This window comes from Planococcus citri, chromosome 5, assembly GCF_950023065.1.
Source record: "Planococcus citri chromosome 5, ihPlaCitr1.1, whole genome shotgun sequence".
Lineage (NCBI taxonomy): Eukaryota > Metazoa > Arthropoda > Insecta > Hemiptera > Pseudococcidae > Planococcus > Planococcus citri.
The window spans coordinates 57028392-57172570 of record NC_088681.1 but is presented as its reverse complement, the minus strand read 5'-3'; the positions used below and the strand labels follow the sequence as shown (position 1 = coordinate 57172570).

Below are 144179 nucleotides of genomic sequence, written 5' to 3'. Positions count from 1 at the left end.
GATGAAATCATGTTGACTTCACAGTTGTTGGTTGATATTGCAGTTGCTTGATTAGAAGATGCTAATGTCAATAAGGATGCTTAAGTCAAAAAGAAAGAACATTACAACAAGTGTCATTGTGAAGCAGCTAAATACTAAGTTGGTGATTTAGTGCTTATTGAGAAACAGGCTATTGCTCTTAATCCTGGTGAATCCCGTAAGTTACTCCCTCCTTATCAGGGTCCTATGATAGTCAAAGAGGTACTCCCTAATGACCATTATCAAGTTGCTGATATGGATGGTAGTAGACATACCAAATGAAAGACCTATTGCAACAAAGTTATCCGCTTCTGATAAAATGAAGCTCTGGAAGAGCGCAGAGGACATGATGGAAGCTGATGAGCTTTCTGATGATTCCTATTCTGTTTAACGCCTCTGGGCACAGCATTTGCAGAATGACCAACCCCAGTTGGGTGAAAATCTGCTCTTCTGCCAATAAATACGCGGTAAAGAGCAGTTTAATTGGCGTTTTATACTTCAACGCGACTTTTAACTGCTGCATGGCAGCAGATTTTACAGTTTTCAAAATTGCGCTTCAATTCACGGGCGTAATTTGAAGCGAATTTTTAGGTTGTTACATTTTCTGCTCAGCAGAATAAAATTTCTGCTGATAAACAAGCCACACAAATATTTCGTAGCGTATTTTTATCGCGTAAAGCCGCTATGCTTCTAAATTATGTGGCGTATTTTTGCACGTTGAAAAAACCAGCCACAAAATATGCTACGCAAATATTTCGTAGCGTATTTAATCACGTATTTGCTGAAAAACGTGTGTAAATGTGGTATTTTGCGTGTGTGTTATAGGTTAGTATATAAATATTTGTCCTGTTCTACCAAGTTCCCTGGTGGAGTAGGTAGTAAGGAGTCCGCTTTCAGATCTGGGGACCCGAGTTCGATCCCCGCTAGTGCCGAAAATTTTTTCAAGAATATTGATCAATGGCAGATTTTTACGCGTAAATAAAATACGCGCCGATTTATGGGCAGAAAAGGCATTGGCGTAAAGTGTTAAATCTCCTGCCGACGTTTTTATGTCGCGTAAGAGCAGATTTTCACCCAACTGGGACTGTAAGGAAGATATTTTATGCACAAGAGAAATATTAAATACTTACTAATCTTATCTGTCAAACACTCTTCTTTCTCTGTCTTCTGCTTGCTATCTCTTTTGCTCACCCTTCCTGCTTATGATGATGCTGGGTTACAGACACATAGCTCGGTATATTAGCTTTTAATATACTGCATGTAAATGTTACACAAACTGTTGTGCTTTGAATTGTGACATGCTGTTTCCTTATACTGGTGAGTGTTTCATTGAGTACAGCTTTTATAACTCTATTATGCTTTCAGGTTTAGATTATATTTATGTAGATATTTACTATGTGCATTTGTGTATTATTTGTGTATTTATTTGTGAGGCATTCTTGTTGGTTGGTATCTAGTACCAGGTGGCTACCTGCTAGGTATGGTAGACGTTTCCCTACCAATGCTATAATGTGGGCCCATTGAAGAGAGAGAGAGAGCACTCGGTTTTGTACACTGAGATATGCTTATACTCAACTTCCGGACCAACACTTACTAGACAACCTATAGGCTTTTTTGTGCAGTCTAGGTTGAGTACAGCTAGTAAGTAGGTACCAGTCTTTTACACTGGTCCTGAGAATGGAATATTATTATTTGATGTGATATTTGATTGTTTATTTGTGCTTGTAGTTTGAGTTTCTGTACTCAAAAGCGCCTGTAATTTCTGTTAGGTACAGGTCCAGGCTACTTTTAGTTATCATGTCCGGAGATCCAGTTTCCGCCTACACCTATTTGACCATACCTACTTACTTAGATTTTGTGAATTTGTTGCCTATCTTTATTCTTTTTGTAGCTAGCATACACTATTTTAAATTATAGCTTATGCCTTTCGTATCTGTGTAATTATTCACAGTCATCATCATCATCTGTTTCTCTCTCTATTCATAGTATTTCTTACAACTGATCCAGCCTGAATATGTAGATCTAATCCAACAAAAACATTCATCAGATTACATTGTGATGAGATCATGAGCTTTTCTCTCCAGGAATGTATTGAGTGAATGCGGATTTTTCGAGTTTTCTTGTTGCTCTTTTTGTCTTTTTGAAGACCAAATTGATCGTTTTTATTCATTTTTTTACCCAAATGGTTTGAAATTGAAAAAAAAAAGAAACATGAATGATAAAAGAAAAGAAGAAAGAAAAAAGAAGTAGGTAGGTACCTATCTTTTAAATTCTCAGCACGTTCATTGAGTCAGTTTGGTCATTACTCTTCTTCTTAAAATTCTAGAAAAATTCAGAAACTATCCGCCCTAATGAGGATAAGTAGGTATTTCACACTTAGGATCCATGGTAGGTACCACCTAATTTAAAAAAAAAAAATAGAAATGATACCATGATGTTAAAAAACGGGATAAAAAATTGGCCATCTTGTACCATCTTATTTTTCCTTGGGCTTCAAATTATTAGTGTAGGTAACTGTCAAGTATTTAAAAAAAATTCTAGTTGAGGAAGTTTCAGAGTTTCTACTTTCTCTGTCAGTTCGGCGAATTTCTCATAAGTATGGCCACTTTTATGATACCTGTGAGTGGCCACTTTTGGATTTCTGCTAATTTAAAATGGCCACTTTCGGGTAAAAAATTGCAATTTGAAAACGAGAAAACCACATGAGTAGAGAGACTTGTCAATGTACAGGGTGCCCAGAAATATCGAGCACCCCTACAAAAGTTTTTCATTAAAAAAATAGGCTCATAGGTAGGTACCTATTCTTAAAAATGAGTTTTTTGATAGTTTCTTGAAAATCGATCTATAATAATTGATGAATTATGGTGCGTTTCAATCGAGAATTTTTGAAGGCTTCAAAGTGAACAGGCTCGTATCCAATACTCTTGTTTGAACATAGAAAAACATTTAAACGTCAATGAGTAATGAGTTATGAAAATTTAAGAAATTGTTTGTGTTTCTGTTTGACTTTTATTTGCGTAATATTGTTGTCATTTGTTCAATGTTCATCCTTGCAAGAAGTTGGAAAAAATATAAACCGTTATGGAAACATCTTCAACAATTTATTCAACTGTGGCAATATTCATTGGAGTAAGTAGACAACAAAAATACAACAATTCATGCAACGTCGAATGTGCCTAATTGTCTTTAGCATACACAATCCGATTAAATTTTGCATTCCTGGATTATTGATTTCAAGTCTCGCTGTTCTCTTTGGGTGATTCACTTCAGAGGTTGCCTAAAACCTTTAACAGAAATGAGACACAGGAATACGCAAAACTTCTCTAAAATCCAAATTAACTACACAAATGTATTTACGTACGAGTGATCAAAGCTTTTTCCAAATTCCAGGCGAACCTAATCGTTTGCATCAATGCGGACGCAAACTCCTCAGCAAACTTACAGACTTCCACAGCAAATATCGATCCTTTACCGCAAGACTTCTCGACCGAATTACGCAAAATTCTATCACCCGAAATATTCATGCAGGCTGATCCGTTAAATTACTTTATTGAAAAAGCGTTGAAATTGAAATACAGAACAATGCAGGATATGAATATGAGTTTGTGCGCCGGGAAAATCAAATGTTTAAATGAGCGATTTCCTGCAGCTTACGTACCTTACGCTAAACTTTTGAGGTCGGTGTTGTTCTGTATAATGCAACTTGATAATGTGAATATTTTCATCAAAGCAATTAAGAGATCCAGTCAAGAGTCTTCTTATGCACCACCACCAGATTTTTCCACACTCGATCCTGAATTCACGAGCTTATTTTCTCCGGATATTTTCTCGGATTGTAATCCACCTTCAGTGCTTATAGGTAAATTAATAGCCCTACCAGAAATCAGATTTTTAAGCATGGCCCAAGAGTTGCGATTTTGCGAACATGCTGTTATTAAATACTATTTCGGCTATTCTCGTTATCTATGCATTTTTTTCGGAAATGAACAAAATGTGCAAGTTTTGAAAGATTTACAACGAAGTGTCGCCGAAATTCAGCACTTAAAGTTATCCGTGCCTGGAATTGATCAGAGTGAATCGAAGTAGTAAGTTTCATCTTCGAAATTGCAATGTGCGTAGACTGTAGGTAGGCCTACTTCAAAATGTTGATATGTACCTAGGTTTTTTTTTTTTTTGGTAAAGATTTAAATAACAAAATACATACGTAATTTGATTGAATGTTCTGTTTTTTCTCAAGCTGAGTGAAGTTTACTCGGACACCAGTATAGTTGACTTTACTAGAGAATTATGCCAACCGGCATAAAAATGTTTGAACCGGATAAGGGAACTAGAAATAGGACCCTAAAACACACCGTTTGAAAAAATCTCAAGAGCTGAAATTCATTTTACGTTAAATTTTTAAAAATTCAAAATTCTGCCATTTCGCATCTTAAAAATTAAAATTTGAAAAAATGGACATTGAAGGCTGATATTTGATTTATACCTGATTTTTAAATTCACGAGTCGATTGGCGATAGTTTGGAACTGTTCTGGAAGCTTCCAGCAGATTTTCAGATTCTCCAGTTTTTGAAAAATTGAGAATCTCATTGTGGTGTATCTGATCCAAAATTTTCTTTAGTGATGATTGTTGGAAAAAACGAAAAATACATACGTAACATCATTCGTGAATTTGAGAAGAAAACAAACTAGATTTATTTTGATTTGTATGCTATTTTTGACTTTTCAAATCAATTGGTGATATAGTCTCAACAAGCTCTTCATTTAACATCGGAATCTCGAGCTCTCTGGAGCTAACAAGGGAACCTCTTGAGGTGTCACACTCCGATTTGAACGGGACCGCGATTTTTTAAAAGAACATAGTCTAAAACCCCCAAAACCAAACTTTCAGCTGCCCAAAATCATTTTTCGATTTTTGGCGAATTTTTGAAAATTCAAAATTGACTGTTTTTGGCGATTTCTGCTTTTTTTTTAAAGTACGTACTTGATCAGTAAAAATGGTCAAAATAAGTCCCCAAAACTAATATTAATTACCCAAATCCAAATTTTACCATTTCCAGCCATTCTTGAGCCTCCAGCGCGATTTTTCAATATCTCCAAAACTTTGAATTTGCTCCAGAAGGCGTGAATATGAAGTTGGACCGCTAAAAATCGAGTTGTATATTACACTCGACTTGTACAACGAGTTTTTCTACATTTGAGCCGATTTTGAGAGTAACGCTCAAAAGTGGTTTTTTGACCAGTTTTTTTTCAAAAATTTAAAAAATCCAAAAAATCAAAAGTTTCTTGTTCGCGTGGAAATTTTTGAAATTCACGCGAATCGCTGTATTTTTTCAAGAACTAATCTCCAGAGCGCAAATTCTACCATTTCCATCCGTTTTGGAGCGAGAGTGACACCTCAAAAAACCACTTTTGAGGTGTCACTCTCAAAATCGGCTCAAAATGTGGATAAACTCGTTGAACTGGTCGACTGTAATATACACAAATCGATTTTTAGCTGTCCAACTTCATATTCACGCCTTCTGAAGCAAATTCAAAATTCTGGAAAAATTGAAAATCGCGCTGGAGACTCCAGAATGGCTGGAAATTGTAAAATTTTTATTTGGGGGGGAGGGGGGTTAGTTTTGCACAAAATACAGCGATTCCCGTGAATTTCAAAAATTTCCACATGAATGGTAAACTTGATTTTTTTGGATTTTTTAATTTTGAAAAAAACTGGTCAAAAAACCACTTTTGAGGTGTCACTCTCAAAATCGGCTCAAATGTGGATAAGTTAAACAGATCGAGTGTAATATTCAACTCGATTTTTAGCTGCCCAACTGCATATTCACGCCTTCTGGAGCAAATTCAAAATTCTGGAGAAGTTGAAAAATCGCGCTGGAGGCTCCAGAATGGCTGGAAATGGTAAAATTTGGATTTTGAGTAATTAATATTAGTTTTGGGACTTATTTTGACCATTTTTACTGATAAAGTACGTACTTTTAAAAAAAGCAGAAATCGCCAAAAACAGCCGATTTTGAATTTTCAAAAATTCGCCAAAAATCAAAAAATGAACTTGGGCAGCTTAAAGTTTGGTTTTGGGGGTTTTAGACTATACTCTTTCCAAAAGTCGCGGTTCCTGGGGAATAATTATTTGCCAACTCCGGATAGGAGTACTAAAGTTGATTCCCACCTATCATGATTATTCCTCCTCCCAATATATCAGTTTGTTTTACAACTTTGTTTGGATTTGCTGAAAGTTTGAAAATTGAATTTCCAAAATTTCAAAGATAGTTTCACAATACGTATTTAAAAATTTGAATAAAATTCTTCAATAGGAGCTAGAAAGCATGCGAAGAAATTTCAAAAATTGATAATAACATTTTGCTGAAACAATCCGTGAAGAAAATTTCAACATTTTTTTCATCATCTATTTTTTCAAAATTTTGACACCCTGATCTTAAAATTATTTAAATTTCGGTCAAAGTAATGTAGGTAGGTAGGTAGGTATCCACACTTGAAAATAGGAATCAATCCCTAAATCTCGTAAATTTTAATATCAACCATTTGAAATTTTAAAAATTTAAAATTTTGATTTTGATGAATCTTCTATTTTCTTAAATTATTTTTAAAACAGATTTTCAAAATAAAATCCGATTTTCAGAATTTTTAAGAAAAAGTCTTCGAAGGTTCATACCTACCTATTTCCTTTTCGGTTTTTAGGAACATCTTACAGAAAATAAATTTCAAATTGCTGTGGAAATACCAAAGTTAGCATCTGAAACCTTAATCGGTGCCAGATGGGAGAGGGGCGAGGGAGGGTTTCAACTTTCAACTCTTTTAGACATTTGTCCTCAAATTCCGAATGTGTCAGATCAATAATATTTTCGTTGAAAATTGGCGAGGAAGCTCACTTTATGCGAAGTAGTGATCACGTGGGCAGGTTACAAGATAATGTACCTAATAATTACTGTAAATTATGGACTCAGTGCCTATCTATTTATTAAAGGAGTACAAACTAATTCATAAAGTAACAAATTCCTTAACCTTACAGTTTTCTTATTGATGGACCCTCATCAAACCCTCGTAACATTACGAGCTTTCATATTCTGCATTTGAGCGACACTTTTTATTAAATTTTTCAGACGTGCATCGTACAAAAAAAACAAATACAGCTGTTGAGTGTATTTCAAGTACTCCTTAGGGAGTTGATCATTTATGGTCAAGTTGTGCAATCCGATTCTCAAATCTTCAATGTCGTCTTTCGACACCTTCATCAATTTCAATATTAACTGGAATGGAGGCTTTTCATCGGAGAAAATATCCGAACTAAATAATTCCGATAACTTGGACGATATGAGACCTGATGGAAAAATAGGATAACCCGAAGCTGATGACGAAAATTGAATATTTTCAATAATATGTTTCACATCTTGTAGATCACGCTGGCATTTCAATATTCTCCATAAAGCTAAGGCGTATGGAAAGTAACGGGTAGGAAATTTATTTCTACTGGCCAAATAAAATTTCATATCGAATTCCAAAAAGCTGACTTTTCTCCACGGTAATTTTGCAGTCTTTTCGAGTAAATAGAGCATGGGATCAGGCTGCGTGAATATCTCCGGGGATAGAAGATCGTATACTTCGAGTGCGAATTGCTCGGGTGGTAATGGATCGAAATTCAGGCTGGTTTTTGGCGAAGAAGATGGTGGGATTGGTTGTAGTAGTTGTGAAGATTTCTGTTCTGAAGGTTCACGGTCCCATTCATTTGAGGGAGTGATTTTTTGAATTTCAAGTGGTGGTTGGCTCTCGCTTGCTATAAGGGTGATCAGACTGCACTGGAAATTGAAAAATAGATTCATTATTTTTTTTTTAGAATTTCGATTTCAGTCACAATAAATTTTGTGAAGAGTTTTCCTTTTTAGTAAATAAGTACATATTTTTGCATTAGAGCAATTTTTCAAAACCGTTGTGGCTTCTATGTGTCTACTTACGAGAAAAAACGAAAATAAATATGTACCTATGTACTTGATTGATGAGAGAAGGATTACTGAATTTAGTTTAGTTACAATTTATGTATTATTGGTATGAGTAGGTTGCAGTTTCTACTTACTCCGAAGATGAACAATGAAGCTACCTTCACGATCATGGCTGTAGAAATATTCAAAAAAAAAAATTGTTCACAAACATTACCCACTTCCCCAACTACATAGGTACATACTATGTTTTCATAATATTATGAAAATTTTCTTTGATGCGTTTGTCGATTTGAAAAACGATTCTGTTTACGTCATTTTCATTTATTAACGATCAATACGATCGTAAAATTTGAAATTTATTGATTTTTTCTCTTAACGACGTGCCTACCTATAAGTACCTAGTACTTTTCTGGTGGGTTGCATTTTAGAAGAAAAAAAGTACTCAATACGTAAGATAAATTCCGAAACCTTTGCGGTTTTTATGTACATTTATGATGTATATAGTTTGAATCGATGCTCGAGTAAGAATACTTTTCAGACTACCTACGACCAAATTGCAAATAAAACGAGAAGTCTGGCAAAACGTCACAGAGTTATTTTTGAGTTTGACACAAAATTAATGCTTCAATTGGTTTTTTCAAGTTCATTAAAGTCAGATTTTGAAACGTTTTCAAGTCTGATAAGTATGTACCTAATATTGAATTGTTATAAATGACAATTTTTACAGAAGTAATCAGAAGTCTGACTCAATGTCGAAAATTCATCGGTATTTTTTCCAAATTTTTGGAAGTCAGTACAATAAATTGTGAAATCAGAGATACAATCTAAACTTTGAAAATGATTTATTTTTTTAGGTTGCAAACAATAATAAATTATATTTAAAAAAGTATCTCCGTTGGCAAACATTGGCAGCGATTTGAACAGTTCTGCAGCCTCGTATTGGGACTTTCAGATGTTTCAGTTATTTTGGAAAAATCGTCGTAAGAAGCACCAAAATGAAATTTAGCCCATAAATCAGAATCAACTCTTTTCAAAATTTGTTCCTGTCAATTCAGTTCAAAATTTTATTCTGCAATTACTTTTTTTTGAAAAAAGTTTAAAAATTTATACATGAAGATTTTGATCCGTTCTTAAGCCTCCTGCAGACTTTTGGATTATTTTTTCATTCTCGAAAAAAAAGTATTGGAGTGACAGAAATTCATTTCCAATATTTTTAATGAATCAATAAAAAAAACGTAGGGACAATTTTGAATTTAATTTTATAGTCTTTTGTATGTCATTTTTTCCGAAACAGGAAGTTTCAAAAATTCACTTTCAAGTTCCAGAACATCTGAAATTTAAGCCAATCAACTCAGTGGCTTGCAATAAAGGGTGGTTCAAGATTTCTGCCTCAATCTGATTGAGTTTTCAATTTTTTTTTAATGAAAAATTGGTCAAATGTAAATTCTAAAAAAATTGCCAGAAATCGAAAAATTATATTTAGGATTTCAACGCTCGCTTGATGGTGGAATTTACCACCAACTAATATTTCAGATGTTGAAATTCATTTTTCGATTTCTGTCGAGAATTTGAAAATTCAAAAGGCTAAAATTAGAAAAAATCAAAATTTCAGCAAAAAGATCTAGAAAAAGCTGAAATTTGATTCAAGTAGATATACCCTATTTTTGACCTGCCAAGTCGATTGATGTCAGTTTCAAACTGTTTCAAAGCCTCAAATCATGAGAATAGGTCTAGGTAATGTTTTTAGTGTTTCAAGCCTTTGTTTACCCGTATGAGCAATAACGTGGACGACTGGACGTACATAACAAAGCTAATTTCCAAAGTCATAATTTTTCAATTTTTTTTTTGTACTTAGATATGTACCTATTTTCATCTTTCAAAAAAGAACAAAAATGTTGAATCATTTTTGAAGTAGTCTCATGCAGAGTTTTCATATCCCTCCTCGAGTTTTCTTTGAATTTTTTCCGAAATGTAAAATTATTATAAGTATACCTACCTATGTCACTTCCATTATATTTCAATTTTTTTTATTGTTTTGTTTGTCGAAACATCAAACGATTTTAAGATTAAAAATAGCCTCGAAACCCTTTGAGGTTTATTTTTCAAATGGCTGGTGTCGTTTTAATGTGGTTGTAAATTCTATTCGAACTTTTGTGATCTTAAAAATGTAAGTTACATAATTATTTTTTTCGTTTTCAGTACTACGTAGATAAAAACTTTGTACCTACCTGCCTGCAATTGTAGGATAAAATAATACCGACACAAAAAAGTAATTTATCACTGAATATAGAAGTAACTAATCCTCGAGGATTTGTGCATTATTGTACCTACCTTTAGCTGGTATATCATGTGAGGTGTCACTTTAATGGCTACGAAAATGAATATACGAGTATGTAGGTATATGTACTTCATTAATTGATGATACCGAAATGTGCAATCATTCAACCTACCTTTAATTTTGAAAACATGGCTCATGGCTGATTGTTCGAAGAACTATATAATAGATCATCATAGTGTTGCCTTTTTGAGGCTTGATTATCTCGAAATATCGAAAAAGAAATGAGTTTAGAACCAAAACAAACAAAAAACTCAAAAAACCCGAAATTTAAATAGGTAGATTAGGGTGAATTGGGGGGAAAAAAATTCAGCACAGACCTTCATTTTGAGTTGAAAGTCATTCGGAAAAAATATTAGCTCCGAAGATGCCCCGGGATGGGGGCGAGTATGAGCCCTCAAAGACGGGGCATTTTCGAAAAAATCTTTTTTTTGGGGGTGTTTATAATTACAAGATTAGGTATTACACCCATAAGGGGGGGGGGGTTGGATTTGGTGAGTGAGGTTGATGTTTTTTATTAGGGAGATGAATTTCTGTATTTCAGAGGGTTCGTCAGGAATAGTAGGTGGGTTTTCTTTTATCTGTAGTGTAAAGTCTGTTTTGTTTTAGTTGAGGACAGTTGAAAAGTATGTGTTGGGTGAATGTGGGTTCGTTTCTGCAAAATTGGCATGAGGGTTTTGGTTCTTTTTGGTATAAGTGGTTATGAGTAATTTTTGTGTGGTCTATTCTTAGTCTAGTAATAAGGATTTCTTCTTTTCTGTTCAGGTGGCCTAAATTTTTCCAGGGGAGGGTTGTTTTTTTATGTTGGAAGAGTTTGTTTGAAGTTTGTTGTGACCAAAAGTTCTGCCAGTTGGTAAATGTGTTGTGAGTGATTAGAGATTTAATGTCATCAGGAGTGAGAGAGGTAAGAGGGGAGGGGGCAGCGGCTGTTTTTGCTAATCTATCAACAGTTTCGTTTCCAGTGATACCTATGTGGCTGGGAACATACATGAAGCTAATTGAGTAATCATAATATTGGAGGTTAAAAAGGGACTTATGTGTGTCTTGGACCATGGGATGGTCAGAAAAAATGTTTTGAATGGATAGCAGTGAACTTAGTGAGTCGCTTTGGATTAAGAATTTTTTATTTTCTGATTGAATGGAAATTATATCTATTAGGCAATGTTTTATGGCAGTGAGTTCAGCAGTAAAAATTTAGGCACAGTTGTGAATTTTGAAACTGAGAATTTTGTCATTAATTGAGTAAGCATAGCCAGTATGAATATTAGAAAATTTTGAACCATCTGTGAAGCATAAATTATATTCAGTATAGTTTGATAACAGTTCTAAGTAATGACTCTTGATTAATAATGAGGAGTGATCATTTTTTGGGTAGTTTCTTAAGTAGAATTCCATCTGTATAGGTTTGAGAGACCAAGGGGGGATAAGATATTGGTTTATGGATTAGGTTTTTTAGGTCAATTTGTAGGTTGTTCATATTTTTGATAAATTCTGAAATTCTGGGATTGGACCTGAAGTACCTATGGAGGAAATGCTGAGAGCTGTAGACTTTGAGTGACCTTTGAAGAGGGTGAGATGGATTATTTGCAACAGTTGTTAAGAATTTGTTTGTCATGAGAGTTTTCCTAAAATCAGGAGGAAGCTCTGCAGCTTCACAATAAATGCTATTAATTGGAGACGAATAGAGAGCACCTAAGCAGATGTGCAAGGAGGAATTTTGAACAGTTTTGAGAATGTTAGTAGTTTTATTTGAGAGGTTTGTAAAGCATGGACTTCCATATTCAATTTTACTACGTATCAGAGCTTTGTACAAGTGAAGTAATTATATGTAGTTGGTGTGATGGGTTATACTTTGGATTATTGACAATTTTTAGTAAATTTAGACATTTGTTAAGTTGCGCTTTTATGTTGAGAAAATGTGGTGTCCAAGTAAGTTTTTTTATCAAAAGTAAGTCCAAGGAATTTGGTAGTTGGTTTAAAAACTAAAATATGTCCTTTGAATTCAAGAATAGGTTCTGGGTAAGTTTTATTTCTCTTGGTAAAAAGTATACAGTGAGTTTTAGATTCAGAAAATGTTAGTCCATTTGATTCAGCCCATTTTTCGATACAATTGAGAGTTTTTTGGATCATTTCTGAGGCTAGTTTGATGTTGTTTGAACGTATTGAAATGTTTATATCATCTGCAAAAATTCTTAAGGAAAAAGGTTGAGGAATAATACTACAGATATCATCAATTAAGAGTATAAATAGGATGGTGCTAAGCACAGAGCCTTGAGGGACTCCATTTTCAATACCAAAAAGTTCACAGTATGTATTTTCAATTCTGACTCTAAAGGTACGATTTGATGAAAAGTTTTGATTATTAAAAAACACCTTTTACAATATGAAACTTTAATGAGAATACGCGTCTCACGCTCATGTATTAATTTTAGAATTTATTCTCATTAAAGTTTTGTATTGTAAAAGGTATTTTTTAATAATTAAAAATGTGCGAAAAAGGTGAAAACTACACGTGAAAAGTTTTGAATAATGTAAGCTAAATGCCCTCGAATCCCTATAGAATGTATTTTTTGAAGTATTTTGTATCTCCATGCTTTGTCAAAAGCTTTTTCAAGATCAAAGAAGACTAAGAGTACAAATTCTTTATTTTGAAAGGCAGTATTGATTTCCTGTGTAAGACTAAAAATATGGTCCATAGTAGATTTTTTTCCCCCAAAAGCCACTTTGAAAAGAACTGAGGGAATTTGTAGAGTCGATATACCAAGTAAGACATTTCATAACCATTTTTTCTAGAATTTTACACGGGACAGAAGTTAAGGAAATAGGCCTGTAACTGGAGGGAAGGTGAGCATTTTTCTCAGGTTTAAGTATGGGAATGACAGTTGCAGTTTTCCATGTTTGAGGAAAGGAATCTGAAGACCAGATTTTATTATAGAGGTTTAGTAAGTCATTTTTACTGGGTCAGAAAGATGTTTCAACATATATGGATGAATATCATCTGGTCCAGGTGATGAATTTTTGATGTTAGGTTTTTCGCTCTTGTCACTACCCAACGTGTTTTGAGGAAAATGCCCAGTTCCAAATGAAAGTATGTATTTGAGATTCTGCGTTGATCTATGCTTTTGCCGTCAAAATCCAAGACCGCTTTATTGAAAAAAGATTTTGGAACGCAGTAGTGCCAATTTCTTGCTCGTTTTCGCCAATTTAAAAAAATTGAAAAAAATTGCCGAAAACTTACAAATTTTTGTTTCCATTTTTTGACATTGGCAGAAATGACCAAAAAAACTCGATGCGTATTTTTCAAAAATTGGATCCACTAAGATTCAATAAATTGATCTTGAAAATTTGTCTGAAAATAAATGAAGCTGGTACTTATCGATTTTTCAAATATTGTGGTTTTTCCAACACTCTTTTCGGGTCGTTAATCTACGTATCATCTTTAAATCATTCATTTGAATTTTTCAGTCCAAAGAAACAGTTGTTGCCAATAGGTAAATCTACTCAATTGAATTGAACTTCGTAAGGTCAAAGCAGGCAATCTTCTGATAAGGCTCCTTTTTGATGTACCTATCTAATTCTTCGCTTCAGGGCCAAAAAAGTTGGTGCGATGCTGAAATTTTAGAAAATAATGCAAATTGACGCAAATAAATTACAATTTTCACCATTTTTTTCAAGGTTTTTGGAGCAAATTTACTCATTGCATTTTACTCGGGAAATTTCTAAGAAGAGGAATAAATTTTTAAAAAAATCAAGTCTCTGTCAAAATTTTCTGGTTTTATTGAAAAAATTTCATGAAATCGCAGTTTTTAGAAATTTAGACATTATTCAGATTGGCTTTGCGAATGAAATTCACAAATATAAGAAGTGCTTTTAAAACAAAACTTTTAAAACTTAAGAGGCCCAAACACGAACACCCCAAATAAGTAAGTAGGTACCAAAGTATCCAGATTACCAAAATTTCTGGGAAAAGAAGCATAAACTCGCCGAAGCATGTACCGAGTTCATTATTCAATTTTATTACGTATCATAAAATGAAGATTATTTACGCAAAATGTAAAAATAAGTGCCATAATTAATTATATTAATTTAATATAATTTACGCAGTAAGTAAAAGTGCCTCGTTGTCTTTTTATAGATTGATGTGCTAATATCAGCCATTGCAGTGTCATAACTTATGATTCTGATCTGCAGCAAGCAGTGACACTGTGTCATGTGGTACTTCTGCCTGACCATCTTTCGAACTCAGGCCACCAACAGGCAATTTAATGCTGGAAATGGATCTGCCTTAGCTCGAAGACACTCTGTATTAAACCTGTAAGACTGGTCTTACGTAACATGAACGAGTGCAGGTTCTTAACATACGATAAGTACTGCTTTGGTAGTTGATCATTCCTGCGAAGGTTTTCCAATTGGTTCTCTGCTCTGTCAATGCTGTCTAATTGCATATTCATCAATTTAATCAAAAGTTGGAAAGGCGCATTGGCATCTGTGAAAATATCCGATGAGAATAGTTCGGATATCTCGACTGACAGAAGACCCGGTGGTAAAGAAACACCAGTCGTAGCCGAAGAACGACGAATATCGTCGATAATTGGTTTGACCCCGTAAAGCGAGGGTAGCCAGAAAGCAAATTGCTGTAGAGCCTTGGCATATGGAATGTATTGCTGAGGAAGTTTACTCGGTGGACGTAGTTGATTTCTCAAATCGTAGTTGACCATTGCGATCCTCAATTCTGATAATTTCATGATCTCTTCCAGCAAATGAATCACAGGGTCGGGTTGTGAGAATATTTCCGGTGATAATAGTTTCCTGACGTTGCCGTTAGGTGATAATTGCTTCCTCGGTAAAGGACGATCTGGAAAAACACGTGCTGAAGGATCAGATGTGACTGGATCTGGGATTTTGTCAGAGTTGAGTGAAAAAAATTTTTGCAGGTGTTGAGGCAGGGTTGGATTTGAGTTAAGGTCACTGTTTAATGGACCAAATTCGGCATCGTGATGTGATTCGTCTGGTCTCAATACAAAACAGACTGTTGGATCGAACTGTAATTTGATATGAGTTTTCTTAGTGTTGCGGTATGAGCTTTAATGTAGGTAACTATCTGCTGAGATTTATTAATGAAAATTATTGCATTTTGAGTGCTTACCTCAATGAAAAATAACACAACAGCGTATAAGCCTGCAACTGCCATTACTATGACTATTCAAATTCTTTTAGGTAGCTATTTTAGTTTTCGAAAAGTGAACGAAAGTTTTCAATTTGACTACGATGGCACCCTCATTCCAGGTTTTTATAACATCGAGTTTCCTTTGAACCATTTTATTTTTAATTCTATTTTTTTTTATGGCCTCATTTATCGAAGAACTAGTCGATCGTAAAATTAAAAATATCCTTCAACTCCTTTGAGGTTACCTTTATTTTAATATGGATGTAAATTTTACATATTCAAACCATTAATTTTAGGTCTTTTTCTTTTCGTTTTCAGCAGTAAAAACTTCATGCTTACCGGCGAGTAGGTACAAGTACAAAAATTATGTATAATATTCATCATCTTTCCAACTTTATGAAGTAAACTGTTATTAATGTGGGAAAAAATAAGTTAGTTACTAAATATAGAACCAATTCCCAGGGAACGTGGGTAGGGTACCTATAATCGATGATAGCTGTTCGATAATATAGTAGGTACTTACTTATAAAATAGGTGCGTTTTTTCAATGGCGGTGAAAATGTAATGCTTCGTCATTGATGTTACCGAAATGTAGGATCATTCATATTTTTGACTGGCAGAAGATCGCTTTTCGTTCAATGTGCGAGTAGATCAAGCAACTATGTAACCTGCCATGCAAATATAGGAATTGTAATTTTTTTCCAGTTTTGAGTAAGCATAACTTAGATTTTGTAATAACGTGATTTCGGAGTATATACTTGGATAGTTTTTATTTTGAGGGCCAATTTCTTCAACTTGTTCTCCTGATCAGGTTGGTAAGGTACCTGTTCCTTATTCTATGAGCATAATTTCAAAGCTGTTATCACGGAAAATTTTTTATTTTAAATTAGAACACATTCAGCGTCTAACGATAAATAGGTTACCCTGAAAAAGTTTCTGTGTAAGTGTGTATGGACCAGAAATGAAGAAGAGGAAAGTTCTGGTTGTCTTAAATTTCAGAAAAAAATTATACAATAAAAATTCCATAAAAAGAAAAATATTTTCTGTTTAATATTTCCCTGAAAAGCATAGCATCTCTTCACGGAAAATAGCTGGGACTAATGTTCGATTTTCTGTTTAAATGAATATCTAGTTACCTATAGGTAATGATAATGTGGTATGTACATACCTACATATGTACTATTATTTCGTTGTTTCAAGTAAAAAAATTAACCCAGTTGTTTCGCGTGTTAAACGTTAAATGGGATACCACAATTGGCGGTAAAATATGTATAAATGAAAAAAAATACAAAATTTAAATTCTTTCATTATTTTTTATGCGAGTAACCTGAAAAATTTCAGAATGAACGTAATTATTCATAATGAATGAACCATGGAAAAAATTGATTCCAAGTTTTTATAACCTATCAATGATTTTTTAGTAAATCAAAGTCTCTTTCATTCCTCTCATTGTGAGAAGTTGAAATTATTTGTCATATTTTTTTTATTTTTCCTAAAAAATACCTATAGGAGGAAAGAATGGGATCCGATAGGATCCAACCAGATCAGATCTAATTGGATCCATGCGAATATCCGGTGATCAAACTGGTCTGATAAGATCTAAGTAGATCAGATTTCTGTTGGGTTGCAGGTTTAGATAGGACTATTCTGATCAAAATTTTGATCCTATTGAATCTGATGAAATCGCAAATGGCTCAGAAAACGGTCCGAAAATGCTACAAATTTTTAATAGATACTTACATATTTGCACAAAATAATTATCAGTGAGCCTACATCGAGTTGTTTTAATTTATTTTTTGAAATACATATATGTACTTACATACGTAATAACCTCCTTTTCCGAACTAACATTTGGAAAAAAATTACTGAGTCGACAATGTATGTAAGAGTAAGGTGATTTAATTTATTTGTGATCTCTACTATCGTTGTTAATCAGCACTCCAAGGTATCTGAATTGGTTTACATTTTCAATTTTTTGAGTTCCGATGTTGATTTTGACCTCTTTATTTTCATCTACAGTAAAAGCTCGTTATAACGCTCTTCAAGGGACCATGAGAAAAAGAGCGTTATAAGCCGAAGCGCGTTATAACCGAAAGTCTCATTTTAACGCTGATTAGCGTTATACCGCGAATTCTCGTTTTAAAGCGAAAAAATTGTTATAAAGGAAGTGGAAACGTGAACTTTATTTTGAATTTGAACAACTGTTCCAGGTGGAAACAAAAAAATCTGAAATTTTACTTTGATTTTGAGGTCTGCTATAATAATATAAATGATTTTTTAGCAAAATTTTGCCAAAAAGTTTTGGTGGAAACAAAAAAATCTGAAATTTTACTTTGATTTTGAGGTCTGCTATAATAATATAAATGATTTTTTAGCAAAATTTTGCCAAAAAGTTTTTTTTTGCTTTTTTAAAAATCAAAACTACAAAAATTGCAAAAAAAAAAACTGTTGTTGCGGCCAAAATTTTCAGAAAGTGATAATTTTTTACACATGAGTAAGCTTTTTTTCGCAAAAAATTGGGGTTTTGTTGCTAAAATTATGAAAAAAATGTGATTTTTCCTGAATTTTAGAGCGTTAAAACGCGATTTATAATCACTCATGAGCGTTATATCGCGATTAATTTTACATTGGTTTAAATGGGGATGTCAAGGGACCGGAAGGAATCAGCGTTATATCCGAAAGCGTTATAATGAGCTTTTACTGTATCTTCTTTTCAATTCTGGCATTTATGATGGTGAGTAGTAGCTTCAGTGTGTGGCTCATTAATGAGATGGTTCTATATTCAGAGCATTTTTGCGAGTTGTTCTTCTTTGTTATTGGTACAAAATTTATCGCTTTGAGTCCTTAGGCAGCATATGTTCACCCTATGTATATTTCATTCATTATCTTCAGCAGCTCCTCTTTATACTCCAGTGTTAGATGTTTAATCAAGTCTACTGGTATGAGATCTTCCTCTACTGCTTTGTGGTTTCTGGCTCTCTTCACCATGTTCCTCAGCTCTCACATTTCAGTTTGTAGTGCCTCCTACTTGGATGAAATTTCCATTTGTATTACTTAGATAAAAAAGTAAAGATGAAGTTTTTGTGAATTTTGTCAATAGGTAGGGTAAGGTTGCCGAAATCCTACCACTTCCTAAAACATACCACTGCTACTTTTCAGTAGCACTCCTACAATTTTTTTGGGGTATTAACTGAAATGTGTTGGTGTTGCCACCTACTATACAAAAATAATCAGCCAAATTGAGGAATGTTTGCGTAACTTATCACGATTTAGACAAAATATGTGGTTGTGATCTATATTTTTTTCAATGTACGAGTATGTAAGGTGTTGGAGCCCCGATAGGATTAATCAAGTGGAATTTTTTTCAATGGATCACTTGAAACACATATTTATACTTATTTGATCTCGCACAGATGTCAGTTACAAGTATATTTTATGACAGTGCTGTCAGTTATTCAAAAAATGCCCAAATTGCCCAAATCATACCACATTGGGGTTTCCTAAATCTTACCATTACATTTGCATTGTATGCAATGAGTTCCCTAAATCATACCAGGTAAAAACTATACAAAAATTGAATAAAAAGCTTTAAGACAAACATGTAGTATTTTTTTCATTTTACAAATCAAAATATGTGTTATAGTAGATACCTACAAATGAAAACCTTATGCTTTTTCTTGAATTTTTTCACCTCATTTCATCTACTTCCTTCAAAATATGACTAAAATGACTGGATAGTACAACTTGGGAAACTGGTGGTAAGATTTAGGAGACTAGTTTCCCAAATCATACCATTTGAAGACTTTCGCAGAAACTGAAATATCTCCTCTCATTGAAGAATAAATTACTCTACCTATTGATACTGATAGACAAGGTTTCAAGCTACAATTTTAAAAAAAATCAGTCAAAAAGAATGAAAATTGGGCTCTCTAGGTCCTAAAAACCAAACAGTGGTACGATTTAGGCAACCTTACCCTATGTGTGTTTAGTTGATATGGCGTTGGATTTTTATTTCAGGTTTTTAAGTGTAGGTAATTGTGTCAAAATTATGTTCAAAATCACAATTTAGGCAAGAAAGAAATTTCATTTGTTTTTTCTATCAAGAATAAGTAAGTAGGTATAATAAAATATAGGTATCAACATTACAAAAGAAATATTTTTTTGAAATTTTGGATTTTTTCATAATTTTTAAACCATGCTTTAAGTAATACCTACTTTTATGTAAATTGCAAGTTTTTTAAGTGATTTTCCTACATCATCAAATATGCCAACACTGATTTCGGCACCATGAGTGAACAGCACTTGGAATGTAGAATAAAATGAAAAACAAAAGTTTCAACTCAAAGTTGATTAGAACCACCACATTTAAAATTTTCATTTGCCAACCATTTTGAAAATTTTCCAAAGCCCCTCCTGCCAGCATGAAAATCGGTGACCCATCGTGCAAATTTTGGCTTATTTGGCAACGAATGATCCAGTAGATGAATTATTTGGAGTAAATATTCACAAATATATTGAGATATGAGATAGATAGTTATAAGATTTATTGATGAATTGGTGTTGTACATATAGGTAGGTAACTGCTTAGGTACTACCCACTATTATGTAGGTAACTATTGAATGCATAAGTAGGTCTTCGATACAATATGTGCTGATACATTTCTACATATTACCTACCATACGTTTATTTCAAAATTCATGATGAGTTTTTCAAAAAACTTCTCAATTCGGAGACACTTTCCACCAGTTGGCTAAGAACGAAATTATAGGTCAAGAACATTCGCATTTCTCTAGCATACTGAACATACGGCTTGGGTATTTGATTGTTACCCCATAAATAGTTCAATTCACTCTTAGCATCGCGAATCTGATCATCTGACATAGGATTGTCTATCAATTTGACCATCAATCTGAAAGGAGGGTTGGTATCCGAAAATATATCAGGTGAAAAGAATATATATAATGGAGAATTTGATGATAGTGAAAACTGAGCAGATGCATAATTTGGAGAAAGTTGAAAATTCAAGATCGCCTGTTTCACTCGATCAAGATTCAACACGCATCTTACGAATGCCCTCAAAACTTGCAAATATGGCATGTAACGCGGAGGAACATTATTTCGTTGGGGAAAAACATTTCTCAAGTCCATGTCGATTGCTGCCAATCTTACATAGGGTAGTTCAACGATTTTTAGCAGCAGATAAAGCGCCGGATCAGCTTGTGAGAACATTTCGGGTGATAGAAGATTGGAAACATGGCGTCCGAGTAAATTCGATGGTAGGTCAGTTGATTTCTCTTGAAGCGTTGGAGAAGCAGGAGGAAAGAATTGAGATGGACTGGACATTTCACAGGTTACTAAGCCAAACTGAAATTCGCGCAAAGGAATTCGATTAAAATTAGTAGATACGTGTAATAGTTGGTTTAAATTTGTCACAATTTTCTACTTACTCCCAAAATGAATACAACAGATATAAAGTATGATCTTCTAAACGCCATGATCTCCGTAGATTTTGGCAAGCTACCTATTGTTTTGCACTCACGTTCAAATTATGAACAAAACGTTTCGATGAATCGCTTTGGCAACTGTGAAATGTTTTCATGACATTGAGTTCTCTTTGACTACGTGCTGAATAATGTTGTTCTTTTTCATTTTCTCTCGGCACATTTATCATTAAATTTTGTCAGCAAATGTGACGATCACACAATTTAAAACTGTACCGAAGAGCTTTGAAATTTATTCAAAATGTTTAAGTACTTTCTATTGAAGAAGAAAGGAATGAAAACGTATGAATTTTACTTTTCCTTCTTCATTCTCACTTATGAAAATTTGATCAGGGAAGGATTTTTACCAAATTTGGTGGAGATCTTCATTTTGAGTTGAAGGTTACTCAGAAATTTTTTCAGCTCCGGAGGTGTCCCTGGAAGGGAGATGTAATTTCTCAAAGATGTGGCACTTTCGAAGAAAAAAAATCGTGACTTTTTCCTCTACTCCCATCCAACTTGTTTTGAAAAAGATGGCGCAGTTTTGAAACATAGTATCTGAGATTCTTCGGCCATTATTGCCAATTTCAAAAAATCGAAAAAAAAAACACAGAAACTTATGAATCTTTTTCAGTCATGCTTAATCAGTTTTCGATTGTTGCAATAATTTAAAGGATTTTGGATCGTTGAAGCACTGTACACACAATCGGACTAATATTTTTATCGGATTATATCTGATGCTTTGATTTGATGATATCCAATGGAAAAACCCTTCCTGGATCTGATCAGATTTGATTAGAATGGATCACACAAGCTTGTGCAGATCAAATCAGATCCGGACATCCCCTTGATGGCACCTGATCTGACCAAATCTAATCAGATCAGATTTGATTCTGGAAATGTGATTAATCAAGTTTTAGTTTTTGATGTTTGGACTGGACTATCACTTTCAATCGAAATTCATTTCAACGTTGTGCCAATTTGGAAGTTTTTCTAGATGAAAATTTTGTAAATTTTCGTTGTTTATATTGAAGTTTATGGTTAGTAGCAGATTGATTCATTAACATTAAAATGGACAAATATTCGCAATCATATAAAACATTTATTGATAAATATGTCATGTACCTATAAATCATCATCATACATATCAAGTAGGTACTCACATACCTAAGTACATAAGTATAGGCCTCCTATAATTTACCGTTACCTACTAATACCTGATCCCATCATGAACAGGTCCAATCTGATCAAAATTCTGATCTGATAAAATATATTTGTATCCAGAGAATTTCCAGATTTGATCAATATCAAGTCTGATCAGATCTATTCCAATCTGTTCAGTTCGGTATTTTCTATTGGGTTTGGTCATATTTGAACCGATATAATTCGATTGAAAATTTGATTTTACCATATCTGATTACATTAGATTGAGTGAAGAGATTGTGATGAGTTACTTTCCACAAAACGTTCCAACTTCAAAATACTTTCTTTCAAATCCGTCAGAAGGAACTCATCGATTAGAAATCTCAACAATGCTCTAACATACTGAGAATACTGCTCTGGATTCTGATTATTTTGCAAGAAACGTCTCAAGAATTCTTTCGCATCGCTAACCTGATCTCGTGACATGTTTATCAATTTGACTAATAATCTGAATGGAGCATTCGAATCCGAAAAGATATACGGTGAGAATAATTCAGGAATCTCGAAATATAACGAAATACTCGATAATGGTCCAAGTTGAGCAGAATTTGATGGATTCTGGATTTCCGAAATGGCTTTCCTCACTGGGTCTAGTCTGCACAGAGTTCTCAACAGTCTCCTTGCAAATTGGGCGTAGGGAACATAACGAGGGGGAAATTTTTCTTGAACAGCGAAAATATTTTTCAAGGTGATGTCCAGTATGAAAATTTTAGTTCTTGGTAATTGAGTTGTTTTTTTCAGTAGATAAATTACTGGATTAGGTTGTGTGAACATTTCAGGTGATAGTAGATTGGAAACATCTTCTGAGAACTTGTTCCATGGTAAAGAATCGGTAGAAGCTTCTTGGGCCGTTGATGACGATGATGGAGCAGGAGGAGTTGATGTATGTGGAAATTGTGGCACGAAGAAATTCTGATGGAAGTCTTGGACGTCGCTAATGTCATCTTTTTGTTGGTTTTCTGAATTCTTGACGTCGTAAGGATGGTAAATTTTGCAGACCATCGAGTCCAACTGTAATTTTTAAAAAAAATGTCAATTAAAAAACTATCTAATTGTAAGTAGATGTATAATACTCAAATTAGTGGATTTAAATCATAAATATGTACATAGGTAAGTACAATTTAGCACAGCTGTCTAGATACTTACTCTTAAGATGAATATCACAGACGCAGTTATAAAGTACATTGTGCTCATTGCCATAATCATTGAGTTTTTTTTTATTTGATATAAGTAATAATTTCTAAACACGTTTCGAAAAATAAACGATAGCTTCGAATGATTTTTCCTCGTACTTGTGCTATGATTTTATAATATTTGGCTCTCTTTGATTACTTTCACCGACCTGAAAAATTATGTTTTTTACTTTTTTTTTTTTCTATTTTCGATCAGGTAGGTAATACGTTTATTATGCCATTCGTCAGCAACCGGAACGATCACACAAACTGACGCGTTTCCGAAAGCTTTGAAAGTTTAAAAAAAAAGTTATAATGTCTTTTTTAATGGCGGAAAATTTTTTGAAATTAACGGTGTTATGTTCATTTTGTTATTCTTCGTTTCAAATATGAAAATTATATTGCTATCGATGCGGTGATAATGGAGTGTAATAAAGGAGTAATTAACACTCTAGAAAATAAAGTTTATCGCCGTTAAAAAATTCAAACTGCGAGCGGTCTATGTAACCAAATACTCGGATAAGTACCCGTAACAAGGTATTGAATGAAATTACGTGTGAGGAATTTGATGATTCTGAAAGAATATCTGATACCTAACCATATTTTTTTACAAATGGCTTTAATGAGTACCTACCTACTTAAGCTTGGAAGAAATTCACTAATAATGGATAGAAAAGTCACGAAAACTGTGTTACAATATGGCTTGAAATTGGTTGGAATTTCACGCGGTTATAATGGCTCAAACAATCGAGAGAATCTATACTTAGTTATCACTCTACATCTACAATATGCACCAATCGAACTCGTAGGCACATCAGTTCATCTTTGAACCATCTAGTGAAATAAGAAATTCCACACACAGGGGAAAATGATTGGATCTGATTAAGTTTGAATTAATCTAATCCAATCTGGTCACATCTAATTGGAGTCGAGGAATATCCGGTTGGGATCAGATCTGATCTGGTGTAATCAATATTAGATCTATTTAGGTCTGAGTACTTAGATCCTCTTCCTCTCACACTTGGTTAAATCCAATCAGATCTTCCTCATTGAGTCTGATCAGGTCTAAACAGAGCAAAATCTGACCAAAACTTTGATCTGACCGGATATGATCATATCTGGCCAGGTCGAATTGGATCCATGGAATGCACGGAGATCTGTATTCTGAACAGATAAGTATAATCCAATGATCTTTAACTAAGATAGGTATGATTAGAACAGGTCAGATCAAATTGGATTCAGGAAATGTCCTGATTTGATCAGGCCTGATCTGTTCTGATCAGTCAGATATATTCAGATCTGGTCAAATACAATCAGGTCTCATGTACTGAATCTGATCGGATCTTGAACACATCTAATCTGATTTCTATTATGTCTCATCACATCAGTATGCACATGTTTGGTCTAACCTGATGAGATCACATCAGATCCGGACATGATTCCATCAGATCACTTAAGATCATTTTGGGACTGTTTTTCCTTTTTTCAGCTACCTATTTAAAGGGTGTTTTTTTCAATTCAAATGAAACAAAATTTCTTGAACAAAATTTTGACCTGATCTATTTTTTCATTTTTTTTTCAAAGATTGTGAATTTTTTTATTATTTTTCATGTACTTAATAAAAAAATCAACTTTAGTGTCTGAAAAGTTGCTGAGCGATATATTTTTGATAAGGTTTCGATTTTCCTCGAGCCAACTAAAAAGTTTTTCTGAAATTTCAATTCTTGGTAGAAGATATTCTGAGGAAGGACTAATCAATGAGAAAAAATGATTGAAAGTGGGGAGGGGGGTAGGGATTGAAAAATTTTGGAAAAATACAGTATTGTTGATAAGTTTTGTCCTGATCGAATCAAAAAATTGATCAGTGAGCAGATTTAACTTTGTTTATCAGGAGAGATGAAATCACATCTATCCAGAAAAAATGATAAAATCTGATCAGACTTGATTAAATACTGAGCACAGACAGGTTCAGGCATCTTTGATTGACGATAATCAGATTTATTTATTGTTCATGTTTTATAACTGATCTGATCTGAGAAAATTACTTATACAGATCTCAGAATATTTTCTGAGTCTGATTGATTGTGTTTGTCTGAAGAGCTCCAGCTAGTCAGAGAAAGCGATCAAAGCTAATCAGATGTTAGATGGGCTTGATTAGAGCGATTCAGACCCGCTTGGATGTGTCTCAAAAGCTCTGATTTGATCATATCAGAAATTTCCTCGAAGAATTTTGCAAACAATGCAGAATGTTGAAAATTTCCTAATTTTTAAAAATAATTTCTTGTTTTTTTTTTTTGTAAATGCAATAACTCAACTCAAGACTTTTCTTACTAAGTTACTCATTTTGAGAAAATAAATTTTTCAATATGTACTTCCCATTATCTGTTGGAAAAGAAGGAATGAAGATGAGGGGAAAATATTTTTACGAATTATTTATTTTATAAATTTGAGGCATCTTCGCGTCAATGGAATTATTCAACGTGAGATGAAAACTTGCTAAACAAATAAGAAAAATGATTGGATTTGATGAGGTCAAAACAGATCTGATCTGGTCTAGTCAGATCCAATTGAATCTAAGGAATATGCGAATTTGATCAGATTTAATCTGATCCATCCAAGATAAAATCCTTTCAAATCTAATCAAATCTCCCCTATTGAACTATTGAACCTAATCTGGTCTTATAAGATTCGATCAAAACGTCGATCTGTCCAGGTCTGATCAAATCCAGTCAGCTCAAATGGGACTCATGGAAAGTTCGAATCACCAAATCAAACTTGATCAGATCCAATAATTTTCTCCTGGGAAGTACACGAAATTTATTTTTTATGTTATGTCATACTTTGAAAACGTTGGAAAAAAAGACTAATCTTGGGATTCGTGATATTTTGTTTGACTTTTAAAATCAAACGAAAAAAAGAAAATATTTTATTAGACCAATAAGAAGCGAAGAAAACGGCATATTGACAATGACTTGACTTGTAGGTACCTTGTTTGAAAAAAAAAATCCTGCAATTTTTCTTCAGTTTTGCTCGTAATAAGATTCAAGTCGTCATATCTCTGCCATGTGCTACCTAACACATACCTAGGTAGGTATATGATTTTTTTTGAATCCACTAGCTTTTTTTTTTTAGTAAATTACGAATTTGTTTTCGAATATAAAATATTTATTGCATGAAAACTTACGATACTTAAGTAGCAGATGGATATATTACATGTGATACAAAATGGGATCAGAAGCAAAAATTATGCCTTAAAAAGTGGTACAGTCGTAGATGGTAAATTTTTTCGATCATGATCCGAATCTTGACTAGTTGTCGATGATGAGTCACCGTTTAAAAAAATTTTCAACTGCGAGATACTCCGTTTCAAATCTCTGATAAAAAACGTATTGTTTAAAAATCGTTGCAATTCTTTAGCATAATGGAAGTACTGCCCTTTCCGCCTAATTTCATTATTCACCAATAAATAATTCAACAGGTTTCTCGCATCTAGAATCTCATCTTCCGACATATCTATAAATTTCACCATCAATCCGAACAAAGCGTTGGTACTATTCAATACAATATCGTCTGAAAATAACCCATACAGGTTGGAAGATACCGAAACACCAGCCGGTGGAGAAATCTGATCGATATCAAGAGACCGTTGAATTTGCCGAATTTCTCTCATCGTTGAAATTAGCACATTTTGTACTTTTATAAGCGCGGCCAGGACTTGTGCATATGGCTTGTAACGTGCAGGAAATTTATCTTTGGAAATATGTCTCAAGGTATCGTTGATTGAGACGACTTCGGTATCTGATAATTGAGTGGTTTTCTTCAGCAGAAAAAGTATCGGATCCGCTTGTGAGAACATTTCAGGTGACAGTAGATTTGAAACTTCTGCTGTGAATCTGTTTCTTGGCAAAGTATCGGATGGTTTTTCTTGAATCTTTGGTGCGGTGAGAGGAAGGTATATGGGTGGTGGTGGTGGTAGCTTTGAAATTTGTTGACGAAATTCGGGAGGATGAGTTGAGTCGTGATACGTTTTTGTTAGAAGATTATACTCGTGAATAAAATGATTCTCAGTTTCTTTAGGATTCAAATATGCACCGGTCATCGTGTCAAACTGAAAATAAAATAAACGTATTTGATTAGAATCTGTAAGATGGGCTGAATCTACTACATAGTAAAATGTATCTAAGCTAAGTAGGTAGGTATATGGGTAATTTTACAAAATATGTAGGTACTTACTTTCATTATGAAAATCGCAGAAATAATATATAAAGATCTAACAGCCATCGTTTTTTTATTCGTTACCGTTTTCTACACACGTTCGAAAAATAAACGAGAGCTTTGAATGATTTTTCTTTGTATCTGTGCTGTGTTTATATAATGATAGATTCTCTTTGATTAGTTCCACCGGCTTGTGGAATTAATGTTTGTTTATTTTATTTTTATTTTTAATTGGTACGTTTATCGTCGTATTCTTCGTCAGCCTAAACCATCATACGAATTGAAACGTTTCCGAAAGCTTTGATGATTTTTTTAAAGAATTAATGTGCTTTTAAATTTTTCAAAATGAGCGATGTTATGAGCCTTTTGTTATTTTCCATTTTCAAATATGAAAATTTTTATTGCTGTCGGCGAAGCGATAATCGCTCGGATGATGAAACGACAATTGACATCGTGGAAAAAAAACATTAATTGCCGTTTGAAAAATTCAAAACAGAACGAGCCGAGTCGTGCCTATCTATCTCGTTACCTACTTATAACAAATTATCAACTGAGATCACGTAGGTAGGACTTCAACTCAAACATTTTCAATGATAATTATCTAATAAATTTCTGTGCTCTTTGTCATATTTGCGATGTTATTGGTAGATGTGTTTAAAAATTAATAATATTTTCGAGAAGATGATCGATCATTTTATTTGTTCGAACTATTGACGAATGATGGAAGTTATAGGTTCCTCTACCTACCATATAAAGCAGGGTATGTAATAACAAGTCGTTGAATACTACATTCAAAAAATATTATAAAATAGTCTGCTCTCTGCTTTAATATTCTTTCTTCTCAAATCTCAATTCTCTTTTGAAAACTTTGGAAACAATTTAAATATGTGCTTTGGAAGAATTCACTAATGCGTAGATGTACAAGAATCAATTAGGTATTTTTTCGTTTTAAAATATGGAAGTACCTACTTGCTCCCTCATCCTTTCTTGAGAGTCAAAAATGCATTGTTTCAAATACACATTTTTTTAAAATGAAAATTTCACAAATATTTCCTGATAATCGTTAAAAAGTGTTTTGAACTTGGTCATTTTTTATCAAAGATCGAAACTACAATTATTCATAAGCGTTTCGTTTTCGCATTTTAATTTTTTCACAAATTTTGATTTTTGATCTTACCTAATTATAATGTAGTACCTACTTGGGAATTTTGATGAGATCTGATTGGCTCAAATGAACAGGTTGAGAAATTCTTGGCCTTCAACGTTTATAGAGGCAAAGCTTCATAGCTCCAAATTCTTCTCGAGTATTTTTCAATTTTTAAAATTAATTTGTGTTGAAAATGAATAAAAATCGCTTTTCAGCTCTCTGAAACGTTAGAGAGGCTGAAAAATATGTGATAGGTCGATATTTTTCTGTTTGAAAAAAATATTCCCTCGAAAACTGAGTTTTTATTTTTCTATATTATTCAGTAATTTTTTTCATGTTTCAAAAATATGCAAGAAATTTCATAAAAACCATACTCTAACAAAACAAAATGGGTAGGTATATAATTTTTAAAAAAAATCAGAAGTGATCATGGATCACATACTTGAATAGGCTACAATATTTTTTTTTTTTTATTTTGAAGTGGTTTCGCTTTCATGAGAATGAAGGATTTTTTAAAGACATTTTTCTGAGACATTTGACTCAGAGAAACCATGGTCAAAATTTATGATTTTCGTTCAATTTCCAATTATGGAAAATAGAGCATGGGGTGTATGTCAATTGTCAAGACACTTTGAAACATGAAATAATTATGTATGTAGGTACTTGGTCAATTTGACGCGATGGAATTCATTCGCGAAAAATTGAGAAGTGAGTCCTTAGTAAGCAGAAATTCTGCGCCAGGAGGAGATGAAAATCATAAAAAGATATTTCAAATCTTATCGATGTCGATGTTTGATACTGGAACCGAAATAGTACTGTGTTTTGATAATAAAAAATCAAAAAAACGAGCTCTCAGTCAGTGAAAGTTCTGCGCCAGGAGGAGAAAAAAAATCAGTAAGGTATTCTAAGTGAATTAAAAAACAAGTTTCCAGTAAGTGGAGGTTCTATATATGCCAAGAGGAAAGGAAAGTCATGGAAGGAATTGGGAGTACAATAAAATAAATACAAGGTACTCGTATACTGAAAAGAATCGAGGAGTGAGTTGGTAAGCAGGAATTCTGCACCAGGAGGAGAGAAAAATCATCAATGATAGGTATTTCAAGACTTATGTAAAGGATTGAGAAGTGAGTTTTCAGTAGGTAGAATTCTGCGCCAGGAGGAGAGAAAAATCATGGAAGATATTTCAAGTCTCATCGAAGTTTGATATTCTGACAGATATGATACTCTATTTCGATAATCGAACATCAAAAAACGAACTTCCAGTAAGTGAGAGTTCTGCGCCAGGAGGAGAAAAAAATTGAGTGAAGTATTCTAAGTGAATTAAAAAGCTAGTTTTATGTAAGTGAAGGTTCTGCGCCAGGAGGAAAGGAAAATCGTGGAAAGAATTGAAAGTACACTATCATAAAATGCAAAGTACCTAGCAGAGCATACATAGTAAATTTGATGTGATGGAGTTTATTTGAGAAAAATTGAGAAGTGAGTTTTCAGAAAGCAGGAATTCTACTATAGGAGGAGAGAAAAATCATGAAAGATAGTTCAAGTCTTATCGAGTTTGGTACTCGAACAGAAATAATACCTACTCTAATGTGATGATCAAACATAAAAAAATAAGCTCTCAGTAAGCGAGAGTTTTGCGCCAGGAGGAGGTAAAAGTTAGCTAAGGTATTCTGTTTTTTTTTTTTTTTTTTTTTTTTTAGATGAAGTAAGTACTTGAATAAAAATGGTAACTTGTGCACTGTGTTACACTAATAATTTAAGAAAGGTAAAAAGAACCTTTTAGCGAGAAGTTTGTTAGATTAGGAAGAAATAACTCTTGCTTCTCAGTTTTTACTATTTATTAGTGCAAAGCTTTTCAAACACCAAGTGTTCATCATCAGGCTTAAATCATTTAAGCCTGATGATGAACACTTGGTGTTTGAAAAGCTTTGCACTAATAAATAGTAAAAACTGAGAAGCAAGAGTTATTTCTTCCTAATAATTTAAGAATTGAAAAATAAGCTATCTACAAAGAGAAATTCTGCGCCAGGAACAGAAAAAAATCAAGAAAGAATGTTCAAAGATGAATTTTTTTTAGCAAGTTTCAGCTGAGCTACGCAGGTGATTTTGTTTACTTATTCATCAGAAGTGGACTTTTGAGTAGGCACCAAATCGAGTTTAAAACGACTTGGAAAAAAAAAGTAATACTGAATTGCTGAAAATAAGATGGATGAAACTTTCAAGAAATAACTTTATGATATTTTGTCAGATTTTTCGTATTAGCATTTTTGGGATCTTAAACATCATTTTGTTTCTTATCGAAATTGCCAAAAAGTCTAATTTCTGCCAAAATTGTTGGGAAAAGTAGTAGTAGTAGTAGGTATATTTTCTGCAATCTGTTAAACTTTTTTTTCGTCAAGAACTTTTTGTCAAAATTGTGAAAAATTGTACTTTTTTATGAACGCTCTAAGGGTCAATTTTTTGCCAAAATTATCAAAAAAGTGGGTTAAAATCTACATTGGAAAACCTGTTTGATCTGATCAGATCCAATTAAATGATCCTTATTCGAAGACATATAATTTATGTATGTAAAAAGGAACGAATATTCGAAAAGTTTGTTTGTCAACTCGGTGTATTATCATCTACTTAATAATTTATTAAGCATAGGTATCTTATGGGGCTAGCTGTTAACTTGAGGATTTCCTAGGAGAAAAATAAATAAAAAGTAGCCTACCTTCTAAGACGATGAATTGGATTTTTCATTCATCTCTGAATCATTATTCGACGAATAATGGTCAAGACTTAAGGACGAGTCAAGCACTGAGATATCAGATAAAGACGGTAACTCGGAAATACTTTTTCTCAATTGAGGCAGAACCGTTTTATTCTTCAAAAATATCCAGACTGTTTTCGCGTAAAAATAATACCATCCGGAAAGTTTGGGTGAATCATCAAATAGAATATCGTTCAACTGGTTCTCCAACTCTTTAATTTTTTCCTCGGGCATACGCATGAATTTGATCAAAAGACGTGATGGTGCATTGTAATCAAACACAATATCATTGGAATATAATCCTGCCACCTCTGGAGTTAAGCTATCTAGCGGAATAGAGATAGTATTCGGAGATTCTTCTTCTTCTTCTCGAATATCCTGGATGTATGATTTGATACCTTACATACCACGTCGACATCTTAAAAGTTTTGATAATACGGTTGCGTATGGGACATAATTCGGAGGAGTTTGATTCTTTTTCAGGAATTTTCCGAAATCGCGTTCGATTAATTGAAAGTTTGGCCATGATAATTTCATGATCTTGTTGAGGAAATAGAGAACCGGATCAGTTAATGAAAATATTTCAGGTGATAGAAAATCGGATATGTTGGCCGAGGAATTCTTCGATAAGCTACCGTCTGAGACCGTTGAAGATGAAACAAGAGTTGAACTTCCAGCGATCATGTTGCATTTGGAGGGGCTTGTAATTTTGTGATCAAAATTTTGTTGCGAAATGATTTTAGTTTTTAATCTATCGGGGAAACTTTTCCACTTGCAGATTACCAGGTTGAGCTGAAATTTGAGATTTAGTTTATTAGTTGCTAATACATCTCGTTCACTCTGTGTTCAAATTTTAATCTAAGAACAATGCATCTGGTCATGCATTCGTCGGTAGGTATGCAAGAAAAAATGCAGAAATGTGTATTAATAACTTACTCCCATGATAAATATCGCTGCTGTGGATAACATGATTTTGATTACTTCTCCACTCGTCTTTAATTATTGTTTGCTCCGGTTTTTGTAAATTGGCAATTAATGTTTTCAATACCATTTCTCTGACATTGTACGTGGTTTTTATAAAGTTTTACATTCTTTGATGCGCTCAGCCAGTTTGAATAATTGAGTCAGTTATTTCATTTTTATTTTCACTTCATCGTTTTTCGGCGTAATTATCGACGCACTAAACGATGGCAAAATTTAAAATATCGTGAAAACTATTCGGTAATTTATTTTTTAATGTCTTAATGACGTTTTAATGAAGGTATATATTTTTCAAAATAAACGGCGTAATTCTTTTTACTTTCAAAAATGAAAGTTTTTATTGCCACCAGAACCGCGAGGTAATCTGTTTGAAGTTTCTATCTCATGATTCGCGTGTAATGAATTAGCAATAAGCTACATTAGTTCGTTAAAAAAGAACTACATACAATACGTGTTTACAAAGAGAACACTTCAGATGCCCTTCTCCGATTCGAACGAGGAAGAGCTTGATCCGAAATTTCCATTTTACCAAAATTTCAGCTGCTCAAATTGATTTTTAGATTTCTGGCGAATTTTTAAAAACCCTAAATTGACCAAAAAAATCATTCATCCAGTACAAATGGAGAAAGTTTGCCTTGAAAGTGATACATATTTATTCCCTCAACCGAATCGTGCCATTTAGAAACATTCTGGAGCCTCCAAAACGACTTGAGATTTCTGCAAAAGCTTTAAATTTTCTCTTGCAAATAAATATCGGGTTGAGACTTATTGTCGATCTGTTCAACGAATTTATCCACATTTGTGGAGGAGAAGATACAAATATGGACCCCCTCTAGCTTTTTGGCTCTAAGGGGTAGAAAAAATTATCAAAAATTTTTTTCGAATATACATACCTACCATTCGAAAGGCCAAAGACTCTAGTATATTGTGTAAAAAAATTTTTTTTGCTGAAAACTCACGGAGAAATTTGAAATTTATAAAATGTGACATAAAGTGGTACAAACATGGACTCGGGTACAAATATGGACCCCCTCAAAAAAAGAATAAATATTTCAGAAAATTGTACAAAAATTTATTTAGAGATGTTTTTCGATGCTTTGGACTCGTCTTCTTTTCTCGGTAGGTATTCTAAAAACCATTGAATCAAAATTAGATGAAAAAAAATTTAGGGGTCCATATTTATATCCATGCAAAAAATTGGTCAAGTTTATGAAAAATGAAAAAATCATGGCCCCATTTTCGACACTTTGGACTTGCCTTCTTTGTTAATAACACTTTTCTCGACATTCTAAAAAATATTGAATCAAAATAATTAGGTAAAAAAAATTTAGGGGTCCATAATTTATACCCATGCAAAAAATCGGTTCAGTTTATGAAAAATGAAAAAAATTATGAAAATTAGTTGAAGTTAAGACAAATATGAAAGTATATTTTGTACCTGGGTCCATAATTGTACCTTCTCTACTTTTTCGTTTTAAAAGATGGAGTACCTGAAAATTCATTGTGTCAACTACACATTTTTCTTGGTGAAAATGTCACAAATATTTTCTAATAATCGTTGAGAAGGGTTTTGAATTACTTAGGTCATTTTTATCTACGATTGAAACTTTAGCTATTCATTAGCGCCACTTATAGGTCATTTTCGCATTTTTTTAAAACGAATTTTGAAATTGTACTTGGTTATTTTTATAAAGGTCTAATTACTCGTAGCTCAAATGAACAGGTAGAAAATTTCTGGTCCTCAAAATTTATATCTACTAAGAGGCCAAGCCTCCTTCAGTATTTTAAAACTTTTTTTGTTTTTCAATTTTTTAAAATCATTTGTGTTGAAAATGAATAAAAATCAGTCTGAAAAGCCAGAGAAGCTGAAAAATCCAAATTTTTTGGCTCTTTCTGTTTGGCTGAAGGCTGGAGGATGACTTTGAAATTTTCGACATGTTCATGGGTAATTCTCAAAAAAAGGTAAAAATCGTGTACATGGCAAATTTCTCAAAAGTTTTAGCATGAATTTTTTTTTTTTTTGGTCCATTCAAGGATCATCCCCCTCACATTTCACATATGGTATTGAGATTTTTAGCCCCTCCTTTCATTGGTGTACATTTGATTTTATACCCCAAATGTCCTTCGACTTGGCTGACACACGCCATGTTTTTGAAAATGAATGTTATAAAGTGTCATGAACTTCATTTTTTTGGGGAAAAATTGACACATTCTCATAATCATAGAACACGAAGGTCCATTATTGCGCAAGTTGCAATTGGAATAAGTCCATAGGAAGCTCACATTTCACATTTGAAAACTGTCACACACTTTTTGCGCAAATTTTAGAGCAATTTTCAATTATTTTTGGTAGCTTCCCAATCCAACATTTTTTTCTGGCGAGTGGCTGCACTGGTTCACTGTCCTCATAAAAATGTTACCCCGCAATGTTATTTTCAAAACCTACGCAATGGCTCGTTCTGATCGTACTTGTCTCTGAAAATATGATATTTCGCAAAATTGGTGTCCTTCGGCTTGCCTTTTTATCTACCCTGATGAACCCGCCAAAAACGATAATTGAGAAAGGGAAGTTATTCTACATGATAAGTACACATTTATTACGTGTTAAAAATCGAATAATGTCCAGTAGGTAAGGCTAGAAACGAAAAAACGCTGAGATTGTCCTTCGACTTGTCCAGTGTCCATTTGTCCTTCGACTTGGCCAAATTTCAGACAGCTGTACTTTACTCGCGCTAGTCGACATATTACACGATAATACAAGCAAAATTTGACATTTTCTCGCTCCCCACACCTCACCTCTACCTCTACCGAAAAAATAAGTCCAGATTCGAACTCTGCGGCCTGAAAAACATAAATCGACATATTACACGATAATATGTATAAGCAAAATTTGACATTTTCCCCCTCCCCACGCCTCACCCTCCACCTCTACATAAAAAATAACTCCAGATTCAAATTCTACGACCTCGAAAACATATCAATCGACATATTACACATCGATGAGGGTCAATTAAATCCTAATTATCGCTGTTTTAGGGGGGCCATGGTCCACATTGGGGGGATTGAATCGAGACCAACACTAGAAAAGGGATCTGGCACACCTATACAAATGGTTCCCACTTGAAATTTTCCAAAAAAAGGATTTTTATTTTTCAAAATTATGCACATCAAAATTGACTTTTTTTTTGAGAATTACCCTCATTTGATTCAAATTTTGCCACAACTGAAACCCTTACTTCTTTAAGATCCGTAAATTTTCATATCAGTATGTGATAGGTCGCTCGGTATTTTTCTGTTTAAAAAAATGTTCCCTCAAAAACTGATTTTTGATTTTTCAAAATTTTTCAGTCATTTTTTTCATCTTTCAAAAATATGCGAGAAATTTCATAAAAATCATGACCTACAACAACAAAATCCCAACTAAGCGTGTGCCACGTATATACCTATACTTGGATACCTAGGTTATGAATTTTTTTTTGAACAATTCTGCATAAATCAAGTAAGTAGGTACCTATACTTGGATAGTTTCGGATGATTTTTTAATTTTACTGATAAGAGGTTCTCGGAATCGCGTTATTCAATTTCTTCAATGCAAATTATGTTAAAAACACCAAAAAAAAGCTCACAGTAAGTCGGAGTTCTGCGCCAGGAGTAGAGAAAAATTGAGTTAAGGTATTCTAAGTGAATTGAAAAACGAGTTTCAAGTAAGTGGAGGTTCCACGCCAGGAGGAAATAAAAATCATGGAAGGAACTGGAAGTACATACAATAAAATAAATACAAAGCACATACTTATACGGGAACATGAAATGGAAATTTGACGCGATGGAATTAATTTACGAAGAATTGAGGAGTGAGTTCTCAGTAAGAAGAATTCTGCGCCAGGAGGAGATGAAAATCATGAAACATATTTCATATCTTATCGATGTATGATACTAGAACAGAAATAGTACATACTGTGTTGTGATAATTAAAAAGCAAAAAACAAGGTCCCAATAAGTAAGAGTTCTGCACCAGGAGGAGAGAAAACTTGAGTAAGGTATTATAAGTGAATTAAAAAGTGAGTTTCAAATAAGTGGAGGTTCTATGCCAGGAGGAGTTTGGTACTCGAACAGAAATAATAGATACTCTATTGTGATATTCAAACACCAAAAATCGAGCTCTCAGTAAGTGATAGTTCAGCGCCAGGAGGAGAGAAAGATTGAGTCAAGGTATTCTAAGTGAATTAAAAAATGAGTTTCAAATAAGTGGAGGTTCTATACCACGAGAGGAGGAAACTCATGGAAGGAATTGGAAGTACAATAAAACAAATAGGTCTCTAGAAGATGAGTACTGGACCATGACATGTTTTGACGCCATGGAATTTGATTTGTAAAGAATCGAGAAGTGAGTGTTCAGTAAGCAGAATTCTGCGTCAGGAGGAGAGAAAAATCGTGGAAGATATTTCGAGTCGTATCAATGTTTGATATTCTAACTCTATTGTGATAATCGAACATCAAAAAACGAGCTTCCAGTAAGTGGGAGTTCTGCGCCAAGAGGAGAGAAAAACCACGGAAGATACTTCATATCTTATCGATGTTTGATATTCCGACTCTATTGTGATAATCAAACACCAAAATACGAGCTTCCAGTAATTGGGAGTTCTGCGCCAGGAGTACAAGAAAATTGATCAAGGTATAGTCTGAGTTTTATTTTACGGCGAAGTGTTTGAATAAAAATTGTAACTTGTGCACTGTGTAAAACATAATCATTCAAGAATTAAGATATCCTCCAAAAAAACTCTTCAAAAAAGAATTACACCCCGCCCTCTCCCTGATTCCTAATGAACTTACTCAATGAACAAGAGGTAAAAATATTACAGTAAAAAAATGTTATGATATATAATGGTGGAGTCCACCCCTAATAAAAAATACCTACCACTTCACCAGATGGTATGAGACAAACTATGAAACAGTTAATGAGCCAAAAATTTGGGGGCTGACAAATCTTCCAGACTCCAGAGTCAGGTTAGATTATTAAACTTATTTCAGGGATCTGTCCGCCCCAAATTTTTAGCTCACTGTTTCATCGTAGTTTGTCTCATACCATCTGGTGAAGTGGTAGGTATTTTTTATTAGGAGCGGATTCCACCATTATATATCATAACATTTTTTACTGAAATATATTTTTACTTCTTGTTCATTGAGTAAGTTCATTAGGAATCAGGGAGAGGGCGGGGTGTAATTCTTTTTTGAAGAGTTTTTTTTGGAGGATATCAGTACCTACTTTTTTCCTATAGGTATTGTGATGAAATGTTTCATCCACTGAATGAAAATATCATTGGAGACAGGAGAATCCAAAGTGTTGAAAGATTGCCAGACATTTTTCATTGAACTGACTGGAATAAAACTAGTGGGTTTTCAAGGGTGATGGGGTGGGGGGAGGGAGTGACTGAAAATTTGACGATCCGTAAAAGAAAAAAAACATCTTGCGCAGTTCGCAAGATCAACCGACTTTGCTCTAAATATACCCCAGTAATTTACCAACATTTATCTCAGTAATTTACCAGACATTACTTAAAAATTTACCAATTTATCAAAATGCGCGGAAGTACCCAAATTTACCGATTTAATGAATACGAAAAGTCGAAAACATCGACAAAATAAAATAGTCAATCATAAGTAGCCATCATATTACACTTTTATGAAATTGATTTTCAAATAAAAATTAGCGTACTTATGAAGATGTAACCGTCATATTACAAGTGGAAAATTGTTGACAAAAAACAAAATTATTACCAAAATTTACCAATTTACCAAAATTTAGCTATTTACCAAAATTTACCAATTTACCAAAATTTACCAATTTACCTATTTACCGAAATTTACCTATTTACTGAAATTTACCTATTTACTAAAATTTACCTATTTACCAAAATTTACTTATTTACCAAAATTTACCAATTTACCAATTTACCGAAATTTACCAATTTACCAAAATTTACCAATTTACCAAAATTTACCAATTTACCAAAATTTACCGATTTACCAAAATTTAACAATTTACCAAAATTTACCTATTTACCAAAATTTACATATTTACCAAAATTTACCTATTTACTAAAATTTACCTATTTACCAAAATTTACCAATTTACCTAAATTTACCGATTTACCAAAATTTAGAGGTTTTTAATGGCTTAATTTTTATCTAGAATTGAAATTTAGCTATTTACTGAAATTTACCAATTTACCAAAATTTACCAATTTACCAAAATTTACCAATTTACCAAAATTTACCAATTTACCAAAATTTACCAATTTACCAAAATTTACCAATTTACCAATATTTACCAATTTACCAAAATTTACCGATTTACCAAAATTTACCTATTTACCAAAATTTACCAATTTACTAAAATTTACGAATTTATCAAAATTTATCAATTTACCAAAATTTACCATTTTACCAAAAGTTAGAATACCAATTTACCAAAATTTACCAATTTTCCAAAATTTACCGATTTACCAAAATTTACCGATTTACCAAAATTTACCAATTTACCAAAATTTACGAATTTACCCAAATTTATCAATTTACCAAAATTTACGAATTTACCAAAAATTACCCCAGCAATTTACTAACATTTACCTCAGTAATTTACCAGACATTACCCACTAATTTACCAATTTTCCATTTTACCAAAAATTACCCCAGCAATTTACCAACATTCACCTCAGTAATTTACGAGACATTTCCTCACTAATTTACCAATTTTTTACCGAATTTTAATTACCCCAGTAATTTACTGTCAAAGGTTTTTACCAATTTACCAAACTTTACCAATTTACCAAAAATTACCCAAGCAATTTACCAAAATTTTCGACCAACTTTAATTTCGAGTAATTCACCAAAAATAACTAATCATTTTATTTACTAAAAATTACTATTAATTAACAAAAAAAAAAAACAAAATTATCAAAATTTACTGGCTATTTACCAAAAACTTGATGTTTTTTGTTAAAACAAAAATTACACTAGAAATTTTTGAAAAATTTTGATTTTTTATGGCAAAAAAATTTTGGATGGATAAAATTAACAAAAAAATCAACAAAAAAATCAACAAAAAATTTTCTCCTCTTGACTCGCGCGGGATTCGAACACCCGACCTCCGGCGCACCAATCTGCAACCTACACACCCTAACCATCCCGTCTGTTTGTTGGGGGTGAGCCGTTTGCGAGATATAAGGGTTTACACAAATTTCTGCTTATCCATAACGTTGAAACACACTTAAACGTTCATATCTCGTAAACGGCTGAATCGATTTCGACCAAATTAAAAATTTCTCCAGTTCAGTATCAAAGCAATATTTTGCCATCATCAGTTTCGACTTAAAGTTCGGAGCTTTTGAGTTCAGCGTGACACAAATTTATACATAAATTGATATATTTATACATACATACATACATACATATACATACATCATTACCGACGAACTCTACCAAGATGGGACCCTAATTTCTCATATGCGTTGTTCGGACCCCTACTTTTTTTTAAATATTGAAGGATGGTATAGGTTTATGTACATATTTTCAATACCTTTAGAATTGGTTCTAAAAATAGAACAGGGTGGTTGTTGTAAATTTCCTTTAACTCTATTTTTTAAAAGTACGCATTTCACGTGCGATGACGGGACCCTAAGTGTAAGTTATATACACCTTTGTTTCAAACTTCACAGTACATGATCGGACCTCTATGTGAATGCAAGTATGAAATTTCGTATACGTTGTTGGGACATTATACACAAATAGTTATGAATTTTCGCATACGTTCTTCGGACCTAATTTGCAATGTTGCCACCTATCTTAGTATAGTGTCTTATGAGCGATGCTCGGACCTATGAATACAAGTTACATTCATCAAATTTCCAACATTATGATCCAAGATTGGACTTCCATGTGTATGTAAGTATGAAATTTTATATACGTTGGTTGGACTTGTATAATGACTGCCATAAGTTTTCAATTTTTTTTTGTTAAACATTTTGATGTATTGCACCTTTGAAGACATTGGCCTACTTTTTAAATTTTTTGGAGTCCATTAAATCAGGTTTTTGCGTTTGATTTAGAATAAAATAACATTTGCATATACATACTCATATGTAGCAGTTGTTTAACGACCTTTGCAAAAATTTTAGTGTTTTTCCCGAACCATATTGAGCTTTTGAATGCGATAACCTTATTTTGAATTTATGCAGGTCAATTTTTATCAAACTTTCGCATTTCTTACGACAAGGGGACGCTAATGGCAGATGTGAAAAGGTTTTCCGACGACTTTTGCGAATATTTATGGGAAAAGCATTTCCATCTCAAATTAAATGCGCAAGCTCGATTTAAAGGGGTCTGAAAAATTTAAATCACTCGCAAAGGTCGTCGAATTACCTTTACACACCTGCCAGAGTGTTTCTATCTCAATTCAAATGCAAAAGTCTGATTAAAAAATTACAATGGTTAGTCAAAGGCAGAAAAAAAATACAAACTCCCACAAAATTACTCGATTAACCAGAGATGGGGCGATTAGAATCGCGGATCAATTTTGAATCGCATTCAGAATTGAAATTTTACTGGAACTGGAAGACCAAAGTTTACTCAGTACTCCACTATTAACAAGCTGTAAAATCCACTGCAGATGGGTTCAAGTCAATTTGGAGCCTCCTGCCACTTTTTGAAAATTTTTAGTACCTTCAGCACATTTTTGAAACTTGAAATTTCAACAAAATTTCATAAAATGGAGTTAGAGAACCAAAATTTTATCAGTTCAACTTTGGAAATATTTTTTTTAGTCGAAGTAACATTTTTTAACGCTTTGATTTGATTTTAATTAGCTGTGTTGCTTCGATTTCGGAAATTGCTTTCTGAAATCGAAGCAACACAGCTAAATAAAATCACATCAAAGCGTTAGAAAATTTTACTACGACTAAAAAAAATTTGATAATTCCTGGAGCCTCCAGTAGATTTTCGAAACTCGAAATCTCCCCAAAATTTCATTGAATGGAGATGGAAAGCCGAAATTTACTTTGCACCGACTTCAGGTGGGTTCAAGTCATTTTGGAGCCTCCAGTGAATTTTTTTAAATTACTGGAGTCTCCACCATGATTTTTAAAACTTGAACTTCCACGAAATTTCATCAAATGGAGTTAGAAAGCCGAACTTCATTCCGCAAACTAATTTCAGGTACGCTACGAAGCCGACTGCAGGTGAATTTCAAGTAGTTTTGTAGCCTCCAGTGACTTTTTGAAAATTACTGAAGCCTCCAGTACATGTTAGAAACTTGAAAATTTTCACAAAATCACATCAAATGTAGATGGAAAGTCGAAGGGTTCAATTGATTTTGGAGCCTTCAGCGACTTTTTTAAAATTTCTCGAGTCTCCAGCACATTTTTAAAACTTGAAATTTTCACATATCTAATTTTATCAAATGTTTTCACATACTTTTATCAAATGGTGTTTGATAGCCGAAATTTTCAATACCATATAAAGTGGACTGCAGTGGTTTCAAGTGGTTTAAAAGCTATCAGCTACTTTTTGAAAATTTCAATTTTCCAAAAAACGCCATAAAACCCGTTCAAATAATCTGAAGCTTGCTTGTACGCGAGTAGTTGCTTGTTAATAACCTTGACCGATAAAGTGCTTAGGTACCCGTTATTTTTTTTTTAAATCGGCATCGCGTATCCTGAATAAAACGTATTTTTGTGAACCAATTTATTCGATTTCTCACTTCTTTGAAAATTTGAAAAATTCACTCTTCCTCTTTGGTTTGAGGTAAGAAGATACAATTCAGTTGACAGACATCCTATTTCTGGCATTTCTCCAAAGTAGATCGCTGGGAGTTTCAATCCATTTTGGAGCCTTCTGCGCCTTTTTGAAAACTTAGTTCTTCAAAAAATCCCACAAAATCTGCCTGAATTGATAGTGCGTACTGCGCAGAGTGAATTTCGGCTTTCCAACTCCATTTCATGAAATTTTGTTGAAATTTCAAGTTTCGAAAATCTTTCGGAAGCTACAGTAATTTCTAAAAAGTCGCTGGAAGTTCCAAACGATCTGAAAAATCCACCCGCAGTCGTCTTCGTGGCGTATTGAAATTAGTTTGCGAGATGAAGTTTGGTTGTGATGAAATTTCATGGAAGTTCAAGTTTCAAAAATCTGCGGTTGGCTCCAGAACTAGTCAAAACTGTTTGAAACATTTTCCAATCGATTTGGCAGGTCGAAAATAGGGTATATCCTAAATTTCAGTTTTCTACATCAATTTGATTTTCCCACTCATTTGTGGCCTAAATTCGATTTTCAAAAATTCATCAAAAATCGAAAAAGGCACGAGCACTTGAAATTTTTGACATGTGTTAAAAATGAAAAGCTGCGGGCCCCCCAACTATTAGGCAGCTTCAACTTTTGGAAATTGCTTTCCACAGTCTGGACAGTTATGATAACTTACAACGAATCAATTTTGAAAAATTTGATAGAGCTGCTTTGCATTTGAAAATTGTTTTTCCTTCTCGTAATATAATTCCTGTGATTTTTGAGTGAAATTATTTTCAAAATGTGTGTTCAATAGGTATACGTAGTGACGGTGTCTGGACTTGGTTATAACATGTTGTGTGTTTGCCGTTGATTTCAGCGGCAACGTTGCAATACGAGTCCGAACATGGTATGCAGGGTTAGACAAAAATAAGGTCCGAACAACGTATAAGAAAATTCATATTACTTACACCCGCTGCAGTGGTTCCATGTGTATATCAAGTTGGGTGTATCAGCTAAAAAAACATCATGTGTTCTATACGTTCCGAGGACTTTTTACATGAACCACTTTTGATAATTTTGCCATGGCTAAAATTACTCGTAGATCACGAAAAAATGGTTAAAACGTTGTTCGGACCTACCTAAATTTGTACCTATTTTAATTTTCATGAAGTGAAAAACGTTTTTTTTGGTGATGAGTCGTATTTTTTTGACTTCACAATTCCTTTTTAGAAATTGAACATGGAAAATCAAAATTGCTTTGAAAAAATCAACTTGAAAGATGAAAAAAAGAATTAGGTTCTGAGGGGGTTCGAAACGAGGCTTCCTGCATGGCGAGCCGCAGCCTAAACCAAGCAGCCATTTGGACTGCTTAGCAGTTGGCGCATTTCAACTGCATACAACGAACGCAGTTGTAACGGCAACGCATGTTGTGCTTTTTCAACGGTCATTTTGATATTGAACGTTTATGTGCAATAAAATTAATTAATGCACATAAATGAAAGCTCACATTAATTTGAAAATATTAAAAGGCACTTCTGCAATATTCAAAGTATATTTGAACAAAATTTCAGCGTTACCATATTGGTGCCTTATTCAAAGCTGTAGCTTTGTCTAAAGAATCAAAAATGGCGAAAATTAGTATTACATATAAATTAGCTGTTTCTTTAGACAAAGCTACAGCTTCGAATAGGGCACAAATTACGCTGAAATTTTGTTCAAATATACTTTGAACATAGTAGATGTGCCTCTTGATATACAATCATTTATCCAAGCTTTTGTTTTGTTGCACTTTTGATAAATATACTTCTAATTTTTTCAGAATTGGTCATTTTTTAGCATCTTTAGACTCCACTCAAGCTTGATGTAATTGGGCTACAAAGCTCAATTTTTGCATGTATACCAAGTTTGTGGGGGAGAAGTGCCTTTTGATATTTTGTGTCAATTTTGAGAATTTTTGGGGCCCAAAAAGGGGGGGGGTGCAGGGTCAATTTTGAGAAAATTTGCAATTTTTTTTCTTAGTCAGTAATAGTCAACAAATCAAAGCTGTATTCCAAATTTCATCAAAATTGGTTCAGTCAATCCTTCAAACTTTGAGTGAGTGTTGAATAAGAATTTCACCAGAATGACAAAAAAGAGGGTACTTGAAACTTCGCGAATTTTTATATCGTACAAAAATTATTCGTACATATTCTGAAAGGTCTTTGAAAAATAAGAAAAAAAGTATTCTTGCGTTTTTTCGAATAAACACATAGTTTTTGTGAAAATTGCGTTGGAACTTTCGCGGAAAACATTGTGAAATAATTTGAGAATATAACTCCTGCGGTGTTGCCGTTTCACGACGCGTTTGGAACCAGAGGAGGGCGGGGTGGCAACACTACCGCGTCCCCTGATAAGTAATCTGCAATAAGGAGTTCGGCGCCAGGAAGAGAAAAAAATCAAAGAATAATATTTTATGTCATGATTTTCAGAAAGGCGTGCTGGTTTGATCTGATCAGATCCAATTAAATAATCCTCATTGGAAGACATATGTATTACTTATGTACAATTTAATGTACCAGTAAAAAGGAACGAATATTCGAAAAATTTGTTTCTCAACCGGGTGTATTATTAATAATCATTATAATGTATTGAAAAAATGGGCTAGCGTTATTAAGCATATCTTATGGTGCTAGCTGTTAACTTAAGGATTTCCTACAAGAAAAAAAAGTAGCCTACCTTCTTCTTCTAAGACGATGAATTGGATTTTTCATGCATCTCTGATTCATTATTCAACGAATACTGGTTAAGGTTTAAGGACGAGTCAAGCGCTGAGGTATCAGATAACGACGGTAACTCGGAAATACTTTTTCTCAATTGAGGCAGAGACGATTTATTCCTCAAAAATACCCAGACTGTTTTCGCGTAAAAATAATTCAACCCGGAAAGTTTGGAGGAATCATCAAATAGAATATCGTTCAACTGGTTCTCCAACTCTTTAATTTTTTGCTCCGGCATATACATGAATTTGATCAAAAGACGTGATGGTGCATTGTCATCAAACACAATATCATTGGAATATAATCCTGCCACTATTGGAGTTAAGCTATCTAGCGGAATAGAGAAGGTATTCGGAGATTCTTCTTCTTCTTCTCGAATATCTTGGATGTATGATTTGATACGTTCCATACCACGTCGACATCTCAAAAGTTTAGATAATACGTTTGCATATGGGACATAATTCGAAGGTGTTTGATTCTTTCTTAGAAATTTTGCGAGATCGCGTTCGATTAACTGAATGTTTGGCCATGATAATTTCATAATCTTGTTGAGGAAATAGAGAACTGGATCAGTTTGTGAAAATATTTCAGGTGATAGAAAATCGGATATGTTGGCTGAGGAATTCTTTGATAAGCTACCGTCTGATTGCATTGAAGATGAAACAATAGTAGAACTTCCAGCTATGCATTTGGAAGAGGCTGAATATTCTAGGTATTCGTGGTCCTCACGAGTTCGTGGCAAAATGATTTTGGTCTTGAATCTATTGGTGTGACTCGTCCACTTGCAGATTACCAGATTGAGCTGAAATTTGAAATTTAGCTCATTAGTTGTTACATTTTCGGTATGCAAGAAAAATTATAGAAATTTGTTTTAGTATAGGTACTTACTCCCATGATAAATATCACTGCTGTGGACAACATGATTACTTCTCCACTTTTTGGATGTTTTCAATACCATTTCTCTGACATTGTTCGTGGTTTTTATAAAATTGTACACTCTTTGATGCGCTCAGGCAGTTTGAATAATTGAGTCAGTTATTTCATTTTTATTTCCCATTCATCGTTTTTCGGCAGAATCATTGACGAACTAAACGATGGTAAAATTTAAAATATCGTGAAAACCATTCATTAATTTATTTTTTAATGCCTTAATACCGTTTTAATGATGGTATATTTTTCAAAATAAATGGCGTTATTCTTTTTACTTTCAGAAATGAATGCTTTTCTCTAACCAGCACCGCGAGGTGAACTGTTTGAAATTTCTATCTCATGGTTCGCGTGTAATGAATTAGCAATATACGTAAGCTACAATAATTCGTTAAAAAAAGAACTACCTACGATACGTGTTTGCAAAGAGAACACTTCAGATGTGCTCCTACGATTCGGACGAGGAAAAGCTTGGTCCGAAACTTCCATAACCAAAATTTCAGCTGCTCAAATTAATTTTTAGATTTTTGGCAAATTTTTTAAAATCCGAAGTTGACCATTTTTGGCGATTTAACATTTAAAAAAGAATCATTTATCCAGTAAAAAAATTAAAGTTGGCCCTGAAACACTGATATTTACTCCCCCATACCGAAATTTTTACATTTAGAAACATTCTGAAGCCTTCAACATGATTAATGATTTGAGATTTCTCTAAAAGTTTTGAATTTCTTCTGCAGATAAAAATCTGGTTGAGGCTTATGTATTCTCGATCTGTTTATAACGAATGAGTGTGTTTTTCTTATGAGAACTTTTTGATTAGGTAGGTATTTGTACATATTTTTACCGTCAAGTAAATAATCTCGAGAGGTGTAATAGTGAGAGTGAGAATAACTAGGTTAAAGAAGGAGAATGATAATGACTGTATATGAGAGAAATTCCTATAATTTTGTGTTAGGCTAATTCTAAGAAATATTCGTTAAGAGGGAAATATTTCTTAGACGCCTGCTTAGCTCAAGATGGAGAGACTTTAGTCAATCAAACTACACTATTCACTTAGAACAATCCTTTTGTTACCTTTTAGATTATGAAATGATAACGCAAGGAGCATTTATGTTCAATTATTTTAATCAAGAAATATATACATAGATGAGCAAAGTACACCAAATAATTTACAAAGGGTCTAAACGTAAATCATTCTGTATTGCCATGAGAATCGATGGTGTCAGCCTGACCAGCCAAGATTAGGCGGCAAGATTACAATAGACGAGAGCTAGGCTCTGAAGATTGGTTTAGGGGGATAAATTAAAGTACACATAAAAGCGAAATAAAACAGCTTCTAAGGTAAAATAGATCAATTGATAGATGATTAACACATCGTCATCTATACCAATTGATACAATTACATAAGATATATTATTAACGTAATTAGATAAATTAAGGGCACACGTAACCCTGAATAAAAGGATACATGATTACCTAGGATGGTCTGAGTACATTTCTGTTTTGAATATTCACATTGCCTGCCTCTCCCTGGTGACCCCATAATAGTCGCTTCGGCAGGTCTGGGTCGGAGTTCCATTTTTGTGGAGACAAAGGCTCAGATTTCCGGATAAATCTGGCCAGTGACTAAAAAAGTACCACGATCTTACCTGGGAAATTAACGAAGATTGCGTTATTTAAAATAGTACCATGTCCGTACGAGGAAATTAACGACGCGACACGTTATAAGTACAAAATCACCATCTACGGATGGGTACTTCAATGTGTGGTTTCCAGAGAGCCTAGGCAGGGCTCCCTGGTCACCTATTTAGCTGGTTAGAGCTTAAGAGAAACTATCGCGAACTCGTTACTTTTAAGACTGATTTTTTAAGGAATACAAAGCTGGAGCTGAACCTCTGCTTCGACAGAATTGTCGCACGATAGCCTTGAGCACGCCCCTACAGTAAGATTCGCATAATCTTGCCTAAGGTCGGCAAGATCATAAAACTACGTTGAGGAGAAATTACGTTAATACCACGTATAGGCGGTCAGGGCAGTCCTGCTCATCACAGAGGTTCACCTGAAAATATTATATTCAAATGTGCATAAAGATTTTGACCAGATCGAGAATAAGCCAAAACTAAATTTTTAGGTCTTTTCTGAAAAAAAAAAAAAAGATTTAGGAGAAATTCAAAACCACGTGGGGGACTCCAGAATGAGTCGAAATGGCCAAATTCAGATTCAAGAGGTTGGTTTTAGATAAGATATTGCCATTTGCATAAATTTCAAACGAAATAATACACTCGAAGTGTCCACCTAGAAATTACAGGTCGTGAATAAATTTCGACACGTTTTTTAGCTGCCACAATAAATTTCCACCTTGGCTGGAAAAATTAAAAATTCTGGAGAGATTTAAAATTGTGTTGGAGGCTAAAAAAAATCTCAAAATGGCTAAATTTGGTTCGAGGAAGTTATTATTAGCTTCAAGACTAATTTTGATCATTTTTACTTGATTATTTTTTTTCAAGGCAGGAGCCACCAAAAATGGTCAATTTTGTTTTTTTAATAGTTCCAAAAATTGAAAGCTTGACATTTCGTGGTAACGTTTGAATCAAGTCTTTATTTGCACCAACCAGGGTTAAAAGTGTCAAATCAAAAAATATTTTTTGGGCAGCCCAGAGTAATTGTAAATCCACACAGAAAACTGAAAACTTATTGAAGGCTCCATTTAGAATGGCTCAAAAGTGATTGTTTTTGAAATAGAAAGGTACAAATATTAGATTAATCCAGGTTTCAGATACTGGTGTTCATTTCAGGTCTTTCATGGAGAAAAATTGGTAAAAAAACGACCGATATAATGCCCAATGAGCCCAAACCACGGTTGAAAGTGTCAAAAATCTTTTTTGATCCCTCTAGAGTAATTTTAAATTCTTGGAGAAAATTAAAAACCTGTTTGAGGCTCCACAAAAATGGTTTTTTATGATTTGAAAGGGTTTAGATCAATTCAGATTTCATGTGCTCATGTTCACTTTTATCTAAAAAACCAAGGGGTCTCCAATGCCAACAAATAATGAACATTTTTAGACCCTCCACAGTGTTTTGAAATTCCTGGAGAAAATTTATAAACTTCTTTTAGGCTCTGCAATAACTCGAATAAGTAACCGAGAGGCCTCCCAATGGCAATAAAAGTTGAATCATTTTTAGCCCTTCCAGAGTGCTTCGAATTTCCTGGAGAAAATTAAAAACTTGTTTGAGACTCCAGAATGACTTGAAAACCCGAAGAATCTCCAATGCCAACACCCTATTGACAATTTTACTAGCAGAATGCTAGCATTAGTAGCACCCACCTAGCATGAGTAGCAGGACACCAGCATGATACTAGCGTTATGCTAGCATGAAATGAACTAGCATAACATGCTAGCAAAATGCCAGCTTATTACTAGCATGATACAAACTAGCAAGAAGTATGTTAGCAATGAGCTAGCTACATGCTAGCAACATAACTACCGAATGAAGCTAGCATTTCCTGCTAGCAAAATGCTATCATATATCTAGTATGAGATGAGCTAGCACAATGCATGCTAGCAATATGCTAGTTAAACCCTTGCCCCTTAATTACCAAGTGATGCTAGCAGTTCATACTAGCATGATGCTATCATATCGCTAGCATGGGGTGAGCTAGCAAAATGTATGCGAGCAATGTGCTAGTCAAGCACTTGCCTCATAATTACCTAGTAATGCCAGTTGTCCCTGCTAGCATGATGCTATCATATTGCTAATGTGAGATTATCTAAAAAAGTGTATGCTAGGGATATGCTAGTTGAAACCCAGCACCATAATTATCGAGTAATCCCAGCAGCTCCTGCTAGCAAAATTCTACCATACTACTAGCCTGAGATGAGCTAGCACAATGTATGCTAGCAATATGCTAGTTATATCCTAGCATCATAATTACCGAGCGATGCTGGCAGTCCTAGTATAAAGCTACCATGTTGCTAGCATGATATGAGCTAGTAAAAAGTACACTAGCCATACACTAGTTAATCCTAGCAAAATAATTATCTTATCAACAATTTTACTAGCAGAATGCTAGCATTAGTAGCAGAATACTAGCACGGTGCTAGCATGGAATCAACTAGCAGATTACCAGTTAGAATGGTGTTAGTACTTAGCACTTTGCCAACAGACATTTTATTGGAAAATTCATCCTAGCATAGAACTGGTATGATGCTAGCATGCGGTGAACTAGCAAAAGACAGGGCAGCAATTTGCTGATTACATGCTACCGGCATAACCACCGAGTAAAGCTAGCAGTCACTACTACCATATTGCTAGTACATTGCTAGCACCCTGTAATGATGCTAGCATGAGGTGAACTAGCAAAAGGCATGCTAGCAATCTGCTAGTTACATGCTAGAAATGCAATCACAGGTAGACTTGCACTAGTCTACTGCTAGCGCTATTGTAACCTTGGTAAAGCTAGCAGTCAAAGTACTAGCATGGTGCTGGATTTTTGTTAAAAGACTTCTTATCCAGGTGCTAGCAGTCAAGTGCTAGCATAATGCTAGCAAATTGCTAGCGTTGTTCTTTATCATGATACACTTAACTTCTCTTAGATGAAGTATGTAGTCAAGTCGAATATAAGCTCAATACAGTTCCCTGTTTAAATTAAGAAGATGAAGTTGGCAAACTCATCACTCAGTTTATACTAGCACAATATGCTAGTGCAATGCTAGTTCTGAACTAGCATTATAGGGCAATTGCCCATTTTTGGATATTTTTTTGGAAACGAACCATAATTAAAAGTGCCCTATTCTTTTATAAGGAAATTAATGCACTTCTAGCATTATACATATTATACACATGCTAGCATATGCTAGCAAAAAGCTAGCAAGATCATGCTAGCACCAGTAGCACCATTTTGAACACCTGCACTAGCATATCTGCTAGCAAACTGACGCTAGCATAATGCTAGTCCCACTGCTAGAATTATACCAATTGTATGCCAGCATATGCTAGAAATATGCTAGCACCAATGGCACCATTTTGAACACCTGTACTAGCATATCTGCTAGCAAACCATCGCTAGCATAATGCTAGAAAAATGCTGCTAGCGTGGTGCTAGTACCATTTTCCTAGCATTGTGCTGGCAACAGTTTGCTAGCAGATATGCTAGGAAAGGTGTTCAAAATGGTGCAACCTGTGCTAGCATGGTCATGCTAGCACTGTTGCTAGCATTCTGCCACTTGAACTTGTCAATAGGGCAAATGTTGAATCATTTTCAGCCCTCCAGAGTGTTTTGAAATTCTTAGAGAGAATTAAAAACTTGTTTGAGGCTCCAGAATGACTCAAAAAACCGAGGAGTCTCCAATGCCAACAAAAGTTGAATCATTTTTAGCCCCTCCACAGTGTTTAGAATTTCCTGGAGAAAATTAAAAACTTGTTTGAGGCTCTAGAATAACTCGAATAACCGAGGGGCCTCCCAATGCCAACAAAAGTTGAATCATTTTTAGCCCCTCCACAGTGTTTCGAATTTCTTGGAGAAAATTAAAAACTTGTTTGAGGCTCTAGAATCACTCAAAAATAGTTGCTTTCGAGTTTAGAGGATTTACAACAGTCAAGTGATGTTCATTTTTGATCTTTTCAGAGTAATGTTTTCCAAAAATGACCTAGAGGTTGTCCAAGGAGCACCAATCAAAAGCTACAAGCATCATCGTTCATTTTTGGCCCCTTCAGAGTAATTTTGAATTTTGGAGGAATTGAAAACTTGTTGAAGGCTCTATCAGAGTGGCTCAAGCTTGGTTCTTTTTAAGTGGAAAGTCCTTAGATTAAGTAGGTAATCATTCGCATTTTTTTTTTTAGATGAAAAAAAATTATGCAGAAGTTGAAAATTTTTCATGTTACCTATCAATTCTGAAAACGAGATCTCCCAATTGTGGTTATGGTCGTTTTGGTACACTCTCTTCAATTACATAGGTTTAGTCATTTCTGATCTGATTGGATCAAATCTGTACCCTTGAAATGCTCTGTATTGTCTTGAATAAAAATAATGCAAAATTTCTGTATGATTTATTTGTTCCAAGTTGGTTGAAAACTGAAATTGTAATTGTGATATTAAAAACATTAGGTACCTTACCTAATAGTAAAATGATTTCATCTTTAATTTGTGTAGGTAGGTAGTTATTTTAAAGCTTATCATTAAAAATGTAGCTACCTACAGTAATTTCGACACAAATAATAATGGGTAGGTACAGACTTTTCAATGTAGGTGTATAATTTATGATGTATTATCTTTTTGAATATCATTCGAACTTTTCTGAAGAGCTGCTGAAAATCGTCGCATTTCCGAAACATCAGTTCTCAAGTTCTTAACATTATAACTATTTTGCACTAAAGAGAGCACAGCTTTAACATATGAGACATACTGTTCAGGTAATGAGATATCGTGCGAAAGATTTGTCAATTCCATTACTATATCTACGGACTCGTTCCTCGTTGCATCCAGTATCGCGTTTAAAATTCGAGAAGGAGGATTCGGATCCGAGAATATGTGATAAGAAAACATCGCAGTGAGTTCAGGATCTTTGGAAAATTCATCTGGTAATGTTAAAAAGCTATCTTGAGAAGAACGTTGAAATTTCACTATATTCGATCTCAAATCGTCGAAATCATTTTCAATTCGTAAAAGTGAGCGCATAGTTTTAAAATATGGAGTGTAGTGTGGAGGAAATTTGTTTTTATCCAAGAAGTAGTTCAAGCTACCACTTGCCCATTTCCAATCGGTTCGCTTGCCAAAGGTATTCATTTCAGTGATAAGAAACTCAAAGGGATTTTTTTGCGAGAATATTTCCGGTGATAGGAGATCCGATACTCCGTAAGGGAACTCTGTAGGTGATAATCGTTCGATATTGTATTCCTTTTTCTTCGATTCTGCTTTTGTATTTGAGGTTGCTGCTGCAGTGTGGAAGGATTCGTCTTGAAGAGTGTAATTACATGATGAAGGACGTGGTTTGGAAAGAGATTGGTATGATGGAATAGCAGTTGGCTGTCTCCAGATGAATTTCTTTCTGTAGTTATCATCTACTGCGCCAGAAATCAAGTTTATCTGGACATTTTTCAAAGATTATTTGAGTGATTAGTTGAGAAATTCATTTTGAAAAATTTAAGAATAGGTAAACACTGGAAGGTACTTAGTACATATCTTTATTTCGTACTTACTTCTATGAAGAGTATCACCATTGCGTGTAGGATTACGACCAAGTGCATGATTTACCTACTCTTAATCTTTATGATTTTGTGGGTAGAACATTCGCATATTAAGTTAAGAATGTCGATTTCTAATATTGAGGTTTTATAATATAGGTACCTAACGTTTCGTTTGTCATGTTTTCCGACACAACGCGAATAATCACCCAGATATCGGATTATTTTTTATTTGTCACGTTTAATCGCCTCCTTTAATTGCTAACACATTGACGAATAGAGTGATTAAATGTATAAAAATATCTCAAAACGTTTGAAACATATTTTTTAAGCGATTTATGGCAGTTTTAATAGAATTCTTTGATGATGAATAGCGCATTTTCGTTCCATTTGGTTAAAATTTCATCTTTGGTGTATGTCAATTAATCGTTTCATTTTTGAATTGTGAAAATTCTAAGTATTTCGCTCCACTCCTCCAACGAATCGTATCAATTGAAGACTTTCTTGGCCTCTCTTTGAGGAAACCAACTCATTTACCAATTTTAGCCCCTCATCCCCGCACATCCAAGCAATCATGTAAATTAGGGGGAGAAGCAATTCTTATTTATACCCACCTGTAAAAAAGCTTTTGCGATTTTTCTGCTCCTACTCCCTAAAGTTGTCAGTTTCTATGGAAAAAATTTCTCAGACAGAGCTATTAAAACCAAGTTAATCCAGGAAGCTCTCCCCCCCCCATCAATTCTCAAAATGAGTCAAAAAATTCGAAGAATATTTGTCTTACGTTTTTACAATATAAATCTGAGAACATCAGAAAAGCTCTAATTAATACGAATTTTCTTCGACTCGCCATCCCCCTCTCTTCCCTGGATTACAAAAAAGTTCTACTTAGTCCTTACCTGCTAAATTTCTGAGATGTTAAACCACATTCTTGATGTGTTGGGAAGAGGGAGGTTTTCTTGGAGGGGGCTTATTTGAAGAAATTCTAAGAACATTTTATTCAACTTTTTTCCTTTTTTTTGATTTTAAGAAGAACATTATTGTTTAGGGGACGCTGGACGGAGATTTTTTTAAAGAGGTGGATTATTCAGAAGGATTCTGCCCAGAAGTGAAGTGTTTTCAAATACATGGTTTAATCTTCAATTTTTCATGGTTTTTGATTTTTTATTGTTTTTAATTCTTGGGGGGGGGGGGTCTTTTACAAGAATACCAACATTATTTAGTGCTCTCAGGAACTTTGTTCCTTAAAAACGAAGTTGTTGTGAATAATTCTGCCGCAAAAATGAGAAATTTCCAAGAAAATTTCACTGATTTTGGTTTATGTGTTTAATTTTTCAACTTTTGACCAGCATAGCTGGGAGGACTAAGGAAAGTTTTTTCTTGAAAAGAGGATTATTATCAATCATTTTAGACGATTTTTGATTCAAAATTATAGAATGTTTGAATAAGTTGTTTTTTTTTCTACCTACCTATTTTTTTTTCAACTGGGGAGGGGTTTTTGTCAATACTGTTTTCACATAAGAAGAAACTTAAAAATGGGGAACAATTTTCTGACCTTAGGCATAATAAGTGGGAGGTAGGATGCAGAATTTAGAGGAGAAGGTACAAATATGGACCCCCTTTAGCATTTTGGCTTTGAAGGGTAGAAAAAATTATCAAATTTTTTTTCCGAATATACCATTCGAAAGGCCAAAGACTCTAGTATATTGTGTAAAAAAAAATTTTTGTTGAAAACTCACGGGGAAATTTGAAATTTAGAAAAGTGACATAAAGTGGTACAAATATGGACTCGGGTACAAATATGGACCCCCCTCAAAAAATGAATAAAAATTTCAGAAAATTGTACAAAAATTTATTTAAAGATGTTTTTTGATGCTTTGGACTTGTCTTCTTTTCTCGGTATTCTAAAAACCATTGAATCAACATCAGATGAAAAAAAATTTAGGGGTCCATATTTATACCCATGCAAAAAATTGGCTAAATTGATGAAAAATGAAAAAATCATGGTCCCATTTTCGACACTTCGGACTTGTCTTCTTTGTTAATAACACTTTTCTCAACATTCTAAAAAATATTGAATCAAAATTAGGTAAAAAAATTTAGGGTCCATTTTTATACTTACCCATGCAAAAAAATCGGCTCAGTTTATGAAAAATGAAAAAAATTATGAAAATCAGTTGAAGTAGAGACAATAAATATGAAAATATATTTTGAAAGTACTCATTGTAAGCTACCTACTTCGCTATTAATTATTTTTTTTCCAAACTTTATTTGAAGTTGATGAAATAACCGAATGAAAAACTTGTAAAATTTTCCATTGGGGAGAAAATAATGCGCAAAAAAAAAACAATTGCTGATGAGAGACACCCAAGTTTGCATGGATCCGAAATAAGTACTTGGATCATCGATACTACACCACTAGTATAATTTTTAGTACCCAGCATGACCGTAGCGCTAGTAGTTGTACACTAAAGGATGGGGAGTCCATATTTGTACCTAGGTCCATAATTGTATGTACCTTCTCCTCTACTTATAACCTCCACAACACCGCAAAATCTTTCTTCCATGCAGCCATTTAATTAAACACACATCATAATTCTCAAAAAGCAATATTCAATGCAAAGTATTAATTTTATTGAAATCACTACAAAAACAATACTATGTAATTTGAGCTATTCATCATTAATCAACCACCTACCAAGCACATCAAGCAAATCGAAACTTTTTCGGACTCTCTTGTATACCTTTCATGATTTCTCCAGCAGTGTTTTTCGCTAATCTCACTTGTTCAGGGGTTAAATATCGAGACTTTTCTTTAACATAAGGTGTTTGAGTAGGAGCTATTGATGAAGCACCATACATTAGTACAGATCCATCCGGAGTGTCCATTTTTTTGAAAACATGCTGTACCAAGGGACGATTCGCTGTACCAATAGCTTCAGGTTGGTATCCAGGGATCATTAAACTCTTGAAGAATTCAAATATTGTAGTTCTCCCTTCGGTTATAACTATCTCTTTGGGAGATTTATCCTCTTTTACAATTGGAACATCTTTGCCATTCTTTCTCGTCAATTCGTGGATTTTTTTCAAAAGAGCGTCTCTATCGATATGTCCCGATGGCGTCCTTTTTGGAATAATGGATTTTGAGGCTGGGACAGCATTTGAGCTGGCAAAGAGAAGCTGTAAAGAAAGAAAGACAGTTTTCAATCAATACTACAAAAAATCAAATTGAAATTATTATTAAATGGAAAATTATTAATGGAGAGTGGACAATTTTTATTCAAGTGTAGGTATGACAATGCAGATTGTTCAACTATTACCTTGAAAAATAAACAGACACAGAACCACGCTTGAATATTCATAATTTCTCAGTGAAACTGCAAGCATGAAGTTATGGATTAATAAATAGTGGTCGACATTGACACGTACATATGTATAATTTACTTTTGCTTCGGATGGTATTAAGGGCAATGTTAATGACTTACAGGTGTAAATGTTCGTAAACGATACTCAGTTCACACACGTTCTTAAAATAACTAGCAACGAATCCATTTGAAACGTCAAATAAAATATTTTATTTGAAAAAATGAATGTTCAAAGACCAAAGCAATGATATCTACGCTTTGCTATTGTAAGTAAGTATTGATTCGCTGAGAAAATACATGAAAATATGCAAACTTGTACAGGCGGGTTTGATCGTAAAAATTTTTTAGAGAATTTTGACCGAATTCAACGGAGATCTTCATTTTGAGTTGAAATTCATTCAGACTGAATTAAAACAAGTGTTTGGTGAACGGTGCGGTCAGTTTAAGGACACCCCATTTGCAAATTTTTACTTCTCAAATATTTCACATTAATAAAGCCAAAACATGGGAATATTTCATTTCTGACGCTGGGAAAATATTTTGAAACGCAGTGATGCCAATTTTTCAAAAATAGCCTAAAACATAAGTTACCAAATTTTTCAGTTTTTTGAAATGGGCAGTAATGATTAAAAAAAGTGGCAGTACTGAGTACTTACTACATTCCAAAATTTTCAAAACATGAATTTATTCAAAGATGATCGACTTTAAATTTTTTTCTGGGTGACTTTCCAATCAAAATCAAGATCTCAACAGAACTTTCTGGACAAGAAATTTGATAAAAAATGCAGGACATGAGAAATTATTCAGAAAACTGATAGCTTTGATTTTCCAAGAACAATGGCACAAAAACTCTGATATTATATTTTTCAAAAGTAATACCAAGTAAATTACCCACCAGAAAAACCGCCTACTGAATAGGTACATCTCACTGCACGTTTTGAATGTCAAAACAAAGAAAATTATCAAATTTTTTTTCAAATATACCATTCGAAAGGCCAAAGACTCTAGTATATTGTCACGGAGAAATTTGAAATTCAGAAAAGTGACATAAAGTGGTACAAATATGGACTCGGGTACAAATATGGACCCCCCCCCCAAAAAAAATGAATAAAAATTTCAGAAAATTGTACAAAAATTTATTTAAAGATGTTTTTTGATGCTTTGGACTTGTCTTCTTTTCTCGTGTTAGAGTGTATACGAGCACGTAAGGTAATAGTGTAGAGGATGAGAAATATTCCTTAGCGGGTGAAAGATTGCCAGAAGTCTTATACGACTCTTTGCAATATCAAGAAGGAACTTATTCGCACTTACCCCTTGCTAGCTCTGCGGCTATTACGATAGCGTCGGATACATCAACATAAAATACCAACTAATGTATCAATTAGGCCCACTTTTGCGGAATAATAACACATTCGTTAGTTTCTCCAATGTAATCGGTGTAACAAATTACATTCTCTTAATTATAAGGTTTTCTTCAAATATATACATTCACCAATAATAGATTCACCAAATTACGAATTAGAACAGAGACACTATGCTCGACCGCCTAATCACGTAGAATTCACCAAGAAGAACTTAATTAATCACAACTCCACGACAGGGCAACTAAGATGAAGTGGTTTATTGCTTTATTAAGCCCAGATTTAACCAATGAAGAGACTAATTAACCGAACCCTAATAAGGGTAAACTGGGAAAAGGAATACGTTTTCAAACGATTAAGTCGAGGGAAAACGGACCAAATGCTCAAGTCCACGATTCATAGATCGTTGTAGTACTATGGTCGGTACCGAATTTACGTATCTACGTCTCCGCGAACGAACAAGAAGTGATTTCGAGATCTGACCTAGCTAAAGTTATACCTAAAGCACCTAAAAGTTCCTAAAACGATCTCGAAAGCTGATAGGCTCGCGCTACTTTTACCAAGAAATGGGGGAAATATTCTAGCCAATCATAAAATAGATGTAATTACGCGAATTCTCCGCCCATATTACAATATTGGCGCGGACCCCCCGGTGTGATGGAATATTATCCGGACCACCCAAATGGTATTCGATAATATTCGAATTCGCAAGTACCTACACTTTACCTTAATAAATCAGACGATCCCTAAGTTGTCAAGACCTAGAGGATGGATTTACCAAGTCCTATAGGATCTTCCCCAACTTAAGAATCGTTATAAGATGCACTGAGAGGACAGTGAGGCCATAATGCCACCTTACAACCTTACACTCGGTATTCTAAAAACCATTAGGGGTTCATATTTATACCCATACAAAAAAGTGGCTAAATTGATGAAAAATGAAAAAATCATGGTCTCATTTTTGACACTTTGGACTTGTCTTCTTTGTTAATAACACTTTTCTCGACATTCTAAAAAATATTGAATCAAAATTAGGTAAAAAATTTAGAGGCCCATATTTATACCCATGCAAAAAATCGGCTCAGTTTATGAAAAATGAAAAAAAATATGAAAATCAGTTGAAGTGAAGACAAATCTGTACTCCAATGCAAAAAGGATGGAAGTCCAATGACCTGGCATAAGGAAAGGAGGTTAGTGTGTTCAGTACAGTTTTAAGAAACAGGAATTTTAGATTTTGAACTGGAAAGTTTAAAATCCCTGTATCACACTGCATTAAACACACTAACCTCCTTTCCTTATGCCATCCTTTTTGCATTGGAGTACAGAAATATGAAAGTATATTTTGAAAGTACTCATTGTAAGCTACCTACCTACTTCGCTAATAATTTTTTTTCCAAACTTTATGTTTTGAAGTTGATGAATTACCGAATGAAAAACTTGTAAAATTTTCCATTGGGAAGAAAATAATGCGCAAAAAAAACAATTGCTGATGAGAGACACACAAGTATGCACGCATCCGAAATAAGTACTTGGATCACTGATACTACACTATACTAGTATAATTTTTAGTACTCAGCATGACCGTAGCGCTAGTAGTTGTACACTAAAGGATGGGGGGTCAATAATTGTATGTACCTTCTCCTCTAAATTGTGAAAATAAGGGAAACTTCTTGAATTAATATTGATGTTTGATGCAGTTTTTGCTGAAAGGAAAGAATGTCGACATCAAGGTACGAGTACCTAAGCTGATCTGGTCAGCAGATCTGATCAATCACCCCATTACAGTGGAGTCTCGATAACTCAAACTCCGTTAACTCGAAAACTCCGATAACTCGAAGCAAAGTCTGTTTCCCTTCAACTCTCCATAAGACTCAATGTAAAATTAACTTCTTTACCTCGAAGTAAAAAGTACAAAAACTCCGATAACTCGAAGTAAAATTTTTGAAAAAGACAAGAAAAAACCTCTGTAAGTCGAACGTTGCCAACGTTTTGCCTCTATAACTCGAATTTCTAGTTTAAAACACTTGTAAATTCGAATCTCATTGATACAAAACTCCTTCACATTCACTTATCGGTTATCTACAATGGTACCTATTGTACAATCTCATTCCATACTTTACTCATACATAGGTATAATACATATTTCCATTTCATTCTGGTAAAAAAAAACACATCCAATTCAAAACTTCGCTTACTCGAAATATACCAAAAATTAACCTCTATAACTCGAACTCCGATAACTCGAAAACTCCGATAACTCGAAGTCAACTCCTTCTCCCTTCAGCTTCGAGTTATCGAGACTCCACTGTATTTTTTTTTGTTATCCATCATGATTTTATTTAAACTGTCGAAAGAAAAAAATGATTCAAAAAGTTGATTTTTTGATGTGCTATTTATTGAAATAGTTATAATAATTTGAGGTAATATGTAAAAAAATAGACTAGAATTCACTAAGCAATAACATCATTGTAATGTCTGTCGAATTAAATATACATATTTTCATTTTTTTAAAAAAACTTTACTTTCTAAAACAATAGATTATTAGACTTGCCATTAGTATGGGCTGAGCCGTCATTGTCAAATGAGTTCTGCTCAGAATTTAAAATTGATATTGAGTCGTGAATCGAGATTCCAGATGATGACGGCAACTGGGAGACGCTTTTCCTCAATTCTGCCAATGCGAATTTATTCTTCTTCATAAATAACCAAACTTCCTTAGCGTACATAAGACACCAAATGGAAAGCTGTATAGAATTATTTTGCAATAAACCATTCAACTCTATCTCCAACTGAACGATTTTCTTCTCTGGTGTATTCATCAATTTGATCAAAAGACACGACAGTGCATTAGAGTCCGACAAAATATCACTAGAAAATAATTCTGATAGACTGGAAGTTAATACATCTTGTGGCAAAGCAAGATCATTCGAAAATTTGAGTTGTTTTTCTTGGATATCGCGGATGAATATTTTTACACCCTCTAAACCGCGTCGACATCTCAAAAGTGCAGACAGTGCATTTGCATACGGAGTATAGCTCGTAATGGAATTATTATTTTGTTTCAGAAATTTATCCAAGTCGCGTTCAATTGTCTGGACATTCGTGGATAATAATTTCATTGTCTTGTTGAACAAATAGAGAACAGGATCAGTTTGCGATAGTAGGTTTGGTGGTAGAAGATCAGATAGATTGACTGATGTAGTTGAAGATAAAGAATCCATCGAAGTGCGCGCTGAGCTAGTCGTAATGTTGCTATTGATCGGAACTGCGGTGTTACGATGTTGATTTCTTAGATGAGACTTTGTGATTCTTAATTTGTTATTTGAACTTGTGGTAGCGCAGATTATCGGGCTGGACTGAAAATTTTTAATAAGTTGTTTAAGTTTAATATGCCTATTTTTTTTTTTTTTTTTTTTTAGTAGGTAAATTTGAGCATTATGAAAAATACTTACACATTGATACTTACTTCTATGATGAATGCTATTGCAATATACAGCATGATGGCCCTCATGGTTGTGACTTTGTCTTCCATATACTAAGTTTTTTGATTCCTGTACTTTTTAGAAATGAACACTGTTGTTCGTTTTCTTAACATTGTTCGTGGTTTTCATAAAGAGATGTTCTCTTTGATGCATTTTAATAGTTTGAAAAAGTAAGTTCATTGTTATATTTTTATACCTATTCAATTTATCATTTGTCGGCATCACATTTCGTTGACAAACTAAGCGATGTTAGAATTAGAAATACTTTGAAAAACGCCCGTTAATTTTTTAAAGCCATGATGCCATTTCAATGGAGATATATTTTCCAAAATAAATGACATTATTTTTTTATTTTCAGAAATGTCGAGTTTTTGTTCTCACCGAAACCGAGCCGCGAGGCGATGTGTTCAAAGTTCTCACATTTTTTCCAAATGAATACTTCAACCAGGAATTGTAATTAAATGGTAAAAAAAATACCTTATGTTGAACAACAAAAAAAGAATTATTCACCCAAGGGAACATGATTGGATGTGATCAGATCTGAAAATCGTATAATCTGGTCAATGTTGTCTTCAAATTGTGTTCACAAAACGTCCAGATCTGATCTGATCACAAATGGGTCTTACCCCCCCTTAAAACTACGGATGCCCAAAATTGGCTGTTCAGGCTTATTTTTTGGAAAAATAAGTAATTAGGTATTCATTCAGTAAAAATGATGGAAAGTCCCAAAACTAAGATCAACTCCTTAGAACCAAATTTCAACATTTCCAGTCATTCTGGAAGCTCCAACACGAATTTCGATTTCTCCAGAACCAATATTTAAATTTCTCCAGCAGGCATATAAATTATTTTGAGCTGCTAAAAATCGAGTTGTGGTAGCGGGTAAGCATCATCCAATTCTCATTAAAAATAGTTCGGTCAAAAAATGCCTCCCAAGTAGTTCAGAATAAGTCACAAGTCACATAGTTATCGATCTTTAGCAACTCGATTTCATTTCCATACTATACCTTCTGAACAAATTTTAAAATTTTGAAGAGATCGAAAATCGTGCTGGAGGTTCCAGAATGACTCCAAATAATTGAATTCCGATTTAGGAGATTGTTTTTAGACAAAAGAAAGCCATTCGTGCTCATTTCAAACATTTTCCTTTGATGAGTAAATTTTTGATTTTTTGTATAAAAATATTCTGGTAAAAAAAAACATGCTCTTAAAGTCTCCGGCTGGAAATTGAGCCAAATGCAGATGAACTATAAGTAAACAGATGGAAACTCCATTTTTAGCTGCCCAAGTTGATTTTTACGCCTTCTGGAGAAATTTTAAAATTGTGGAGAGATAGAAAACCCGTGCTGGAGGTTCCCAGAATGACCTATAAGTATGAAATTCGGTTCCGGGAACTTGATATTATTAGCTTCAAGACAAATTTTTGTCCTTTCTACTGGTTAAAATACTCTTTTTCAACTGTACAAACTGTCGAAAATAGCCTATTTGGTATTCTCAAAAAAATCACTAAAAATTGAAAAATCAATTTGGTCCGTTGAAATTTGGGTTGTGGTGGTTTTGTTAGCTCACTGTGATCTCCTTCAAATCAGAGGCCGACAATGGACATCTCGAGAGATTCCCTTATCAGATGTGATCAATTTCCTCATTTGAACATTTTCAATGAGTTTTCCTGACATCTCTCGAGAGGAAAGATTGGGAAATTGCCCTGTCTGAGGAGATCTGATCTGACTTACTTACATGAGATATTTTCGGTTAGAAAATCTATACACTCGTACATCAGATCACATCTGGCCAATTTGATCTGACCAGACCTGACCTGGTCCAATCATTTTTCCCTGAGTATTTTTCATTCTTGGAAAATTTTTCCAAAAAGTTCCTTTTCATCATTCCCACACAAAAAATGAAACAGTAAAACGTTCAAATTTTTATTCAAACAAACTGAGGTACATAAATCAATACGTACAAAATTTTATATCTGATTTGATAATTCGTTGACATAATAAACAGGTCAAATCATAAATCTGGAAAGTGATTCGATCTGATGCTCAGACCAGTTTGATAAGATTTGATCAAATCGGATCAAATACGATAAAGTCATGAAGACATTCTTCGGATCCAACTTAATCTGATCAAATCTGATCAGATCTCATGGAAAGAATCTGTATCGACTCAATTTCCGTCAAACTTTGATCACGAGCTGCAAACTGTTGCATTTTAGCAAGATCAATCCTCAAAACTTCAAGATTAACTTCACCCCGCAATACAGAAAGCACTTTTCTAGCGTATGAACTGTACTGTCGAGGCAACAAATTGGTCTTCAAAAGCTTCACCAATTGCGTTAACACATGATTGGCCTCATCGGTCGGCATATTCAGTATCTGGTTTAAAATACGAAACGGAGGACTCGGATCTGAAAATACATCGGAGGAAAACATAGCCGATAATTCTTTCGACTTGGAAAACTGTTCAGGTAGAATGGAATGACCTTGAGAAATCGACGATGAGAAACGCTGAATTTGCTGGATGCTCCAATGTAAATTTTCGAGTTCGGATTGCATAAGTAGAAGTGTAAACAGAGTTTTTGCATATGGAACGTAACAAGGAGGAAATTTTTTTCTGGTTAGGAGTATATTCAAATCAGCAAGAATCCAACGCCAATCTGACCGTTTTGTACTCGTAATTATTTTACCGATTAAAAATTGTAAGGGATTTTCTTGCGAGAATATATTCGGTGATAGAAGATAACATATGTCGCGTGAGAACTCGTGAGGGGATAAGGGCTCGTATTCTGTTGGTTGTGATTGTGCTGCTGGGGTTGTTTTTGAAGTTCCTTGAGGATGGATGGTATCTAATGATGTTGAAGGTGTTGATTCGGAGAAAGATGGAACTGAAGGAGGGGCAATAGGCTTCCTCTGGCTGAATCCCAGGTTGTGAGGTTGGTCTTGTCTGCAGGAAATCGTGTTTATCTGGAAATTCGAATCATTTGGGAAATTGAATGTGCTCCTGATGATAATTTTACAAACAGGCTATGATTTAATCCTTTAGGACTAAGTATTGGTATCACTAACTTACCTCTGTGAAAAATATCACAATGACGAGCAATATTGAGCCAAATTGTGAAATGGACATTTTTTAAAAAGTTGATGTAAGTACCTACGAGTATTATGTAAGTTTTGTATATTTTGTTAAGAATTTAGTTCGAGGAGTTTTTATCTCGTAGAATTTCGTTTGAAGTGTGCTCCGACACAACGCAAATAATCCTTACCCACACCACTTGATCAGTTTTCATTGTTCGCGTTTTATAATTTTTTTTATTGTCAACTCGTCGACGAATGGAGCGATTAAATGTTTTAAAATATCTCAAAACCTTTTGAAAAAAAATTTTATGACATGTTATCGCCGTTTTAATGCGATTTTCTAATGATGGATGACTTATTTTTATTCTATTCGGTCCAAATTAGTCATTTTATTTTCGGTCTGTGCCGTTTAATAGTCTAGTCGTAAGATAAAATTGTTAAAATTCAACGAAATCGAATCTAATATCCATCTGTACCCACCCTGTCATTTTTCAGAAGCAATTGAGCCGCCCTTTTAAGTTATTTTTCAGTAGGCAGTAAATATCTTTGTTTGTCACAATCGTGTTCTTGGCACCTTTTTTTTTTTTTTTTTTTTTTTTTTTTTTCATAGGTAGGTAGTCTGAATTACTTATCAAGTAATTCTATTCACTCAAGAACGTGATTTTTATCAGAAAACAATTTAAGATATTTTTCCGGACACAATTAGATAATTTTTTGCCAAATTCATCATAGGTAAGTAGGTAATGGGAGATGAAAAAATGTTGCACCTGAAAAAGAATAAAATTGAAAAAAATTACATTCTAACCATTCTTGATATCTATCATTTTTTACAATTTCTTAAGAGAAGTTTACGAGTTTTACTCAGAAAAACCTGTTGAAATCCGAGGAAATATTTTTGAGAAAATTTTTGAAATCATTTTCCAAGGTTTTTGGATTCTCAAAGTCGAATTTTTTCAAATGCAAGTTGCAAAGTACCTTTCTATTCCATGATTTGAGAGGTAATCAAAAATGAATGGCGAATCAGTGAAGATCTTCCTTTTGAGTTTATAAAGTCACTCAGAAATTTTTAGCTCCAGAGATACCCCTGGAGGAATGATGTGGGTTGTCAAAGGAGGGAATTTCCGGAAAATCGTTGTTTTTTCGATTTAGCCCCTGGCCAACCTGTTTTGGAAAAAATGGCAGATGTTCCAAAAGATGATACGTCTTACTTTAGATTTTGCTTCGATCAAGTCCCATTGCCATAAAAATCCAAGACCACTTTCAGGGTTTAAGTTTATCAATTACTTATATTTTTTTGGAGAATTTACGTTTTGAAATTTTTTCCTCAAATATTTCTCATTACAATAAAACTAAAACGTATCCAAAAATATTGTAATAGTGAGAGTGAGAATGACTGATAGAAGAATGGATTATCCTAAAGACTGTGTATGAGAAGAATTCTAATAATTTTGTGATAGTCGAATTCTAAGAAATATTCATTAGAGAGAAAATATTTCTTAGGTGCCTGCTTAGCTCGAGATGGATTTGTCAAACCAATGTGTCAGTTGATGGGTTACGTGTCGCCTTGAAAAAGCGTTCGCGTCCGTCTTCAGGTTTCGCATTGTTTGCCGTTCGCGTCCTGATCTGGCATGCAGGTAAGTATGTAACAGAGGTCATTGTGGATTGGGACTCATTGCTGTCCAAGGCTCTTAGGCGGCCATTGCGGGGCTTAGGGAAGTCTCTCGTTGTTTTTAAAGCCTCCTGTTGTTTTTAGGTGAAGTCTCTCTGCCTCTCGTTGTTGTTAAGTCTCTCATTTTTATTTAGAAGTCTCTCGTTGTCTGAAGTCTGTTGTTGTTTTTCAGAGTCTCTTTTCTGGTACCCTAGTGAACCATTACCATGTACGAAGTCTCTCGTTGTTTTTGTAAATATGTTTATGCGTTATGTTTATGTGTTATGTACTTAATTATTATGCTATCTACTGTTGAACTGTTCCAGGTAGAACCACACTCCGCTGCAAACCTTGCTGTCTGGAGGCAAGACACTGTTCGTCAGTAACCACCGAGTTTGGCCCGCTGCTGGGTGCCTCTACCAAGGGGCAGAAGTGAAATAAACAAAAAATAAATAAATTCAAATTCTCAGCACCTTCTCCCAGGGCTGCGGATCCCTTGTGCGAGTTGTCCCGGCATGAGTTGTGGGTTTCAGGTTTTTTGGCGGGGCCTTGGTGGGGCCAGGGCTTGGGACTTTCAGCCATGTTGGGTAAAGTGAGCGCGAGGTGGTCTGAGTGGTAGGTGAGGTTGGTGTTTAGGAGAAACAAGCAGTTTCAAGGTGCAGTATGATAGGAAAAATTTAAAAAAAAAAAATAAAAATGAAAAAATAAAAAAAAAGCTCGAGATGGAGAGACTTAGTCAATTGACTTCACTATTCACTTAGAACAATCCTTGGTTACCTTTTTAATCAAAATGAAATGATAACTCAAGGAGCATTTATGTACAATAATTTTAATCAGAAATGTATACAGTAATTGAGCAAAGTATACCAAATAATTATATTTAAAATATACAATCATTCTGTATTGCCATGACGTTACAATGGCGGCAGCATAACCAGCCAAGATTATGAGGGTGATGTAAAACGCACGCGAGCTAAGCTCGGAAGATTGATATAAAGGCAGATTAAAACAATAAAAAGCAAGGTAAAACAGTATCTTTAAATTAAGTAGATCAATCTATGGGTAATGTAACACATCATCATCCATAGATTGATACAATTACGCTTACTATAAAATATACGTAATTAGAGTAATTGCGGGTGCATGCAACCCTGTATAAAAGGTTCTACAATTACCTGAGGTGATGGAGTACATTTCTAAATTACATGTACACGTTGCCTGCCTCTCCCTGGTGACCCCAATAATAGTCCCTTCAGCAGGTATGCTTAGAAGACCCATTTTTGTAAGGATAGAACCTCAGATTTCCAGATGAATCTGGGTAATAACAAAAAAAGTACCACAATCTTATGAGGAAATTAACGAAGTATCGTGTTATAAAAAGAAATCGATTAAATTCCATCTATAGATGGGTACACTAAAAATGTAGGGACCAGAGTACCATAAGGATACTCTGGCCAGCAACGTTTAGCTGGTTGAGCTTAAGAGGAAACTGCTGCAGACTGGTTACCCGAAAGACTGATTTTTTAACGAATACGAAGCTGGAGCTGGACCCCAGCTTCGACGGAACTTTTCATCAACTTATTTGGTGCCGTGATTTCCAATTCTCTTGTAATGATCGTAATAACCTTATGTACATCTGACTGCTGATTAAATGGTTTAATTTTTGAGAAAATTCACGTTCTTTGTTGTTTTTTTCAATGAATTTATTGAATTTAGTTTCTAGGAACAAAATAAAGTATTCTTCCTCGGAAGATTCCTGCAGTTTTGAAAATTCTGACAGATTAGGAATATTTCTAAAAATGAAAGTATTCCGAGAAAATCTGAAATTGGGTAACTTCAGTCTTTTTTTTTTTGAATGGCATTTTCCCCATCTCACAAATTTATGATTTCATCAAAGTCTTGGGTTTTGGCACTTGAATCAAAGATCAACTCATCTAGAAAAATGTATCAATTTCTGTAGCAGAAAAAACTACATCTGTAGGCGTATTATATGTATACTTACTTTTTCGAATCGTAAATCAAATCAATACTGACTTCAAAAAATTGAAATTTCGATTGTTATTTTGCTTAAAAAGTTGCAAATCGTAATTATTGGATGATTTAAAAGAAATTTGATTTATTTCCTTCAAAATCTTACTCTTGCTTTTCAGGGATATCTATTCAATAAACTTGAATGTTTTTTCAATAATTTTCTGAAAAAACGAAGAAAATATTTAGGACTCCATAATGTTTGAGAGCTTAAACTATCGCGCCAAAAATGTGAAAAACAGGATGTTCTGAATTCCGATGTTTCCATGTTTCCATTTCTTATTTTTTTGGGGGGGGGGCCCCAGTTGACCACGTGCTAGCAAAAAGCTAGCGTTTTATTCGCGTTTTGATAAGTTGCTAGCAATTTACTCGCTTATTGTGGCCAGCATTAATTGTCTCGCTAAAAGTAAGCGATTTTCTTGCAGTTTTTCGCTAGCAAATTCAATTCTAGCAATTTTCGAGCTGTTTTCTAGCGACTCTCAGCTAGCTTTTACTTCACTTTAACTTGCTCGCCTTATGCTAGCGTATTACTGGCGGATATTTGCTCGCAATTCTATGCTAGGACAGTTCAAGCAATATTCTCGCATATCTCAGCTAGCTTTTACTTCACTTCATACATGCTCGCCTGATGCTAGCGTATCACTGGCGGATACTTGCTTGCAATTCTATGCTGAGAAAGTTCAAGCAATATTCACTTTTTGAAAATTACTGGAGCCTCTAGTAGATTTTTGAAACTTGAAATTCCCACAACATTAATTTACTAAATGGAGTTGGCAAGCTGAAATTTACTTCGCAGTCTACATGGTGGTTTCAAATGGTTTTGAAGCTTCCAGCTACTTTTAGTAAATTCCAATTTTCCAAAAAACGCCATACAACCTTTCGAAAAGTCGCTGGAGACTCCAAAACGATTTGAAATCCACCAGCAGTCGACTTCGTAGCGTATTGAAATTAGTTTGCAGAATGAATTTCGACTCTCCATCTCAGTTTGATGAAATTTTGTAAAAATTTAAAATTTCAAAAATCTGCTGGAGGCTTCACGAATTTTCAAAGAGTCGCTGGAGGCTCCAAAACGACTTGAAATTCACCTGCAGTACTTCGTAGCGTATTGAAATTAGTTTTCAGAATAAATTTTAGCTTTACAACTTCAATTTTGATGAAATTTTGTGGGAATTTCGAGTTTTAAAAATCTGCTGGAGGCTCCAGAACTGCTCAAAAACATGTTGCAACCGTCTCTCATCGATTTGGCATGTCAAAAATAGGGTATATCCCAAATTTCAGCTTTCTTGGTCAATTTGGTAAAATTTTGATTTTTTCCCTCATTCTTGGCCTAAATTGGATTTTCAAAAATTCACCAAAAATCGAAAAACGTTCTTAAGCACTTGAAATTTTGACAAGTGATGAATTTTTGCATGATCTTTTGATCTACGTTTGTAAGGTTAGAAAAATTTCGTGCCAGTCCTATGTTGAAACGCAAAATCTGCTATTTTGGCTGACCTGTCCATCAAAATGGCCGCCATTTTGTAAGTAAGGCCAACTTTTTTTTGGGCAAGTTTGCTTTAAAATGTTCCTTAGGATTTCCCTTTTAAGAAAAAAGTTGTCCCGAAGGATCGGCGGGGGGGGGGGGGGGGTGCAATTACTCCCATTGTCATATGCCGGACTAAAATGTTGTTCAAATGTTTTTGAAATTTTTCATTTTCAGTTAGTTTGATACTTCATTCTTAAATTTTAAATTTTAGCAATTTTTCTATTTAAAAAAAAAAAGAACTTCATTTTTTATTTAATAAAGAAATTTTTCAACCTAAGCGCTAGCATAATGCTAGCAAATTGCTAGCGTCGATCTCCCTCATGGTATACTTTGCTACTCTTAGATAAAGTATGTCATCAAGTTAAATATAAGCTCAAGGTGGTATCTTGTTGAAAAGTAAGAAGAGTGACATCACTCATCTTACACTATCCCAAGATGCTAGAGTTATGCCAGCTCTGAGATAGCATACTGGGCCAGTCGCCTATTTTTGGAATTTCCTGGAAAACTACCACCTATTGAACGTAAACACTCAGTATTTTTTAAAATTAATTAATATTAATTACTTTATAGTCCAGTCATTAAAGACCAATTATGTCCCATCTACGGGAAAAATTATTATCAAACAGATCTTTCGCAAATATTGTTCACAGAGGTCCCCTCAACAACATACTAAAAGTCCTGGCCCGTACGGGGTCCGGAACCCCCTCAAAGGGGGGTGGAACCTCCCCCAAAATCAGTTTTTCGCCATTTTCTCCCCCGCATTGCATTTTAGCGAAAAATGTGTAATAGATAAAAGAATCTACGTCAAATTTCCGATCTAATGATGTATCAACTTTCCTTGTATGTTCAAGAGGGGCGGAACTGCAACCATTTAAATGAGGGGGGTTTTCTGAAAAATAGATAAAGGCTATAGGCGCCTAAGAGGGGTGAAATGGTCCCCGAAAACGTTCGAGTTGATATTAGTATGGAAGGTAGGTACCATTGAGAAACTTCCGCGTAGAAAGTTTCAGATCCACACCCCCTCCTCTTTTTGGGGAACCCCCCTTTTCTGAAACTTCAATAACATTTTTCTCAGCCCCATTTCAACCGATTTTGAAAATTTTTCAGCATGTTATGTATATCCTTAGTAGGTATCCCCACAAAAATTTTCAACCCCCTCCCCTCATATTTACCCCTCAAAATAGTGTTTCTCAACTTATTTTATGCTTTTTAACAATAAAAAAAATTGAGAGGGCCAAGTGCCCTGGAGAGGGCTAGATGAGTCTAGCAAAAAATCTGACGTCATATTCGTGCTCAGCGGTATCGAATCATAAGAAAACGATACCCTATTCATTAATAATTAGTTATTTTCCCCAATATTCCAATTTCACCCCCAACCCTCTCTAAGACTCATTTTTACATCATTTTGAGGGGTAAATATGAGGGGAGGGGGTTGAAAATTTTTGTGGGGATACCTACTAAGGATATACATAACATGCTGAAAAATTTTCAAAATCGGTTGAAATGGGGCTGAGAAAAATGTTATTGAAGTTTCAGAAAAGGGGGGTTCCCCAAAAAGAGGAGGGGGTGTTGATCTGAAACTTTCTACGCGGAAGTTTCTCAATGGTACCTACCTTCCATACTAATATCAACTCGAACGTTTTCGGGGACCATTTCACCCCTCTTAGGCGCCTATAGCCTTTATCTATTTTTCAGAAAACCCCCCTCATTTAAATGGTTGCAGTTCCGCCCCTCTTGAACATACAAGGAAAGTTGATACATCATTAGATCGGAAATTTGACGTAGATTCTTTTATCTATTACACATTTTTCGCTAAAATGCAATGCGGGGGAGAAAATGGCGAAAAACTGATTTTGGGGGAGGTTCCACCCCCCTTTGAGGGGGTTCCGGACCCCGTACGGGCCAGGACTTTTAGTATGTTGTTGAGGGGACCTCTGTGAACAATATTTGCGAAAGATCTGTTTGATAATAATTTTTCCTGTAAAAATGTCTTTAATGACTGGACTATTACTGATCAACATTTTTCTACGCTAGCAAACTGCTAGCTTCACGCTAGCTTCATTTGTGCTAGCATAAATGGTGCCGAAATATGAGACACTTTTTTAAAAAAATGCTACCAAATCAGTCGCGATTTAGTCGCATGTACGTAGCAGAATCGCAGAGCAAAGTGCTAACAAAATACTAGCTTTTTGCTAGCTTTATGCCAGCTACACGCTAGCTGTTTGTGCGCAATTCTGCTACGCTAATGCGACCTAATCACAACTGATTTGCTAGCATTTTTTTAAAAAAGTGTCTCAAAAACCGGCACCATTCGCGCTAGCATAAAATTTGCTAGCATTTGGTCAACTGGGGGGGAGGGATAAGAAAGGTAGATAGATTATTTCATATTTAAAGGCGAAAATAGTTTATTTAACATTTCTTGAACAAAAGAACGCTCAAACATGAACTACCTCCCTTCTCAGAATTTGAATGTCACCAAAAAATGCATACTGACCCCAATGGATCTCTGCAAAATAATCGTTCTTATACCCAAAAACATCAGCTGTCTACCCCTGAAAACTTTGTTATAAGAAGGATGTTACAGGGTCATTCAAAAAAGACTGTACACCTTCAAACGCGCGTTATAAAACAACAGTGCATTTTAGCACTGATATCTTGGCAGCACTGAATTCCTTGAAGAATCTCATTTTTAAAACACTCCCCACAAAGTCAGTTTGGTATAAACGTTCGGCTGCCAGAACGATTTTTGCAACAATGTACATTTTTACGCAAAAGCTCATTTGTATCATGTTGCAACTTTCAAAAATCAAAAGCTTGAGTACTGGGCAAGAAAATTTTATGACAAAGTTCAACTGTCTGCGTGGAAAGAAGCCAGAGAGACCCAAAATAAACACCCTCTCTATAAAATTTGTAGGAAATACAAGAGAGTTGAAATGTTTATTATTGGAAGTAACATCCTAAACTGATAAATCGTAAATACAATTGTGTAACTTATTAACACATGGAATGGTTACCAGCCAGTAATATCTAAATAATCGGACCTCCACAAATTCAACAAAAAATGAATTTTGGTGACGTGTTCAATAATCAGTTCAGTTCAGTAAAGTTTAACTGAAAAAAAACTTGTGCACAACTTGCACAATTTGAAATTCGTGATGAAACAAGAGGAATATCAGTGATGTTCTGCGCAGCACAGCATTCTATGAAAAAATTAATTTCCAAAACACTCCCCAATCTACTACATATCACAGATATTCCTTTGTTTTCTCACAAATTTCAAATCTTGCAAGTTGGGCACGAGTTTTTTTTCAGTCCAACTTTACTGAACTGAACTGATTATCGAGCACGTCACCAAAATTCTTTTTTTTTTTTTTGAATTTCATGGAGAAGGTGTTTATTTTAGGTCTCTCTGTCTTCTTTCCACGCGGACAGTTGAACATTTTCATAAAATTTTCTTGCCCAGTACTCAGGCTTTTGATTTTTGAAAGTTGCGACATGATACAAATGAGCTTTTGCGTAAAAATGTACTTTTTTGCAAAAATCGTTCTGGCAGCCGAACGTTTATACCAAACTGGCTTTGTGGGGAGTGTTTTAAAAATGAAATTCTTCAAGGAATTCAGTGCTGCCAAGAGATCAGCGCTAAAATGCACTGTTGTTTTATAACGCGCGTTTGAAGTTGTACCATCTGTTTTGAATGACCCTGTAATTCAGTAGAAATTTATGGACCTTGGTAAATGTATATGAATTGATAAATGAACCTGATTGTGTAGTATTTTGAACAAATTTTAATAAAGCAAGTTTGAATCTTGTTGTTTCTCATTTTTGAAAATTGGTTTGGTTAAACTGAATGTAACCTTACCTACGAGATCTCAGATTTTATTATGTAATTTTGACAAATTCTCATTTTTGCTTGAAGCAGATGGGTATGGGTATGGGGAGTAAGAAAGCATCAACTCAAATAACAGAAAGTACAAAACTTTTATTTGGATTATTGTTAACATGTTCTTATTTAGTGTAGGTACGTACTTTGTACTCGTATGTTTAATAGATAAATGCTTTTTTAAATATACCTAGGTGCATAATAATTAGTTTCGGTAAAAATAAGTTCTCGAAGCATCATCGACCATGGAGGACATGTTACCAAATTTTTGTCTACAGACTATTCGCTTTGGTATTATTTGAACTTTGCTCACAAGCTGCGAACTTTTGGATTTCAGAAATATCAGTTTTCAAGGATTCTAGGTAATATTCATTTTGAAATAACGAACGCAGATTCTTAATGTACGAAATATAGGGTGGAGGCAGAGAATCACACTCTGCAAGATTCTGTAATTGCATCATTAAATATACTATTCGATTTTTGGGTATATTCAATGCCTCATTTAATATACGATAGGGAGCTCCTGTATCTGAAAATATATAAGGGGAAAACACAGATGACAGTTCCGTCGACTTGGGAAATTCATCCGGTAATGCAGAATAACCTAAAGGCGAAAAAATCTGGATTTCGCGAATACTCCATTTCAATTCCATGAGATTCGATTTCAGGTTGAGTAGTGAACACAGAGTTTTCGCATACGGAACGTAGTGCGGTGGAAATTTCTTTCTTACCAAGAAAGATTTCAAGTCAGCAATCATCCGTCGCTCATTGATGTACATGGTGTTCATTTTATCGATAAAAAATTTCAGCGGATTTTCTTGTGAGAATATATCGGCTGACAGAAGAAAGGATATGTCGTTTGAGAAGTCTTGAGGTGATAAGTTTTCGTATTTTGCTGGTTTTATATTTTTTGAGGTTCGTGGAAGAAGAACTTCATTTTGAGAGTGAAAGTCAGGCAACGAAAAATATGATTTAGGAGTGAGTTCGTATGATGTTGACCTTGAATGAGGAATTGGTCGAGTAGACGTAGGCATCTTCCGCTTGATTGATAATATGTCGATGTCGTGGCTCTCATCTCTTGGTCTACAGGTAATTAAATTCATCTGGAAAATTTGCCAAGATGTTAATTGAATTATTTAAAGACTTGGATACATTACTCACAAATATTTTATGCTCAATGCACTTACCAGGTTAAAAAATACTCCTATAGCATACAATACCACGAAAAATTGCATAATTGATTCTTTCTTTCTTTCTATCTTTTTTAATTTTTGGTTGGTACAAGTTTCCGATGTTTAGTTACTCGTATGAGTATCGATAGTAATCAGGTTTTATACTTAATTTATAACGTTTCGTTTGACATGTTTTCCAACGTAACGCGAAAAATTATTTACTTAACACGTAAATTCGATTAAATACTTTTTATTTGTCGCGTTTAATCGTCTCGTTTATTGCTAACACGTCGACAAATAGAGCGATTCAGTACCTATTCAAAAATATCTCAAAACCTTTGAAAAAAATAATTTTTAAACGTGTTATGGTTCGTGTAATGGGAGTTTTTGATGATGAATGACGCATTTTATGTTCTATTCTGTTGAAATTTTATCTTCGGCGTGTTAGTTAGGTACCTAATAACCCCATCGTTTCGTTGAAATGTAATAATTCAAAGAGCTTAGCTTCACACATTTATAACGAATTGTACGAATAATTGTAGAACTGAACGAATCGAATTATCCGTGATTTGCTGAGCCTCAAGTGAGTCAGTCTTTACGTTACTTTCAAGCTGGAAAACCTAACCAAGGGTGGATTTTGACTTTTGTCAGATTTCCTCTGCATAAAAAAAAGGACTACAAAAAACTGTCCAAAAAATTCAGAAATTTAGTAAGGAAGAAACTTTTAAACCCTTCTAAAAAAAGAAATTGGTTCTGAAAGTCTTTATTCGATGGTTAAAATGACCCATATCAAAATTATCTAGCCTTAGGTACCTCTGATTAATTTTCATGAACAATTTTCCAAAATGTATATTTATTGTAACCCATCGTGTTCAAGTTCATGATAATTTACCTTATTTATCTCGAATAGTTAATTATTCTTGATTTCTTTCCCGATTTCAAAAGTTTCTCTAATACATTTTTTTTGGGAAAAATTCTTGTACCGGTGAGCTTTTTTCTGTAGAATTTTCTTGAGTTGAATTTTTCTTCTGTTGAATTCATACTTCAAACTAGTTTCGACGAATTTTATAAAATTTTCTGGGAGAGTGGAATTTCCAAAAAAAAATAATAATAATAATAATGGAGGCTCAAAAACAGCCGAAAAACATCTCCAGTTGCGTGGATATGCCCAAAAAGAGTAGATATATATTAAGCAGAATTTCAGATTTTTTTCATCCCACGAAACAGACACACTGAATGTTTCAAATTCTCAATTGTAAAATTGCTGAAAAAATACCTATAGATAGCAACTGTACCTATCTTAAAACTTTATATTAGTAGAAACCAGGAAAAAAGCAAAAAAATTACTCATCCTGTTATGTGAGGGGTTCTGCGCCAGGAAGAGGTGTTACGTATTGGTCTGAAACCATTAGGACGTCCATCTTAGCTCATTTGACAATCATTATCACCTTTTCCTCTTTAAAAATTTGAAAAATTACTCATCTTATTATATATTGAGTTCTGCGCCAGGAGTAGACTCAATATAGGTACTGTTTCCATTTTTTTTCGCACGCTCATTTGATCCCATTTGGCCTCCACTGAGACTCCAAAATCCACAGAATTTGATCAAAAGGCAAAAATAACTCATTCAATTGGCATGGAGTTCTGCGCCAGGAGTAGTCATTATTCACCGAGATTTTACAGATACATCTTATACATAAGCTTATTTTAATTTTGCCTAGAAATATAATATTTAAGTAGTATTTTACCACAAACTCCCCCTATTCGAGACTTTGAATATTAATTTAATTTTTGTTTTCAAAATTTTTATAACTTTTTCATAGAAGGACTTCCAAATTTTGATTTTTAATTAGAACCAATTTTACTTCATTTATTTTTTATTTTATTTTTTTTATTTTTATTTTTTATTAATTTATTTATTTATTTTAATATTGCGCAATAAAGGTTTTACCTTTTTTTGTATGACTAGTACTAGAACTTTTTGTTTTCTATTACCCTTTTTTATTATTACTATTTTTCAATGGGTAAATAGATCAATTTTGTAATTGGTCTTTTAATTTGTCCTTTTGTAGTATATAAAGTTACTAATCTGATTTGATTATCTTTTCCATAATGTATATTTGTTACTCGTCCCATTGGCCAATTTAAAGGAGGTTGATTAAGTTCTTTAATAAGTACTAAATCTCCAACTTCTAGATTTCTTGAATTTGTTCGCCATTTATTTCTTTGTTGTAATGTATGTAAATAAGAAGATGACCATTGACGCCAAAAAATTTGTACCTTCTTTTGTAATTGTTGCCAATATAGTAAACGTGATTCTGGCACTTTTATATAATCCATTTCAGGTAGGGCAATCATAGGTCGACCAATTAGAAAATGTGCTGGCGTTAGTATTTCTAGATCATCAGGATTATTAGATATAGGAGATAATGGTCGGGAATTCAAAATTGCTTCAATTTGAATTATAAGTGTATTATATTCTTCAAAATTATAGTGTGCATCATTCGTCACATTTCGAATATATTTCTTAATACATTTGACATTGCTTTCCCATAGACCACCCCAATGAGGTGCATAAGGAGGCAAGAAAATCCAATCAATATTTTGGGTTTGTGCAAATGTGATAATGGTCTCTCTATTATTTTTTATAAATTCTCTGAAATTTTTATCTATCATTGGTTTTGCTCCAACAAAATTTCGACCATTATCTGAGTGAATTTCTCTTGGTTTTCCACGTCTAGACACAAAACGATGTAGAGCATTTATGAATGCTTGAGATGAAAGATTTCCAATTAATTCAAGGTGAATAGCCTTTGTGACAAAGCATACAAAGATAGCGATATAAGATTTTGAAAATGATTTTATTTCGTCCGCCGTGACATTTAATATTAATAGGTCCTATATAATCTACACCAGTTGTGTGAAATGGATGATTAGGAATTAAACGAGATTTTGGTAAATTAGCCATTATTTGTTCTTGAGTTTTTTCAGTAAACCGAACACATGTTACACAATTCCTAACACAATCTTGAATTGCATTATGGAGTCGTGGGATCCAAAATTGGTTTCTTAAAACACAACTGAGTAAATGTGAATTGGCGTGTAGATTTTTTACATGTTCATATTGAATGATCATTTTTGTGAATATATGATGCCTATGAAGGATCATTGGATGTTTTTGATCATGTGACAAGTTTGATGCTTCTAATCTACCACCTACTCTTAATACTTGGAGATTATCCATAAAAGGATTCAAATTTTTAAGTGGACTATCTTTAGGTATTGGTTTAGATGATTGTAATGCTTTTATTTCCGGAGAGAAAGATTCTCTTTGTGCAATTTTAACTAGTAGTGTTAAAGCATTCTTAAATTCAATCATTTTTAAAGGACCACTTAATATAGGACCTTCACAACCCTTTTTTCTATTTGCACTAGCGTTGACATAAAATCTTAGTATTTGTGAGATTACTCTTATAAGTCTAAAATAGTTCGAGTATCTGGTGAACCAAGAATTTGTAACAACTGTAGTACCAACAAGTTTGTTGATTTTTCTAATTCCTACGTGAGTCACATTATTAGCTGGTGAAAACTTGACTTTTTCAGACCAAGCTTGATTATTAGATGATAGCCAATCAGGTCCTTTCCACCATATTGTGGAATTTAATAATTCTTCGGGTAATAAACCACGAGAAATAATATCAGCTGGATTTTCTTTGGAGATCACATGATCCCAATAAAAATTCTTTGTAAGATGCTGAATTTTCTGAACACGATTAGCTTCATAGACTTCAAGTTTATAACTTGGTGTATGTATCCAGTAGAGAACAATTTCTGAATCTGACCAAAGACGTACATTGCTAATTTGAATATTATGATACACATTGTAAATATTATGTATCAATTCTGAAAGTAATAGAGCAGCATTTAATTCTAATTTAGGTATAGATTGTCTTTTTAATGGTGAGACTCTTGATTTGGACATTATGACATTAACATTTACCTTTCCACTATTGTCAATAGATCTCATGTATACTACTGCACCATATGCTTCAGATGAAGCATCGGCAAATCCATGTAATTCATATATAATTGGATTATTTGATGAGAATAAATATCGTGGAATTCTTAAAGTTTTTAGTGTTTCTAATTGATTGGCAAATGTTTTCCATTGATCTAAAATATCATCTGGAATGGTATCATCCCAATTCAACTGTTTATTTTCAATGGTTCTTGTCCATACTACTTGCATCAACAACTTTGCAATAGTGATCACTGGGCCAATAAGACCTAATGGATCATAAATTGTAGCTATTTGGCTCAATAGTTGTCGTTTTGTGTGAACTGGTGTATTCTCTACTTTGAAAGTTTTTGGATAAATCATATCTTCATTAGTTAACCAATGCATCCCAAGAGTTGTTATACCAGTCTCTCCCCCCAACGAGAGTACTTTTTGTTTCTCTCGTTGATTTTCGGGAATGTGTTCCAGTAATCTTGGGTGATTAGCAGACCATTTACATAATGGTAGTCCTGCACTTTGTGTAAGTTTAATAAGTTGTTTTTGAATTAGAATTGCTTCTTCGATAGTATTGGCTCCTGAGAGCGTATCATCTACGTATGTATCTTTTAGAAGCACAGGACTTGCTTTTGGATAATTCATTTTTTCATCATCAGCTAATTTTTTCAGACATCTAGTAGCTAGATAGGGAGATGATGTTACTCCAAATGTGACTGTTTGTAAAGCATAAGTTTTTATTGGTTCGTGTGGTGATTTTCTCCATAATATAAGTTGGAAACATGTATGTTCTGGAATTACTCGAATTTGTCTATACATTTTTGTAATATCAGCTGTGAAAACATATTTATAGGTTCTAAATCTCAAGAGTATTGCAATTAATTCTGATTGAACTACAGGTCCTACCATTAAGATATCATTTAGAGATTTTTGATTTGATGCTTTCATGCTGGCATCGAATACTGTTCTCAATTTTGTGGTAGTAGAATCTTCTTTAAACACTGCATGATGAGGAATGTAATATGCATTTTGTTCTGGAGTAATTTTTACCTCTTTCATATGATCAAGAGTAATGTATTCCTCAAGGCAGTTTGTGTACATTTCTTTAAGTTTTTCATTGCTTTGTAATTTTCTTTCTAACTGGTAGAACCTTTTTAATGCTAAAGGTCTAGATTCACCTAGAGTTGACCAGGTGCTTATTAAGGGTAGAGGCACCAAATATGGACCACTTTTTTTTGGAGGATTGCCACTTGAAAACTATAGGAGGTAGAAACCTTCACAAAGGCTTAAAATGAAGTTCCATCCTTCCACTAACACTGTACAAAACTTCAGGGGTGAAGGCCAACTTTAAGTATGTTTTTTTTATTGTTGAGTGATGAGAGTAAAAATGACAGTTTGAAATTTTGGACGCCTAATATGGACCACCTATAAAATTTCAAAATAAACATACTTTCACATTTTTCAAAAGGTCATATGTATTTAATTTGCAGAAATGAACAAAAAAACTTATTCTAAGCAGTTCAGGTTAATTTTGAATATTTTTTTCAAATTGTTGAAGGACGAGTGTCAAAATGACAGTTCAAAATTTTGGACGCCCAATATGGGGCACCTAAAGAATAATTTCAAAATAAACATATTTTTACGTTTCAAAACATCATATTTATTAGTAGAAATGAACAAAAAAAAGTATTTCAAACATTCCCCTTTTCAGCGGCTGTAAAAAATGAGTAAAAAATTCAATATCACAGGAGGTCCATATTAGCGCACCCCATAAAAAAAAACTTTGCACCAAAAATTTCTGTACATACCCTCATTTTCAGCAAAAACTGATCACTCCAGCAGAAACTACATCCTTTTATGATATTATAAACATCAATGACATTTAGAAAATTACACCACATATATATTTTAATAAAAGTTGAAAAACACGCTAAAAAAAATTTTCAGTGTCTCAAAACAGTTTTTTGTAAATTTCTCAGCGAGTTTTGACTTTACAGTTGTAATTTTTGTCTCATTCGTTTTTTTGATGAAAAATACATGCGCTAATTACCAACGAGAACGGGCACTGGTCCATATTGCGGACTGGTCCATAATTGGTGCCCTTACCCTTACTGAAACTTGCACTTTTTCAAAATTGAAAAAAAAAACGTAAACTGACACATTGGAATGTGTATGGAGTTCTGCGCCAGGAGGATGTGAATTAATAGCTAAATTTATATTGCACGATCATTTGATCCCACTTGATCACCACTGAGACCCTTTTTTCGCGAAATTTAAGGCCAAAGTAACTCATTCCATTGTGCATGGAGTTCTGCGCCAGGAGCAGTAATTATTCACCTGCCTGAAATTTGCAGCACTTTTATTTGAGAACAATTATTGACAAGGTGTTATTGAAACTCCTGCTCTTTAAATGAACAAAAAAAGTACAAAATGACTCATTTTGGTATGTATGGAGTTCTGCGCCAGGAGTATAGGTTCAACTCACTGATCTGAAGTTTTTAGCACGCTCATTGGATCTCCTTTAAATGTCACTGGGATCTCGAAATTCAACATAATAGTAAAAATTATTTTTCTTAATGAGTTAGAAGTTCTGCGCCAGGAGGAGTGTGATCCACAGTAAAAAAAAATTCCAGGTCAGTTTGATGGAGTTTTAAATTTTCCCCCATTTTTGGCCCAAATTTAATTTTCAAAAATTCATCAAAAAACGAAAAATTGTTTTTACGTAGCATCTGAAATTTTGGCCGGTGGTATACATATATTATGTTTTTTCATGCTTTTTTAGATTCAGTTTTGTTATTTGAAATCGCGGATTTTCAAGTCCTGAGTTTAGTAACTTCATTTATTGATTAAAGATTGTTGAGAATATTGAAAGTTCATTTTTAATAACTTTATTTACATACATTCAATTTAAGATTCCTTTCTCTTATAACGATCATTTTAGATATACGAGTATCTATTATTCGGTCTGTGTAGCTGGGACGATTTCAATATTTGAAAAACGCTTCAGTTCAGAACGTGCTCGTCTCAAAGATCCCATAGTGTCTGCATTTCTCATGAAAGATACCATCGCTTGAGCGTAAGGGATGTACTGCTGGGGTACTTCATCATGCCACAAATGATCTACCAGTTTCACCTTAATATCAATCATTTCATCTTCACTTGAATCCAACAACTTGTTCAAAATACACGCTGGAGGATTCGTATCCGAAAATATATCGTTTGAAAATAACATCTGTAATCTCGGACTGGTGGAGAAGATCACAATAGGGTTGTCAAAATCAATAGAAGGTTTGACTTTGTAGATACTCTGTTGCAATTTGAAGAGATCTCCCTGTGTTCGTAAAAGTGCCAGTAAAGCTGTAGCATATGGAATGTATTCTGGAGGATATCTTCTAGTCTTAAGATCGTAGTTCAGAATTGAAGCCAAAGATTCAGCTATCACGCCCGAATATATCATCATTTTTTTGAGAAGGTAAAGAAAAGGATCGGCTTGCGAGAATATATCCGATGATAGGATTTCGGATATTTGAGGATCAAATTGTAACGACGATGAACGTTTGCCTTTCGTGGTAGCAGAAGCACTATTATTATTGTTGCTTGTACTTGGAGAGGAGTTGTCTGCTTCGGGTTTTTTACGCCAGAGAAAACCGTTGAATGGTGGTCTCCTATAGGATTTAGAAGAGAGTGTATCGGGCTTCGAACTCGAGTGTATGCAAGTAAGACTCGTACTCGAGCTTCTGCAGGGAATCACAGCTATCTGAAATTGTTATCAGTATCTATGATTAATATGTACGGGGGATATATTTTATTGCGATAAAGTTATCAGTAAGTATTCAGTTTCAAAACAAAAAGAAAGTAATTTTTGAAATATTATTATGTGAATAGGCTGGTTAATACTCACTTCGATGAAAAATATCGCAGCCAACCATATTAATGAGCCAACCCTCATGTCAACTGATTACTTGAATTTCTTTTGGACGAAAATTTTCAGAGAGCTTATAGGCGTTGTCAATACTTGCACAGTCGAGTTTTTATGTGAAGTCAGGTTCTCTCCGGCATTTTTACCCGTTAGAGAATTCTGATAATTTAATAAACTATTGGTGATTATCAACACATTTATGACACAATTCATCACGATAAATGAGAGTGATAATTTTTCGTCACCTGTCGTATGAAATAATAGGCTGGTTCTATCCAAAACGATGTATTCGTCAATATGTACAATAATCAACTGTTAAACTGTCTCAGTACATACTTATGGTCTAGCTGGCTATGTACTAAATTAATAAACGATATAGAATCGTCATGTTTGAGTGTCCTACTTTTCATTCTCTCACTCCTCAACCTATTCCTCGAATTCTGACTCATCCAACTAGCTCACTCTCTGTACACACCTATTACTCATACAACATCTACCTCTTCCTTTAAAAAATAAGTGACCTCACTTATCAATACTTAGTCTATTATTGTAAAATTCTAAACATCTTATGCCAAGTTTTTACAAACAGTTTACATTTTTTGATGCTTATGGGTAAAAAAAATGCTTATAAAATGAAAACAAGAATATTTAAAATGAAACAGTGTTTTTCTGGTCAGTTTTTGAACATTATTGTTTACAAATAATGAGTAAATAAACTGAACTAAAAATTATAGGTTGAATAATTTCTCATGCTATTATAATTTGCCAATTTATAAAATGTGACCAGTTTTTTTCCATAGAAATAACTATGTACAATGGATAGGTACTAAAAAATATTACTTAGTAACCATATAGGCATATTTACAACTTACAATCTGATTTCTGATCAGATGACCTTCAGGGATTGTGGTAATAGGGTACTCTACTTTTCCCCTAGTACCTCCCTTCTAGTTCATTCTGTCATGGTAGGGCCTCAGATGGTCCATACCATGTCCCTAAGGTTTCTTGATAGGTAGGTATTTTGTCATATTTGAGTAAATTTCTACACAAACTTATAGTAGGTATACTAAAGTTTCTAATAGGTAGGTATTCTAATTTTTTCTCTCTTTGTCATTTTTCTTTTTTCTTTTTGCTTTTTTCACCTTTAAAGGTAGATAGCTTTTTCTCTCTAATTTTTCCTCTTATTTCTCTCTTAATTTTTCTCTTATTTCTCTCTTCATTCTTGTAGGCCTACATTTCTGCTGATTTTTCTTATTCTAATTTTTTATAATTTCAAAATTCTATTCCTATTATAATTCTAGTCTACTTATTCTATCCACACTGCGCACATGTGGAATCTCATAATATAATATAAAATTAAAATTCTTAACCTATTTGTAATCCTATTCATTTCTTATCCTATTTTCTCAGCAGTTTTGATATGGATTTCTCTGAATATATTTTTTCAATCTTCTTACATGTACTGTATCTTCTTTCCCATCAACTTCAATTTGGTAGTTTAATGGGGTTATTCTCTTCAGTACTTTATGAGGTCCTGTATATTTTGTTTTCAATTTTCCCAAATGTTTCCATGGTTTTTCCAAGAGTACGAGATCACCAGGGTTGTATAAAACCTCCCTGTGTTTTTGGTCGTAACTCTTCTTGTATTCATTCTGATTTTTCAAAATCAGTTCAGGAATTTCTTTTCTAATTTTTTGGATTTCATCTATCTGGGCTTGTCTGTCTTTTTTATCTTTTGTATTCAATCCAAGCTTGTTATCAATTGGTAAATTTGGTTGTTGGCCATATAAAATGTAATATGGACTCAATCCATTAAATCTAGCTACTGGAGTGGTATTGTAGGAAAATACTACAAATTTTATAAATTCACTCCAATTTGTCCTATTTTCATTTACGTAATGTGAAAGGGAGCTACAAAGTGTGCCATTTTTCTTTTCTACTGATCCTTGGCTCTGAGCTGAGTAGCTAGAGCTATAGATTAACTCAATTCCTAATTTTTTGCACACTTCTTGAAATTTTGAATTTTTAAAATGAGTTCCATTATCACAGGATATTTTTTTCGGGCATCCATAGATACTTATGAGCTCATATAAAAATTTAATCACACTCTCAGCTGAAGCACTGCACACAGGCTTTGCAATTGCAAATTTTGTAGCCTGGCAAGTACCTACTAAGATATATTCATGGCCTGAGCTTTTTGTGAGTGGGCCAACAAAGTCCAACTCCAGGTGTCCAAAAATTTCACAATTTTTCACTTCAATTGGTTTCAATAATCCTGGTTTTTTCCCAGTATCCTTTTTCCTTAACTGGCAGGAATGGCAGCTTTTGATGTAATTTTTTACATCTGATATCATTCCTGTCCAGTAGTACTTTTTCTGGATTTTTTCAACAGTTTTATTCATTCCATAATGACCTCCCCCAAATGGGTTATCATGGAGAGCCTCTAGTATTTTTGGAATTAATTTTCTCGGAATAACAATTGATTTAATTAGGCCATATGGTGTTTTTTGGTGAAATACCAAAATTCCATCTTCATTTATGTCATATCTTCTACTGGCTCTCATGTATTTTTTGTAATCTGGATTTGAGGTTTTCAATTTTCCTAATTTGGCTTCCATTACATTTCTACAAAATTCATCATTTTCCTGCTCTGTTTTGAAATCAATTTTTTCTTCTTTTTCTTCATTTTTTACTTCCTGTATTACATTTTCTATGGGTATTTCTTCTTCTTTTTCAGGTATTTCTACCCTACTTAGTATATCTGGGACCACATTTGTTTTTCCTGGCTTATGTTTGATATCAAAATCAAATTCTGATAATTTGAGAATCATTCTAGCCATTCTAGCATTTGGTTCTTTGGCCTTTGTGTAGTAAATTAAAGCTGCATGGTCAGTAAATACTGTAAAGTGAATCCCAAATAAATACTCTCGAAAATGTTGGATTGTCTCTGTCAGTGCTGTAAGTTCAAGGTCATAAGCACAGTATGTTTTCTGCCTAGGTTGGAGCTTTTTACTGAAGTAAGCAACTGGGTGCTTTTCTCCAGTTTTTTCATTAATTTGTGAAAGTACCCCTCCTATAGCTGTGCTTGAAGCATCCAATTCTACAATTGTTTCTCTCTCTTCTTTATAAATTGCCAAAACTGGTTCACTTGTTAGCAAAGTTTTCAATTTTTGGAATGCTTCTTCATGTTCTTCTTTCCATTTGACCTTTGTGGTAGGTTTGACATCACCCTTAGTGAGTTCAGATAAGCAACTTGAAATTTTTGCAAAATTTTTGATAAACTTTCTGTAATGAGAGCACATTCCCACAAATGACATCACATTTCTCACTGTGATTGGTCTGGGAAAATTCCGAATTGCTCTAGTATTTTTCTCAATAGGCTTGATTTTTTCTCCATTTACCTTATAGCCCAATAATTCGATTTCATCATAGAAAAACTTACACTTGGAAGTTTTGAGTTTAAGATTCAATTTGTCAAGTCTTTGGAGTGTCAGCTCAAGATTTTTTAAAGCCTCCTCAAAGGTTTTTCCATATGAGCAGATATCATCCATGTAAGCCACTACTCCATTATATAATAAGTCAGCAAACTCTGTACTTATGATTTTACTAAAGGCTGCTGGTGAATTCATAAGCCCTTGAGGTAGTCTACAATATTCAAAAATCTGGTTATCTACAATGATAGCTGTCAAATATCTGGATCCTTCTTTGATAGGTATTTGGTGAAAACCTGAATTACAATCTAAAATACAAAATTTTCTGGCTCCTTCAAGTGCCATGAAAATATTTCCCATTCTGGGAACAGAATTTCTATCTGGGATCAATTTTTTATTCAGCTCTTGAAAATTGCTGATAAATCTGAATTTCCCATTTTTCTTTACTAAGAAGGCTGGAGCACAGTAGTTGGATTTTGACCTTCTCAAAATACCTGCTTTTACCATAGCATTTATTTGCCTCCAAATTTCTCTCCTCTCAACAGGAGCTAATTTGTATGATCTTGAGGCTACTGGCTCATCATCTCTCACTTTCAATTCATATTCGTCCACATTAGCTTTGCTAACCTCCAGTGAGTTCATAGTGAACAAGTGTTTGTATTTTTCAACCAGTTTGATTACTCTCAGCCTATCTTCTGTCTTTAGATTTTTGGAAATATTAATAATATTTCCTTCATTATCTCTCACTTCATCATTTGTTGAAAATTCCTTTTCATTTGGTGCTGTTTTAATCACGTCAGTTTTCATTTCATATGCCTGCTTAATAATATGAACTTGGCCTATTTGCTGTGTTGCATAAATTCGTTGAGGTATGTTGGTGTAATTGTGTAGTTCAAGTTTCCACTCCCCTGTCTCTTCTTTGTTGGTAATTAGTCTTATTCCAGCTATGTTATGGAATGTCTGAGTTGGCAAAATTAAAATTGATTCATTTTCTGCCAGCTCAGCATTCATATCTAGATTAAATACTTTACGTTTGTTTGGTCTGATGATTATATCGTCTGTTGATATAATTTTATTGCTGACCATATTTATCAGTGGTCTATTGAAAAAATTAATCCACCTCTCGTCCATCGGTATATGAATGGCATTCCTTCCAGTTCCTATTTGTATAATCTTCTTAGAAAAATCAACTATAGCGGCATGTTCGAGTAGAAAATCTACACCTAGTATAATGTCTGAGCTTAAACCTCTCGTAACATTCATTTTTGCCGAGTATTTCTTTCTATTTAATGCAAATGTTTTCCTAATCATGCCTGTTACCACCATAGATGAGTCATTTGCACACTGTAGCTGTGTATTTGAACTGTTTAATTTTTCATGGTCACCTACTAACTTTTCATTTATCAATGTCAGGTTACTGCCAGTATCTACCACTGCTTTGTATTTTTTATTATCAATGTAGATAGGTATTTCCAAATTTGGTACTGAAATTGTGTTTGCTTTTTCAATGTGGTGAATTTTTACTCCAGAATTTTTTGGTTTTTTGTGAATAATTTTCTCCTTGTTCTGTTCTATGGTATTTTTAATTTGTTCATGTTCATCTTCAGAAAAATACCTCAATAAGGTGAATCTGTTGAAGTGTTCAATTTTTGTAAAATGTTCAGTTGATTTTTCATTGTGTAGGTAGAATACTGGAGTTTTGGTAGGAACTGGATGCCTTTTCTTATCTAGTTTTTTGACTCATTTTTACAGTTATCTATATCATGTCCGAGGCGATCACAAATTTCACAATATAATTTATTTCTGTAATTTTTCTCCACATGTCCCCTGCGATTACAGTATCTGCAATATGGTATATCTCTTCTTTGGTTATTTCTTTCATCATCTGAATTTTGATCATCTTGTCTATTTTGATTTCTGTAATTTTGATTTCTATATGTCCTGTTTTGGTATTTTCTATCTTGATTTCCTTGGTAATTATAGCCTCTTCTTTCACTCACTTTGTTTACAGTCATTTCAATAATTTTTTCTAAACTAGTTTCTTCATTTTCGTAATTTGTTGTTTGTTTGATTTTATTCACAGTTTGATGAATTATTTTTTCTACTGGAGTATCACTTTTCTTTTCATTTTCCATGATTTTTGATTTTATTGTCTTGATTTCATTTACTAGTTTTTCAATTTTGTCTTCAGTTTCCTTTTTTTCTTCTATTAGTTGCAAGTTGGCTTCATATTTTTGGATATTTTCCCTCAATTGTTTCAAAGTTCCATTTTCTCTCATTCCAATTGCAGAAATTACCTCAGGTTTCAGGCCTTTTAGAATAAACCTACAAATTCTTCTTTCTTCCATTTTTTCATCACAAGTTTTGCACAATCGAATCACATCTGTCAAATATTCTAAAATACTTTCATTTTCTTCTTGGCTTCTCTTCATTAATTTCATTTCAGCCAAATCTTTATTTGCACTGCCATTAAATTCTGATAAAAATTGTGCTTTTAAATTTTTCCAGTCTTTCACTTCATTTTTGTCCATGTTATAGTAAACATTTAATGCCAAATCTGTTAAATAGGCAGGAAAGTATTTGAATTTTTCACATCATCCCAATCATTTATACTGGCATATAGTTCAAATTTTTGAATAAATTCATCTGCAGTATTTTTCAGGCCAGAAAATGAACCTGGATGGAAAATGAGAGTTTTGGTTGTAGTTGGTGTATCTCCTATCATTTTTATAAAAAACTTGAGGTTTACTGGTCCTAGATTTTGCTCAAAATTTCAGAAATGTCCTTGGTTGATTTCTTGAAAATTCACTTTTGGTGCTTTTTCTTCACTTATGATTTAGATAATAATAATTACGCGAATGGTGCAAATATAATCATAATATTCAATAATTAATCAATTCAACGAATTATTTACCATTATTCTCGGAGTATTTACCTTGGTTCTTCCTTGTTGGGTGCCAATTCTGTCGTATGAAATAATAGGCTGGTTCTATCCAAAACGATGTATTCGTCAATATGTACAATAATCAACTGTTAAACTGTCTCAGTACATACTTATGGTCTAGCTGGCTATGTACTAAATTAATAAACGATATAGAATCGTCATGTTTGAGTGTCCTACTTTTCATTCTCTCACTCCTCAACCTATTCCTCGAATTCTGACTCATCCAACTAGCTCACTCTCTGTACACACCTATTACTCATACAACATCACCATAGATGTTTTGATGTGTTTATTTGTTACCCCATCGATCAAAATTTTGTTAGGTATTTCTCTCGCTATGTCTCATATTTAATAGAATCAAATTGAAAACTTTAATGTGAACTGAAATTTTCAAAATCCAATGATTTTCAAGTTCTTCGCGATGATTGATACTGTTGAGTTTATACGATTGGTAAGTTGGCACTTTTTCTGCAGTGGCTTTCCAACTTTTTTGAAAAATCTCCAGTTGGATCAGAATAATGTGTGATGAGCCAGTTGAATTCTATTTTTGGTATCATCAACCATCAAATGTATTCTGAATTCTGAATCAATTAAATGTACATTTTCCAAAAATCTAGATTAATTTGGATCCAATTGGATTTGCAATTTTTTTTCAAGTCGTTTCATATTTTTTCGTTCATTTAAGATCCCAAACAGGATTACAAATCTACATCAGCATCTAAAATTTCTTCACATACTCCCAATTTTTCATTTTTTCATTTGTAGAATTTTCGAAAATTCACATGCGACTATAGAAATCAAAATTTGATTAAATTCACATAAGGAAAGCTGAATTTTGGTTTACCTCTCATTTCCAGCCGCTTTAATCAATTGGAGGTGGTTTTGGGTCATTCTGAAGCATCCGGAAATTATTTTTCAGTTTCGGAAAAATTTCCATATAAAGGTATAAAAATTCCATGCCAAATCAGTGCGTTTTCAGGTTTAGGTTTCACGTACTCTGATTCACCAAAATTAGAATTTTCAGCCAATTTTACAAAACAAGTGACTTTATTGGCCAGTTTGACAGAAATGAAAAATTTTGGACATTTTTGGCAGAAAAAGAGCAAATTTTCCAAAAAATTGACTTTATTGACCAATTGACCATTTATTTTTTTCATGTTCCTTATGTTAAGAAAGAAGGAAACCCACTGTGATTCACTTCCTGTTTGCATTGAAAAGTTTGTTTGTTAAAATTGCCTAATCTGCTCCTACTTAAAATTTTGATTCGTTGAAATATCCCTATCAAAGTCCCTGAGTGAAGGAGGAGGAGGGGAGGAAGACCTACCTACCTACCTATAGCCTAAAGGTTCCGCGCTATAAAGCAGCAAAACCCTCATAGAGAGAGACAGAGACAAAGGTCAGCGCCAATGGATACCAAAGGCAGCCAAGACCCACTACGTATATGTACAAAAACACAGGTCAGCGCCAAAGGCAGCCAAGACCCAGTACGTACATATACGTATAGGAAATGAGAGTTAATTCGGCGCCAAAATAGGCAGCCAAACATACCCTTAGACTGTCTGTTTGTCAGCGCTAGAAGCAGCCACGAACGTATGGTCTAAGGGGTAAAGGAGGGTTAAGAACAAAGTAAGAGAGAGAACACAACATTAAGAGAGAGATGGGAATCTTCTCCAACCACCTTGGTAAAACGTAGCCAGCGCGAAACGCAGCCAAGACTACCTCCAAAAATACAAGGCAATAAACAGGTTTTAAAATCCGTTTATTTGATCGGAAGAAGATGCTGCTACACAGCCTCTTCTTAGGTTATATTCAAACAGTTACATAAGTTATCTAAGAGTAGTAAACTACCCTTATTTTAACACTAAACATCGCGTCTCCGCGTTACAGTAATAGCTATACTAACGTTCGCGTCATCCGCGCTATTCTATTCTATTTATTTTATTTTACGTTAAAAGATCGCGTTATTCGCGATTAAAATATTATTTTATTTTAAATGATCGCATATTCGCGATTAAAAATATTTTATTTATTTACACGCACGTAATTCGCGCCTAACACACTCCCCCCGGCTGAGGGGCATGAGCTTCCTCAGCAGATAACAACTTAACTACCCGAGTAACAGCTCGTTGATATTTACCAGTTGAAGTTTTCACCATAACATTTCGTATTTCACCTTCCTTGTCAGGGTAGACAGCAACGACGATTCCCATTGGCCAGTTTAGGACTGCAACGTTGTCTTCCTTCAGGGCAACAATATCATTGACAGCAATATTGGAATCTCGAGCTTGCCATTTGTTACGAATTTGAAGTGAATTGAGATAAGATTTTCTCCACTCGTTCCAGAATGACTGAATAATTGATTGCTGGGCTTTAAGAAGAGAACTCAAGTCAGCTGAAGAATTATCATCATCGAGAGGTGGAGCAAGAAGATTTGAACCAATCAGAAAGTGACCCGGAGTAATTACACCAAACGGTTCATCTGCCAAAGTCTCCTTTTGGTAGCATAATGGACGGGAATTCAGGATACTTTCCACTTGACAAGTCACAGTATGCAAATCTTCCATATTGAGAACATGATTTTTGCAGGCTTTTACAATCAACGATTTGCCTGATTTGATAGCAGCTTCCCATAAGCCTCCTTGATGTGGGGCACGAGGGGTGATGAACTGCCATTTGATTTGCTCATTTGCGGCATATTGTTGAATTTTATATTGTTCTTTTAGAATGTTGTTAGCACCAACAAAGTTTTTTCCATTGTCACTATAGACTTGAGAAGGTAGACCTCGTCTAGCTGCAAACCGGCGAAACGCTTTCAGAAAGACATCAGTAGACAGGTCAGAAACCAGTTCAATATGCACAGCTCTTGTGCACATACATACGAAAAATGCAGCATACACCTTATTGTGTTTTAAGGAACGATGTCCAAGGCAGCGCACAGTAAAAGGTCCACACAGATCGACGCCAACATTGAGGAAGGGACGAGCTGGTGTGATACGAGTTGAGGGCAGTTGGCCCATAATTTGTTTTCCAGTGACAGCACGTAGTCGACGACAAAGAACGCATTCACGGATCACCTTTTTTATGGCATTGTTGACACCACCAACAATCCAATACTGATTTTGAATATAAGAGTAGACAACTACACGTGAACAGTGAAAATACTTCTCATGTACATAATCTACCAGTAAGTTTACAAGGTTGCATTTAGCAGACAAAATAATAGGATGGCGTTTATCAAAAGGAAGTTGAGCATTTTTCAACCTTCCACCTACTTGTAAAATACCCTTATCATCAATGAAAGGATCGAGAGATTGTAAACTGCTATCCTTTTTAAGGTTTTGACCATTGGCTAAGCGAGCCAGATCTTTTCCAAAGAACATATTTTGAGAATACTTAATTAAAGCATCTAATGAACGAATATTTTCGTCAGTAGTTAATTCGCCTTGATGTAGAATACCACGTTTTTTATCTACCCAACGAAACATATAAGACACAGCATGAATCGCTTTTAAATAAGACGAAAAGGTTGATAAGGTCGAAGCCTCAATCGAGCAACACACAAATGCTATTTTAGGCACACGCATTTCAAGTAATTCTATGTAGTCACTAATTTTGACATCAGAGTTTAAATGTTCATCAAAATCATTTTCCAACCATGTGGGTCCTTTCAACCACAATAAATTTTTTCTTTCCATAAATTCAGTTACGTTAAGACCACGAGTGGCCAGATCGGCCGGGTTGGATGCAGTATCAACATACATCCATCTTCCTACGTGATCAAGAATTTTTTCGACTCTGTTTGAGACAAAGGTTTTCAAAGCATTCAGAGGTAGTTTTAACCAACTGAGAACTATCATTGAATCGGAAAATGCATATAAGTTATTTGAGTCAATGTTTAGATTGTTTTTTACACGAATCATGAGTTTTGCCAATAAGAGAGCAGCTTGTAGTTCTAACCGAGGTATAGTTAGTACAGGTTTGAGAGGTGCAACTTTTGTTTTTGAGCACACAAAGTTAACTTTGACATTACCGCACTTATCGACACACCGAATATACACAACCGCACAATACGCTTTTGGCGACGCGTCACAGAAACCGATCAATTCGATTCGCATTTTAAATGGAACACACAAACGCGGCACAGAGTACTTTTTTAATTGACTTAATTCACGTCGGTATTTCAGAAATTTATCTTGGAGATGATCACTCAATTTATCATCCCATTTTAAACTTTCACGCCACAAGTCTTGCAATATAATTTTAGCACGAACTGTAATTGGCGAGAGCACTCCAAGCACATCAAAAACGCGCGCGATATCGGAGAGTAAAATACGTTTTGTTATTGAATCAGGCAAGGGATTCAAGTTTAACACGACACATAGGGTATCATTTTTAGTACACCAATTTAAACCGAGCACATTCACAGAATCGCGATCACCAAACGAACGAGATGTTAATGGCTCAACTAATGAAGAGTCAAGTTTACTGAGAAATTCTTCAGAGTTAGACTGATATTTCCGCAAAGGAAAACCATAATTTTTCAATTCTTGATGCACAGCATTTTGTAGCTCTAGAGCACCTTCAACAGTATCGTCACCAGTGGTGTAATCGTCAATGTAAAAATCATCTTCAATTGACTTTGCAGCACGAGGATTCCTCTTTTTCAAATTTTTAGCCACTTCACGCAAACATCTAGTTGCGATATATGCAGCAGGTTTAGTACCATATGTGATGGTGCAAAGTTCACAAACAGAAACTGGTTCATTTTCATCCTTACGCCACAAAATACACTGGTATTTGCGATCTTCAGGTTTTACAAACATTTGGCGATACATTTTTTCAATATCAGCACAAAATGCAATGATGAAGAAACGAAATCTCACCATATTGTCGAATAATTCGGGTTGCAATGTTGGACCAATCATCAGATGGTCATTTAGACAAGTTCCAGACAAATCGATACTGGAAGCGTTAAAGACTACACGATATTTAGTAGTAGTACTTGTAGGTTTGCATACCATTTGATGTGGTATGAAATATTTAGCCAATTGAACTTCGGATGCATTTAATCTGCGCATATGACCAAGTTGCTCATATTCTGTTATGAAATTGACATATTCTTTTCGAATATCCTTTGGAGTATGTTTTTCACTCCGTTTTAGCATAGCAAGGGCTTTTGAATATGACCCATTTAAAACGTCTATAGTAGGTTTTGTTGGCAGCCTAACTATAAAACGACCATCATCTGCCCTGGTATGAGTTTTTTCAAAATGCTCTTCAATGAGCTTATATTCCAAACATACGTCATCTTTGTGAGACACATACGAATCGTTTAATTCTTCAGTTTGCCAGAATTTTTTAAGTTGAGAGTCAATATCAACTTGAGTCAATCCACAGTACACATTTGGTGATATTGCAGATGAATTGTTAATGCCAGAGACAACGAATCCAAATTCAGTTTCTCTTAAGCTCAGTTTTTCACAAAAATAGCGATGGTTTTTCATCACATATTCATAATGTTCAGCTCCAAGAATGATATCCACGTTAGAGTGTGGCAATTTACATTCTGCAAGAGGTAAGTTTGCGTATTCACCAGGAAGATTCAAGACGGCTGAATAATTCACTCGATAAGGTATTTTGGCAACCACTTCAGCTGAAATTGGAAGCTTGAAATCAGAAAATCTGGACTGCAAAACGATATCTGCAACCGTGTCTAGAATTTCAACACCTTCGACTATACCACCTAACGACGTAACTTCACCGGATTTACGCGTACGAATGTTGTTTGTTTTAATAAAGGGTTTCGCGACGAGGTTAACTTGAGAACAATTATCAAGAAGCACACGAGCGAGAACAGTTTGTTGATTTATGTTAGCCTTGACAACGGCTGAAGGCAGCAACACTGATTTGTTTTGAACAGTTAAAGTTGCAGAAAACGAAGATTTTGGTGTACCAGAACCTGATTGGGGATCTGGTTTTTCACCACCATTCCCATTTTGATTCTGTTGAACTGTTATTGCTGGAGTCCAATGGAGCAGCGTATTATGTTTTCGAGAACAAGTACTACAAGTTGGCCTAGTACATTTATCTGTTGAATGGAACGGATTAAAACAATTAAGGCACAAGTCATTTTTCTTGACCACGTTATACCGTTCCTTTGGCGTTTTTGCCATGAAATCTTTGCAATTGTTTAGGAAGTGCGATTGAGAACACACAACACAAGTTATTTTTCCAGCCACAAACGACTTTTTCTCATTACGTGATTTTCCACGATCAGTAGTTTTATCCATATGGGATTTTTGTTTTTTCGAATCGTTTTCTGAGCTCCGATCTTCAACAGAAAACGAGCGAATTTGAAGAAAATCTTCCAATTCGTCAAATGACGGATATCTTTTTGTTGTTTTGAAGGAATTTTCCCAATCTTTCAAAGTGACAGGATCAAGGCAAGTTCCAACTAAATAAGCGATGTACTGAGAAAAAGTATCATCAATTTCCAATCCAACGGCTTTCAAACCACGTAAGGTAACGTTTATTTTATCCAACAATGATCGAATACCTTGCTCATTTTTAATTGGCTCAAGGCAATGTAAGTTTCGAAAATGTGCACGGATAATAGCTCGAGGATTATTAAATCGTTTCATAACGTAATCCCATGCTTCAGGATACGTCGCTTCTTTCAAACCAAAATGGCGAAGAATTTGTTCAGCTTCCCCAATAAAAGCTCGTTTTAAAAAACGCATTTTTTGCGTATTTGGAATTTCGTTATTGTTGTGAACAAGACTTTCAAAACTTTCTTTGAAATCATTGAACTTTAAAATGTTTCCATCAAATGTTGGTACAGTAGCTCGTTCCATTTTTAAACCCACTGAATATGTTTTTTCAGAATTTTGGGAGGATAAGTTTGAGCTACTTTCCTCAGATTGAATAGTTTTCATGACTGACTGAATTTTTGCAGTCGCAGAAGCTGAAAAACTTCGGAATTCCGCCTGTTCAGTGAACATTTGTTCAACACCATTATCATCTTCATCCAATAGCTCCAAAATCTGGAGAGTTAGCGAATCAAATTTCTCCTTCAACGGTGTAAACTCAGTGTTTAGTAGAGTCTCGATCCGGAGAGTAGTTTCAATGTTGAGATCAGCCTGGAGAAGAGATTCAAGTTCAGTTTTTTGGCGACGGAGATTCAGTTTAATACAACGAAGTGTTTTCTGTTTTGCTTCCATGTTTGTTTGTTTGTTTTGCTGTACCCGAAACGATACGAACGCAAATAAGCCGCAATCGCGAAAAGTTTATCGAACCGAAGAATAAAACAACGATCAAATTTTTATTTTTAGGCTAATATACCATAATATTAACCAGCTCGAAGTATTTGATTCCGTGAAAACCATCGATTAACATCACGTACCAACTTCTGTTTGTTTTTTCAAAAAAAGGAAAAACCTAATTTAAACGCCAGGAAATATATCCGACTCCTCGGAGGACCAAAAAATGTTTGCATTGAAAAGTTTGTTTGTTAAAATTGCCTAATCTGCTCCTACTTAAAATTTTGATTCGTTGAAATATCCCTATCAAAGTCCCTGAGTGAAGGAGGAGGAACCCTCATAGAGAGAGACAGAGACAAAGGTCAGCGCCAATGGATACCAAAGGCAGCCAAGACCCACTACGTATATGTACAAAAACACAGGTCAGCGCCAAAGGCAGCCAAGACCCAGTACGTACATATACGTATAGGAAATGAGAGTTAATTCGGCGCCAAAATAGGCAGCCAAACATACCCTTAGACTGTCTGTTTGTCAGCGCTAGAAGCAGCCACGAACGTATGGTCTAAGGGGTAAAGGAGGGTTAAGAACAAAGTAAGAGAGAGAACACAACATTAAGAGAGAGATGGGAATCTTCTCCAACCACCTTGGTAAAACGTAGCCAGCGCGAAACGCAGCCAAGACTACCTCCAAAAATACAAGGCAATAAACAGGTTTTAAAATCCGTTTATTTGATCGGAAGAAGATGCTGCTACACAGCCTCTTCTTAGGTTATATTCAAACAGTTACATAAGTTATCTAAGAGTAGTAAACTACCCTTATTTTAACACTAAACATCGCGTCTCCGCGTTACAGTAATAGCTATACTAACGTTCGCGTCATCCGCGCTATTCTATTCTATTTATTTTATTTTACGTTAAAAGATCGCGTTATTCGCGATTAAAATATTATTTTATTTTAAATGATCGCATATTCGCGATTAAAAATATTTTATTTATTTACACGCACGTAATTCGCGCCTAACACTTCCCAACCCTCCTTCGGGCAGATGGGACTATTTCAGCTATTGAAATTATTTGTCTTAAATCTCAACATCGTAGTTTAATAACTAGAGACCACGGCTACTTGGAGATGATTCGTTTGCATAAATTTAAAAGTAATTGAAAGTGGCCGGTTTCAAAAATATTTTCCAAAAATTTTAAAAGCTCAAATTCGAGTTTTTTTGAGAGCTCAGTTTTCAAAAGTTTGCCAAATTTTGGATCTAAACACGTTTCAAAAATTTGAAAAAATCCAGGAAGCCTAAACGGTGAAATTTTCGTAATTGGGTTTGAAAAACCATGGTGGTGGAAGGTACAGGGCCCCATAATTTTGGTCGAAATACAAAAAAAAAATGAATATTCTGTGATTTATCGTTTGATACGTTTCAGAGAGCGCTGAGTGCAAACATTAATTATTATTTTGATTCAAACCGGCCCTCCAACGCTATCGTTACTTTGATGCTCCAAATTTTTTGAAAATTGGAAAAGGCGTGTGATTATTACATTTTTACCGAAATTTTGAGGCTCCATACGCACTATACCTTTGGTTTTGCGAATCCCTTCAGAAAAAGTTCTTGGGTAGTTGAAAATATCAAAAAAATTGTTATTGGGACTTTTTTTTACAAATTTTAGCTCTGAAATTTCGCATACTTACGTTTCAAAATTGTCCAAGCGAAAAAGCTCAATATCGAACATTCGAGATTTTCAGAGAATATTTTGAAAGTCCTTCTCAATCATTCTTTAAAAACCCTTACCTACTCTGTTGAAGCAATCCCAAGCAATTGAAACTCCATAGTTGGGCATTATGATAAATGAGTTTCAAGTCATAAAAAAAACACCCCTCCCTCTCAAAAAAGAGCTGTTGTTCAATGATAATGATTTTCTTTCTTATCCAATGTGTGAAAACTGAAAATCCGACAAAGAAATTTTGAGTAAAATTGGAGCACCTTAACCCAAAACCAAAGGGATTTGACACAGAATAGCCCAAATGCCCCTATGAAGCAATTTCTGATCAAATTGAGAGGAAGAAGACTGAATTCTTGTCTACACCTCATTTTTGACCTCTTTGAACAATTATTGGTGCCATTGAGGCATTCTGAAACATCCAGAAAATCTAGGGATTTTTTAATTTTGAAAAAATTGACATAAAAAGGGCTATAATTAAGTCCAAGTGCATGCTAACTCAAAGTCATCGTTGATCGATTTAGGCACCTATTTTCAAAATCGTTCTCGCTTGATTCAAATCAGAAATAATTTTCTTCAGTGATTATTTTTCAAAAATCATCAAAGTCATGGAATTTTTTAGAGTTCTCCCAAAATCGCTTTCAATAAATCAGTGCGCCACGTTATTTAGAAAGGTGTCTTATGTGATGTGTTGCGTATTACGCTACACATAAGACACCTTTATTTCAAATTAAACTGAATGATAAAAGTGTTTGAAATGAAGGAAAATTTCCTTGTTATTTTTTATTATCAGTAAGTACTTATAATTTATTATTAATGCTTCGTGTATGTTGAATGCTCAAATTTATTTGATCCAATATTTTAATAAAACTAGTGTACCCTATAACCAAAAAACTCGATGTCCGAATCGAATATTGATTTTTTAATTTTTGCTTTCGAATTTTTGAATATTTGAATTTTCAATTTTGGAAAAAATCTTATTAACGATTTTGGATTTGGATTTATTTCATTTCAGTGTAGTGTAAAACAGAACAGAGAAATACATAGCAAAAATTAATCACTTTGGTTACCTACATACATAGAAAATTCTCGAAAAAAGAGGATATTTTTATCAAATCTGGGGAACCCTCTTTCCAGGTCCCCCGGACCTCGCTTGTTGTTCTTTTATCAACATAAAAAAAGATAGGTACCTACCTATGTATTAATATTTGATCCATTTCCAAAACTTCTTTTGTATACATTTTGAGCAATTTTTGAGGCTTATTTTTTTTAGGCACTCCTTTCTTAAAAAATGAATTTTCGAAAATTCACTTTCTATCGAAAAACAAACTTTGGTGGGTCAAAATTTGTTGACTGAAGATGAATTCAGTGACTGACAACTCCATTATTACAAATTATTTGACCCTGTTTGCTATGTGGATCATTTATTGAACTATAGACGGTAAATAACAGTTATATACATATGTAAGCAATTTCTCGAATTCTTGCTAAAAAAATTGTAGGTAGGTACCTAGTTATACTCGATATGGATGTGTACTATTTTGAACAGTCCTTATTTGTATTTTGGAGTGGGCATTCACACAAATCTGTTCATGATCCCAGTTATAAATTCGGGATGTCCAAAAACAAAATCTGTAGATTCTTCCAGCAATTTTCGTAATTGATTCATTTTCCTTTGGGTGATATTAGTGCCAGAGATTTTAATACTGATTTCACCGTAGTTTTCAGGTAGCCGCTTCAGGATCGTTTCGCCTCCGGTGTTGATCTTACGGGAATCTGGATCAGCTTCTTCTTCTCGTCTCTTCTGCTGTTTTTGGTATTCAGATTCTGTCATAACAGGACCTCCTCTACGAAATTCGAAACCTTCTGGAATTTCATCCAATGGGTTACCGTTTTGATCTACACGGATCATCACTGAGCGTCGCCCCCCATTCCCCCCGTTCATCAAGTTTGAATTTTCGGTTGGAGACATTCCTGACGAACTGTAGTTAGGTTTACGACTTTGTGCGGACACGTTGCTATTTCCGAATCGGCCGCTTGATTGGGGTGCAAATGATGGATCATCGTACGGAGATGGACGACCACGTACTGGAGGAGCTGGTTGCTGTGGAGCGTAGGCACTGAATCTACCACTTGGAGATGGAGTCAGCCTACTTTGTGGTACTGGTGACGGTGCAGACGGCGGTGGAGCTGATACCGATGAAAGATTGGGAAATCGGCCACCGGAAAATGACCTATATCGTTCTATACCGTCTCCAGAATGGAGCTGAAAAATCAAACGAAAATATTATCGAGGATTGCATCAACAATTGGTGTTTTTGCAACTGTTTCATGGGTTTGATTTCGGTTACCTTTGCCAATGTTATGAAGAAAACGAAGAAAATAGCGAGTAACATCGTGTTGTATTCTAACGCACGTAATGAAATATAATACCAAAGTCGAAGTTGATCGTCTCGCAAAGTTGGCAAGTAAGATCGGCCCAAATGTACGAAAAATTTGTTCGCAACCAAACAACACAGCTGTTTTGGTCGATGCCAAAATTTACTCCAAAAAAATGTTCTAACGTTTAGCTCTAATTGCAAAGACCTCTACTGCGCGTGTAATTTTCACGTTGATTGAGATAAATTGTACAATTGGTGTGCAGGTATGTGCACTGGTGAGTATAATTACTGACGATGTAGCAATCAAAAGACATACAGTAGGTTTACCTGACGTGTAAGTAACGAAGCACACACGGTTCGCTCTTTTTTTTTCTATCGTAGAATAAATAATTGCATACTGCGACGATGGCGTTGCAAGTTGCTCAGTAATTAAGCAAATGATCGCTCGAAGGTGTAAATTTTAAATATCTACAATGGGTAGCAGTTTGCTTCGATGTTCAATAAATGAACACGTGATATGTATTTACGAGTATTTGAATTTGACATTTTTTTTCATTGTTGGAATTGAAATTTCATCGAGTCCATCATGGTTTTCAATGTTTTGTCATTGGGAAAAATTTTGAATTTGCCAGGGTTCGTTTCATTTTTTGTGAAATGGAATCAACTTTCAAATTTTCTCGGATTGTGTGATTTTTGCGAAGCTTGGGCTTGATTTCATTTGCAAATGAGAATCCTATTAGATCTGAACAAATGACCCATTTAAATATTTATTGGGTCCTATCAGATCTAATTTTATCAGAATTCTGATCCAAATAGATCTGGCTGAATTATATCATATGTATTAAATTCGAAAAATGTTTGGATCTGATCAGTGACCTGACCTGATGAAAATGTATCTACTCAAATCCGAACAGATCTATCCTATCAAAATTTTGATCTGATTACATTTGGGTGCGGATCAAATTGAATCCAACGAATGTTTGGATCTGATTTGATCAAATCAAACATATCTGATCAGATCTCAAATGATCTAATTTTATCGAAATTCTGTTCAAACGATTTCTGTTTTGGTCAAATTGAACCCGGAGAATGTCCAAACCGTATTTAACCCAATCAAGTGTAATTTGATCAGATCTGAACAAATCTAAGCCCATCAAAATCCTGATCCGGGTGGATTTGATTCAATCGAGTTAAAGCCAATAAATGTTCGGATGTAATCTGACCTGATCAGATTTGAACTGATGCAATCCTATAAAAATTCTGATCTAACCCTATTGACAATTTTACTAGCAGAATGCTAGCATTAGTAGCACCCACCTAGCATGAGTAGCAGGAAACTAGCATGATACTAGCGTTATGCTAGCATGAAATGAACTAGCATAACATGCTAGCAAAATGCCAGCTTATTGCTAGCATGATACAAACTAGCAAGAAGTATGTTAGCAATGAGCTAGCTACATGCTAGCTACATAACTACCGAATGAAGCTAGCATTTCCCGCTAGCAAAATGCTATCATATATCTAGTATGAGATGAGCTAGCACAATGCATGCTAGCAATATGCTAGTTAAAACCTTGTCCCTTAATTACCAAGTGATGCTAGCAGTTCATACTAGCATGATGCTATCATATCGCTAGCATGGGGTGAGCTAGCAAAATGTATGCGAGCAATGTGCTAGTCAACCCCTTGCCTCATAATTACCTAGTAATGCCAGTTGTCCCTGCTAGCATGATGCTATCATATTGCTAATGCAAGATTATCTAGCAAAATGTATGCTAGAGATATGCTAGTTAAAACCCAGCACCATAATTATCGAGTGATCCCAGCAGTTCCTGCTAGCAAAATTCTAGCATAATACTAGCCTGAGATGAGCTAGCACAATGTATGCTAGCAACATGCTAGTTATATCCTAGCATCATAATTACCGAGCGATGCTGGTAGTTTCTCCTAGCATAAAGCTACCATGTTGCTAGCATGATATGAGCTAGTAAAAAGTACACTAGCCATACACTAATTAATCCTAGGAGAATAATTATCTTATTAACAATTTTACTAGCAGAATGCTAGCATTAGTAGCAGAATACTAGCACGGTGCTAGCATGGAATCAACTAGCAGATTACCAGTTAGAATGGTGTTAGCACTTAGCACTTTGCCAGCAGACATTTTATTGGAAAATTCATCCTAGCATTGAACTGGTATGATGCTAGCATGCGGTGAACTAGCAAAAGACAGGCCAGCAATTTGCTGGTTACATGCTAGCAACATAACCACCGAGTAAAGCTAGCAGTCACTACTAGCATATTGCTAGTGCATTGCTAGCACCCTGTAATGGTGCTAGCATAAGGTGAACTAGCAAAAGGCATGCTAGCAATCTGCTAGTTACATGCTAGAAATACAATCACAGGTAAACTTGCACTAGTCTACTGCTAGCGCTATTCTAACCTTGGTAAAGCTAGCAGTCAAAGTACTAGCATGGTGCTGGATTTTCGTTAAAAGACTTCTTATCCAGGTGCTAGCAGTCAAGTGCTAGCATAATGCTAGCAAATTGCTAGCGTTGTTCTTTAATATGATACACTTAACTTCTCTTAGATGAAGTATGTAGTCAAGTCGAATATAAGCTCAATACAGTTTCCTGTTTAAATTAAGAAGAGTGAAGTATCACTCAGCTTATACTAGCACAAGATGCTAGTGCAATGCTAGTTCTAAACTAGCATTGTAGGGCAATTGCCCATTTTTGGACATTCTTGGGAAACGTACCATAATTAAAAATATACCCCATTCTTTTATAAGGAAATTAATAAACTTCTAGCATTCTACATATTATACACATGCTAGCATATGCTAGCAAAAAGCTAGCAAGATCATGCTAGCACCAGTAGCACCATTTTGAACACCTGCACTAGCGTATCTGCTAGCAAACTGACGCTAGTATAATGCTAGTCCCCCTGCTAGAATTATGCCAGTTGTATGCCAGCATATGCTGGAAATATGCTAGCATGACTATGCTAGCACTGGTTGCACCCTTTTGAACACCTTTCCTAGCATATCTGCTAGCAAACCATCGCTAGCATAATGCTAGAAAAATGCTGCTAGCATGGTGCTGGTACCATTTTCCTAGCATTGTGCTGGCAACAGTTTGCTAGCAGATATGCTAGGAAAGGTGTTCAAAATGGTGCAACCAGTGCTAGCATGGTCATGCTAGCACTGTTGCTAGCATTCTGCCACTTGAAATTGTCAATAGGGAATTATAGATCTGGTTGGATCAAAATTGAATCTAAATTTCAAATGTTTGGATCTGATGTGATCTGGTAAACGTGCCTGAGCAGATCTGCTCAAATCAAATTCAATGTGGGAAATGTTCACTTGTACATAGATAAAATCTGGTCAAATTGAATCCAAATCTAATCCAATTCAAATCATATCCTAGAAAATTATCAGATCAGTCCAAGGGTAGCGAGATTAAAAATTTGCTCTTCCCAAATTCAATTAGATCTTGCTCGATCAAAACTGGACCCTGAAAATGCCTCAATCTGATCTGAGCTAATTCTGCCTGATCAAATGGTCAGATTTCATCTAATAAAACTGATCTGAACATTACAGATCAGATCTGATCTTATCACGTCTTTATGATTTCATTTGTTTAGATAAGCAATATTCTGATAAAATCTTATCAGAAATGCGCTCAAGTATGATCCATTCTCTGATCAAATTAGATCAAATCTTTTCATCCAAGCATTGAGTATAAATATTCTGATGCGAGTGAATATAAACATTTCTTAAAATCTGATTTGACTCTAATCCATCTGGATTTAAATTGCTTTTGGTGATTTACTGAAATATAAGCACATGATGCTTTTCAAATTTTCCAATTTTTTTTTTTAGAAATCATTTAATTTTGGATCAATAGAACCATGATCATTTTTTGTTGATTTTTGTTGATTTTTGAACAATTTTGAAATAATTTCACTCATTTCTGAACTCTTTTATACAATTTTGAAATTGTGTTTCGCGATCGAGTGGATTTTTAAGCATGTACGGTTGGTGAAGAAGATTGTTTTTTTCTTGTAAAATTCACTTCATTTTTCATCTTATAGGAAACTAGGTACCTACTTTAAATGAAGTCTTATTATCGTGTCAATCAAATTTTTTTAATTTTTTGATATTTCTGAAAAATTATCCAAATTTTGTTTCGAATTTGAGATTTTTTGATTTTTTTTTTTTTGTAACTAGGTATAAGTAGATAATTTTGATTTTTAATTTTTTTTTTGCGAGGAGAGGGTCTCCAAACCATTAGTCTATAGGTCTACCTGCCTGGCCTAAACCTCTCCCTTCCATTTAACTTTGAAATTTCAATTTTTCTTAACGTTTTTAACTGTACTAACAAGGGAACCTCTTGAGGTGTCCGCCTCCGATTTGAAAGGGACCGCAACTTTTGGAGAGAGCATGTTCTAAAACCCCCAAATCAAAATTTTCAGCTGCCCAAGTTCATTTTTTGATTTTTGGCGAATTTTGAAAATCCAAAATTGACTATTTTAGTGATTTATGTTTTTTTAAAAAAAAAGTACGTACTTGATCTGTAAAAATGTTCAAAATAAGTCCCAAAGGCCAAAACTGATATTAACCCTCCAAATCCAAATTTCGCCATTTCCAGCCATTCTGGAGCCTCCAGCGCTATTTTTCAATTTCTCCAGAATTTTGAATTTGCTCCAGAAGGCGTGAATATAAAGTTGGACAGCTAAAAATCGAGTTGTGTGTTATAATCGACCTGTTTAACGAAATTATCCACATTTGAGCCGATTCTGGAGCGGACACCTCAAGAGTGGTTTTTTGACCAGCTTTTTTTCAAAATAAAAATATCCAAAAATCAAATATATCTTTTTTGATAAAATTTTTGAAATTTGCGCGAGTCGCTGTATTTCGTCATTAATTAACCACACGAGAGCGAATTTCGCCATTTCCAGCCTTTCTTGGGCATCCCTTTAATTTTTGGATATTTTTATTTTGAAAAAAGCTGGTCCAAAACCCACTCTTGAGGTGTCCGCTCCAGAATCGGCTCAAATGTGGATAATTTCGTTAAACTTGTCGAGTATAACACACAACTCGATTTTTAGTTGCCCAACTTCATATTCACGCCTTCTGGAGCAAATTGAAGATTCTGGAGAAATTGAAAAATCGCGCTGGAGCCTCCAGAATGGCTGGAAATGGCAAAATTCGCCCTGGTGGGGTTGGTTCATGACAAAATACTGCGATTCGCGCAAATTTTGAAAATTTTCTTGCAAATGGGAAATTTTTGATTTTTTTGATTTCTTATAATGAAAAAAGCTGGTCAAAAACCACTCTTGAGGTGTCTCTTCCGAAACCGACTCAAATGTGGATAAACTTGATAAACAGATCGAGTATAACACACAACTCGATTTTTAGCGGCCCAACTTTATATTCACGCCTTCTGGAGCAAATTCAAAATTCTGGAGAAATTGAAAAATACCGCTGGAGGCTTCAGAATGGCTGGAAATGGCGAAATTTGGATGAGGGGGGGGGGTTGATATCAGTTTTGGGACTTATTTTGAACATTTTTAATGATCAAGTACGTACTTTTTTAAAAAAAGCATGAATCACCAAAATAATAATTTTGGATTTTCAAAAATTCGCCAAAAATCAAAAAATGAACTTGGGCAGCTGAAAATTTGGGTTTGGGGGTTTTTAGAACATGCTCTTTCCAAAAATTGCGGTCCCGTTCAAATCGGAGGCGGACACCTCAAGAGGTTCCCTTGTAAAGAAAGTTTATAAACTTTCCTTACAAATCAAATATGTATCATAAAGTACTTACAAGTAGATCAAAGAGCTGCTGAATTTTTTTTCTCATTTTTTGGTTGATTTTTAAATAATTACTTATTTAGCGGCCCTCTTTTCGCTGAAAAAATGAAAATAAAAATTTTATCTTGGAATAAAAAGTTGGAAGTGGCTTCATTCCTGATTTTTGACCTTTCAAGTAGATAAGATGATAGTTTCAGTCCGTTCCAGGGCCTCAAACGTGTTATTAAATTGCCTATGGTTGGAAAAATCGCCTTGAACAAAATAGCTAAAAGCAAATAATTCAGCTCCCGTCTTTGTGACGATTTTATTTAATTTGGGCATTAATGAAAATCTGTTTCTGCAAGTTCAGATCCGAATATTTCTTCAGATTTTTTTTGGAAAAAAAAGTTCTTCATTCACCAGCGCATTCGCATGTAAAAGTGAGATTTTCCTCCTCCATTATCGGCTCTTGGATCGATTTATGGTTGTTTTTCTCTGCAATGGGGTCTTTTGGACTGTTAGGTATGGATTCATTTTATTGTAAACCGCTGGAAAAATTGTTGATTCGAATCGACAGTTGTGAATTTCGAAAGTTTGTGCCTCAATTGGTCAAAAATATCATGAAGATGACTGATTCAACTTTTTGTGGGCTGAATTTAATTTTATCCTTCAATTCGTTTTTGAAAACAAAAAAACGAAACTGGAAAATCCGAAAATTTACTGAAGACAGTCGAACGGCTCAAAACTGTCAACAATTAGTTTGGGAGGTCAAAAAATCAAAATTTCCACTCCTTCCTTTTCAATTCCCTTAATTTTTTTCATGGTAACTAAACCTTAGAATTTTAAAAAATGTGTCAAATACCTATATTAAAAAATAAAATTCAAAGAGGACATGTTTGATTTTGAAAAAAAGGGAAGATGAAAGAAAGGACAGCGGATGCTTATTTGCCAATAGATACATATTTATTTATTTTTGTCTTGAATATTATTAAATTAATATATCGGTAGTACAGATATTTTTACCATTATTTTCCAAAAAGTAAGCCTACAGTAATATTTGAAAAGAATTGTACATCAACTAACATCATGTTTTCTACTTAAAACCCGAATATTTTCATCGGTATTTGCGGTGCTTCATCTCCAAATGTAATCGATCCTCTATACTCGGTTTCATAAGCAGGTGCGAAGAATACAACCGTAATGGCGTTTTTAGCCTCTTTGACCATCTGCAACATACGCTCGTCGTCAATTTGACGGCCTGAAATTCTGATATCGATCGTTCCAGAGTTATTGGGCAATCTATCGGACACGACTGCTGAACCTTGGAAGCGATCGGTTCTAGGAGATCCTTCGTTACTATTAAATGTCGATGGTTTGTAAGGATTGGAAGGCGAGGGTCTTTTCGTATTCGATGGAGCACGATAAGGTTCAGGTTCTTTTGGCGCATCGTTGGAGTCGTTTAGAGGAGCTTTTCTGCTTTCTTGACGACGGTATTTAGATACCGAAGGCTGCGCATCTGGATCGGTCGATGCGCAAGACTCAGGTGCAGATGGAGGTACATAGGGCCTGGAAGGTATTCTGAAACGAGGACGATCCGGAGTTGTTGGTGGTTGAACTGGAGCTGGTGTTGGTGGTGTAGGAGGTGGTGTTGGATCATCGAAGCCGGAGTTTGGGGCGAATGAAAATGAACGATCGAAACGTGGCCCACGTCTGTAACCTGAAGTCTGATCTGGTACAGTTGGGGCTTCGGGTTGTGCAGGTGGTTCCGTGATGCTTGGCTGACGTGAGGGCGGTGGACGTAGAATTGGAATACCTGGTGACGGTCGTGAAGAGTAATCTGGTCTACCCGAGTAACTCGGTGTTTCCGGTAGAGGTCTTTCTGAAATTGGAACCGAGACTCGTGATTTGCCTGGCCCAGAGTTATCTAATCCACCAAATCCGCCAAATCCGCCAAATCCACCTGATCCACCCAATCCACCTAATCCACCCAATCCTTCCTTCATTCTACCCACCGCTTGATCAAAAGCGGACTCGAGTTCCGCTGCCCGTCTGTGAAAAGCATCCTCATCTATACTATTAGATCTCTTGATTATTGGTCCCATAGATGAAATGACCAGACCGCCGCCCGGTGGATCACTCGCTGTCTTTACATTTTCAGTTAATACGCTGGAAGGTGCACTGAGAAGTGGTCTAGGTTGGCTACCTACTCTTTTAATGATACCTGAAGGAAACCCATATCTTGACGTGTACCCCCCACCACTATTTCCGTTGCCATTTAGCTGTAAACATTTTACAAAAATATCGTCAGCGATTACTATGTACAATACATAGGCTTACAAAATAGGGATCATTATTAATTAATATCAGTTTACTTGAGTGACTATGGTTAGAAGTACGATCAAAATTGATACTCTCGTCTCCATTGCTGTTCAAATTTTTGAACTGGACACGTTGTAGTAGCTCAGTTAACTGCAAGTTTTATGCGATGCGTTGGCGAATAAACGATAGAAATTTGAAAAAAAAATTCTGCTGCAATTGACGAAACTGTTTTTGTGTAATTTACGAAGGTGTTTTGAAGAGATACTAATTGCAAAGACCTTATGTTATGTTTTGCTGATTGGAACGTTTCACCAGGATAAAGTTTGAGGTACACATGTTCACTGACAATAAATAATGTGGATTCGTTTGAATTTGCTCGATTTCTTTCTCACGAAAATTCGAAAATTTTGAAGCACAGAAGTCTTTAAGACGTAGGTTCGAGTGATTTCAAAAAATTGCTATTTTCTTTTGTTTTGATATTCAAGATGTGAGGTGTGAATGGTGTGATGTATTCAGTAGGCTGTTTTTCTGTTGGATAATTAATACTTATGAAAATTGGAAACGATAAATAATATCCGAATTTTGAAGCCACTGTTCGTAGAAAAATGAAAGCCATCGGTTTTCTGAAAAATTTCTCATGTCTTACATTTTCTGCCAAATTTTTTGACCACAAAGTTCAGTTAAGATCTTCATTTTGAGTTGAAAGTCGCTCAAAAAAAAATTGTAAATCGCTTATTTTTGGATAAATTTGTGTTTTGAAAATTTAGGAATACAGTAGGTAGGTAAGTAGTGCCACTTCATCTCAATCATTAGGTACTGCCAATTTCAAAAAACTGAAAAATTTGGTAGGTACATTTTTGGCTATTTTCAAATAATTGGCATCACTGCGTTTCAAAATATTTCACCAGCTTCAGAAATGAAATATTTCCATGTTTTGGCTTTATTAATGTGAAATATTTGAGAAGTGAAAATTTGCAAACGGGGTGTCTTTAAACTGAAAGCATCGTTCACCAAACACTTGTTTTAATGTTGTCTGAATGAATTTCAACTCAAAATGAGCCAATGCGGATCTCCGTTGAATTTGGTCAAAATTCTCTAAAAAGAATTTGAATTTTACAATCAAAACCCTGTACAAGTTCGCACATTTTCATGTATTTTCTCTGTGAATCAATACTTACGATAGCAAGCATAGATTTCATTGCTTTGGTCTTTGAACATTCATTTTTTAAAATAAAATATTTTATTTGATGTTTCAAATGGATTCGTTGCTGGTTTTTTTAAAACGTGTGTGAACCGAGTATCGTTTACGAACATTTACACCTGTAAGTCATTAACATTGCCCTTCACATCATCCGAGGCAAAAGTAAATTATATGAACGTGTCAATGTCAACCACTATTTATTAATTCATAACTTCATGCTTGCAGTTTCACTGAGAAATTATGAATATTCAAGCGTGGTTCTGTGTCTGTTTATTTTTCAAGGTAATACATAGTTGAACAATCTGCATTGCCATACATTTTGAATAAAAATTGTCCACTCTCAAATGATTTTCGATTCAATAATAATTTCAATTTGATTTTTTGTAATATTGATTGAAACCATTCTTTCTTTGCAGCTTCTCTTTGCCACCTCAAATGCTGCCCCTGCCTCCAAATCCATTATTCCAAAAAGGACACCATCTGGACATATCGATAGAGACGCTCTTTTGGAAAAAATCCACGAATTGATGAGAAAGAATGGCAAAGATATTCCAATCGTTAAAGAAGATAAATCTCCTAAAGAGATAGTGATAACCGAGGGGAGAACTACAATATTTGAATTCTTCAAGAGTTTAATAATTCCTGGATACCAACCTGAAGCTATTGGTACAGCGGATCGTCCCTTGGTACAGCATGTTTTCAAAAAAATGGACACTCCGGATGGATCTGTACCAATGTATGGTGCTTCATCAATAGCTCCTACTCAAACACCTTATGTTAAAGAAGAGTCTCGATATTTAACCCCTGAACAAGTGAGATTGGCGAAAAACACTGCTGGAGAAATCATGAAAGGTATACAAGAGAGTCCAGAAAAGTTTCGATTTGCTTGATGTGCTTGGTAGGTGGTTGGTTAAAGATGAATAGCTCAAATTACATTGTATTGTTTTTGTAGTGATTTTAATAAAATTAATACTGCATTGAATATTACTTTTTGAGAATTATGATGTGTGCTTAATTAAGTGACTGCATGGAAGAAAGATTTTGTGGTGAGGAGGTTATATGTATGCCTTGCAGATTAAATAAATCATATCGGGGTAAGAGAGATTTATTTCATCTCATAAAAATCATGTAGGATGTGATACATTTGAATAGTATCTGAATTAATGTACAGGAAGCACAGAAGTATCAGACACCCTTCTGAGTTATTTATCTAGGTAAGTAGGTATAGTATCTAATAAATAAAGCACAGCGGATTTTTGTGCTGTGAACATGAATTGATAGTACCTACATATGTATGTACCTATTGAATATTATTATGCATGCTGAAGTTGTTATCTGATTGATCAGGGTTGCCAATTCATCTTTTCAACTCATAAATTATTTGTACTGTTAGAAAATATGTAGATAGGCATGTAGAAAGGGTACCCGATATTTTTGCGCTGGCTGTATTTTAATAAATTGATTGCTGGTAATTTTGATCTACTCTTCATCATCATCTTCTTCTTCTTCCTCATCATCTTCTTCTTCCTCATCATCTTCTTCATTCTCAGCATCATCCTCTTCTACATTGTTACCACTTTCTTCCTCATCATCATCTTCTTCATTGCCATCTTCTTCTGTATCATCACCATCTTCATCCTCGTCATTATCCTGTTTCACTTTATCTCCATCTTTTACTTTTCCCTCCACCTCATCATCATTATTCCCTTCTTCTTCTTCATCATCATCACCATCATCATCTTCTTCTGCCTCCTTGTTTTGACCTTCTACTTTCTCCTCCCCTTTTTCTCCCTCCAAATCATCATCATCTTCTCCTTCTTCTGCCTCCACATCCTGTTCTTCTACTTCACCTTCTTTTCCCTCCACATCATCACTGTCATTATCATCATCATCTTCTTCATCTTCTTCTCCTTCTTCTTCTTCTTCTTCTTCTTCTTCTCCCTTCTCATCTTGTTCTTTTACTCTTTCTTTGCTTTCTTTTCCCTTTACTTCCACTTCTTCATTGCCTTCTCCCTCTTCGCCCTCATCCTCTTCTCCCTCTTCTTCTTCCTCTGCTTCTCCTTCATCTTCTTCATCTTCTCCTTCATCACCTTCTTCTACTTCATTCTGGCGTCCTTCCTCTTCATTATCAGCCAATTCTTCTTCATTTTCATCAGCCAAATCTTCATTTTCTTCATTGTCATCAGCCAAATCTTCATTTCTTTCATCATCATCATCATCATCAGCCAATTCGTCATCGTCATCAGCCAATTCATCATTTTCTTCATCATCAGCCAAATCTTCATTTCCTTCATCATCATCAGCCAAATCTTCATTTCCTTCTTCATCATCATCAGCCAAATCTTCATTTCCTTCATCATCATCAGCTAATTCTTCTTCATTTTCTTCATTATCAGCCAATTCGTCATCGTCATCAGCCAATTCATCATTTTCTTCATCATCAGCCGAATCTTCATTTCCTTCATCATCATCATCATCAGCTAATTCTTCTTTGTTTTCTTCATTATCAGCCAATTCATCATCGTCATCAGCCAATTCATCATTTTCTTCATCATCAGCCAAATCTTCATTTCCTTCATCATCATCAGCTAATTCTTCTTCATTTTCGTCATTATCAGCCAATTCGTCATCGTCATCAGCCAATTCTTCTCTTTCGCTGTCATCATCTTCATGTTCTTCAATTTCTTCCTTTGCTGGAGATTTTTTGCTGTTGCTGTCTGCAATATTATCCGACTCCTCTTCCTCTCCTTCATTGCTTGAAAGTTCATCATCATCACCCAATGTATCATCCACATCATCATTTTCGTCATCGATAAGGTTATCTTCTTCTTTTTCTGCTGTGTCTTCTTCATCTTCATCTTCATCTTCATCTTCCCGCTCAACATTTTCATTTGTGTCATCATTGTCGACATTCTCCTCATCTGCAACTTCATCATCATTATCTCCTTCTACATCATCAAAATTGTCGTCTTCATCTTCTAATTCTTCATCACTTAATAGGTCATCTTCATCACTTGTTGCATTGCTTTTGTGATCAGAGTTTGTAGCAATATTAATTGGTTTTGTCAGGGATGCCTAAAATTTTAGAATTTTTCAAAATTTATTCACGTATGAGGTACCTAGTTGTTTTGTAGCCTTAGAAAATAAAATAGGAACAATAAATGAAGAATTTTGCAAAAAGCTCACCTGAATCAAAGCAGCCACAGTGAAGAAAATGAATAGGTACTTCATTTTGTAAATTTCATTAATGTATCAATGTGTGACTTTGTTTGGTTTATACATTCAACTGAGTGAGTTTTCTGTCGATTATAAAGAAAAACGATGAGCTGGGATTGTTAATTTGACGGTGAAAATTTTCCAGCTTTTTTCTCTAATGAACAGCTGCAAGAATGAAAAAAATGGGTAGTGTTCTGAGAAACAATGAAAAAGTTGTTGGTGAAAATTGTCAAGTGCAGGTGCCTATACTACGTTGCACATTTTTGAAAATTTCAGTAAGATTTTTACATTTTAGCTCGACCTTCTAGGTCGGCAAAACATATGTTTTATTCACTCCTATGAACATACTCGTACTTACTGCTGGGATTATTTTATAGTCTCAAATTGGAAACTAATTCTTGTTGGAGCTATTCCTAGCTGATTATGATCAGGTCTGAACAGATCTAATCTGATCAAAACTTCAATCTGATTACATCTGATCGATCTGATCGGATCTAAGAAGATCAGATTGGATCCATTTCACCTTTCAATGAAACGTTGCTTTAGAAAAAAAATGACAAATGTAGCTGTCTAGAAAGTCAAGGAAGTAATTTTTATTGAAAATTACTTAAAAATCACGTTACATCGCACATTTTACGACAAATTAATGAGGGATATTTTTATGTTTATTCAAGAATTGAGCTTTCCTGAACTCATAGATCTTTTTAGCCAATTCGTCCATTTTCGGATTCTGAATACGTTTTGTTTTCTGATACTCAAGTATTGCATCAACAAAACGCTTGATTCCCACTTTTTTCTTAAACTCGATTTCTTCTAGAGTACTATTCAAAATTTTCTGAGCACCTTGAGCGATCTCTCTCATGGCTGTTGTGTATGCTTTACGATCATCTGCGAATTCGTGCAGAACACTGAGCTCATTGCTAACATTCCAATTCAAAGCTAGGCGTATAGCTTCGCTGGCTTCGGATAATTTTATCATGAAGTTGTAAAGTTTCTCGTTGACTGGTTTTCCTTTCACTATGTTGGGTATATTGAAGTTTGCTTCGATACGAACGAATTGTATCTGAAAATAGTGGAACACGAGTGTTTAATGTATTGCTGTTTGGAGTACCTACCTCGACATAGATAGGTACCTATGTATCTATAAAATCGATGTAAAATAATGGAAAACGTTCACTTACCAATAGAAGAGTAGTGATGAATAGAACAAAGGCTTTCATCATGGCTGGGACTTTTATTGAGATTTTGTGAAAATGCGATTAATTTATTTTTAAAACAATTGAGTTAGAATGCAACGATAGTGATTGAAATGAGTTAGGTACAGATTGGAAGATATCAGTACCCACCATTAAAAAATTTGAAAAAATTCTTAGCTACCGAAGTGTGAGGATTTCTGTTGACAATTGAACAACTGAATTATGATTTCTACAATGTGTTGTCGTTTGTACATGAAACATTTGCTGATTTTTTTTGAGCGTGTGTATGAAGGACAAATTTTGAGAACGATGTGCCATATTGCAATTTTGAATTTTGTATTCGACTACTTAGATTATTCTCAAGAAAAAAAAAAAAACAAGTGGGCAAAAATCCCATTGAATTCTCGACATCAATTTCAAGTCTGGCTTTTGAAAATTGTTTGAAAAATGACAAATTTTGACTTTTTGATATTATGTACTTATATAGGCATCAGGCTAATAAAAAAATTCTAAAAAGTTGAACAAATTGCTAAACCTGACTTTTGAGAGGTTGAAAAAAATTGAATTGCAACGTCAAACTCTCAAAAAATACTTCCCATGAAATTTCGAACATTAAAAAATCTGCTGGAGGCTCCAGTAATTTTCAAAAAGTCGCTGGAGTCTTCAAAACGACTTGAAATCTACCTGCTGTCGATTTCATGGCGTATTGAAATTAGTTTACAGAATGAATTTAGGCTTTTCAAATACATTTGATGAAATTTTATGGAAATTTGAAGTTTCAAAAATCTACTGGAGGCTCCAAGAATTTTCAAAAACTCACTGGAGGTTCCAAAACGACTTGAAATCTACCTGCTGTCGATTTCATGGCGTATTGAAATTAGTTTACAGAATGAATTTAGGCTTTTCAAATACATTTGATGAAATTTTATGGAAATTTGAAGTTTCAAAAATCTACTGTTGGCTCCAAGAATTTTCAAAAACTCACTGGAGGTTCCAAAATGGCCTGAACTTATCTACAGTGAACTTGATATCGTGTTAAAATTAGTGTGCAGAGTGAATTTTGAATTTTCAGCTCTGTTTAGTAAAATTATATGGAAATTTTGAGCATTGAAAAATCTGCTGGAGGCTCCAGTAATTTCCAAAAAGTCGCTGGAGGTTCCAAAACGACTTGAAGTCTGCCTGCAGTCGATTTCAACGCGTATTGAAATTAGTTTACAGAATGAATTTTGGCTTTTCTACTGCCTTTAATGAAATTTTGTGGAAATTTCAAATTTCAAAATCTACTGAAGACTCCAAAAATTTTCAAAAAGTCGCAGGCGGCTTCAAAATGACTTGAAATTTACTCCAAGTCGACTTAGTAGCGTGTTCAAGTTGGAATGCAGTGTGAATTTCAGATTTCCAACTTCATTTGATGAAATGTTTTCAAGTTTCCAAAATCTACTGGAGGCTCCAGCACTGCTCAAAATGACTTGAAATCGTTTCCAATCGATTTGGCAAATCGAAAATAGGGCATATGCGAAATTTCAGTTTTCTAGATCAATTTGGTTAAATTCTGATTTTTCCCCTCATTTTTAGCTCAAATTTGATTTTCAAAAATTCATCAAATGGATTTTGGATCTCTCTGAAAGAAAATATGGTACTCTCGAGATGAAATTTTTAGATCGCTACTGTACCCCTCAACCCTCTCTTAAAGGGACAAAATTTGCAATATTACGTAAAATTGACAACTTTTAAGTCGTTTTGACGCCTCCAGCAACTTTTTTGGAAATTACTGGAGGCTCCAGCAGATTTTTCAACGCTCGAAATTTCCTGAAATTTTGTAGAAGTTTCATTTCAAGCTTCAAAAATTTACTGGAGGCTTCAGTAATTTCCAAAAAGTTTGCTGGAGGCTCCAGAACCTTCAGTCGACTTGATTATAGTGTTTCGAAATTGAAGTGAAGAGTGAAATTTAGATCCAGCTCTGTTTGGTAACATTTTATGAAAAATTACAAGCATTGAAAAATCTGCTGGAGGCTCCAGTAATTTCCAAAAAGTTGCCGAAGGCTTCAAAACGACTTGAAATCGACCTGCAGTCGACTTCATAGCGCATTAAAATTAGAAAATTTCCTGAAATTTTGTAGAAATTTCATTTCAAGCTTCAAAAATCTATTGGGGGGCTTCAGTAATTTTCAAAAAGTTTGCTGGAGGCTCCAGAACGACTTAAAATCTGCCTGCAGTCGACTTGATAGTGTATTGAAATTGAAGTGCAGAATAAAATTTAGATCCAGCTCGGTTTGATAGCATTTTATTGAAAATTCGAGCATTGAAAAATTTACTGGATTCTCCAGTAATTTCAAAAAAATCGCTGGAGGCTTGAAAACGATTTGAAAATGAAATCAGCCTGCAGTCGACTTCATAGCGTATTGAAATTAGTTTTCAGTATGAATTTCAGATTTCCAACTGCATTTGATAAAATTTAAAATTTACTAGAGACTCCAAGAATTTTCAAAAAATCGCTGGAGGCTTCAAAGATGATTTGATAACGTGTTGAAATTGGAGTGCAGAGTAAATTTTCAATTTCCAGCTCTGTTAGGTAAAATTTTATGTAAATTTCAAGCATTGAAAAATCTGCTGGAGGCTCCAGTAATTTCCAAAAAGTTGTTAGATGTTCCAAAATGAGTTGAAATCTACATGTAGTCGATTTTATAGTGTATTGACATTAGTTTACCGTATAAATTTGCATTTTGATGAAATTTCAAGTTTCCAAAATCTACTGGAGGCTCCAGCACTGCTCAAAACGATTTGAAATCGTTTCCAATCGATTTGGCAAATCCAAAATAGGGCATATGCAAAATTTCAGCTTTCTAGATCAATTTGGTTAAATTCTGATTTTTTTCCCCTCATTTTTAGCTCAAATTTGATTTTCGAAAATTCATCCAAAATCGAAATATTCACTTTAGCACTTGAAATTTTGGCTGGTGATAAATTTTTGCACACTCTTTCGATCTAGCTCTGTCCAGATCGAAAAATTTTGGGGCGAGTCCCTGTTGAAAAACATATTTTGCAATTTCGTCTGACCTGTTGCTCAAAATCACCGTCATTTTGTTGGTAGGGGCAACTTTTTTTTTTGGAAAGTTTGCTTCAATGTGTTCCTTAGGATATCCTCTTTGAGAAAAAAGTTGTTCCGGAGGATCAGGAGGCGGTGGAATTACTCCATATATGCCATAAGCCGGACTATAATGTAGCCACTAGCTTGTTTCTCTTTTGTCAAAAAATTCTGGTTTCATGAAATCCAAAAAAATCTACAGATGAAGTAATGTTAAGCTAGCAATAAGTTCCGAGACATAATATGCAGTAGACAGACACACTTGAAACACACACAGTAGCCCAGCATACCATTAAACATCGATACCATCAAAAGCTCTCCTCCTTCGAGAAAAAAGGCAAGAAACCCTTACACGAGGCCATTGAATCTCCAATTCTCCCTCCTTCTCTCCCACACTGCAATTTCCTTTCTCTTCCACACACATATCCATATGCTTCTCACAATCCCATTCAACACCTTTAATCACGTTACTTACTCACCTGATAAGCACCATCTCATCGATGGCATCGCACCAATAACTCACAAGCTCGAAGAGTACGTAGTTGTTAACAGGCGCGGACTGGCCCTAGCGGGATACCGGGAGTTTCCCGGTGGGCCCCACCAAAAAAATGAAAAAAATGGGCCCTTGGGGTAGACGATGGGCCCTCGCTAGGGAAAATTTAAGATAAAACATGCAAAGTTGGACTTTTTCTGTTTTTTGAACCACTTTTTTCGAAAAATTTTCACTCTCGCTTCGTTCGGGCAAAATCAAAACTCGTTTATCTGAGATTTCCCGGTGGGCCCCCTTTCGACCCAGTCCGCGCCTGGTTGTTAACGTGTGTGAGTTATTTGAAGAATTATTCACATTGGTTCACTTCGCTCAGAAAATTTACACTTCAATTTTAGGAATCGCTTAAAAAACAGGTTTTTGAATTCGAAAATTTTCAGATGATCAACCTTTGGACATGAAATTTTGGTTTCAAGAGTTTTAAGGCGTTCTCTATCGATCTAACTTGGTTCGTTCAAATCGAAGAGTCGGGTTCAAAAATAGAATACCTACCTTATTTAACTATATAGGAGGTGGTAAGTAAAAAAATACAAAAAATTTCCTTCTTGAAAATTTATTTGCACTCGACTTACCAATTATTATGTACTTATGAATTTTCATACAAATTATTTAAATTGTACTTAGTTTACGAGTATTTCTGAATTTTCTTCACCCTGATTTGATTCACTCAACGATGTCGAAATGTAACGATTTCTGCGCTGACTCGAATCAGATCTCCCATTACCCTTGTTTTTGCCTTTCTTTGGTCGTGGGTGATCAAATTCGTCGGAATTCGCAACCTTGACAATTCTATTCAAGTAAGCTTTCTTTGCTGCTTCCGAAGACGCCAAAAGCTTCCGTTTCTTTTCTAGCAGCTCTTTAATTATACGTTCCAGCTCTGCATTGTCCACCGTTACACCAGCTTCCATTTGGCTAGCAGCTTTCATGTATTCGTCAATGTCAATAGGTAAGAGGCCAACTTCGTGTAGTCTGCTGTTGAGTACTTTCTGAGCGGCTGCTTTCAATTGAATGGCGTAGTCAGCGTAGTCGTCAGCTTTCGTGATATGTTCTTGAATTGTTTGAAAATGTTTCAATTGTGTGGCTGGACTGTTGTCGTAGACTGCTTCAATAATTTGTGAAATTGGTACTCGTGCTTTGAACAGTTCGTAGAACTGGTCATGAGTGGCTCTTGATAAAACATTGCCAACGAACAAATTCAATACCTGGGAATAAGCATTTGAAAAAATTTCATAAATGAAGATTATTCAAGTTTTTTTTTGGCAGATTTTAGCAAAATTTGTAGCCTATGTTTTTTTTTTTTTTTTTTTTTTTTTTTGAAAATTCTACTTACTACAAAGAGTCCAGCGTTGAATGGATTCATTATGTCGATGAAAAATTTGTCACTGGGTGGTTGAAATATCGCAAAATGGAACACACTTTCAATTTCAAAAAATAATGAAGTGTATAGCTTTCAGTCAAAATTCGATGGCCTTGTTTTCGTTCATATTTCACCCATTATTGTTTTTTATGCTTTGATAGTACAACTTACCGCGAATATATTGACAGAAAATGAATTAAATTCCGTGAGAAATGTCACTAAAATGTTATATAGAATTCGTTTTAAAATTTGAAATATGTCTGTGTTTTGAATAGCTCTCTTTTCAAGTACCTGCCTATTCAGATATAGGTAAGTACGAACTTACTTACTTATACTGCGGAAAAATGGTTTTTGTGGGATAGTGTGACTATGGCAGATGTACAATCGATTTAACTGCGAATGACGAAGATTTACGTCTCTCTTTTGTTTTTTAAATTATGAGATTGAGATACTCACTTGTGAAACATTTGATAATTTAATTTGACACTAGTTCGTTAAGATGATTTACGCCTTAAATGTTTCGACTAACATTTAGGTAGGTAGGTACTTTAAATGAACTTCGACAGTTTTCTAATATTAATGATTAATTTTTCCTTGGGAGAGGGGGCAGAGGTTTCACCAGTCAAGATTTTTACCTCAAATCGAAACTTTGAGAAACACACTTCTTTTGAGAAATTTTTGATTGTCTCAGAAAATCTACCTATCAAATTAATCTCCAGGCTGAAATTTCAGACATCCTACAAGCTTTGCGATGAATAATAATTGATAGTTTCTATTACTGCTCGATCTTTTGAGAAGAAGGAATCGCGAAATTTTGTCGATGGAGAAAATTTATTTACATTCAATGTACATACAAGTGAATATTTTTTTTTTTGTAACGTGTGGATTCTCAATTCTCTTCAGACTCATCTTCTTCCGGGAAATATTCATCGGTGGGTTGGCGTTCATCAATTCTGTCTGAATGTGATTTTCTGAATTGAATAGATTGGTGTCTGAAATGTTCATCATCTTCATCTTCATCGCTGTCAGCGACAGCAACCTGCAACATTTTTGTTAAACCGTAATTCTTTTCTCCTTGCGGAGCCTCCATTAATTTTCGATTGCCTTCCAACAACTTTTCAATTACACCTCGCAATTCTGGATTCTCTAAAGGTACACCAGATTCCATATCACTGGCAGCCTTCATGTACTCGCCGATGTCAATAGGTTTGTGGCCAATCACTTCGAGACTTTTGTTGAGTACTTTCTGAGCAGCTTTTTTCAATTCGGTGGCATCGTCAGCGTATTCGTCCCCTTTGTTGATATGTTCTTGGATAGCTTGAAGATGTTCAAATTGTGTAGCTGGGGAATTGTCGAAGACCTTTAGGAGGATATTTGGAATAGGTGCGTGAGCTTTAAACATTTGGTAGAATTTGTCTTGGCTGACACCTGAGAATACAGGGCCAGTGAAGACGGCCAACATCTGCGAACAATGAGATAAATTTGTTAGTGAAGGGTATGATGAGTGATGAGAAGGTTTGTTGCTTTTGGGAAAGTTTCCTGGGTATTTTCTGGGGAAATGATTGGATCTGACCGGATATGGTCAGATCGAATTAAGTTCTCAGGCGAAAATTATTGGATATCTCTTTCATGTGGTTGGACATGATTTTATCTGTTCAGATAGGCGCAGGTTTGATCAAATCTAATCAGATATGATCATTTTTCTGACCATTCCAGACTTCATCTCCCCCCCCCCCTTGGGTCCAGAGAATGTCCAAATCTGACCTGATCTAATAGCATCTAGATAGTCAAACAGATCTGATCTGATCACAACTGATTTGATCTGTACTTCAGTATCAGCGGATCAGCGAATATGAAATAAGTAAATATTGTGATCTTCTCAGACACAGTAAATTTTCTGACCTGATTAGTTACGATCGTTTTCCTATGAGTAGGTAGTTGATGAGTTGGAATGATTTCGGAAGTAACTTACATATTAAACGACCCTCGTACAAATAAATTATCATTATATATATACATAGGTACTTATTTCTTTAAATTGAAAATTCAACTCACCGCAAAAAGACCAACGCAGAATGAATTCATTGTCAACAGAAACTTCGTCATTAAAATGTCGCAAGGTAGAAAACACTCGTATCAAATTCGAAAGTGTTTGTATTTTAGATAGATCACATTGCTTTTTTATATAGGTTTAGAAATTACGTTTGGGGGCAAATTTATCGATTGTTAATTGATGGAAAATTCACGATTGTTTGACTTACGATCGAAAGAAGGTTCTGTATGTGAAAAATTGACGTCTCACATTCGCTCTTGATTACAAAATATGTGTTCGCAATCATTGATTAATTACTTTTGACATTTCTTCGTTGAAATAATTCATCCCGTGTTTCGATGAACATTGAAACACTGATGACTGGTAAGTAGATATTGTCTAGAAGATCAATTCGTATGATTTTTTGAGTGGATCCGATTTTTATGTTCCTGCGAAAAATGATGAGATCTGATCAGAACTGCAGATGAGATGCAGTAAGAGAGACCTGATTGATCGGATCAGATTAGACTTGATCAGATACGGACATTCTCCTGACTAAATCAAAATTGAATTTTCAATCACATTTCATCTGTTCAAACGTGATCAGATTTTATTTGTTCAGATGTGATCAGATTTGATCTGTAAGACGTGATCAGATTAGACCTGTGCAGACCTCATTAAATTGGATCTATTCAAACCTTTCAAACCTGATCATATCAGATCTACTTAGATTTGATACCATTAGATTTGTTCAGACTCTGTCAGATAAGAACTGTGTCGGCCCGACCACATTTTACCTGCTGTGCAAACATGATAAGATTTGACCGATCCAGATTTGATCAGACCGAATCCTTGTCTCATGGAATTGGTATGATTATACTTTGAATAGATAAAGTCATTTTATGAGGGGGAAAACCTAAGATCTGCTCAGATCAGTTTTGATATACTTACCTAATTTGATTCAATTACATCGCATCATATTTGGAAATTCAATGGATTCAATTTGACGGATCTGGTCAGATCAGAGTTTAGTTCGGATTAAATCAGTTCTAATTTGATCAGATCCAGTAAAAGAGACCTGATGAATCACACCTAATCAGATCTCGACATTCTCAATAGGTAGTGGGTTGTGTTTCTGCAAATGTTTGGGATCTCTGATTGTGACAGTTCACCTTCTTTAGTCCAAATTTCATTTGTAAAAGTGCAGCTACCACTTTTTAGAAGCACAAACTTTGTTGAGTTAGTTTGATTTTCAATTTATTTAAATCCAGCTTCCTGGAAAGTAGAACTTTCAGTAGGGAAATTCAAATTTCAATGGAAAAGTTCAGCTTCAAATTAAAAAATCGAGATTTCACTTGGAAAGTTCAGATTTTAATTTGAAAGTTCAGCTGTTTTATTAGAAAGTTCAGATTTTAATTTGGAAGTTGAAAATTTAATTGAATGCTCGAAATTTCAATTTGAAAGTTCAGCTTTCAATTTGAAAGTTGAGCTTTCAATTTAAAAGTCAAGATTTTAATCAGGAAATTCAGCTTCTTTTGAAAGGTCCCACTTTCCATCAGACAGTTCAGCTTTATATTGGAAAGTTCAATTTTATATTGGAATGTTCAGCTTTCAATTTTGAAGTTGAGCTTTCAATTTTGAATTTCAGCTTTCAATTGGACAGTTTGGCTTTATATTGGGAAGTTCAACTTCATATTTGAAAGTTCAACTTCATATTTGAAAGTTCAACTTTATATTTGAAAGTTCAACTTCATATTTGAAAGTTCAGCTTCATATTTGAAAGTTCAGCTTCATATTTGAAAGTTCAACTTCATATTTGAAAGTTCAGCTTCATATCTGAAAGTTCAACTTCATATTTGAAAGTTCAGCTTCATATCTGAAAGTTCAACTTCATATTTGAAAGTTCAACTTCATATTTGAAAGTTCAACTTCATATTTGAAAGTTCAACTTCATATTTGAAAGTTCAACTTCATTTTGGAAATTTCAGCTGTATATTGGTATTAATTAAGTTCAACTTTTGAGTGTGAAACATGGCTTCTAAGTAGAAAATTCATATTTCAACTAGAAAGATCAACGTACCTATTGGAAAAGTCTCATTTCAATTTTCATTGGAGAAGTTCAATTTTTATGTGGGAAGTTTGACTTTCATTAAGAAAGTTCACCATTTCCTTTTTTTTTTTTGTTTTTTTGAAATCTTAACTTTTGCTCAGAAAGTTAAACTATTGTTTGAAAAAGCTATCTGATTCCGGAAGTTCGTTTATCAACTAGAAAGTGCAACTTTCAATGAGAAAATTCAGTATTTTATTGAATAGTTCAGCTTCTATTCAAAAGTCCAACTTTCATTTGAAAAGTTCCATTTTTAATTTCCATCAAAAAGTACATGTACAACTTTTATGTGAAACAGCTTTCATTTAATAGAGAGCTCAAGTCTTATTTAGAACATTGAACTTTGCACTTGGAAAGAAAAATTCTAAAAAATTGGTCCTTTGGTGTACATTATGAAACAAAAATCTACAGGCATACTGAGAGACCTCGTATATTGATTCAATTTTAATTATGCCCCTTGGGCTCTGGGCTTGGTAAGTTGGTAAACACGCGTATTCGTAATTTAATCAAATAAAACGTTGCTCCCAATTGCAAATTTAAATTTATTAATTCATTAAGACTTAATTCTAACACCGTGAAGAGGAGAAAATAGGTTTAAACTTTGGTCGACCAAAAATGTCACATTTGTAGGTAGATACCTATTCAACAAACAACACAAATAAAATTTACTAAAAAATACATTCCGAATAGAATTCTCAATCTTCTCAGCCATCTTCAACTTAAGCATGTCCTGCTGCATGAGATCTTTGGAATTGAGCAGATTCGTGACTCAAAGCTTCCTCAAAAGCAGCCTCGGCAGCCTGTGTCATTGCAGCTAAATGCTGCTTTTTTTCTTCTTCCGAAGCTGTCATCATTTTATTTTTTCTTTCCAACATTTCTTTAACTACATTTTCCAATTCTTTATTTTCCAAAGGTACGCCAGATGCAACATCATTTGCAGCTGTCATGTATTCTTCGATATCGATAGATTGGTGTCCTATTGCCCTGAGTTTACTGTCCAATACACTTTGAGCAGCTTTTTTCAACTTGTTGGCGTAATCAGTATAATCGTCTCTTGCGTTTACATGCTCTTGGATAGTTTGAAAATCTTTGAATTGAGTAGCTTGGTCGTTGTCGAAGACTGCGGCGAGAACTTCCTGCATAGATGCTCGTTTGTTGAACAATTCGACGAACTGGTCGTGGGTCACTGCCGAGAAAACGGTGCTGGTGAACACGGTCAATACCTGGGAACAACAATTTTCACGATTGAAAAACATTATAAGTGCCTATACCTGTTTGTGTAATGAAAGTTTGTATCTTTTAGGAAAATTTCAAGATTACACTCACCGTAAAGATTCCAACGTGGAGTGAGTTCATTGTCGATATGAAACGTATCACTAAATGTACTCGTATGATTGAGATACTTCTTGTTGCTTGTTTATATAAGCAGAGAAATGTATGCTCCTGAGGTGATTACTGATTATAGAGGTGTAATAATGGCTGTGGGAAAGGAGGAAGGTCGAAGTTGAACGGTGATTGATGTATGCTTATAGTTTGAGCATACCATATGTGAGAATTTGCGTTTCGTTTTCACCTTTAATTACGAAATATGTGTTTACAAAGAATGGGTGATTTTATGTGACATTATTGTTCGAGATGAATTATCGTAGATGTTTCGTCAAACGACAAAGAAATAAACGAGCTTTTGCATACCTCTATAATGAAAATGGGACAACCTCATCGACGATTCAATAGGTAAATACATACATGTAATCCGAAGCAAGAAAATATGCATCAGTTGACCCATTAAAAAGGGTGCGATTTGGCAGAGTGTAGTTTTTGAAATTGATCTGGAGTGAAAATTTGATGTTTTCAACAAAACTTTGAAACTTGCAGGAATGCTTGATACAGCGTTGTCAAGCATTATTTATTTTCAAGATTTTAGAGCAGAATCAAACAAACGCTGAAACCTCATAAAAATGTATACCAAAAATTTAGAAAAAAATGCAATTTATCTAATGCTTAAAAATTAGAGATTTTCTCAAATTACACAAAAAACAGTCAAAAATGGAGAGTGGGTAGAGGTATGGTATTAAAAAATCCTATGAAACTTTTATTATCTATGTACATTGTACAATTATTATCTTAGAGCATTGAGAAGAAAATCGAACTGGGGCTGATTTCACTTGCAATTTTTCGTGGAAAAGAAAAAATCCATTGGTAAGCATTCCTGGACAAGACAGATGAAGATGAAAAGTTTTAAACACTTGAATTCGTATAATTGAAAAAAAAAACTCATTTGCAAAAAAATAGTGGCTGAAATTTAAATTATTATACTTACTTATGAGCAAACCTTTAAAACCGCTGAACTTCGATTGAGCTGAAATTTGATTAACCGAAAGAGAATATCACTCTTCGTACCACAAAACCAAATTTTGAGCTGCCTATGCTACGTTGATTTTTCGATTTTTAGTGAATTTTTGAAAATGGTGGAAGCAGCATCTCGATATTAATCTTCAAGCATAGAGATAAAAATAGAAAAATCGTTCTTCAAACCTAATTTGACTCTCCACTCCATTCAATTTTTCACCATTTTCGAGCCAATCTGGAACCTCCAGCAAAAGGTGACATTTCATCAGGAATTTCAAATCACTATATCTTCGAAATCGAGAGATAGTATTCGAGATTCTATGATATATTATTCAGACTTACTGTTATACAATATCTTGTCGTAACAGCATGATTGAGGAACTCCATTTACTCGGTCAGATGAACCTCAAAAAATTGTATTCCTGATTAGATTTGAGTTGGATTCAATTGTGATCAACTTTGGAAATGTATAACGAAAAATTCAGTCAAGGGATCAAAAAGTTTAAATTACATAATTGTAATATTCGGGGAGCCCGTATAAGGATCTATTGCACCCCTCCCCCCGTTGATCCTCCGGGACAACTTTTTTCGTGAAGGGGAGTCCTATGGAACATTTCTAGCCCTTGTCCTTAAAAAAAAAAGGTGGCCTTACTCACAAAATGGCGGCCATTTTGATTTACAGGTCAGCCGAAATCGCAGATATTGCGTTTCAACATAGAACTTGCACGAATTTTTTTAAACCGTGCAAAGATAGATCAATAGATCAAAATTTGGTGAATTTTTGAAAACCAAATTAAGCCAAAAATGAGGGGGGAAATCAAAATTTTACCAAATTGATCAAGAAAGCTGAAATTTGGATGCAGGTACCCTATTTTCGACCTGTCAAATTTAATGGAAACTGTTTCAAACCGTTTTGAGCAGTTCTGGAGACTCCAGCAGATTTTAGAAGCTCGAAATTCCCACAAAAAATGTCATCAAATGTAGTTGGAATGCAGAAATTCATTCTGCAAACTAATTTCAATACGCTACGAACTCGACTGCAGGTGGATTTTAAGTCGTTTCGGAGCCTCCAGCGACTTTTTGAAAATGACTGGAGGCTCCAGTAGACTTTTAAGACTGGAAATTTCCCAACATTTCATCAAATAAAGTTGGAAAGCCGAAATTCATTCTGCAAAAAATTTTTGATTTAAAATAAGTATAAAAAAAGGAGTAATTTTCCCAAAAATACCTCGATCTTTTTCAGAAATAGAAGGATAAGTGGTTCAATATTACATTCTCAAATGTTATGATCTTTTTCCCAAATTTATCATCACTTGAAAGGAAATTTTTAGAAATTAAAATTTCCAAAATCTTCAGGTAAGAATAAGTGAGAAATTCAATAATTTTTAATTAAAAATATGAAAAAACTAGTGATTTTCCCAAAAACACCTCAACTTTTTTAATTGTAAGAAGGGGAGGGGAGGTTCCAAATGTGTTGTTCCATGATTGAAAAATATAAAAAAATTTAAAAGCAGGACAGTTCCTAAAATTTTGTTTGAATGGAGGTGTATGTGTTTCAATTTTCTTACTAACAATAAGGAATGCATTTCGATTTTTTTTCACTCGAAATCTTCAGGGGTTTGGATCCTCCTCCCTCCACAAATTCATCATCACTGGAGAAAAAAATTTTAGACATTCAAATTTTCAAAATAAGGGAAGAATGAATGGGAAGTTTGAAAATTGTTGCTTGCATAAAATATTTTAAAAAAAGATAATTTTTCAAGAGAGGGAATCAAGGTTTTTTTCCATGATTAAAAAATTGAAAAAAGTGAATGCAAAGTATCAAACAAACAGGACATCGTGAAAAAAAGGAGGGAAACAGCAGAACTTTCTGAAGGAAAACTTTTTCACATTATTTCAATGCTTGGAAATCAAACAATACATATCAAAATTCATTCCTCGTTAATCAGGCATGTTATTATGGAATGAAAAAAAAGGCTCAAATCATTTTTCATTTTCTGATTTTGGGGAGGGAGAGTTGAGTTTTGATAGCGTTTTCATCAGTTTATTCGTTAATAAACGACTTGTGGCGTGTATTTTGATAAGTCACAATTGTCACATGCTTTTTTTTCTCGCGTATATTATACTAGGGGGCTCCGCCCCCTGGCCGCTTCGTGGCCTCACCCCCGTACTCGTTCCTCGGGCTTCGCCCTCGGAACTCGCTCTTGGAGGCTGCGCCCCCAAACCCCCCTTCCCTCTCTCTTTTCTCTCTCAGAACTCGTTTTTTCAAGGTTGACCCCAAGTCCCTTTCCTTACAACTTACTACGCAAAATTAATAATTAAAAAGAGAAATATTCGGCTGAGAATTATAAGTTGGCTGTTTTGATTACTATTTTGATGATTTAAAAAAATGCTTAGCAAGTTGGAAATATTCGGCCGAGAAATTTGAAGTTCAAAGTTGAAATTGTTCAAAATATTACTTTTTTGATATTTAATTTTTCATGCTTAAACTAATAAATTTTGAATTCAAAATGTTTTATAACATATCTACACATCATATGGAACATTTTAAAACAAAAATGAGCGAAATCGGTCTAGTTTTCATAAATTTAGAAAAGGGGGCCCAAAAATTCGTTTTTGGGGCATATCTCGCCCCCTATGGTACCAAATCGGTTCAAATTTTTGAATTCGGTTTCAAATGCAATTTGGAAGAAAGTGTATTTTCAAAAATTTTTTATGTTGATTTTAGCCCCCTTTCTCCGAAATTTGAGGCCCTTAAAATCAAAATTGGACCTTCGCTATATTTTTCGCATCAAGTATTCATCGAGAGCTTTCTTTTAAAAAAAAAATTAGCTTCCTAGGTGTAATGGGGGCCGAATGAGAGCCTGGTGAACTTTTTTTGCTTGTAGCTGTATACTATAGATGTAAATTAAAGTTTTGCTGGTGGCTCCCAGATCGACTCGAAATTGTTGGAAATTGATTCAAGATGCAAACTTTAGTAAGTATGTTAACTCAGTTAACTGGTTTTTAGACTTTCATCTCCACATTTAGCCCTTTTGTAGAAAATTAAGTACCAAGAAGTTACGTATATTTCTGTCATTTTGAAGAATTCACGAAAAAATCAACTAGGTACCTATGTGCTGCTTAAAATTTGGTTTTGACGTTTAGGTGACATATTCTTCGAATGAGGCCTATTTCAGCTCAATCGAAGTTGGCGGGAAGGTTCCCTTGTCAGGTTCATTCTTAAATTTTCAACGATTTTTAATTTTTTTAAATCATTTTTTTTTAAGGGATCGAAATTATTTTCCGAGTGGAACATTTTTATTCCAAGGGGAAAAAATTGATGACTGGGTGGAATTTAATTTCAAAATGGTGTACCCACATTTTATATTCAGACATACTATTTCCTCGATTTTCATTGGATAGGTACCTTTTCATTATTACCTGACCCATTGGGAGGCAGCTGTACGAAAATTTGTCGGTCAAGATAATTTATTTGTATTCAACAAACAACACAAATAAATTTTGCAACGTAGGTATTTACATCGCAGTGTAATTCTCAGTTTTCTGAAGATTCTTCTTCAGCTTGCGGCGAAGTGTATCGAATTCTGCGTTGAGCGGAATCGTGTCTTCCAGCAACCTGTTCTTGGCTAAAATTATCTTCATCATCTTCAACTTCGGCTGGATGAGGTTGGCTGAGTTGAATGGATTCGTGTTGTAATACATCCTGATCCTGATCTTGATCTTGATCTTCGTCTCCGTAGGTATTTTCCTCATCATTAGCGTTAGCAGCCTCAATCATCTTGTTCAAATGGGATTGTTTCTCTTCATCCGAAGCCTCGGCCAGTCTCTGCCTATTTTCCAAGCACTGTTTGATCACATTCTCCAGCTCTGGGTTCTGTAGTGGTTTACCAGATACCATATCGCTAGCAGCTTGCATGTATTCCATGATGTCAACAGGTTCATGGCCCATTTCACGCAGATGTCCGTTCAGGATTTTTTGAGCGGCTTTCTTCAAATTAGTGGCATATGTGGCAAAATCGTCGCCATTATCTATATGTTGTTGGACAGCTTGCATGTGTTGTAATTGTACAGTTGGGCAATTGTCGCAGACTGCTGGGAGTATTTGCTCCATGGGGACTCGGTTTCTGAACATTTCGTAAAACTCGTCTTGGCTGACTTTCGAGAAGGCAGTGCCGGCGAACATGGCCAACACCTGTGACAAATTTCAAAGTTTTGTTAGAAAGAGGCTTATAAAATATAAAGTACCTACCTACCTATGTTAGTTTTTACCATTAGTTTTTTTGTTTGCAAGAAGAAACTATCAGGATCTGATTAGGTTTGGTCTAATCAAATCCTGATCAGATCCTGTCTTTCTCCTAGAACCTTTTTTCTGTTATAATATTTTTTTCTTCATTCATTTTATTTTACTGATTATGAAAATTCAACTTACCGCGAAGAGTCCAACGCAGAATGAATTCATTGTGGATGAATAATTTATCACTAAGATATCGCAAGATAGAACACGCTTTAAAATTTGAAATTTGTTTGTGTTTTGGATACCTCTCGTTGCTGTTTATATAGTCGGAGAAATTGTTTTCCTGAGGTAATTACTGATTAGGGATCGCAATGATGGCAGATTTACGATTGCTTTCATTGCAAAATAAGAAATATGCATGATGATTAGTGTGTTTCGTGTTAACGTTAAAATTTTGCGTTTCATTTTTGTTTTCTAATTACGAAATATGTGCGTAGGCACCAACAATAGGTGGATGATTTAATTTGACACATGTTCTTTAAGATGAATTATCGAATGTTTTGACGAACGTGTTACAGAATTTTCAACGAGCTGTGACATTGAAAAACGTGATCTTCCAGTGTTTCTCATCTGGCTGGATTCGAAAAACCTTACATATCAAATTTTTGTTCAAAAAAATGAAAAATTGTGATGATTCGGAAATTTATTGGTGAAAATTATTATTTAATAAATTTCAAATCATGAAAATAATACCCTCGAAGAACCAGCAGGTTGATTTAGCATTTGTCCTTTGGTGAAAAAATTGTTGAACAGCTTAATGAACAAGTGTGCAATTTTTAACGAGCTTTGACTGTCGAAGGTGAAATTTCAAGGTTGTCATTGATCCATCGTGAATTTTGAAATTTTGAAAATTTCGTGAGTAATCGCTCGCTTTTGATGGTCGTCTTCAAACGTTGGAACTTTTCAAATGACGAGAAAAATTAATTTTTTCAGAGGGAAAAATCAATTTGTTTCATTTAAGTGAGAAATTAATTTTTTCATTCGAGACAAAAATTATTTTTTTCATTTTTCAGAGTCAAAATTGCAACAATAAGGTCAGAATGTGTTCCCCTAGAGGAAAAATAAGAGAACGAGAGGGCAATTCAAAAAAAATTGCTGACTTTTGAAAACTTGGAAAAAAATGATTCAATTTTTTGACATTATTTCCGATTTCTGAAGACGAAAGAAAAGTCGATTGACTTTTTTGAAATTTTAAGAAGAAAATTCATTGAGTTGGTGTTGGGTCATTCCACGTCAATTCGACCAGAAGTCGTAAGGGGGGTCAGTTTCTGTGTAAAAATCTGTCGAAGGCAAGACCAATGGCGCAAATCGCTGATCGCAGCCCTCTAGCTCTTTTTCAAAGGCTGCTAGGAGGTGTCAAAGTTTTCAGTGAACTTGCAATATCATCCATTTCAGATCTGGATTCAATTGATTGAGGTTTTGAATGGCTTTTTGGCGATATCATAAAAATCAGTGTTGCCACTTTGTTTCGTACAACTCATCACAGAAAAATCAAAATTCGAAAAAATTCAATTTTCAATTCCAAACATCAACGAAAGGTTACATTTACTCTGTTGTCTTATTTTCACCCCCTTCTGACGTATTTCATAAAAAAGTTGATGAAAATTACACTCATAGCCAAAAAATTAAAATTCGTTCATTTTTTGAATCTTTTCGAATTTTGCTTTTTTTGTGATGAGTTCATTTCATCGAGTGAAAGGTTTTTTTCCACTTTTTCAACGGAAACGTAAAAATAGGGGTCAAATGGGCAAACTTCACCAATCAAACTTTTTTTTCGTGTTTTAAATCAAAAAATAGATTTTTTTCGCAAACTTTCAATTTTTTTAAATCGACTTTACAAAATAATGCCATCTAAATTCTATAATATGTTGTTCAAAATGAAAAGTTATTTATAATATATTTTTTTCAGAATTTTTGAGAGTCGGAACGATATGAAAATTACGTTTTGAAACTTTTCGAGCTAATTTTTTGAACGAAAAAAAGTGGTAACACTGATTTTTATGATATCGCCAAAAAGCCATTCAAAACCTCTATCTATTGAGAAAAGTCCCATTTTGGTAGGTATCGCGGTAATCGAGTAATCCACTGCTGAAATGGATGATGTTTCAAGTTCACTGAAAACTTTGACACCCCCTAGCAGCCTTTAAGAAAATGGCTAGAGGGCTGCGATTTTCGCCATTGGTCATCCCTTCAGAAGGTCTTTCCACAGGAAAAATTTCAAGAAAGTCGCCAACCTCCCTAACCACATCTCGGTCGAATTGACGTGGAATGAGCCAGTCAGCTTTTTAAAAAAAAATCACGATTAATTTTTTACATTAAGTAATAAGTTATGCAAGATTTTTGAAAACTTGGAAAAAATTCTTAGGCATAGTCAACATTTATTTGAATTTTTTCAAATTTTGTCCGACTCAAGAACTTACAAGTATAAAAAATACAATTTCGCGGTAAATTCTCAAAAATTTTAAAATTTGGAAAAAATTGAATTTTCAATTCTGACGAATTCTCGACAAACTTATAACTACCTAGCCCTACGTAATTAATATCAAACTTTGAAAAACTTTGAAAAAAGAATCAACAATTTCTGACCTTTTCATAAGTATATTATTGGACTTCTGATAACTTGGAAAAAATGAATAAATCTTCAATATTCAGAGTTGGTATACTTACTTATCTGATTTTAGAATACCTATATTTTGTATCGCTTTTGAGAACTTTTTGATTAGTAAGCCAATTTTAGAATATTTGATCAAAGAAAAAATCCAATGAATTCTTAACATTATATTGTGAAGCTTAAAAAATTTGAAAAAAATGACCAATAATATTGTTCTAGGTATAGGTAGGTAGGTATAGCTAGTCTCCCATTCAACGTCAACTTTTTTGCCAATTTTTTTTCGAAACCGAGGATATATTTCTGTTCACTCCACTCTGTTGTCCATTTATCACTTTTCACTTTGTTTCATTAGTTCCGAAGAATTCGATCAATCAATGGGTGTTGGTTTTCCTTTTCCATATTTGCAGGTTGAGTTAATTTACTGACAGATTCTCATTTTGATTGAATTCAATTTCTCGAAAAATGTTACCCCAGATGAAAATGTGCTGCGATTCAATATGAACTGAATTGGGAATTTATTTGACTTCAGCTAACCTGCTTCAGATGAAGCTAAAAATTATTGAGTTGGCTTTTTTTAATCTCAATGAATGAAAAATCAAACTCAAGAGCTTAAGAATTTGGCCATTAAAAAAATATAGGTCTGTGAACAATTATAAAATAATATAATATATATTTTTTTCTCTTGAAAGTAGGTACAGAGGTCTTATGACAATTTTAAACGATTTTAACGTCTCAAGAAATTCCGGAAAATTTGATGGAACTTTGATGTTGAGTTTTTATAGACTGTGGTGAGCTGCTGGTTAACAAATTAAATGTCCAATCAACGATTTTTGTTTTCATTTCCATCCCTGAAGAGGTTTCAAGCATTCGGGCATGTAGTAAATTGTACCTACTTTGAATTGCCTATCTGTTTTGTCAAGAATTTTTCATTTGAAAAAAAATGAATAATATCATTACACTTTTTTTTGATAATTTAGACCTCTGAAAAAAATGCAACTTGATCATCTGATCTGATTGAGGTTTCATTGTATTGTACCTATTCAAGGAATTCTCAGATCTGATCAGAACTGGTCTGACCATCTAAGATGAGTAAAACAAGCCTGAACAGGTCCCAGCAGAGCTAATTAGATCGTTTTGGATAAAATTGTATGTTGATTAGAAAATTTTCGGATCTGACGGTGATCTAATCTGGCCTGATTAATCAGGTGTAAAGTCGTATCCGATCAAACAGATCTAATCAAATTTGACCAAGCATATTTTAAATCTGGTGATGATCAAACAGATCTACGTAGATGATAGATTATGATTAGTCCTGCTCACTGCTCAGTCCATGGTCAGATCAAGGTTTTGCTGTGAGTAGGTCTGTTCAGACCTGATCAGATCCGTTTGGAGAGAAATAATTGAAACTTTCTGGATTTGAATGGATCAAACCAGAACGAAATAGATCAGATCTTGATGAAACTAGAGCAAATAAGATCCAATCCTGATATTCTCTGAATCCAATATTACATCTGTTCAGACCTGATCTCACTCAAATCTTTTTACATTAAATCAAAAAACAAATCAAATGATATTTGATCAAACCAGTCTAATCAGATGTAACCGAAGAGGTGTGAAATGGTCTGAAATGGTCTGAAAAGGTCTAAGATCTGGTCACATCTCCAACGGAGGTACCTATATATACCAATGATAATATCATTAAAAAAAATCAACTTGGAGGGACTTCAAAATTTTGTGGATTTCAGAAATGACATTCTTTTATCAGTTTCTTTCATCTTGAAAAAAAAGTGTACCTGATGCAACAACATTTTTTGCAGAATCACAATTTATTCGGTTTAGCAATAAACAGCAAATGGATTGCTACTATAGATGTACCTACCTACATGAATTATAAATTGATCAATATTTTTTTCAAGCATCCGCGTCTTTATTGGAAGGAACTTTGCTTATTTGACTTCTACGTAATTTCCGACTGGATGCGTTGGAATCTTTTTGAGTTCCAGTTGCAGAAGATTTGCTTCTTTTCGGTTTTGGATTCGGTTTTTTGGGAGATTCTTTTGCTTCGGAAACGTCTTGGATTTTAATAGTTTTAGACCCATCGTCCACGACGCTTAACAATCTCTCCATGATATTTTTCTTAGCTTCTTCCAAAGCATCTTCGAAGGTTTTCTCCATGTATTCGTTCAACTTTTGCATTAGTTTCATCATCTCCGAATTTTTATTGGATGAAGTGGTCATCAACTGGAATGCGGAATTGACGAATTTCACTATGTCCACCTTTTTTTGATAGTTGACCTCATTGAGCAAATGATCGAGAATTTTTTGGCTGGCATCTATCAGCTTTTTTGCATACGGGGCTAGTTTGTCGTTTTTGGTGTTCGCGTGTTGTAGAACTTGTTGAAAATATATGTAGTTTGTTGCCGGATTGGTGTTTATTAGTTCCATGAAGACTTCTTTGATGGGTGCTTCGGATTCGAATAGTTCTTCGAATCGATCTGCGTGTGAAAATATTGGAGCTGTGAAAGTGGCCAAGACCTGCAAATAAAATGATCAGAATTTTGGTAGGTGGATTACAAAGTTTATTGATGAGGATATTTTTCATTATTGAGACTGTGTTTTTAATCAAGTATGGAGGAGAATGGCGTTAGCTACCTTATCAAATTGATAAAAAGAAATGAAAAGTACTTACCACGAAAATACTAAAGCTCGACAATAGCTTCATGTTGAACAAAGATTAAGATCTACAGATTGAAAGTATTATTCCAAATACGCAATTGCAGGAGAAATGCTCACTATTTTGTTAGCCTATTTCACTTTAGTTTATATACTGGTGGGAAAAAAATCGGATTTTTACAATGTTATCAGGATTTTTGACATGAGGCTTGATTGTTGAGTAGCTGATGTTCGCAATAATGTTTTTTTTTTTTTTTTTTTTTTTTTTTTGTTTTAAAACATATTTTTCTTAATTGCAAAACTTTGAACCGTGTGTGATTACACTTGTCATTTAAGCAGCAGGTAGATTTTTTGTAAAATGGTAGGTTCAAGAAAACTTTATACGAGTACAGTACCTACCTATTTAAAATGTTAAATATTTCTGAAGGTTAGGTATCTGTCAAAATTCTTTGAAAAGTCCTGTTTGATGTGATGTGATGGATCAAATCATACGTAGAAATTCTCTGGAACATGATCAGATCGAATTCAGTAATATGTGCAGCTAGATCCAAGTTTTTATCCTCAATAATTTTCAATATAGTAGGGGTACCAAAGTGAAAATTATCAAAACAATGGCATCGGAAAGATATAAAATTTTTGTGATATTCCTTTGAAAGGGGACCATTTCCCGACCCCGAAACCACCATTACATTTTTGAGATCGAATTGCAAAACCGATCCAGGGGTTCCCAAAGTTGTGAAAATTGAGCACCTCCGTTGTCATCTGTTTTGGCCAATAAATCCTAACCAAAAGGGGGTAGAGGGGTGCTTGTGGTCTCAAATAACTCGTATTGGATCACTCTTGAAATATCTACCCATGACCGTTCTCATTTAGTGATACCCAACATTTCAGTGGTTCCCAAAGTTGAATTTTTGTATTCCAAGTTTTAGTAGTCACGCATTCAAACGAATATTGTCAGTAAATGAATTTTGCAATCAAAAAATGTTTCAGATAAAAAATTTGCAAAATTTTATGACGATTTCAAAAATGTGTCATTTTTTTCCTTAGCATTGATGGGGGCCGAGGTGAGGGGGTTGGAACGTCAAAAAACGTGGTCTAACAATGTTGCATCCAAACTTGAATTTGAATTTCTCACGAGGTTTTACCGTTGAACTGTTCTCTTCAGTTGAACTTAAGAATGTTCTCGATACACGCAACCACAATCCACTCCCCCACGCCTTACCCCCCTCGCTAGAGCTTCAATAACTACATACTAAAAGTGCCCTCCCTGAAATAGCTTCACTTATGAGGTTATGTTGCTGAAGTGTTGACTCCAAATGAACTTAAGATACCTCTCGATGCACTTGGCCATGATATCCCCCCGCCTTCTGTTACTGCTCCATTATCAATAAAAGTACATTTTTGAACTTGAAAGTTGTAATATTTTTACAACAAAATTATTCTATTAAATAAAATGAAAAAAGAAAAACTATAATATACCTAGGATAGGATTAGGGGTTGAAAACATGAAATAAAATATACATGTATAGTGACAGGACAATCAGGCCTTTTTTGTATTTCCTTCTTTAGGGGATGCTAAATCGTAAATTGAAGTTGTAATTCCGCAATTTTCATAACCCCGCCTCGTGGCTAGCACTATTTTGAGAAAAAATCAAATACCAAAAAAATATTTTTAGAAGTACATAGGTAATTATAAGCTTTTGGAAATGAAAAATTTTGGTCATTTTTTTTCTCTTCCGGTAATAATATTCCATAAACCGAAATTTTCAATGTGGCAAACTTGATAGACTTTGTATTTGCATAATTTTGACCTAAAAAAAATTAAAAATTTTTTGAAAAAGTTACCATAATTTTTTTTTTAATTCTTTCATTTTTTTAGTGTTGTATGTTGTATGTCAATTTTTCGATATTTTCATCGAACTTTCCTTTTGGGAAAACTGCTACACTGCGTCCCTCCACCGAACTCCCTCGCAAAATAAGCTTCAGTGGAACTGGTGACAATTTATTCCACTCACTTTACCTCAAAAATAAAAGATGGATGAGATGTCTTTAAAAATAGAATTTTTAATCAATTTCTATTTTTTTTTTCAAACTTTATTCTGCAACTACAAAATCGAAAATTGAAATTCACATTTATAGAAAAAAATCACACTGGACATCAATTTTCACAACTTTGGGAACCCCTGTATCGGTTTTGCAATTCGATCTCAAAAATGTAATGGTGGTTTCGGGGTCAGGAAATGGTCCCCTTTCGAGGAAATATTGCGTAAATTTTATATCTTTTAAATCACTAGTAGTCGTTGGTATACGTTTTCTATCAATTTCTGGCGTAAAATGCAATCTTGGGGTCAAAAGTGGACTTCGAATAATTATGGAGGCTTAAGTGGGAGTGTGGGGGTTGATTGTGGATATGTGCATCGGAAAATATGTAAAGTTCATTAATTAGAGTCAACACTTTAGCATCATAAACCTCATAAATGAAGCTATTTCGGGTTCAAAGTGCACTTTTAGTAGGTATTGAAGCTCTAGCGAGGGGGGGTTGAGGCGTGGGGGAGGGAGTGGATTGTGGTTGCGTGTATCGATAACAATCTTAAGTGCAACTGAAGAGAATAGTTCAACGGTAAAACCTCGTGAGAAATTCAAATTCAAGTTTGGATGCAACATTGTTAGACCACGTTTTTTGACGTTCCAACCCCCTCACCTCGGCCCCCATCAATGCTAAGGAAAAAAATGACACATTTTTGAAATCGTCATAAAATTTTGCAAATTTGTTATCTGAAACATTTTTTGATTGCAAAATTCATTTACTGACAATATTCGTTTGAATGCGTGACTACTAAAACTTGGAATACAAAAATTCAACTTTGGGAACCACTGAAATGTTGGGTATTACTAAATGAGAACGGTCATGAGTAGATATTTCAAGAGTGATCCAATACGAGTTATTTGAGACCACAAGCACCCCTCTACCCCCTTTTGGTTAGGATTTATTGGCCAAAACAGATGACAACGGAGGTGCTCAATTTTCACAACTTTGGGAACCCCTGGATCGGTTTTGCAATTCGATCTCAAAAATGTAATGGTGGTTTCGGGGTCGGGAAATGGTCCCCTTTCAAAGGAATATCGCAAAAATTTTATATCTTTCCGATGCCACTCTTTTGCGATTTTGAAACGATAGACCGACGTCGGTATACCCCTACTAATAGAGACGAAAAAATGAAAAAACTTGTCGATTACTAAATTAATTTACTTCAAGAATAAAGTAAAATACCACAAATAACATAAAATATAGACAATTTTTCTTGCATCCCAACTTTTCTAAACAGACGATGATTTCTTGGATTTACTTCTTCGTACTTTCTCCTCTCATTCTTTTCCAGTTTAGAAACAGGTTTTTTCAGTATCTTCTTCTGTAGTTGATGTTTCTTGATTGGACGTATCATTAGCAAAGCTCTTTATCTTATCCGCCATTATTCTGAAGGCTTCATTACCAACATCCAAAATCAGCTTGAATTTATATGCATTTAATTCATCTAGAACTTGCAGCATATTTTGGTCCGTAACGGGCAACTTGCACGCTTTACTAAGTATAAGCAGCGTCTACGAATTTCTCGACGTTCACTTTTCCTTTGTAATTGATTTCATGCAAAATGTTGTCGAGAACTTTTTGACTGGCCGATATCAAGGTTTTAGCGTACGAGGCGTAGTCATCGTTTTTTTTTATATGTTCTTTGAGTACTTGAAAGTTTTTATAAGTGGTTTCCGGGTCAGAGGGTACGATTTCTGCGAGAATTTCCTTAATGGGAGTCCTGGCTTCAAATAACTCCTTGAACCGGGCTTCGTTCAAAGTGAAGATTGGTTCTGTGATAACAGCCAACGAGATCTGTTACAAACAAATTGTGTGAATGAAGTTCTAAAATAGCTAAGCTCAGTACCTATTAGGTACCTTATATGCAGTCATCGCGAAAAAAAAGTGGGAGAATTTGTACCAAATTCAGTGGAGGCCTTCATTTTGAGTTGAAAGTCATTCAGAAAAACTTTTGGCCCGGAAAGGTGCCCCTGAAAGGACAATGGGCCCTCAAAACAGAAGTATTTTTGAATAAAATCATGATTTTTTCGCTCTGGCCCTTACCCAACCTGTTTTGGAAAAATGGTCTCGTTTCAAAAGGTAGTATCTGAGGTTCTGCGTTGATCTAGGCGATTTCCACCAAAATACAAGACCACTTTGGGGTTCTACTGAGTGGTTGAATTATTTTTGGGTAAATTTGTGTTTTGAAAATTTTTTCAATGCAAGTAAGTAAGTACCTAGATACATATTTCGCATCAATCAAGCCAACACATCGAATAATACATATCAATTCTGAAACTGATAAATTATATTGGAATGTAGCGGTGCCAATTTTTCGGTCATAAATTGATAATTTCAAGAAATCGAGAAAAACAACCAAAAAATTATCTATTATTTTTTATTTTTTTTTTTTTAGCATAATAGAATTCAGAAAAACTACTTACGATGAAAAAATTGAAAGCGAATTGTTTCATGGTGTCGAAGAAAACTTGAGACTGATTGAAACTAGGTAGGTAAATTTTTTTTTGTAATGCTGTTTTTTGAGTTTATTTTACGAGTTTTTAAATGGGCAAAAAAACGTTTTTTTCACCTGATTATAATAAATTAGGTAACCGCTGATGGTTTTCGGTTCTTGAAATCGTACTTTTTCTACAATCGGGTACGCGTAGGTATCATCTTAAATAAGTACCTACGCGTACGTTGAATGTGACCTATTTGTCATTACAAGTCAATTTTAAGTGAACTGCTGTAAATTACAAATGCTTAGAAAGCAAAGAATAAGTTTTTCTTTGACGTAATTTATCGCCAATGATAATAAAACTCTAATGAAGAAAGCAAATTATGCCTAACACATTGAGAAAGTCAACCTTCTACTATATTCCCGAAGTTAACCCTCCGAAATGCAAAAATTCATCGTCTTAATAAAAAATACCAACCTAAAACCCCCATACTACGGGAACATGTTATAATCTTGTGATTTTAAACACCTCCCCTCCACCCAAAAAAATTGGAAAATAATTCGATCTTACACATTAAGGCTTGTGGGATGAAAACTTGACCTCACGAGTCACGGTACTGAACTTGACTAGAGCTGGATGAAATGTCCAGATCTGATCTGATCTAATAAGGTCTCAATCCTAAAACTAATATTGCAACTCTCTCGAACCAAATTTTCCCATTCCTTGCCATTCTGCAGCCATCAGTGCGAATTTCGATTCATCCAGAATTTTAAAATTTCTCCAGAAGGCATGGAAATTACTTGGGGTTGCTAAAAATCGAGTTGTGGCTCATTATCGGTAGAAAAAAGAAACACTCGAAGTGCCCCCTGTACATTTTCTGAAATGTGAATGAATTCTTTAAACAAGTCCAGGATCATCCACAGATCACTGCTCAATTTTTAGCTGCATAAATTAATTTTCCGAAATAAATTTCGAAATTCTGGACAATCCGAAAATTGCACTGGAGGCTCTGAAATCGCAAAAAATGAGTAAATTTGGTTTGAGGGAGTTGACAATGATGTCAGAACTAATTTCCATCATTTTTATTCAATACCTACTTGGTAAGTATCTGCACAATATTAATCTCTTAAAAAACATATGAATTGTCAAAAATGCACAATTTTCAACTGTCAAAAATTTTCCAATAGTTGAAAAATTGATTAGGTCAGCTGAAATATTGTTAATGGGAATTTCGAATCATGCCCTTAACGAGAACCCTCAAAAAATATCCTCGTCAAAACCAAATTTCTTAGCTGCCAAAATTATTTTTTCGATTATTGGCGAATTTTTAAACAACTGGTATATTTTTTACCAAAAGAGTATCTAAATAAATAGGTACAAATAAAAATGAAACTCGATTCATGATAGTCTATAATTACTCCTCTCTAATCCATCAATTTGGCCACAATTTTCAAGTCGATCAAAAGCCTCCAGCAAAAGTTGACTTTTCTCCAACAATTTCAAATTGTTTTAGAAAGGCGTTTTATTCAAGTTCAGCGCAGCACTTCTTCTACCCATTAGGTCAACCTATCTTTTCCCTCGCTCCCTCATGCCATGACCAAAGGGTATAATTCTACATTTATTTCACGAATTTTTGATTTTTGAAGTTTTTTAAAGTTTTAGATTTTCTAGTTCGTTTTTCAAGATCGAATTCGGTTTGAAAGATATCACGTGATGAAACATTTGTCAATTTTTTAGAGCATTCGGACACGAGATGTGCAATGAATTGCTTTGAGATATCTCGAGCATTGTTCAGAATTTCGAATAGAATTTCAAAAATTGCCACGAAGATTTATTGAACAATATCATTAAAAAAAAGTAACTTAAGTACTGCCTAAAATGGCAGGTGATATGACACAAGGTTTAAGGTTTTGTAATTAAGAAAACGTTTGAATAAAAGAACAGACGATGGCAAACACCAGCTACTTAACAATCAAGCCATCTTCTAAAATCCTAATAACTGTATAAAAACTCATTTTTTTTACCAATAGGTACTCATACTTATAAACTAATGTGATATTTGTACTTTGACCATGTAGTTAGTATTCAACTGGAAATAGTAATTAGCTATAAGCACGTATTTGAACGTATATAGTGCTGTTTCTACCTTACTTTCAGTCACTAAATCCTAATTTTCGCTGAACATGAAGCTATACAGCTTTATTATTGCTTTCGTGGTAAGTACATAGGTAAGGTACCACTTATCGTAATTTTTGTATGCTTCGTCCCCTCAACTATAGAATAAGAACTCAAACGCAGTGATGAGCCTTTGTAGGTAGTGAAAAACACGTTCATCGATAGACTTATTCATTATCATGCCTTCGAAAATTCTAAACTACAGGCATTTATTTACAGGTCTTGGCCACTTTCGAAGATTCAATCTTTTCACAACTTTTACCACATGCAGATCAATTTACAGAACTATTCGAATCGGAAGCTCCTATTGAAGAAGTCTTCATGGAATTATTAGGCCATGATGCACCAACAATGGCCAAATATTTTCAGCAAATCCAACAACACGCTAACACCAAAAACGACAAACTCGCTCCGTATGCAAAAAAGCTGATGGTTGCTAGCCAGAACATACTCGATCATTTGCTCGAGGAAATCAACCACCAAAAAAAAGTGAACATCGCGAAATTCGTCAGTTCAGCATTCGATGTTAATACCAACTCTTCCAATACAAATTCGGAGATGGCGAATCTAGCAAAACAATTGAACGAACATATGGAGAAAATCCTGGAAAATTCTATGGAACAAGCTAAGAAAAATATCATAGACCGATTGTTAAGTGTCGTAGATGATGTCACTAATAATGAATCTGCCGCTAAAAAAGAAACTCCTAGGAACCAAGATGCTGCCGAACCAAAAGAATCTCTGGAAAAAATGAATCCAAAACCGAGAAAAAATAAGTCTCTGACGAGCGAAACTGGAAGATATTCAACTGATTCGGGTCGAAAGTTGGATAAGAAGTCAACACAGAAAAGTATCCTTCAATAAGAGCCCTCACGTCTAGAAATAAGATTTTTCAATCATTATTTGTAGCGATTAAATTTCAGTTTGCTAATACAATTAAATTATGATTCTGGAGAAAATTTTGTCTATTTTGTGTTTTTATATAAAGTCTAACGAGAGAAGTAAGTACATATTAGTTTCAACGGAGGTTTTTCTGTTTCAAAAGCTATAAGCACAAGGGTAGGTACCTTATCAAGTGATTCAATATGAATAATTTCTGGCGAATTAACTTTTTTATTATAGACGCAATTGGTTCTTGTTGGTGAATGGTGATCCACTTTGCAAAATTCACTCAAAATATGTAGAGCGATTTCTGATTTTTCCAGAATTTTAGGCAGCTAAAAATTGAGTTGTGGGATATTTTCAACATGAGATTATTCACCTTTGGGTACACCTCGAGTGCGTTTTATTCAACAAGCTTATTCATGAGCATTTCAAGAAATCAAAAACTTACTGTTCCTGGGTAAATTTTGAAATTTGAACGAACTGATTTGCTCCAAACTCCTCAAAATCCCAATTTCGTAATAATTTTGAGTTATTCTGATGCCTTCAGCATGATTTTCTATAGTTGCTTCTACAGAATTCAAAAATTTCTTCAGACGTCGTGAAAATTTGTAGCTTATTGTGGATTCATTTAACGAGTTAGAGATCTACATCAGGCGACGCGGTAGCGTTGCCCCCCGCCCTCCCATATTTTCAAATTATTTCACAATGTTTTCCGCGAAATTTCCAACGCAATTTTCTCAAGAACTAAGCGTTTATTCAAAAAAACGCAAGAATACTTTTTTTCTTATTTTTCAAAGACCTTTCAGAATATATAAGAATAATTTTTGTACGATGAAAATACGCGAAGTTTGAAGTACCCAGATTTTTGTCATTTTGGCAAGAATGTTGTTCAAGTCTCACTCAAAGTTAGAAGGATTGGTCGAACCAATCTTGATAAAATTTGGAATACAGCTTTTATTTGTTAACCATTACTGACTGAGGGCAAAAAATTGTAAATTTTTTGAAAATTGACCCTGCACCCCCCCCCATTTTGGGCCCCAAAGATTTTCAAAATTGACCCAAAATATCGAAAGGCACTTCTCCAGCACAAACTTGATATTCGTGCAAAAATTGAGCTTTGTAGCTTAATTACATCAAGCTTCAGCTGCGTTCAAAGATGCTGAAAAATGGCAAATTTTGAAAAAATGAGGAATATATTTATTAAAAGTGCAACCAAACAAAAGCAGGGATAGATGTACGTATAGCAAAAGGCACTTCTAAGATGTTCAAAGCATATTTGAACAAAATTTCAGCGTGATTTGTGCCCTATTTGAAGCTATAGCTTTGTCTAAAGAAACAGTTAATTTATAATACTAATTTTCGCCATTTTTGTTTCATTAGACAAAGCTACAGCTTTGAATAAGGCACCAATATCACTGACATTTTGTTCAAATATACTTTGAACATCGTAGAAGTGCCTTTTAATATTTTCAAATTAATGTGAGCTTTCATTTATATGCAATAATTATTATTGCACATAAATGTTCAATATTAAAATGTCCATTAAA

At 34.5% G+C, this 144179-nt stretch overlaps 13 protein-coding genes across 13 annotated transcripts; 2 read left to right on the top strand and 11 right to left on the bottom strand.

The window, feature by feature from the left end:
• Window positions 1-63396: 63396 nt before the first annotated feature.
• LOC135848399 (uncharacterized) lies at window positions 63397-79710 on the bottom strand. Its single transcript, XM_065368300.1, has 2 exons — window positions 77811-79710; window positions 63397-63677 (listed from the first exon to the last, which is right to left on the bottom strand). Exons 1-2 carry the CDS (start codon window positions 79708-79710, stop codon window positions 63397-63399), a joined length of 2181 nt encoding a protein of 726 aa, XP_065224372.1.
• Window positions 79711-90954: 11244 nt separating this feature from the next.
• LOC135848398 (uncharacterized) lies at window positions 90955-95757 on the bottom strand. The gene has a single exon (XM_065368299.1). The coding sequence runs from the start codon at window positions 95755-95757 to the stop codon at window positions 90955-90957; it is 4803 nt and encodes a 1600-aa protein (XP_065224371.1).
• A 756-nt stretch (window positions 95758-96513) lies between these two features.
• Window positions 96514-100437, bottom strand: LOC135847798 (uncharacterized). Its single transcript, XM_065367517.1, has 2 exons — window positions 100232-100437; window positions 96514-100146 (listed from the first exon to the last, which is right to left on the bottom strand). Exons 1-2 carry the CDS (start codon window positions 100274-100276, stop codon window positions 99457-99459), a joined length of 735 nt encoding a protein of 244 aa, XP_065223589.1. The 5' UTR covers window positions 100277-100437; the 3' UTR covers window positions 96514-99456.
• A 6559-nt stretch (window positions 100438-106996) lies between these two features.
• Window positions 106997-108644, bottom strand: LOC135846865 (WAS/WASL-interacting protein family member 1-like). The gene is made up of 2 exons (XM_065366212.1): window positions 108428-108644; window positions 106997-108334 (listed from the first exon to the last, which is right to left on the bottom strand). The coding sequence occupies exons 1-2, from the start codon at window positions 108476-108478 to the stop codon at window positions 107153-107155; spliced, it is 1233 nt and encodes a 410-aa protein (XP_065222284.1). The 5' UTR covers window positions 108479-108644; the 3' UTR covers window positions 106997-107152.
• Window positions 108645-108769: 125 nt separating this feature from the next.
• LOC135846866 (uncharacterized) lies at window positions 108770-110557 on the top strand. Its single transcript, XM_065366213.1, has 3 exons — window positions 108770-109696; window positions 109801-109857; window positions 109992-110557. Exons 2-3 carry the CDS (start codon window positions 109816-109818, stop codon window positions 110463-110465), a joined length of 516 nt encoding a protein of 171 aa, XP_065222285.1. The 5' UTR covers window positions 108770-109696; window positions 109801-109815; the 3' UTR covers window positions 110466-110557.
• Window positions 110558-110664: 107 nt separating this feature from the next.
• Window positions 110665-112906, bottom strand: LOC135846864 (uncharacterized). Its single transcript, XM_065366211.1, has 2 exons — window positions 112762-112906; window positions 110665-112650 (listed from the first exon to the last, which is right to left on the bottom strand). Exons 1-2 carry the CDS (start codon window positions 112804-112806, stop codon window positions 111055-111057), a joined length of 1641 nt encoding a protein of 546 aa, XP_065222283.1. The 5' UTR covers window positions 112807-112906; the 3' UTR covers window positions 110665-111054.
• A 448-nt stretch (window positions 112907-113354) lies between these two features.
• On the bottom strand, window positions 113355-114228 carry LOC135846867 (uncharacterized). Its single transcript, XM_065366214.1, has 2 exons — window positions 113973-114228; window positions 113355-113854 (listed from the first exon to the last, which is right to left on the bottom strand). Exons 1-2 carry the CDS (start codon window positions 114012-114014, stop codon window positions 113435-113437), a joined length of 462 nt encoding a protein of 153 aa, XP_065222286.1. The 5' UTR covers window positions 114015-114228; the 3' UTR covers window positions 113355-113434.
• A 3928-nt stretch (window positions 114229-118156) lies between these two features.
• Window positions 118157-119291, bottom strand: LOC135847263 (uncharacterized). Its single transcript, XM_065366720.1, has 2 exons — window positions 118950-119291; window positions 118157-118821 (listed from the first exon to the last, which is right to left on the bottom strand). Exons 1-2 carry the CDS (start codon window positions 118977-118979, stop codon window positions 118240-118242), a joined length of 612 nt encoding a protein of 203 aa, XP_065222792.1. The 5' UTR covers window positions 118980-119291; the 3' UTR covers window positions 118157-118239.
• Window positions 119292-119788: 497 nt separating this feature from the next.
• LOC135848876 (uncharacterized) lies at window positions 119789-121162 on the bottom strand. The gene is made up of 2 exons (XM_065368951.1): window positions 121032-121162; window positions 119789-120438 (listed from the first exon to the last, which is right to left on the bottom strand). The coding sequence occupies exons 1-2, from the start codon at window positions 121080-121082 to the stop codon at window positions 119866-119868; spliced, it is 624 nt and encodes a 207-aa protein (XP_065225023.1). The 5' UTR covers window positions 121083-121162; the 3' UTR covers window positions 119789-119865.
• Window positions 121163-123637: 2475 nt separating this feature from the next.
• On the bottom strand, window positions 123638-124599 carry LOC135848773 (uncharacterized). The gene is made up of 2 exons (XM_065368767.1): window positions 124442-124599; window positions 123638-124338 (listed from the first exon to the last, which is right to left on the bottom strand). Exons 1-2 carry the CDS (start codon window positions 124469-124471, stop codon window positions 123835-123837), a joined length of 534 nt encoding a protein of 177 aa, XP_065224839.1. The 5' UTR covers window positions 124472-124599; the 3' UTR covers window positions 123638-123834.
• A 4318-nt stretch (window positions 124600-128917) lies between these two features.
• On the bottom strand, window positions 128918-130052 carry LOC135848058 (uncharacterized). The gene is made up of 2 exons (XM_065367833.1): window positions 129897-130052; window positions 128918-129659 (listed from the first exon to the last, which is right to left on the bottom strand). Exons 1-2 carry the CDS (start codon window positions 129924-129926, stop codon window positions 129003-129005), a joined length of 687 nt encoding a protein of 228 aa, XP_065223905.1. The 5' UTR covers window positions 129927-130052; the 3' UTR covers window positions 128918-129002.
• Window positions 130053-134179: 4127 nt separating this feature from the next.
• LOC135848246 (uncharacterized) lies at window positions 134180-135217 on the bottom strand. The gene is made up of 2 exons (XM_065368083.1): window positions 135062-135217; window positions 134180-134907 (listed from the first exon to the last, which is right to left on the bottom strand). Exons 1-2 carry the CDS (start codon window positions 135092-135094, stop codon window positions 134284-134286), a joined length of 657 nt encoding a protein of 218 aa, XP_065224155.1. The 5' UTR covers window positions 135095-135217; the 3' UTR covers window positions 134180-134283.
• A 6408-nt stretch (window positions 135218-141625) lies between these two features.
• LOC135847896 (uncharacterized) lies at window positions 141626-142700 on the top strand. Its single transcript, XM_065367625.1, has 2 exons — window positions 141626-141788; window positions 141967-142700. Exons 1-2 carry the CDS (start codon window positions 141756-141758, stop codon window positions 142609-142611), a joined length of 678 nt encoding a protein of 225 aa, XP_065223697.1. The 5' UTR covers window positions 141626-141755; the 3' UTR covers window positions 142612-142700.
• Window positions 142701-144179: the final 1479 nt, after the last annotated feature.

Bases quoted from the DNA above. Each gene is read 5' to 3' on its own strand.
- LOC135848399 (XM_065368300.1), bottom strand. From the start codon at position 79,710: ATGTACACAAACTGCCTTGAGGAATACATTACTCTTGATCATATGAAA. The intron at 63,678-77,810 runs GTAGATTAGAAG...ATGTATTTTCAG, and splicing joins CCAAGTATTAAGAGTAGGTG to ATCCGAGTCCTCCGTTTCGT.
- LOC135848398 (XM_065368299.1), bottom strand. From the start codon at position 95,757: ATGGAACGAGCTACTGTACCAACATTTGATGGAAACATTTTAAAGTTC.
- LOC135847798 (XM_065367517.1), bottom strand. From the start codon at position 100,276: ATGTTACTCGCTATTTTCTTCGTTTTCTTCATAACATTGGCAAAG. The intron at 100,147-100,231 runs GTAACCGAAATC...TTGATTTTTCAG, and splicing joins TCTTCATAACATTGGCAAAG to CTCCATTCTGGAGACGGTAT.
- LOC135846865 (XM_065366212.1), bottom strand. From the start codon at position 108,478: ATGGAGACGAGAGTATCAATTTTGATCGTACTTCTAACCATAGTCACT. The intron at 108,335-108,427 runs GTAAACTGATAT...AAATGTTTACAG, and splicing joins TTCTAACCATAGTCACTCAA to CTAAATGGCAACGGAAATAG.
- LOC135846866 (XM_065366213.1), top strand. From the start codon at position 109,816: ATGAATATTCAAGCGTGGTTCTGTGTCTGTTTATTTTTCAAG. The intron at 109,858-109,991 runs GTAATACATAGT...CTTTCTTTGCAG, and splicing joins GTGTCTGTTTATTTTTCAAG to CTTCTCTTTGCCACCTCAAA.
- LOC135846864 (XM_065366211.1), bottom strand. From the start codon at position 112,806: ATGAAGTACCTATTCATTTTCTTCACTGTGGCTGCTTTGATTCAG. The intron at 112,651-112,761 runs GTGAGCTTTTTG...CTAAAATTTTAG, and splicing joins CTGTGGCTGCTTTGATTCAG to GCATCCCTGACAAAACCAAT.
- LOC135846867 (XM_065366214.1), bottom strand. From the start codon at position 114,014: ATGATGAAAGCCTTTGTTCTATTCATCACTACTCTTCTATTG. The intron at 113,855-113,972 runs GTAAGTGAACGT...CACTATTTTCAG, and splicing joins TCATCACTACTCTTCTATTG to ATACAATTCGTTCGTATCGA.
- LOC135847263 (XM_065366720.1), bottom strand. From the start codon at position 118,979: ATGAATCCATTCAACGCTGGACTCTTTGTA. The intron at 118,822-118,949 runs GTAAGTAGAATT...GCTTATTCCCAG, and splicing joins TCAACGCTGGACTCTTTGTA to GTATTGAATTTGTTCGTTGG.
- LOC135848876 (XM_065368951.1), bottom strand. From the start codon at position 121,082: ATGACGAAGTTTCTGTTGACAATGAATTCATTCTGCGTTGGTCTTTTT. The intron at 120,439-121,031 runs GTGAGTTGAATT...CATTGTTCGCAG, and splicing joins TCTGCGTTGGTCTTTTTGCG to ATGTTGGCCGTCTTCACTGG.
- LOC135848773 (XM_065368767.1), bottom strand. From the start codon at position 124,471: ATGAACTCACTCCACGTTGGAATCTTTACG. The intron at 124,339-124,441 runs GTGAGTGTAATC...TGTTGTTCCCAG, and splicing joins TCCACGTTGGAATCTTTACG to GTATTGACCGTGTTCACCAG.
- LOC135848058 (XM_065367833.1), bottom strand. From the start codon at position 129,926: ATGAATTCATTCTGCGTTGGACTCTTCGCG. The intron at 129,660-129,896 runs GTAAGTTGAATT...AATTTGTCACAG, and splicing joins TCTGCGTTGGACTCTTCGCG to GTGTTGGCCATGTTCGCCGG.
- LOC135848246 (XM_065368083.1), bottom strand. From the start codon at position 135,094: ATGAAGCTATTGTCGAGCTTTAGTATTTTCGTG. The intron at 134,908-135,061 runs GTAAGTACTTTT...TTTTATTTGCAG, and splicing joins CGAGCTTTAGTATTTTCGTG to GTCTTGGCCACTTTCACAGC.
- LOC135847896 (XM_065367625.1), top strand. From the start codon at position 141,756: ATGAAGCTATACAGCTTTATTATTGCTTTCGTG. The intron at 141,789-141,966 runs GTAAGTACATAG...ATTTATTTACAG, and splicing joins GCTTTATTATTGCTTTCGTG to GTCTTGGCCACTTTCGAAGA.